At 44.0% G+C, this 144,179-nt stretch overlaps 2 protein-coding genes and 1 pseudogene across 4 annotated transcripts; 2 read left to right on the top strand and 1 right to left on the bottom strand.

The window, feature by feature from the left end:
* Nucleotides 1–27,550: 27,550 nt before the first annotated feature.
* Alpk1 (alpha kinase 1) lies at nt 27,551–117,165 on the bottom strand. 2 transcript variants are annotated; one of them, XM_041646839.1, is made up of 15 exons: nt 117,055–117,165; nt 90,084–90,127; nt 80,010–80,240; nt 75,993–76,147; nt 48,018–48,216; nt 42,148–42,207; nt 40,210–40,296; nt 38,504–38,580; nt 37,637–37,732; nt 36,333–36,437; nt 32,390–34,514; nt 31,987–32,140; nt 30,358–30,520; nt 28,814–29,000; nt 27,551–28,377 (listed from the first exon to the last, which is right to left on the bottom strand). In XM_041646839.1, exons 3-15 carry the CDS (start codon nt 80,128–80,130, stop codon nt 28,178–28,180), a joined length of 3,729 nt encoding a protein of 1,242 aa, XP_041502773.1. In that variant the 5' UTR covers nt 80,131–80,240; nt 90,084–90,127; nt 117,055–117,165; the 3' UTR covers nt 27,551–28,177. The 2 variants fall into 2 exon arrangements, with proteins under 2 accessions (XP_041502773.1, XP_041503479.1); XM_041647545.1 differs by lacking the exon at nt 90,084–90,127 and having other exon boundaries at nt 117,055–117,122.
* Nucleotides 117,166–125,096: 7,931 nt separating this feature from the next.
* Tifa (TRAF interacting protein with forkhead associated domain) lies at nt 125,097–134,267 on the top strand. 2 transcript variants are annotated; one of them, XM_041653658.1, is made up of 3 exons: nt 125,097–125,211; nt 126,652–126,712; nt 132,818–134,267. In XM_041653658.1, the coding sequence occupies exon 3, from the start codon at nt 132,831–132,833 to the stop codon at nt 133,386–133,388; it is 558 nt and encodes a 185-aa protein (XP_041509592.1). In that variant the 5' UTR covers nt 125,097–125,211; nt 126,652–126,712; nt 132,818–132,830; the 3' UTR covers nt 133,389–134,267. The 2 variants fall into 2 exon arrangements, with proteins under 2 accessions (XP_041509592.1, XP_041509600.1); XM_041653666.1 differs by lacking the exon at nt 125,097–125,211 and adding an exon at nt 125,911–126,021.
* LOC121432317 lies at nt 133,410–134,438 on the top strand (annotated as a pseudogene).
* Nucleotides 134,439–144,179: the final 9,741 nt, after the last annotated feature.

Raw genomic sequence — 144,179 nt, 5'->3', positions numbered from 1 at the left:
ACCGGTAATAATATTATCCACACATTTGCAATGGCTGGCATCTGCTCTATTCCCATTGCTGTCTGCAGGCTGTGGGAATTTCACCTGTCAAACCAAACTTTCTCTCTCTGATGTGCACTTTGTTCTTTTTCCCAGATTCGTCACAATGCCTATTGTCCCGCCCTTCTCTTTCCTTTTTTTCTCCATTTTGCCATCTGTCTCTTATGATTTATAAGGGGAAAAACTTGTTTTGTTAGAGGGCCAGGTTAGAAGTCATTGTATAATTTGTAGGCCTTTGTAAGGACTGAATGCGAGCGTGGAAATTTAGGCTGAACTCTCTATCAAAAGAAAAAAAAAGTGGAGGAAAAGGGAAAAATCAGGAGGGAGGATTGCTTCATGTATTATTTATCTCGACCTTTTAGGGGAGAAGGAACTCCCCCATCCTTTCAAGAGATTAAAAATAAATCAACAGTCTGACAACCTAAGCAGACACGGGGCATTCCAGGATCAGCCACACACGTGTTCCCTTCTATTTATTTTGAAGAAAAATTTCATGGGAAAAGTATGTATTTTTTTGTATATCCTACAGAGTTTATTCTAGTATGTATTTACATCTTGAAGAACAAGAAAATTGTTTTGTGATTAAGCTATAAATAAAGTATCTAATTTTCATAAGTTTGTATTGAATTCTTTTTTCCTCCCTGATGCGGCCTTTAATGCAGAATGAATTGTATTTTACTAAAGTTCTTGACAGGTTGAATTGAGTATATTTGTATTTCCTGGATAATGTTTGATGGGGAATTTCACTAAGAAATTACAAACTATCGAATCATATTTGAAACACCTATACTGAGATAAGAGTGGAATTCATCACAAAGCCAAATTTGCCTTTAAGAAGTCACTTCTTAGAGACAGGCAGAGCTCCATGAGTTCAGAGCCAGCCCGGTTTACATAGTGGGTTCCAAAACAGCCAGGGCTACACAGTAAGACCCTGTCTCTAAATAAATGAAGATTTCACTTCCTAAGCTGGTAGTGTGTACAAATTTCCAGTTAAACTTCTTTTGGATTCATTCTCCATCTGTAGGAATTGTATATTAGCCCCCAAACTCCCCCTTCCAGCTCTAACTTGTATAATATAACAATATTTCTTTCGTTTGTTATGGAAGGCTATTTTTGTACTAGCCACTTCAACAAGCTAGTTAGCTTCAAAAGGCGAAGTTCCAGAGAAAAGGAGACATTCAGAGATGGTTCAAATACAAAGAATCAAAGAACATGCTGAAAGAAACAGCTCTGCTTTCTAATCTTTGTTAGTCATTTGAAGAGGAGGCCAAAGTAACGTGACTTACAACTCACCCTCCGAACACTCCCATGGCTGAAAAACGACCAAGTAAAAGTTGACCACATTCATCAAGAATTAAGCCCCAGGTGAACAAATGGACACAGCAAAAATAAAATCATGTAATTAAAACAGTTTTTCACTGTACTTTCTTCCTATAAATGTCATATCCGGTTTTGCCATGGCTAAATCCTCAGTACCTTTGCATAGAGAAATAACTGCTTCTTCTGAGGTTTCTGTCTGAAATTCTTCACTAACGGAATTTATGGCGTTTAATACCTTTGAAATTATTTATTTTATACATAAATATTTTTTTTTGCCTGGGTATATTTGGGCACCACGTGTGTGCAGTGCAGAAGAGGCCAGAAAAGAGTCCTACACCGCCATTGCTGGAAAGTGAATCCAGGTCACCTGGAAGAGCAGACAGTGCTTTCAGAAGCCACCTTTCCAACTCCAGGGTTTAAGATCTTAATGGCTACATTTTTTTTTTTTCAATTAAAGGAAGAATTGGTCCAAAGATTTCGTTCGCTTTTATACTGGACAAAAGAGGGTCTGTTGGGCCCGCCCCCTTCCTGTGATAGGCTAGGAACTGAACCCAGTGTGTCCTGGAAGCTAAGGAAAGCACTCTCTCTCAATGAGCCATTCTTCTGCCTCAAAAACAGTTCCTTGTGGTTTAGACCTTGTGGTGTGATGGTACGTTATGGGGACCAAGTGATACTTTTCTTCTTCCTGCTTGTTCTTTTAGTACTGGAAAAGCCAACCAGCAGCAGAGGAAGATCAGTGTGAAAGGCTGAAAATACCAGTGTTTTGATGTCAAACATGTTGATGATGATAGTAGTCCTACATCACATCTCCTCCCTTCAAGAGCATCCCATAGCCAGGTGTTCTAAGGTCTTAAGCAGTAGACGGCAGAGCCACCAAAGCTTTGGGTAACTCACCAACAGGTAGTCTAGTCTCCACAGAGTCTCCAGGCCCAGAAGTTTGTGGACTTCCTGAAGGTGGGGGCGCTTGCAGGGAGTCCACAGGTAAGCATCATGTGCTACCTGCCAGGGGTTCTTGCTTAGCACCCCCAGAGGCCTACTGTAGCTCTTCCTTCCCCATTTAATCACAGGCTATGACACACCAAATTTGGTGCTGCTGTTTTTATGAATTTAGGAATATATATTACTTATACATATATGCATGCACTAACAACATTGTTTTTTTAAGCATGTTTTTACTCATATTCAATAGCTAAGAACGCAGGTCCCAGGGCAGTGAGGACAGCTCAGCACAGAACATGCTTGCTGTATAGTAAGGCCTGCATTTGGTCCCTAGCACCCAAGTGAAAAGAAAACCAGGCATGGCAGTTCTGCGGCAATCCCAACATGGAGAGGCAGAGATAAGCAGACTTCTGGGTGTTACTGCCAGTCAGCTAAGTCCCAATCTGTGAGGCTCAGGTTCAATGACAGATCCATTTTTTCCTTTCGAGGTTATAATGCAATTGCAGTATTTCTCCTTTTTCTTTTCTCCCTCCACGCCCTCCTGCATACCCCTCCGTGTTCTCCTCCAAATCCATACTTAAAAAAAAAAACCAATGTTGTTAGTGCATGCATATATGTATAAGTAATATATATTCCTAAATATAACCTGTTCCTTCCGTATAATGCTAGCTGTGTATATGTTTTCAGCGCTGACAACTGGGCACTAAACAGCCAGTTAGTGTGTACTCTCCTCACCCCTAAAGTCTCACCAATCTGACAGCCCAAATGAGGGCCTCCACCCTACACACAGACTCGGTTTGACTCAACACACACACACACACACACACACACACACACACACACACACTACTGTTCTTACTGGCTCACTTAGCCCTGGGGGTTCTCCATGTCTCACTGTCACTCCCAAAGCGAGTGGCCTGAGGCCCAGTCGGTCCTCTCTTTTCCTTGTAAGGATGAACACCCGCACAGGCTAGAAGCCCCAGCTGCATCTGCAGTTGGCACCAAAGAGCTTTCCCATTCTCCCTGCTCCGTGCCCTGAGATCTTGGTGAGCTGTGTCTGTCTGCACTACAGGTCTCGCCGATCTAGGACTACGTCATCCCATCACAGCAGGCTCTAATGAAGACAGATTTCAAACAGCGCTGTAACTAGATCTTTCTTGCAAAGAGGCTTAGTTTCGGTTGGTCCAGTCCTCGAGGGACAGACACTAGGAGGTTCGACATTGGACCCATTATTTGTTGTGAAGTATAAATCTGAGGCTAAGAAGGGGGAGAAAGATCAGGAACTGGACCAGAGAAATACCCTGGTTCAGAGGTGCAGCTGGGGGCTTATGGGCAGTGGTTCCAGGCTTTGTAGGAGGAGAGGGTCGTCGGTGGCCTTGGCCTCTAGGGCTGGGTGGTCATAATAGCTCGAGAGGCCTTCACGCCCACGCCGGTCACCGCAGCGCCACCGGGCGGTCGCGGTCGCAGGTGCTGAGGCTGCGGAAGGGCCTTGCCCGCAGCCCCGAGCATCTCCTGCATCCCACAGCCGTGGGCTGGTGGTGACTTCTGGGCACCGACACCTGGAACCCGTTAAAAGCTACTTCTCACGCGGGTCCAGGACCTCCCCCCACTCGCCTAGGGCTCCCAGGCAAGCTTTGAATGTATTAATTAAATAAAGCAGGCTGCCCTTGAATCGGCCAGTGGTGGGAGCTCCCATGAGCGTGGAAGTCCTGGCCTGCGAATCAGCAAAAGAAATGTGTGAAAAGAGAATTAGTGAAATTAGGTTAGGCCAATAAAACGTGAGGGCTGCAGCACCCCTCCCTTCCTGCTCCCCAAGCCTGGGGCTAGAGGGGCTATCTGGTCTGATCTATTGTTTCCCCGCCCTGGCAGGGGGTTCATTGTGTGATAAATAATTCCCCCTCCGTTTCTTTTATTCTTACTAAAAATGGGTATTTGCATAATCAGTGCTTTGATGTGGCCAGAAATCAGAGGTTTGGTGTCCCCCAAGTCTGCTATTGGGAATGAAGCAACAAAGCTGGGTCCAGATCTCTCTTTCATTCCGCGGTGAGCGTGTGGGGCAGACTGTCACTAACAGCAACGTTAAGCCTCTGCCTCCCCTTTAAAAGGATCTACTTTAATGATTAAACTTAAGGAATGTCCAAAGTGTGTGCGTGTGTGAGAGATGAACGTTCTCACCCCTCTCCGGCGCTTTGGAGTTCATTGTCCTCCGGAGTTTGTTTTCCAAGGCTCTTGAGGTGGGGGCGGGGTGCGCCTGGATTCAGGCCGTCCCACGTGGCTTGGCGAGGGTCCCCACAGGGGTCCCCAGGGACCAGAAGAGGCAAGGTCTGCTGTAGTGTGTCTTTCTGCAATCCCCACCCCACCCCAGTGTTTGATTTTCCCAGTTTGATTTATCCAGCCAAGATGGATCAGGTTCATCTAAATGGGAGATTCAAATCAGAGTAGAGATCCAGTCCCGGGGTGCAATCTGAAGGTGGGGGGGTGGGGCGCAGTTTTGGGGCAATTTTAGCGGGTGCCTTTCCCGGGATAAGAGAGAACCCGTCATCTGGAAAGCAGAACGCCAAGGCTTCTGTTGTGTGTGTGGAGTTATTATTATTCCTACTGCAAGGTGGCCGGGTGGGAAAGTTTCCTGATGGTGCTTGCTCTGTAATCAAATGACTTTTCCTCCTCCCGGTACCAAGGTCCGGGGCGGAGGAGGGGGTGGCGAGGAGGGAGGGTGGGTTGTGCTTGCGATCTCTTCCTTTTTAGGCTTGGATTATTCATGCGGAGCTCCTAGGCCCGGGTTCAGGCTCAGTCTACGCACAACAAGGATCTCTCAGCAAGCGCAAACGGATGTCAGAAAGCAGCCGGACCCTGGGAATACCCTCACCGCCAGGGTCGGCTTCTTTTCCCAGCCTTTCACCGGGTCATTCTTTAGGTGGTCCACCCGCTTTGGATCTCAAAGCCTCAGGTGTGGTCCGCTCACCTGCGCGCTACTTACCCTCCGATTTTTTTCTTTTTCCCTTTCAAGGCTGTAACTGTGTAAGCGTTTGGCTTTCTTTGTATGTACTTTTAAAAGAAAAGAACAAAGTCAAAGAAGAAAGAAAGGCAGGGTTTCTCGATTAATTCTTCCAGATGGAAGCTTGTCCTCGGGATCCGGCTTGGGGACTGCTGTCGGACATAGTGTACACCGAACTGCAGAAAAGAAGACCAAAGAGTTAATGCCATTTCTAGACACACACCAGGAAAGGAAGCTGTTCCCATTGTAGGTGGTCTTTGAAAAAGGACCAGAGATCTCTTGTGGATTCCATCACCCAGTTGTCCACAAGCCCCCCTCCCTTTCTAACCCACCTCCCTTTCTAAGCCACCGTGTCCCATTTGTCCCTCCCTCTTCACCTTGCCCGCTTATCCTCATACCTCATTTCCATTTTCAGTTCCCTTTGCTCTCTACCTGGAAGCATGCCTGGAGACGTTAAACAGCGGAGCAAAGAACCCAGACCTCTCGATTGTATTTGATGTAGAAACAAACGAAAAACGTGAAACTCCGTAGAAAAGGGGAACAGGAATCTTGAAAGTGAGAACGGAGAGCTGGTTTCCATGGCAGCAGCTTGCAGTAAAGCTTAATTCTATGTGACAAAGAGGTCATCTTCCTTTTCAAACGTGTTTATGATCCTTTTGTGTATTGTATTTTGGCATAAAAGCTTGTGTGCCCTGACAGGGCACTGCAGGCGTCTCTGTGACTCCCAAGGGGGTTTATTGCCTCCTTGGCATAAGAATAGCAGAAAGAAGCCAAACCAGTGCCATTGGGACAAAGGAGGGACCCTATAGCTTGCCGTTATTTTTCCCTGTGATCCATAAATCTCACTGTGCATTGAAGCAATGAAAGATGAAGAATTATTTTTGTTTGTGTTTTTGCATTACCGAAACACCCATTCAAGCTAATACAAGGAGACCGAAGCAAGGTCAGGACACAAAGCAATTATTTCTTGCTTTATTTTACCAATCATTTTGGGAAATAAGTCAGATGTAGAAAAGCCTTAAACACGTCTAGGAAGCTTTGGAGCAGGATGGCTAGGCACCAACTTGAGAGGAATGTGGTATTGGTACATCTGTGCTTCTCCTACCACCAAAGTACCTAGAACATGGCCCGCACCTGCGGTTTTAGATGAAATGTATCTAAATTAGCCACATTTCTTTTTCTCTACTTTCAAAATTTCCATGCCTCTAGCTTGAAGGCAGATAAGGAAGAAACATTGTACAGGTGAAACAGTAATGCTCCTCCTCAGGCCTCTGTTCAAGACCAGTGTTCCTTTTGATTTAGGAGGGGGGTGACTTTAGATGATGTCTGTTAACAACAGACACGTGCGCAACACAGATTTCCAGTGGAGCCCTTGACAGCATTTGCAACAGAGCCCCATCCCTTCCATTAGATACAGAAGGCTTCACCAGACTTCTTCGGCTATCAAGAAACTCACTCTTATCATTCTGTATGAAAATAATTTGAAAAGGATTTCCAGGCTCCTGGCTGTATGTTCAGATACTTTAGACGATTGTGCTCTCCAGCACCGGGAAGGGGGGATTTCTTTTCTAGATGCCCAAGCGTTTCTTTTTCAGGACACAGTTGTTATGTGCTCCAGCAGGTGCAGCTGGGCGGCACAGGGCAGTGGTGCCTCCCTGACCTACACAGAGCTCAGTGGCTCAGTGCTCTGTGGATATTGCCTAACTCCCGAGCATTAAGTTAGCACTGCCTACAAGCCCTGGAAAAGCAGACTGCTGCAGAACAGCTACTGAGAGTTTGCTAGGTAGACGGCATTTCTTTATTTTACCAAATAATAGACATCATAAATGCATTTCTGTTTTTCAATAGTGTCCTCTTCTTATCTCAGCAATGAGGTATGTGAACGAGTGGAAAATGAGTGAAACCCTGCCCAGGGTCATTCTGACCTTGATGTTACCACTTTTCAGAGAGCATTAGGTTTGTGTGGCAAGCACCCTTTACCCACTGAGTCATCTTGATGGCTCATCATTCCAAACATCTTGGGCTGAAGATTTGGGTCAATGATTAGGAGTACGTGCTGCTCTTACAGAGAACCAAGGTTCGGTTCCCAGCAGTTCACAATAGTCTAGAACTCCAGCCCTGGGAGATCCAATTCCCTCTTCTGGCTTCTGTGAGGGATGGGGGATTCCCCTTTGTATGCTATGAATACCATTGGTTAATTAAGAAACTGTCTTGGGTCTTCACAGGGAATAGAAGTAGGCAGGGAAAACTAAACAGAATGCTGGGAGAAGAAAGGTGGAGAGAGAGAAGCCGTGTAGCCCTTGCTGGAGACAGATGCAAGGATGGAACTTTATCTGGTAAGCCACAGCCTTGTGGCGATGCACAGATTAATGGAGATGGGTTAAATTAAGATGTAAGAGTTGGCCAATAAGAAGCTAGAGCTAATGGGCCAAGCAGTGGTTTAATTAATACAGTTTCTGTGTGATTATTTTGCAGCTGAGCAGCTGGGAACCAACATGTGGCCTCCTTGCAACATGTGAGTACCAGGCACAAAAGTAGAACACATACGTATATGCAGACAAACATCTATATACACATAAATACAAATAAATTAATCAGTTTTTGAGTGTGCAGTATAATTCACTAGTGCTATGTGTATCACATTATTATACAAATGGCACAACATTTTACAGATTTCTAGAATAACTTTTTATATCTGGAAAACCTGAACTTTATACCTACTGAACTGTAGCTCTCCATGACATGTCTCTTTCCCCCAAGCTCCTGGAAACCGTTATTCTACTTTATGCTCCTGTGAATTTGATAGCAGTAATATATTTCATATAACAGAAATGATCTGACTTTGGAAGCATGAAAGGTACTGTTTTTTTTCTCCCAGTTTACTAAGCTTCACATTTTCACATCCCTGGTGTGGAAGTGTGTGTAAAATCACACCCCTCACCACAACCAGTCCTGACGGACTACATGGGGCCAATCTCACCTTTGCGTAGTAGCTCATCAAAGGCTCCCATTGTTGTTGGCCCTCCTTAAGGATTGCATCTGCCCCTGAAAGAGTCCTGTCGGTTGTGTCTTAGTTAGGGTGTCTATTGCTGTGAAGAGACACCTGGAGCATGGCACTTATTATGAAGGAAACTATTTAATTGAAGTGACTTGTTTACAGTTTCAGAGGTTCAGTTCCTTATCATCATGGTGGGGAGCATGGTGGCATGCAGGCAGACATGGTGCTGGAGGAGTAGCTGAGAGTCCTGAATCTTTCAGGCAACAGGTAGTCAAATGAGACAGTGGGCAGTATCCTGAGCACAGGAAACCTCAAAGACTGCCTCCAAAGTGGCACACTTCTTCCAAGAAGGTTACACACACTCCCAAAAAGCCAGACCTTCTAAGAGTGCTACTCCCTATGAGATTATGAGGGCCAATTATATTCAAACTACCACAGGTAACTACGGTTTGTCTCATCGGTTCTAGGGAGGACCCAAGACAGTTTTACAGGGCTGGAGGGCAGTTTGAAGAGTAGATTGATCTTGGGACACATGGATAAAATTCACTGAGATAATGAAGCCTAAAAGGGGATAGTATGGTTAACTGCCACTAAACCACATACTAAACTGAAGGGCTGTAATGATTTCACTAACTTAGCATATGTGGTGAAACTTCTTTGTTTGGTTTTGCTGTTATTTGTTTTGTTTTCCATTTGGGGGAATCCAAAGTTCGTGAACTCAAGAGGCCTAGCTCACAGTCTTTCCAGTTATTGAGAGACTCTGTGTCTGGTAGGCCTAAAATTAACCAAATATAACTGGCAGTGGTGGCACATGCCTTTACTCCTAGTATTGACAGAGGTTTCTGCCCTGCCGGGTCCTGCAGTCATTCAGTCCCAAAGAAACACATAGATGCCTACATTAATTATAAACTGGTTGGCTTAGTAGCTCAGGCTTCTTATTAGCTAACTCTTATATCTTAACCCATATTTCTTATCTGTGTTAACCACATGGCTTCGTACCTTTTATCAGCGAGGCATTCTCATTTTGCTTCCTCTACATCTAGGTGAGGACTTCAGACTGGGCCTTTCCTCTTCCCAGAATTCTCCCTGCCTGGCTACTGGCTGATGGAGGAAGGTCATTGGTTAAGTAAAAAGAAACTGCTTGGTCCTCATTGGTTAGAAGATAGGTGGGAGGAGTGAACAGAACAGAATGCTGGGAAGAAGAGGAAGTGAGCTCAGACTCCACAGCTCTCCTCTCGGGGAGCAGACGCCTCAGAGAGACGCCATGCTCCCCGCTCCCGGGAAGATGCATGCGATGAAGCTCTGACTCAGGATGGACATAGGCTAGAATCTTCCTAGTAAGTGCACCTAGGGGCGCTACACAGATGATTAGAAATGGACTAAATTAATATGTAAGAATTAGCCTAGAAGAGGCTAGATAGAAATGGGCCAAGCAGTGATTAAATGAATACAGTTTGTGTGTTATTATTTTGGGCATAAGCTAGCCAGGCAGCCGGGGTGCTGGGGACACAGCCCCGCCACCCTTATTACTACAAATGGTGCCCCACGTTGGGCGCCAACTGAAGGCGTAAGTCATAAACAATGCCACACCAGTTTGGAATTATGATTAATAGGGTGGTATTTATTTAAAGGGGAAAAAACTTACAGATCACTGTCCCAGGCAACAGCCCTCTACGCAACCAGGAAGGGAGTCTAGTCGTGGGCGGAGCAGGAAGTAAAGAGAGAGAGGAGAGGAAAGTGGCCGCTTTTTTAAAGAGAGAGAGACCACGCCCCAATGGGTTAGTATCTCAGCAGCTATAGGCTGGAGGAACAGGAGGGCCTCCCGCAACAACTGGCCAATCAGTATTTTATTAAACCAATACAAGTGATAAATCTTTACACGGTACAAGACCATTGTCCCACAGTATCCCAGCACTCGGGAGGCAGAGGCAGGCAGATCTCTGTGAGTTTGAGTTTGGTCTTCAAGAGTTAGTTCCAGGACAGGCTCCAAAAAGCTACAGAAAAAAACCCTGTCTTGAAAAAACAAAAGAAACAAAACAAACAAGCAAAAAAAAAAAAAAGATTTAGCCAAATATTTATGATCAGAAGTGGGTTTCCCAAAGATTCAAGTCAGAAGATTTCCAATATTTCCATGAAACAGAGAAATTTTACTAAACAAAACCTAACATTTAAATTTATCTTCAGAAAGGTTTGTGTGTGTGGGCGCACACACGCATGTGTGTGTGCATGTGCATGTATGTGTGTGCATGTTGCAGATTGAATTTAGACCCTTGCACATGCTAAGCATATGCTACAACACCAGCCTCTGTTTTCAGAAAGATTTCATTTTCCAAGGAGCCCACATTGATGACTGGACTAGCCTCAAGACCCAGCAGGCAAATGCCCTAGTTACATAAGCCTGGAGACCCCAGTTCAGTCCCTAGAATCCACAAAAAGCCAGAAGGGGAAAACAGAAGCTACAAAATGGCTATACACATATGCATCCCTGTGCTGATAGCAATGATAAATACAAATTTATTAAAATGAAAGATAAAAGCGTGAGGAGAGCCAACAGAATTATTTTTCAAGCTGTATTAAGGTGTGTCACTGACAGGTAAGTTGCCCTGCACCACTTACCCTCGAAGAGAAATCAGAGTATTTCAGGGCTGGGGGCTGGGATGGGGAGGTGTCTCTTTAAGCTGATTCCAGGTGGAGGGGGGAGGATTTTTTCTTTCATTTGGAGACTCACCTCCCTCATCCCGCCTCCTCTCTCTCTCTCTCTCTCTCTCTCTCTCTCTCTCTCTGGCTCCCTGATCCTCACAGGTGTTTCTAGATTGAAGCAGCATGGATCTGTAAGCCCATCACATAGTCATTGAAAATTGCTCTTCTTGGGGGGGAAACAGATTAAGTCTCGGCTCCTCATGAAAAGCTCTGCTCTTTTTTAATAAGGAAGAGCTAGACTGGACGAGTGCCGGCGGCATATTTACCTTCATGAGCTAAAAGGGGGGGAAAGAAAGTTAATTACTGCTCCGAGCAAGTTAGTCTGGCTGTCCTGAGCTGTCTTTTATTAGTTATCCCCTTCATTAATTTCCCGCACTGGATTTGCTGCTAATAGCTGCCTGGTCCCGTCATCTCAAAGCTGCATCTGTGCCATTGAGCCGAAAAGTAGGAGTCTGGCCAAAGGGGGGGGGGGGGGTGGAGACGGGGTGAGGGGACGGCTATTTACAGATCAGTTCTTATTAACATGACGGGCTGGTGTGTTGAAGAGGGAGAGGGTGGCCTTGGAGCCTAGGGGTGGAGAGCAGAGGGAAGGCCGTGAAATCTGAAAGACCCAGAGGAAAAGGCTTTGGGATTTTCCCTTCTCCTCTGCGCCAGTGTTCCTCGAGCGCCAGCTTAGAACTGTGAACTAACAAAGTGCGCTGCCTTTCCTTGAACTTCACCGTAAGTTGTAAAAGCATTAATCTTTTATTAAGCAAGCCCACTTTTCTCATGGTTCCCTTTCAGAGTTTACCAGCTTCTAAGAGACATTAATTCAGTCAGAGACAATGTATAGAATGATATTCAGTTTTCATTCTTTCCCCATATCAGAGGTATGTTATTGTTTGGGTTATACCCGACAATACTCATTTTTCTTTTTCTTCTTTGTTTTTGTTTTTTGTTTTCGAGACAGGGTTTGTCTGTGTAACTTTGGAGCCTGTCTTGGAACTTGCTCTGTAGACCAGACTGGCCTTGAACTCACAGAGATCTGCTTACCTCTGCCTCCGGAGTGCTGGATTAAAGGCGTGTGCCACCACCGCCCTGTGTCATTTTTCAGACATTATCATCGATAAGCATACTCTCTTACCTACTTAATTTGTATTGTCTCCTTTCATTAAAATATAAACTTCAGGAGGACAAGCTTGTGTTTACCCACGTGTGCGCTGTTTAATGCTGCTAGTTCCAGGATTAAGGTAAATGCTCCCACAGAGTAGAGGTTCAAAACACAGGTGTGTTAGAGCTGGATGAAGCCGAACTTGACTGAAGTAAGTCCCAGATAGGACTTACAGGAGGATGAAGTGTGAAGACTGAGGTCACAAATTGGAGACCAACTCAAAACAAATGAACACCTAAGATGTTTACAAACGAAAAGAGCTAGATGGTGGTGGCGCATGCCTTTAATCCCAGCACTTGAGAGGTAGAGGCAGGCGGATCTCTGTAAGTTCGAGGCTAGCCTGGTCTACAAGAGCTAGTTCCAGGACAGCTAGGACTGTTGTACAGAGAAACCCTGCTTCAACAAACAAACAAACATCACTGAGGGAAAATGGAAAAAGAATTGCAGGCAGGAACTAAAGCAGAAAAACAACACTCCTTCCTGGTTTGTTCCCCTGAGCTTGCTCAGTTAGCTTTCTTATATAACCCAGGAAGGCACCACCCACAGTGGGCCTCTCTCTCACATATCAGACACACATATCAATCATTAATCATGGAAATCTCCCCACACATTTGCCGACAGGCCAATCTGATGAAGGCAATTCCTCAACTGATGTTCCATCTTCCCAGATGACTCTAGCTTGGGTCAGGTTGACAGAGATAAAACAAACAGCACACATAGATTATTAAATAAAAATCACACTGATAGACATGGACTGTCTCCTTACGAGTCATACGTTGGTCAGGGAGGCCCTGGAGCTCTCCCAGACAGCACAGGCTAAATCATTGCTTTTGATTGCCCACCACAGCAGCATGGTAAGACTCTTATTGAAAACACCCATACTTTAACTACAGAACGTCAAGAGTCAGTCTCAAATCATCAAGAAACACCTTCCCTGATGGCTAGCTTCTGTGGTTCCTGGAGGCGGGTAGGCTGATGGAGGGGAAAAGACATCAGTGATCTATCTCACCAAGGACTGAAGCCTGCATGCTGCAATATTAACCTGTCAGGAAAGGCGGGCCCACCGGTTCAGTAGTGGCATGACCCTTATAGGACAAAAATCACTTTCTAGTTGTATCTGAGGCCTATTCCTTAGGATAAAACTCCTCCCTAGAGTCCTAGGGATGCAGAAGCAAACCTGGTCCAAAGCCCATGGCAAGAAAGGTCATAGGCCCTAGGGTAGAATATACTGTTGTTTTCTTGCCTTCTAAATACCGATATGCATAGGGCCTGGGCTGCTGTTAACCTCTGCTTGAGGAGCTTTCTTTTGCAGTGGAGCCTAGTCAACACAGGAGCTCATAAGTGGTCCCAGTGCTGAGAGCAAGTAGCTGAATATTCAGTTTTAAGTGGAACATCTTTAACACACACACACACACACACACACACACCCCACATACATACACACACTGCTGAGGCTCAGGGAACATCAGGGAAGAAGAGGTGGAGAAGAGGTAGGGACTCTACTTCTGGGCTTGCTCACACAAGGTCTACACATGATCAGGACAGCCAAATTTCCCGCGTCCATGGGGGAGGAGGAGCTCATGAGGCCTCACCGTAATGGAGGAGCTACTGGCAATTGATAGCCGCGAGGCGAGAGGATCATTCTTCTTTTAAAATCGGTAGCTATCACTTGTTTGATACTATTCAACCCTAAGCACGTATTACTCTCGTGTTGTGATGAAATAATCCTAACACGAACTTTATCTTAGTGTTTTTAAGAGCAACTAAGAGAATCAGCTGCGCTCCTGATGCTATGCAATCTGCACTGCCGTCCACTTCCAGAGCTTGCTTGGCATCTCAGAGATTTTGTGCCCACCAAGCAACAGTCCCATGCCACTCCTGCCTCCTGGAAACATGTGTTTTCTTCACAAAACTGCCTTCCTTGGGGAGCTCATAGGAGTAGAATCATATCCTGCTTTCTCTATTGGGTCCTGCTTCTTCCAGCTAATATTTTCAAGATTATTCACATTGGGTGAGATGGCTCTGTTGATAAAGGTGTCTTCCTCCAGACCTGACTACCTGAGGTGGACCCAAGGAACCTCTGCCCTCCACCTTTGTGCCATGACTCTGGTGCTGCATGCATGTGCACACATACATACACACACATTTTATTCTTTTTATTTTGGCTTGCTGTAGGTTTAACAAGCTCAGTCACTCAGAATAGAAGTCATTCTTATTGCAAGTCATTCTCCAAACCACATGGAACAAGTTTCAGTTAAATATAGTGTGGACCACTGTGGTTCTGCTGGTTGAGGGGATGAAAATATGATGGAGAAACAGTAACAACACTGACAAAACTACCACTACGTCTGGAGCATCCACTCTGGGCTAGGTGGTATTCTAGCAACTTCTATGTGCTCTTTCTGATTCTTATAGTTGATTTCTCCTTTCCACTGGGCAAGGATCATAAAGAATAATCCTGAGTTAATCAGGGAAGAGAGAGGAAATAAGTATACCATCTTGGCATAGGAAAATTAAGCACCTCTTTTAACTTTGTCATGGACTCTCAGTCTTTAGATGCCTTGCATATTAAGTAGAAGACACATTTTTAAACTCATAAAATGTGAAGAAAGCTATGCTTGATGGTTACTAAATATTTAAAAAATAACCTATGCTTCAACACTTGCTTTGCAAATGTGTTGACCCGAGTTTGATCCACAACACCCACCTGAACCTCTCTGTAGTCCTAACGCTTAAAGACAGAGACAAGGGATTTACAGGGCAAGTTGACTAGCTGAACTAGCTGACCTCCCGAAATCTGGGGCATCTAGTGTGGATACTGGCCCCCATATGTACTTGTATGCTCATGCACATGTACACACATGTGTGTGTACCAAATGCTAACCACAGGCACATATACAACACACATGTATGGTCATGTGCTGCATACACAAATGTACATGTTGAATACACACACATACATGCTTGGTTCAAGCCCATACACAGATAAAATTTAAAAAAAAAGCCACACTTGGGCATGATTTATCTCATCACTCAGGAGGCAGAGGCAGGTGGATCTCTGGGAGTTTGAGATCAGCCTTCAGTACACAGGAAGTTCCATCCAGCCAGGGCTACACAGTGAGACCCTGTCCTCCCACAGATATATGTCTGTGTTTCATTGAAGGCATGGCACATAATAAAGTTTAGCAGACTGTATTAATTGTCCTAGAAGACTGGGGTTCAGGCCATTTTGGCGACATAGCAGTAGAGTACTCCTAGAGATAATGACATCACATCTCCAGAGTGGAGAGCAGATGGCCCTCAAGGCTTCGGGTGTGTGGCTTGCAGATCTACAAGCAACAGCATAAACTCGCAGTGGCGTAACGCTAGTCTCATTACTTTGCCCAGTTTTGATCCGTGTGCCACAGATGACTTAATTTTAGTGAAATGTGCGCTAGAAACTCCTGCAGATCGGAAGAAGGACAGGTCTCTGTTAGGCGATGGGGCGTGGGTTCCAGCATTTTGGCTTTGTTAGAAGCCCAGACAAAACTCAACAAACAAATAAACAAAAAGAGCGCCCCTCCCCACCCGTCTACGCTGGAGCCAATCTCTTTTCCACAGTCATTATCATTCAGATGAGTCTTTTCTGAAACAAAGCTGTGGGCTTGGACACAGCTTTTCCAGGCTCTAGGAATGCCTTTCTTATTTGGATTTACAAATAGAGAGGGCCCTCTGGATCTAATTAAGAGATTTTTCACCTGCCATCATTTATTCATGCATCTCACAAACATTCGTTAAGCACGTGCGGCGTTTAAGGCCCAGTGCTAAACACTGGTTACACTGAGAGTTGGCCCACAATGGACCAATCATAAACTCATACTCTTAATTAATCTTGTGATTTTTAATGATTTAATTCTTTCATTCACCGAGGCGAGGCCTTTTTAACTAAGAAGTGCCAGGCTAGGCACAGGGGTTTCCAAAATGAACTCATGGCCTCTGGTTTTACGTGTTCATAATCTAATGGGGGGAGGGTGTGTGTGTGCAGAAACAACTAATTATTGCGCAATTTAAGTCCCAGCAGAAAAGTCTGCAGTAGCTTTAAAGGAGGGGGGAAAGGAGAGAGGAAAGATAGATAGATGATAGATAGATAGATAGATAGATAGATAGATAGATACAGAGAGAGAGAGAGAGAGAGAGACAGAGAGAGAGAGAGAGAGAGAGAGAGAGAGAGAGAGACAGAGAGAGAGAGAGAGAGAAGTTGCAGAAGGTCTCCTTGAAGACAGTTTTGCAGGCTGATGCAAGCACAGGGAGACAGTTGGGAGGGAGCTGCTCTGCTTCCCTGAGAGGGTGGGATTCGACCTGGAGATCAAGCTGGAAAGTTATGGAGGGAGAGAATCATGCTTGAGAACATATAGGGAGGTCCAGGTGCCCTTGCTATTGGGATCTCACCAAGGCCAGCTGGCCTAGGTCTGAAAAAACATGGGATAAATCCGGACTAGCTGAACATAGCGGACAATGAGGAATACTGAGAATTCAAGAACAATTGCAGTGGGTTTCTGATCCTACTGCACGTACTGGCTTTGTGGGAGCCTAGGCAGTTTGGATGCTCACCTTACGAGACCTGGATAGAGGTGGGCAGTCCTTGGGCTTCCCACAGGTCAGGGAACCCTGATTGCTCTTCGAGCAGATGAGGGAGGGGGAATTGATCGGGGGAGGGGGAGGGAAATGGGAAGCAGTTGTGGGGACGAGGCAGAAATCCTTAATAAATAAATAAATTAAAAAAAAAAAAGAATAGCTTTTAAAACAATACGCTTACTACTTCTGTGAGAATTCCATACAATATATTTTGACTGTATTAACATCCTTTTCCCAATTCTTCCCAGATCCTCCCCAGTCTCAGTACTCACCCAGCTTCATGTTCTATCCTCTTCTCTGTCACTTTAAGAGAAACAAAAACAACAAAACAAAAAACAGCAACAAACCCCATCCAGTCCAACTTGTATTGTCTGACTCCTCTGGGACCTGGGACTTGATCTGGAGTGTAAGAGTCTACTAGGTGTCGGATCATTAAAGAAAAATGACGTTTCTTCTCTAAGCAGCTAGAAAATGCCAACAGCTCTGCAGTTAGGGTTGGAACTTCCTCCCGACTTCTCCCTTCTGTGCTGGGATTCTGCCCGGTTTGAATTTGTGCAAGGCTTGTGCATGCTGTCACAACCACTGTGAGTTCATATTAGCATCTTCCCTGTTGTGTCTGGAAAATACCGCTACCTTGGAGCCATCTGCCACCTTATACCTAAGGTGACTCTTAAAATTCTTCTTCTCATAGACCCCTGAGCCATGAGGAGAGGGACGACGTGATGTCGACGCATCATTTAGAGCTGAGAATGTCTCTGACTCTTATTCTTTGCATGTTGTCTGGCTGGGGGCCTCTGTGTTAATCACCATCTACTGCAGGAAGAAGCTTCTCTGACGAGGGTTTGGAAATGCCCTGGTCTATGGGAATAGCAGTCAGTCACTAGGAATCATTCAGCAGAGTATTCTTAGTAGGCTTTCCCATAAAGCCCATGGCTTGTCTAGCCTCAGGTTCTTGCTCTAATTGACAGTGTCAAGTTCCATCTTGTGGATGAGCCTTAAATTCAATTTTAAAAAAGTGATTGGTTACGCCCATAACATTTGTGCCACTATTGCACAAGCGGGCATATTTTTGCCAGGGAGCTTGTTATTATAATTCTCAGGATTCATAACTGGGTAGGTATTATTAATGATTTTTCCTCTGGCAGTGTGCTTTGCACCTTCTAGAACTGTTAGTGGGATGAAGCTCCCAGGTAAGGTCCAGCTTGATTTCTCCACGTTCTATGACTCAAACATGTGATTTATTCAGCAGTAAGTTCCTACTGTCAGCTTCTGAAGGGTAATCAAGAGCACTGGTAATGGGCTGCAATGTTTGTGGGTCTACGGGACCCTACTCACAAACAACTCAAAAGGAAGTAACCCATTCCTGGTACTGGGATATTTATTTAGTAGTGAGTATGTGATGTCTAGTTGGGGTACTGTCCCCCATTAAAGGGTAACTCCACTTATATTTTCTACATATCTACAACAGTAGTAGATTTATATGTGTTTTTTCAAAGGTCTTTAGTATTTGTTAATTCCTCCCCATATTTTCTTCTCTACCCTTTCCTCCCACCCCCACACAATTTAATCCTTTCCCTCTATTTTTAATACTTCATTATATTTCTCCCTTCTTTGAAAGATTCCCCCATTCCTGATCCCTTACTAGCTACCTACTTTTGTGGACATTTCAAAAGAAACATTTATATCTAAAGTTAAAAGCTAGCATCCACATATGAGAGAAAACATGGTAATTTTTTTTTGAAATCTGAGGAAGGGTTACCTTACTCAGAATGATTGTTTCTGGTTCCATAAATTAACCTAGAAATTTCATATTTTCTTAACAGTTGGATAGTATCCCATTCTTCAAATGTGTCATTTTTTTCATCATCCATTCATTAGTTGATAGACTTCTAGGCTGTTTCCATTTTTTGGTTATTATGAATGGAACACCAATGAATATGAATGAGCGGGTATCCCTGTAATAAGATATAGAAGCCTTTGGGCATATGCCCCAGAGTGGGATAGCTGGATCTTGTAGGTCTATTTGTATCTTTTGGAGGAGCTTCCACATTGATTTCTACAGGGGCTGTACCAGTTTGCGCTCCCACCAGCAGTGAATGAGTGTCCCCCCACCCAATCGCTAACAGCCTTGGCTCTCTTTTTTGTTTGGTTTTATTTTGTTTTGATCTTGGCCCTTCTGACTGAGGTAAGAAACCTCAAAGTATGACCGGTGGCGTGGTGGAGCACACCTTTAATCCCAGCACGCAGGAGTCAGAGGCAGACGGATCTTGGTGAGTTTGAAGCCAGCCTGGTGTACAAACTGAGTTCCTGGACAGGCAAGGCTACTCAGAGAAACTCTGTCTTGAAAAACAAAAACAAAACAAACAAACAAACAAAAAAAAGAGACAAATCTCAAAGCAGTTTTAATTAGCATTTCTCTGATGAGCAAGGATGTTGAAAATTATGTTTACCTCCATGCCCTGTTTCTCAGTGGGTCATTTAGGCTTTATTATTGTTATTTTGATCTTTAGGGTTTTCAATTCTTTCCGGTAACGCTTTTTTCCCCATTCCATAGGCTGTTTCTACACTTGACTTATGGTGTTCTTTGTGGTAATAAAAATTTTTAGTTTCACTGTGGTCCCATCTGTCAATTGTTGGTCTTAATTTGTATGCTACCAGGGCCTTTTTCAGAAAGGCCTTTCTTGTGACAAAGAGCTCAAACTTATCACCTAATTTCTCTACTTTCAGATTTAGGGTATTAGGTGTTAGGCTGAGGTCCTTGATCCATTGTAGTTGAGTTTTGTGCACAACCAGAGATAAGGATCGATCTTGTTTTCTCCCTTTACATGAATCTCTTTATCAGTATTTTTATCAGCATCATTTTTTAAAGAGGCTGTCTTTTCTCTGGTGTGTGATTTGGTCTCTTGGTCAAACATGAGGTATCTGTAAGTACGTGGATTTATGACCTGGTCCTCAATTTTATTCCAATGATCACTATGTTTTATTTTTTTAAATGCCTCTACTAGAGTCTGTTTTATTATTATAGCTCTATGGTGTAACCCAGACTCTGGAGTTGTGATATGCCCACCAGTTCCTTCATTGCTCAGGGTTGTTTGAGCTATCTTGGGTATTTTGATCTTCTTGCCTCAGTACAGAGTATCTGGAACTCCAGCTGTGCAGTATTCTACCTGAAGAGTTAAGTACTCTTGGGAAAGTGAATTTAACAAAACTACATTGGAAAAAGAGGTAGGGTAATGCTGACATCAAAATGCCTTTCTTGGGGGTTAAAGTGTAGATCAGAGTGAGGTGTTTGCTTGGTATACACCAAGTTCTATGTTCATATCTGCAGTTGCATCCAAACAAAAGAAAAACAACACTTGGTCCTTTTTTGAAAACCAATCAAAATGTGACACCGTGCAAAGTCCTTCACAGACGTTATTTCTAACTGTTATAGCAGTGTCCCCAAGGTGGGTCTGAAAAACAACAACACAAAAACAAACCTCTTCTATGTGGGGACACCAAGGCTCCAAGTGACCAAGAGGACTTAACTGGGACCGATTTGCTTATGAGTGTCAAACTTAGATGCATTTCTATCTAATTTCCTCAACACTGCCCTCCACGGAGGCCCGAACGTTTCTGTAAGCGCTGAGAATGGACCTGATCGCCAACTGAAGTTTCCCTGCCACCCCGCAGAAGGGAAGGACTGGCGAGGATATGGAGCTCCAGGAATTATTTCAGAGGGCAAGTATTTGTTTGCTAATTTCTTTTTATTTTTTTTTTTTAGTCTCAGTGAAGGACAAAGGAGAAAAGTTATAGAACATGGGTGTGGGAAAGTGAAGGCAGAGCGCTTCCACAGTCCTGCCATCCCATGCCGGAAAGCAGATGGGTCGCTAATTGAACCCTTTGTTTATTGAGGCAAGAAAAAGACACTGTGCTTAGCGATGTCTGCATCAACTGGACTCACATCAAGAGGGAAAGTTATATCATCAGATCTTCACCAATTTATCCCCTTAGAAAACTTGCACAGCAAGGAAGATGCAGTCAAGAGGATGTTGCATGAAAATTCTAAACAAGTCAGTAACGGAGTGGTCCTAAGTGGTTGAAGTGAGTGCCATCATCACTTCGCAGCGGTGGTTTGTTTGAGAGCCTAGGATTTCCCATGGTTCCACCTCAAAGCCTCTAAAGCGTTCTAGCACCCAAGGAGACCAGTGCATCAGAAGCTCTGCCGTGAGCATAACATCTCATCTATTGTCCTGGAGGTCTGTTCTAGAAACCACCTTTTGGGCGTGTCTTTTCATGTCTTTCTGAAGTCCTGTCTGCTAGGAGTGATGACAAGGGTCACTCCTCAATACTGAGGACCACGCACTCGGAGAAACGGTGACAACTGAGAAACAGCCATCCACAGGCAATACTTTAAAACAGTTTGAAAACCAATCTTAGGCTCAGCAGTTGAAAATATTATACTCATATTTAAAAAATAAAACAATAAATATTCAAAAAAAATCTTACCAGTTTGAATCTAGACTTGGGTTCCTCTGGCATTTTTAGTCTTAGCACTTTTGATAAGATTTTGATTTACCTGTGACTAAGGAAATTACTCGAATTATTTTGCATGGTCAAAGGGAAATGGAAAAATCATCATTCCAATAGAAGATGCTGCGATAAATAAGCAACCCCTCATCCAGCTCTCCTTCAGCAATTGCGTGATGTTGGCACGACCCAGCTAGAATAATAATCACTAAAAGCATCATTTTCTTGATTACTGAAATGACTGTTAAGATGAGTGGCTATAAAGACATCACCTTTCCTTTGACATCTTTCAATTTTGCCTTCTAAGCATTTGAAGAGATGCATACTAGCTGGAAAATGTTTGTAATTGGACCCTTTTGGGCAAATCTTCAAACATGATTAAAGGGGTGAATGTCAATCCACACCAAAGGGCCGGTGTGCTCAGTTCCCACCAAAGGACCTCTCCGTCCTGAGCTATATTTTAATCAAACGTTTAAGAACATGAAGACAGTCTTTTGACATCTTGGACAATTTCAAACAGTCTGTCCTCTCGTCATTCACTGTGATTTAACCACTACACATAAAAAAGTTGTTGACCCACATCGGTTGGATCTTAACAGTTTTTTTTGATCACCTGCACTATCCCCTCTCCCAACTGGGGGCTGAGTGTAATTCCCCCTTGTACATAGTGACGTCTGAAGGTGCTTAGGAAAGCCTTTTTGGTGGTTGGCAGAATCCCAGCTTAACTCAGATAGGAAAGCAGAGCACTGTGGAGTAGAGAGAAGACAGAAAGCAGGGGACAGGCTCAGGTCTCTCAGGTCTCACTCACAGCTGATGTCGCCGGTCAGCAGAGCTGTGGAGCTCTGCTAGACAGCCCAACTTCAGACTCTTCTCACTAGTGCTTGTCTGTATGCCCTAAGCATTGGCAACCGCTTTTGTCAGGACAATTTGCAGTTTTGAGTCTTTGCATATGCTACATTTCCAAAGCTTCCAGGCTTTCGTGCTCTGAGCCTGTATGCCTCCCCATTGACAGATCTTGTTAACTTGTCTAGGATGAGACCGAGGCTGGCACATGGATGCTTGTGTGTGGGCCCAGCCAGGCTCTCTGCATGAACTCGCCCTGGAGGCTGGGGAAGGATACAGCTGGCCAGAGGCTCCTGGCTCCCATCTTCCATCCTCTCTGCTGCAGGTGGCTCCGTGATTGCTGCCCAGCCCAAGGGAACACAGCCCACGATCCAGGTGCTGAGTCCAGAGAGAATGTTCCCTATTGAAATCTTGTTGGGAACATGGCCCCTCAAAGCCAGTCGCTGTGTGTTCTTCTGTTTTGTGGAAAGACCATGGAAAATGTCTAACAAAAGTGTTTAAACAGCCCCTTTCATTTCTGGTGATTTGTGTAGGGAAAAGAGTTTAAATCTCATGACTGTCTGTAACAGAGAAAACACATGAAGTCCAAGGCTGACTCTTGATCACATGATATACTTACACATAGACACACTCATATAGAGTACGTTGTATGTGTGTATACACTGTATATATTTCACAGAATAGAGATGAAAACAGGGGAAAAATGACAAATTAGCATATTTTAAATCTCTATGAATAGAAAACTATTCTTTAAAAATATAATAATAGGGAAAAATTTTAAAATGGTGTTGCCTGAAATGATGAGACCCAGAAGAAAACCCAGAGTTCCTTTTAATCAGTGCTATTTATGGTAAGCTTTAAAGGTAGGATACAAGCTAAATTTGAGAAATCTTTTTAGTTAAACATATTTCATCGGAAAGAAATGGCCTTTTCTTGTGCTGTGCATTTTCACTGGTACCACTGTTTGTCGTGATGCGAAACACTTTGATAAGTAATTTGTCTTCTTGCTTTTGAAAATTTTTCCTGAGAGCAAGAATAACAGCTATATATTTGATTATGTAAAAGTAATACTTTGTGTACCACACTTACTTGCCTCTGCCTTGGGAGATTAAGGTTATAAGCCTCGCCTCTCACTATGAGCGTGTGGCTATAAGAGATTTATTGAAAATTTGATTAGTGTGTGGCTGGGACAATAGAACAGCAGCCTCGATAACTGGACACTGCAGATGACAGATCTGTAACTTCCTCTGATGAAGTCCACTGCCTGGGGGCCAACGGCTGCTCATTTATTTCGCCAAATTTAAATCAATCGTGGCGGCAATCAGACAATAAATTGTGTGTCCATCTCCGGTAATCAAGTTGGCATCTTCAGCAGCGAAGACTTGTACAAAGATTTCACAGCTCCCCTTTCAAACTGGATTTCTCTTTGTGCTAGCACACGCAAGGAACAGAGACAGCGCTTAGCCATAGAATAACATTCTTTTTCTCTTCTCTTCACACATTCGCTGCCTTACCACCTAGTAGTCCGGGCGAGGGTTTTCAGCTCCTGTGAAACTGCCACTTAACTGCTGGAGGGGGATTCTTTTGTCTGGGCTTTGGAACAAGATAACCGACTTAATCTTCCTAGGAACACGTGAGTCGCCATGTATCATTTTAATCTGTGAAACACTCGGGCTGAGTACTGTCACATGCCGATTTTGCTTTTCTATGAGAAAGTGACTCCCTGGCTCAGTGATGGATGGCTTGTTCCCTTTATACAACAGTCAAGATGGTGAATGCCCTGGGGTGACAGACAAGAGTGTGCAGTGGGAACCGGGGCAAAGCTGATGGCCCAGTTCAAGTTCACCTGACAAAGCCGGTGCAGTTTGCAAGCAGCATTCGAGAGAGGATTATTCACACTTGCATTATATTTCTGAATGCATTTTCTCTCCCGTGCAGCTGCAGAGCTCCGGCGCACTGGAGGCTTATGCACCATAATAAAGAGATTTCTTTTCTCTTTCATTCTCTCGGTTTTTTTTTTTTTTTTAACATGTTACACCTAGTTTCTACAGAACTGTTCAGGCTGAGGACGTCGTCTGTATATCCAAATAATACAGAGCAAACACTTTCTTCAGAACAATGGCCCCATTAAAGTCAGGAACGCTAAAGTCAGTACTGCCAGCCTGGTAGTTCTCATCTCTGAAGGGGTAAAGACTAAATATTCTTAAGTTGAACTTAACTCCTGAAACTCAAGTTTTAAGACAAAATTCTGCATACTCAATAAGTGAGAGAATAAAATCAAAGTTCGTTCAATTTAGAAAAATGATAATGGAGCTTTCCAAAGACTTCCTTGAATTCTTACTGTTCATCTGACGAATAGTGGGATACGTTAAAAGATGGAGAAGGAAACTGGACAGTTTTAAAGACTAGCAAACTAGGTTTCTGTATAAAATAAGGGTCAGATTGAGAAAATTCTGAATTTTAATTTTGTTCTAGCTGCAGAGTCATTTTTTTTAAGTCCAGTGGCCCAGATACTGCCTATTGCTTCTTATCTTTTTTTAAAAATATTTATTTATTTATTATGTATACAATATTCTGTCTGTGTGTATGTCTGCAGGCCAGAAGAGGGCACCAGACCTCATTCCAGATGGTTGTGAGCCACCATGTGGTTGCTGGGAATTGAACTCAGGACCTTTGGAAGAGCAGGCAATGCCCTCAACCCCTGAGCCATCTCTCCAGCCCCCTTGCTTCTTATCTTTGCGGCAAGAAGAAGGGAGCCATTGCCATCACTGAGCAAGACACACACACACACACACACACACACACACATACACACACACACACACACGTGTCTCTGGCAGCTCCTTCCTTTCCTTAGTCTCCATCCCTTTGGTTGAGCAAAAGTGAGCCAAACATTGGTTGTTTAAGAAGACGCTCTAATAAAAATGCAATAAAAACGTGCTAGGCAATGAAGACGCTGCAGGCCCAGTGTACCCTGGCGAGGCATTTAGCCACTAAGGCTCCCGGTGATTCCCAACCTGCCCTTTGGCACTCCCGACACTGTCCCAGGACAGAACACTGTTACAGGCTGTTACAGGCACTGTGGTTACTGCCTGGCTGGCTGCTGGATTTCTCTCCCAGCCAGAAGAAAACTGTCAGGTCCTCTGGAAGAGAAGGAGGAACCAAGGCCACTGACCCTCTGCCCAGAAGGGAGAAGCCTCTAGTAATGACTGCGTGAGAGACAGTGGATGCAGATTCCAGGTCCTGCTGACTACAGCCCCCACTGACTCCCCATTGCCACCTAACAGACTCCTAGCTAAACCAACCCTGATTTACGACCTACAGAAACTGCAAGGTAGTTAAGGAATGCAGTTTTTAAGCCCTTATGATTAGGAAATACTTGTGCTAGTGACAGTATTAGGTAAATAATAGAAAGACATTTAGCATTCAGCTCCAGTGTGGATAATATGGTTCAATCTTAGATTAGCATTGGTGCAGGCTGAACAACAGCTATCCAGTTATCTGGGGAGCTTAAATAGGCTGCCATGGGTTGCAATGGGGCCTGGGAGAATAACGGCTCTTGGGTAAGATGTTTTTCACAAGAAAGTTGGAGAGTTAATTTCCAGCTAGCATACAAAACAACGAACTTCAGTATGACATTTTCTTTAACATTTTAAAATTATTTTTATGACTGGTGTGTGTGTGTGTGTGTGTGTGTGTGTGTGTGTGTGTGTGAGGGACGGAGGGAGGGAGGGAGGGAGGGAGGGAGGGAGGGAGGGAGGGAGGGAGGAAGCGGGCATGGGAATGCTGCAGCGTGTGTGGAGGCCAGTGGACATCTTTCAGGAGCTGGCTCTTCCTTTCCACCCTTTTGTACACTCCAGAGTTTGAACTCAGGCCATAGGCTTGCACAGCGTTTTTATCTGCGGAGCCATATCGCTGACCCTATTATGACATCTTCATACGCTCATATCCCCTCCCCCCACACTGTCCTTTCCGATCACTTCTCTCCCCAAGTATCTCTTCGGCCTTGACGTCACACATGTGCTTAAATTTAGATTGCACATATGACCAAATATGCAGGGTTTTGTCCTTTCACCCTCCATGATTCTCGTGTGGTCAGAATCCACATGAGAAAGACACAGGCAACCATGCTAATTAAGCCAATTAAAAGCATGTGCGTCCTTTTATTAGCTGGCGACCAAGAATGGGCCCATGAATGAAAGTATTTTGGGGTTGAAGCTCAGGGCAAACGTCACAAGAGCATTAACTTACAACAGAGTTAGAGGAGGGCCAGAGCAGCCTTGGTTTCTCGCAGGACATAGTAATTATGTCAGACATACCATGACACTTATTCTGGACTTGTACTTTCTTCAGTTATTTTAGTAAGGTCAATACATCAGGACCATGGTCAAGGTCATGGGGATGTCAAAAGTGTTGCCAAGTCAGCTGTAACTGTTGGTGGGTGGAGGGCTGAGCAGTGTTTATGCAGACTTGAAACGGAGTCAGGACAAGATGGTATTTCCTTAGCCACTTCCCTGTGCCTTTCCTGGGGAGATGCAAACAAATGTCATCCCAAACCAACCAATGACAAATGAAAGTAATTATCCCACTCAAATCTAGGGTGGGTGCCGCCCACCACGCCCCCGTGTCTGCACTCTGTGCGCTGGTACCCAGTTCGCAAGCTTCAGGCAAGGGGCTGGAGGTTAAAATACACAAACACACACAGACAGAGAGACAGCGACAGGGGTCATCCTTGAATTCCCCAAGAATGCCCCCTTTATTGTGATCAGGGGCAGATTATATAGAGATAGCCACGCCCCAGCCAAGCCCACCAGAAACCACTCTCCTGCCATCAGGAACTCCTGAAGGTCTCGTGCTCAGAGCAGCTGTAGGCACTCAGATCAGGTGATTATAAGAAATTCAGGATCTGGGGTCTCACTGCTCCCAACAGGTGAGTCAGTTTGACACGATGCAGGTTCATCTAGGAGACAAACCTCTGAGCATATCCAGGAGGGAGTTTTTAGATTATGATAACCCAAGTAGGAAGACACACCCCAAATGTGGGTGGTAGCCCTGAGGCATTTTCAGCCCTCCCTTTGTACAGGTCTTCCAGCAGGAACTAAAACTATTGATCTCCTGTGCAGAAAAGCTATGGGGAAAGAATGGCCTGTGGTGACCATGGGGTACGTGATCATTCTTCCGTCATCTCTCATCGACTGAAATGCAGAAGATAGAAACATGGAAGAATTGGAAAGGAAGCCAGAACACAACGCTATCTGGTATCACACACAAACATGAAATAAACATTGGTGAATTCATCTCAATTAAAAAATATTCTTTGTGGAACACAGTTTTATAAAAAGTAAAATGTCAAAAGAAAAACAAAAATTGGTTATCAGAAGAGTCTGAGCTTTTTATTTTATTTGTTTTTAGAGACAAAGTTTCTCTGTGTAACATTCCTGGCTGTCTTGGAACTTGATTTTTTAGACCAGGCTGGTCTCCAACTCACTGAGATCTGCCTGACTCTGCCTCCAGAGTGCTGCAATTAAAGGCGTGCACCACCACTGTCCAGCTGAGTCTGAGCTTTTTAAATGTACACAGAACTCTCAGGTTAGTAGGAAAACAGCAATACTGTCAAGCATAACAGATAATAACCAAAATCCTCCAAATAGACAAAAAAATAAACACACACACACATGCAAAACAACCCCCTCCAAACCCAAATCACAATGACTTAAACGACAGAAGTTTATTTTCAGCCGAGTTTTCTATCCTATATGTTGTCTTCACCATACAACTCAGGACCTCCAACATCATATACAACTATACATCATATACAATCCAGTACAGCCCCTGACATGTTCCCGTGTCACAGGGAGCAAGGTCTGCAGACTCTTGTCCTGGCAAGTAAGTGTGGGTCTGGAACTGACGTTTTCTAATTCCTCTTGTAAGTCAATGGCTGGAATCATACATTTCCAAATTCTCTTATAAGTCAACGTCTGAACGGATCAATCACGCCCTGCTGTGCATCCTGGGAGAGGCAGATTGGATGCTTGGCTCCTGAAGGGCTGTCAAGCTGCCAACCTACAGCCTACAGGTTACTTGGTTTCTCTAGGGAAGGTCTAGTCAGAGAAAGATGGTGACATATTTCATTACATCTTGTGTGCTGGTTATTAAAGAAGTAAAATATCCCCCGCTTTCCAAAATTTGTAGTGACATCTTTCTGATCGACAGAGTGAATCTGAGGGTCGGTAAGATAGATGAGGCCTTTTCCATTGCCAGTCACCCAACCTAAAAGAGAACGGATACGTCTGAACACCACATGCACCAGAAATGTCAGCACATAAACACACGCACACCCGTGCAAGCTTACACGCAGGTGCACACACACATGCATGCTTAAAGAGATACATGGAAAACTTGATCATCCTGGGGTTTATATTTAGTAAGTTTCTGCCAAGGAAGTGAAATGTGGTAACAAAAAAACTGATTTTATTTGTATCCACTCAAGTGAGTAGAAGTTTCTAGGGACCACTCTGCAACTGAGCCCAAGAGACCATAGCATGGATAACAAGATGCTCAAGTCACTCAGGAATCATTTGCAACATGCAGTAAAATCCATGAACTTAACTCCAAATAGACTCAGAATGGTCTATGAAATATGATTAATGATTAGTGAAATCAGTTGCAATATTCAAAATAAAAAGTAACCCCCTGCTTTACATACCTTGCAAATCCACCACAACATCTCTGTGCTTAGAAAACTCATAAGAAAAATGGCCATAAGCCAAGCCATATTCTGTAGCTTTGTACTCAGTTTTGACCACTTTTGTGTTATTTGACAACTTGACGAATTCTCCCAGTATGTAAGGTTCCACACTGATGCATCCCTTGATAGTCTTGTCTTCCAAAATCTGAAACATAAAGATGGGAGGCAGTACGCACAGTGGTGAAGGCAACAGTCTCTGCAGTGGGCTGGATCTCAATTTGGGCTGAGGTTCTGCCTTGGAGATTTATTACTCTACACTTCACTTTCCTCAGAGGTGGGTCTAGGAGTCATAATAATAACTCTTTAGTTTTCTCAAAAACATTAAATGATGAAACAAATACAAAGTACCTAGCATTACCTGTAGCGTAAAAATAAATATAAAGTGATTATTGTTCATAGATTAAATTTCTCACTTAAGAAATTTGGTCAGGTTGGAAGCGCTGGCTACTCTTCCAGAGGACCTGAGCTCAGTTTCCAGCATCCATACGTTGGTTCACGTCTATAAACCCAGTCCTGGAGATCCAATGCCCTCTACTGGCCTCCAGAGGCACAAAGCACACAGTGATACACAAACAATGTAGACAAAATATTCATACCCATGAAACAAATTAGGGCACAGAGACCTTGCTTCAGGCTGGCTTTCCAGAGCACGTGAGTGGAGCATGCCTTGGGACTAGAGGCTAATAGCTCATGCATTTCCATATGATGAGCTTGACTTACAGGTTAGGGTCAATGCCTGTAAGACTCTTGAATATTTTCTGATGTGAAGGTACAGATCAGATGATAGCTATATTATAAACCCTATAAAACGAGTTGAAGTGTTTCTGGGCAATGAAAAAAAATCATTACAAATATGAATACAGGAAGGAGCCAGTCCATATTGGAGGAACAGGGTATTCTTGATCCAAAAAGGAGAAAATGGGAGATTTGCCTTCATTTCTTTCAAGTGGTGTTTAGTGGAGACAGAATGGTTTCAATGTCCCTGGATCCAGGAGAGAAGAAGACAGATTGGGTCAAATTTAAGAATTTCCTGAATTTGAAATTTGAAAGGAAAGTACTTATGTTTTTTTTTTCTTGCTAAGTGTGTTTAAGATACAGCTTAGTATCACGTGGTTGCAAGGACTTGGAGAAAGACACAAGGGGTTTATGTATCTTGCTGAAGGACTAATTTGTACAAAACACAACCTAGAGAGACCTTTGCAGAGACAACACAAAAGGGCAAGTCTAGTGAGAGTGCTAACTTAACCAGATCTTAGGGTCGGCTGTCACTCTAGTGTCACCCCTTGGACTGCCTAGTTCAAGTGAGTGTGTTGGAGGAGGGCAGAGGTCACTTTCCTCGTGGATCTTTTTAACAGGAAGAACTTGATGAAGAAGTCTATTAACTGAATGTGTTAAGATCTTGCCAGGACCATGTTAGAAGCCTGACTTGGAATAGAAATAAAACCTAATATCTATTTGTAGGTTTGTTTAATGAACCAAACTCATGCTTTCAAAGTCCTCACCAGCAATACTGTGGATGGGATATAGAATATCTGCGTTGGAATCTTTTGTTCGTAGAGTCTTTTGTTAAATTCCGTCACATAGTGCTGCGCCGTCATCTGCCGCTCCACATCTGCGAAGTGATGCCGCAGCCCCTTCCACTCCTTGTATTCCTTCCCAACGTATCTGAGGACAGAACACAGAGGGCGACGTGTGAAATGATCATTACTCCAGAGCAAGTGAGAGGGGATAAGAGACACGTGGTTTAAAAGGTATTTTCTGTTCCTCATCAAATCACTATCATCGTCTTAACTTCAGATTTAAATAATTTTGTAAGAGCCACTTCTGTAAGAGAGCAGAGGTCGTGCTAGCTGGCCTGAAATGGTATGGAATATGAAGGGACTCAGTCTACTCAAGGGAGCAGAGCCGTTCTTCACACCTCTGTGGAAACCAGGGGTCAACATGGTGAGGTCTGGAGCCCGAGACTCTATCGTCTGCAGTGTGTTCTTAAAGAGGTCAATTAGTTGGCATGAAGCCCTCCTCTATCCCTTCCTTGAGTGATTTCATTCTTGTGGGCACTAACTTTATCAACACCTATTATGGACACACCAATGTGTTAGTTCTGAGAGTACTGAGAAATGTATGAGATTGAAGACATAAAACTTTCAAGGGCTCAGAGTATAATCAGACAGAGACTATACACGGTAATAAGGAATTAAATAAGGCAATAATGACAGTACTATACGTCACTGTAGTGATTATATTGCTGTAAGTTAGTATAAATTTATTAGTAATGTCCCATGTGCTTGGAGGGACCTATAAAAACCAGAGGAAGTTGTCAGCACTGTAGACCATAATGAGAGCAACACCCCCCCCCCTTTAGAAATCTCTGGTTCTATAGTTCTGAATATGTAGACTCCTGAGTATGAGAAGAGATCTGACAGCGAAAAGTGCACACACAGGTGGAGCCTCCGCAGCATCAGAGAGCATCCCAATGATGCTCTGTTGGGATGTTCTGAGAGGGACAACCCAGTGCTGAATGCAGGTCTGCAGAGGCTTTGAACCAATCCAGAGTGTTTCCTTTATTGACAGAGGCCAGAAGTATGTACAAAAGGGCTACCCCCTGTGGGGTACCAGTACTGAAGCATTTCTGGAACATTCTTCCGGAAGTGTGGCTCATCACTCTGTGACAAGAGAGACACTTTTCTTCTCATTGCACACTAGTTTTCCTTAGCATCGATTTGTTAGCATCAAAACTGGCCGCTTTGAAAATGTCTTCATAGTTCTCTGAATTAGATATTTTCAAGTATGTGACTTCCATTGTTTGGGGGTCCTACTGTTGCTACTGGGAAGTCAGCAGACTATCTAACTGATGTTTCTTTGTATGTAAATAGCCTTGCTTTGCTTTTTGGATTGACTGTAAGAGTTACGATTGGTTTCTTTGTTTTGAGAACTCTGAAGCATCCAGCCACTCACATGGCACAGCTCTGTGATATATGGAAACTGTTATCAATTGACTAATGATGAAGAAGGAAGTCACTATCTGAAAGCTTACATTTTGGCCATATCTCAACCCTTTCAAAATCTCATGAATCTCAAGCAAAAGGAAATTAGCCCAATTATGCTGACGACACACGTTTTCCAGTAAATACCTCCCCAGAGGTTCCTCTTGGTGAAGATAGTGGACCCAAAATGCATTTCTCTGCTTGCCTTTCTTCTTCACTTTCAGGTAGTCCCCTAAATACACCACAGTTTCCTGGGCTGTCCACAATTCAGACTTTTTGGAATATTTTAGCAGAAGGGCATCTGGAAAAAAAAATAAGGTTAGACTTCTTTAAGTCGTTTTGAACAGGTCTTGGCACCCAGTGAGTACACTTTGCATGTTCACTGTAGGTTCCTGGCAGGAAATTCCATCGCTAGAGAAGCAATTTTCCTGATGAGTCACATTATGCGTCTTTCATGATAAGTGAGTGGTACACACAGCAAACTCTTCCAAGGGCTCCCAACAGAAACCTTCTGAAGCCCGAAGTTATAGACAAAAACTGTTGTACTTACTGTGTGCACGTTGGAGTTGATTGGGCTTTAAAACTCCTGTATTCTCCAGTCTCTGAAGCAGCCAGTCGTTTTTGACACCCGCCAGGAGTTTTTCAAGGTCATCAGGCTGCAGGGTGCGAGCTTCAAGGATCTCTTGCCTGGTCTGTCCTGGCAATGAGGCGAATGAACTTCTGCTGGAGTTGAGAAGAGACCATGAACTTTCCCCCTCCAAAGAACTGCTGGAAAAGGCAGGTGATTTCTGCCACCACTGTAAGGATGAGCTGGAGTTCTGGCTGCTCTTCAGCAGGCTCCCAAGGTCCTTTTCCTCCTCTGTGGTGCTGAAGTCCTCGCTGAGGACAGGGAAGGGACTGTAGCCACTGACAGAGGAATTGGGCCTCTCGTCTCTCTGACCTGGCCTCAAAGCACTAGGTCTGTGAGCGCCATCTTGGCCAGTGGGGTAGACCTCTGTGCTGTCAAGTAGTTGGCCTTCCTCATTCTCTGTGGGGGCATCAGGGTCCAGGCCCTGGTCTTTAATTGAGCTGCCTGTCTTTGCTGAGCCATCACTCTGAACAGAGAGACGAGGAGAGAAAGTGCTACTCGTCAACCTTGAATGGCTGCCTTCTAAACATTCCAGAACTACCTGAGAGGGTGGCGGCTCATTCTCTTTGCTTTCTTCTGTTTCCCCTTCCGGGTCAACTGAGGAGGTGCCACCTGTAAATGCAGGCCCTGTGAATCTTTCAGTGATCTTTCCCCCATTTTTTCCTCCACACCCATCTTTGGTGTCAAACTTGATTTCTGGAAAGGGACCAACTATTTCACAGGTTTCTTCTTCTTGAACTGAAGGATATGTGGCCATGTCTGTGAACTTGTCAGAACTAGACAAGGACCAGGAAACAGAGCCACATGAAGGGCTGGACTGAAGAGAAGTATTCCTAGGTCCTCCATTTCTGGCATCCTGATTTCTTTCAGGGCCTTCTAAGAACCCCGTACCCGAGGCCAAGCAAGCGTCTGCTGTGTTGAGAGGAACGATGGGTGTTAAGGACGTGTGTTTGTGCAACTGGCTTTGTGTAGACTGCAGACCGTGGTCTTTAGTTTCCTGATGAGAGACGCCATACAGCTTTGAAAACAAGTCTGTAACTCTGCCCCTTCTGTCGGTCTTGGGCTCCTCCGACAGGGCCGTGGAGAACTGAGTGTCCGCAAGATGTTCTGCTTTGCTGGAGTCTCTTCCTGCCATATCCTCAACACCACAGTTCACCTCCTCCCAGCTTGCAGAAGAGCTGAGGCCTGACAGTTTGCTCCAAGAACTGGAGCTACGGCTGTCACTCAGAGACGTGTGGGGAACATTTGCCCTGCCATTGCTCTGGCTTGGTAGCTCAGTCTCAGTCCCCATATCTTGATCTAGGGAGACTCGAAATGCCTCAGAATGGGTCCAACTTTTTCTCCTTACCCTTCTGAGCTTCTCCTGGTCTTTCTCAGCCATCTGGGAGGAAGCTATACTCCTGCTCCCCTGAGAACACAGTTTCTCTAGAGTAGCACCCATAGTATCCATGGTGTTTGTTTCTGTTTTCAGAGCAGTGATACAGACGTCTGGTTTTGTGTCTCTCTGGTTGCCTTTTCTGTTCCCACAGGTGCTTTTAAATACCTCACACACGGAAGTATGGTGTTGGGAATAGGTTTCAAGAATTCGTTGGAAATCCATGTGCCCGTGCAAGATAGGCTTACCCAAGCCACATTTGAAACTCTCTGGGACGTAAGATCTCTCATCTAAATTTGGGAAGCTTTGAACTTGTAGATGTCTCTTCACCTGGCTGACAAGAGACATGATTTCCCGAGACAGGGCTTCTCGGTCCTGGCTGGTGGAGGAAGTGCTATAGGTATACAGCTTCTCCACAGCTTCACTGCACAGCTGCCTTGCAGCATGGACCACATCTGTCTCCCCATGCAGCCGGCCATGCACTGTGGCGAGGCCGAAAGCTGCTTTGATGAAGCTGTGCAGCTCCTGCTTCCCACTAACCAGCTCTCCATCTTTCTTGGTCAGGAGGCCAATCTCAAAAGCCTCTTTGGCATCACATAGATACCCACTTTTCAATCCTGGGGGACAGTCAGTAGAGCTACTATATGACAATAAGCACGTGCCACGGATATTCTGTGGAAAAGAGCATGCAGGTCAGATAGTGCACCGAGTACTAGATACATTTCTTCTTTTCTTTTTTCTTTTTCTTCACTTTTGTTTTTGAGACAGGGTCTCTCTTTGTAGCTCTGGCTCTTCTGGGGCTCACTATGTAGACCAGGCTTGTCGCAAACTCACACTAGCCTCTACCTTCCAAGTGCTGGGATTAAAGGTGTGCACCACCACCAACCCAGCAACCCTTTTAATTCCTGGAGGATAACCACTTAAAATATTACAGAAAGAGAGATACACACCACAGACATTCTAAAGAAGCTTCCAATGTTTAATGGGGGGTGTGAATTTTGTTTTGGTAAGTAAGAAAGGATGGCAACAAGAGCCATTGACTGGTATGGAGGATAAGACATTATCTTTACCTTCCATCCTGCCTCAGCCCTGATGCTTGTACACTGAACATGGCAGACTTGTGACCTTTGCTGCTATTCATTTTAGCAAATGGTACATGACAGTTGGGTTGTTTGTCTCATTGGCTGGATAAGTCTGTGAAGACTTACCAAAGACAACATAAGGGATGCAAGACCCACCTTGAGGGTGGGTTGTACCATCCAATAAGCAGGAGTGAGTTTGGAATAAGAGGGGAAGAAGGAGGATGGATGCCTGCTAGCACTAGTAGCCATGAGGCTGAACCTTTTGTTCTTGATAGCTCCTGTAACTAAGGCATTTTATCTTATCTCTGGACCAAAGTGATAGAGCAAGCAAGCCACAGATGGAAGCCTCTGAAACTGTAAAAGCAAAAGGCAAACAACACCAAATTTAAAGCAGAACAAAAATCAAAGAAGAGCCCTTTCCTTCCCTTAGATTACTTCTTACAGGATTTGTATTTGTCCCACTGACGAAAGTCTCACTGACACAGTCCACACCCAGGATATAAGCATAACTCATTTTTTTTTATGCAGAAAGGGTATTGATTTAATTACAACCCAAACAACAGAACAGTGGGCTTTACATCTATCTGTGTATTGAATCCGTGTATTGGTTTCCCATGCAGATACCAAAATCTGTGGATGCTGGTGTCCCTTGCACAAAATGGTATACATATAAAACGTGCACATACATCCCCTCGAGATCATTTCTAATGTGTAATACAGTGTCAATACTGCATTGTCTGGGAAAAACAAAAACAAAAGGCCTGTCTGTACGTGCTTTCTACAGATGCAAAAATTTTGATCCAAAGTTGTTGAAATAAATGTAAGGGTGCGGAACTTACGGATATGGAGTTGAATATATATGTACATATATATATATATATGTATGTATATATATATATATATATATATATATATATATATATATAGTCATTGTTAAAAGTTATGTGTATGTGTGTGTGTGCTTACGTGTTCATGCACATGCCCTTGGAGTCCAGAGAGGGTGCTGGATGGCTTGGAGCTGGAGTTACAAGGCTGCTGCAAGCCACCAGATGTGAGTGGTAGGAACCTGGCTCACATTCTTTGCAGGAGCAGTACTTGCTCTTAACCGCTGATGAAAGGTTTGGGAATGTTAGTCCAAGAGGTTTTGTCATTTAACAGGCATAGAGCAGACCCCGGGAAACACATGTTTTGAAAAGGCTCCTGGGGTGGTAGCCCTAGGAACCCTTGCTTTGGAACAAACAGCCTTATATGCTTGGACTGAAGTAACCCGGCTGCCATCAGAATCTGGTCCTTCTGACCAACAGCACTTTCCTCTTGTGGAGTCTTAGCATAATTGCCAGTGAGGAGCCATCATCTACTTCAAGGTTAGACTTTCCCCTCCCTGCTGCATTGGAAACCCCGTAATTACCACAGCTGTGAGCACAAACAGGGGCGTGTAGGCACTGAAGGCAGCTGCCAGTTTGCAGGCTTCGGCCGCTGACAGCAAATGGTGGTCAAACTCCTTGAGCAAGGCCTGTGGGGAAAGGGGATGGACAGTGAAGCAGTAGGTGCTATTTCTGAATCGGGAAGACAAAGTCCTTGACATTGCAATGCATTTCTTTCAAGATGCCCAGGGATCCCTTCTTTTCACCATGAGTCTGTCAGAACAGCGCTAAGAAACTCTAAGTGGGTCCAGAGCACCAGGTGTCCTTTCCTCTAGCTGCCTCCATCCCTATCCTGTGTTTAGAATGCACAAGCTCTACCATGTACAACATTAGACAAAGTAAATCAGACGAGCCTCTCTGGGAACTGGGGCGCAGTTCCCTGTTCATGGAAACCGCACATTTTGTATCCAGACTGATGGGTGATCTCTGTGCTGTTCTTGGCAAAGGTTTTTTTTTTTTTTATGGCTTCACACCAACAAGTATTCATCTATTCATTCTGGAAATGCATACTTGGCCCCTCCATGGGGCCAGAGACCGTTCTAGACTTGAGGAGACAGTGGCCTGTAGGAGCTCATTTTGTATTGAAGAAGTGACCAGCACACAGTTATGAAAAAGAATGGTAATTTTAGACTAAGAATACGGAGCAAATCCTCAATGCTCTGCTTTGAATAACAGAAATAACGGCTTGTGGATGTGGTTCTCAGGGTCTGTCCACCCTTTATTGTTTTGTTTTGAGACAGGTCTCTCATCAGGAGCTCACAGATTCAGCTACAATGGCTGACTAGCAAGCACCAAGGTTCTTCCTGTGTCTCCAGCATTGGGATTATAAGCACGTGTTACCATGCCTGGCTTTTATATGGGTGTTGGGGACCAAACCAACTCAGGTCCTCATCCTTATATGGAAAACGCTCTGCCAACTGAATTCTCTCCCTCTGTCGCCCCCACTGTGGTTTGGTTTTGTTTTAAAATTATTATCCTTTTATCGCCAAGTTTGCATAGTACATTTTGTAAAACACGGAAAGGAAATGTATAGTAACTGAAAGCCGCTCTCAGGCTAATCTCATTCATTCACTTGAACATTTCCACGCCCTTTGTATATTTGATTCAGTGCTAGAGGCTGGGAAGACCAAGACAAATAGGACCCATCAGAGCTGTTCCCATTAACACAGGAGGGACTGTGCACCCAGCCCCTACTCTACTGGGAAAGAAGTGGGGTTAACTAGAAGCAGCATTGACAGGCGTCCAGGGCATGCCACTCTGAACCATGCTTTTGACCAGTGACAATTACCAAGTTAACCTGTGGGTTGTTCTTAAACTTTTCATAGTCTGCTTTGCTCATGGAAACGAAGATGTCCGCCAGGATACCCAGTGATGTGGAAATGCCCTGTAAGGAAAACAAACAAATCAGACGGGCAATCTCTCATCTTGTGGCCTGCGGTCCAGGGCTCCATCCTAGGTGAACCATCTGCCTGTTATTATTCTATGACTATGACGTTGGAGATACTTTTGAATTAAACATCTCTGGGCTTGAGAGACCATCACATCCCAAGGCATAATGGTGAAATGTGGTTACTTGGAAGTTGGGCTTTACTGGGTTATCACCATTAATTTACCTAATTAATAGGCCTCAATAATTGGTATGGGAAGAGATCTTATACTACTCTCAGTCTGTGTTGCAGAAGCGGATAGGCCTCACTCACTGACACAGCTCAGGTAACGAGAGGACAGTGCCACAGAGAGAATGAGAAGACTAACAGCAAGGCAAGGGTTGGCTCGGTTTCTTAACAATGTTATCACATGCACAACTAAAAGGAGCTTTGCTCACTGGACTTGGAAAATGACTTCATACATAAGTATCATGGCCATCTCGGTTTTGCCACAGAACCAAGTGAAGCCTAATATGTGATAGGATGGACCCAGAGGAGCAGAGAGCTCAATTTAGAGTTGGATGGCTGGGAATTATTATAGAAACTTGCCATAGGCCAAGACTAACTATGACACACAAGGAAGTTCCCTAATGTTCCTGGTCCTGTGCTTGTGTAGGTAAAGAAGATGGTGCTGATAGACTTGATATGTCATGAGATTAATTGTGTTGCAAAGAGACAACTATCTGAAGACGAGCATGGAGAGGAGGCGCTGCATGTAGGCACACAACCTTTTTGTCTGGCTGAGGGAGCGTCAGATAGCCTACGACCGAGGCCCATATTAACTCTGCTGCTTCGTACCACATGCCTGAAAAACAGGGGAAGAATAGGGTTAGACCGTCAGCATCTGTGTCTTAGCGAACAGATAAATAATGAACAAGTAATCATTTATAGCTATAAATAATAAATAAATGAAGTAAACAATTAGGAAGAAGTTAGAAAGCAAGGGCATTAGGAACAGTCATTGACTTCTGTTAGGAGAACTTGGCGTAGAGAGGACTGGCACGGCAATTTGTTTCTTCCCTTTGGCTGTACATTGATAACTTTCCCACATTGCCATGGAACTGTGAGAGTCATCAAGCATTTGGTATCTATCTTCATCAGGGCTACCACTGCTGTGATGAAACGCCATGAACAAAGCAACTTAGGAGGAAAGGGTTTCTTTCGCTCACACTTCCCACAGTGCTGTTCCTATTGAAGGGAGTCAGGACAGGAGCTCAAACTGGGCAGGCACGAGGAGGCAGGAGCTGACACAGAGGCCATGGAGGGCTGCTGCTTTCTGGCTTGTTCCTCATGGCTTGCTCAGCCTGCTTTCTTACGGCACCACTGGTTCAGTGATGGCATCGTTCACAACGGGCTGGGCCTTCTTACAAAAATCACTAATTCAGAAAAGGCTTGCCTACAGCGTGATCTCATGGGGGCATTTTCTTAATGGAGGCTCCCTCCTCTCTGATGACTCTAGCTTGTATCAAGTTGATGCAAAACTAGCCAGCACAGTCTGTAACGCACACATACATAAACATATAATCTACGGTCATTTCCATTATCTGTAAGAACGATAGTTATCATCTTTTATTATAATGTCAAAGCCTTCAGTTTGCCTTTTAGTCTAATTAGGGTTTGAAAACTTTACTCAAAAAATCTGTGAGCGCTCCAAGGATTGTGTGAGTAACCACAGTTAGTGAGTAGCCACAAATCACAGCTGCAAACAAGGAATGTGTGAGAAACACAGTCAGTGAGTAGCCACAAATCATAACTGAAAATTTGGCTAACAATACAGAAAAAATGACTTTCTTTTATTAATATTCATTTTTGGTTTGCTTGCTTTTGGTTTTTGGTTTTTTGAGACAAGGTTTCTTTGGGTAGCCCCATCTGTCCCGGAACTTGCTCTGTAGACCAGGCTGACCTCAAATTCAGAGATCTGCCCGACTCTGCCTTTCAAGTGCTGGGATTAAAGGCATGTGTTTATTACTGCCTGGCTCTTATTAATATTCTTAAGCTATGGGCCTTTTTGAGACAGGGTTTCTCCGTGTAATAGTCCTGGTTGTCCTGGGACTCACTTTTGTAGACCAGGCTGGCCTCGCAGAGATTCATCTGCCTACTTCTGACTCCTGAGAGCTGGGATTAAAGGTGTGCACCACCACCACCTGGCCATTTTAAAACATGGAGTCTCACTATGTTGCCCAGGCAGGCCTCAGTCTCCTGGCTCAAGCTATCCTCCTGCCTTAGTCTACAGAGTTGACTACACAGGTGTATACAACCATGCTCAACTCAGCTCTTAATATCTTAAACGTTATTTTCTTCTCAACAGGACAACCAAGGGAAGCAGGTTGTGACAATCTTGAGCAGATATAATAAGGAAATGCCACAGTAAATTCTTTTAGCCAGCTTCTGTACATGAGCCCTGAGAGGAATGATGATTGACATCAGACAGTACCTAGCTTCTGCAGAATTTGTCCTCTGATCTGTATGCAGACCGACTGCACCAGAATTTGGTCACTTTCGTTTCTATACAGCCAGGTACCTGAAATAAAAACAAAGACATTGCCTGGAGTCGATAAGGAAAGGGCAGGGTAAAATAAACCTATTTTCAGAGATGTCTTTCTTCATGTGCATACATGATTTAGATCTGAGAGACAGCTCCAATCCCTGAACCTCTACAGGGGCCAGCTTCTATACAGTCTGCGGCTGTTTGATCAACGGGTCCTGCTCCCTAGGGCCTTCATCTGGTCTCTTGTTTCACGCACCTACCTGTACTCACGTCATCCCAACCTGGGATGCTCTTCTCTGGCCTCTTAACAGTTCATCTTCTTTTTCAGACCCCAGATTCAGTGCTATTGTCTTGAATGTTCCACAGGTTCCTGACCCCAGGTTATCTTACCCACGGTGAGACCCCACTGTCTATGGCTGCATCTTAGACTGCACGGTCAGTTCCAACCACCCAAGATTTGTTTAGATGCCGAAAGTGATGACTCCACACAGACCAAGAGAGAATTCATTGCCCATGTAATGATGCTTGCTGGGGAGATCTGGGCTGGAACTCAGGCTGGCCATTGGACTGAATGAAGGGAGTGGAGAGTGACTTTGGTTTTTTTATGTGGGCATTTGTGTGAGGCAGGTAAAATTCTAAGAAGTTGGGCTGGAGTTTGTGGATAAGTAGGCTGGGTTTTCAGTTTTGTATTAGCATATATTAATACTTCAGTGTAGGGAGTTTGTTATGACATTTCCCCACACGTATATATTGTACTGTGTACTCTGTTATTCTTTTTGTTCTGTTTTGTCAACTGGGCCAGTGGGTGGCAAAAGGAAAAGGGAGAATGGTAAATGTCAGTGGGGAAAAAAATGGACTTGAGCTCTTCAAGAAACTACACTGTTTTCTTCATAGTTCCTGTGCATGCACATATAGGTTGTGTGTGTGTGTGTTTATTGGTTTTTCTGGCGGGCATCTATAGTGTAGAAGACAGAAAATATGAGCACTGTGGTTTTGTGCTGGCGGCCACAAAGGAAAGGCATGCAGTGAACGTTTGCACCCCAACATGTCTTCCACACACATGTACACCCCACAAGCTTCAAGAACCAAGAACCAATGGATCTCAGCCCATTGAACTCCAAAGTTGACTAAAAAAACTGTGCTCAACTTTTTGGGAAACTTGCTGACTGATCTGCTCAGGACTCCCAACAACACCTCCGAAGGATTAAATGATCTGCTAGACAGCTCTTTTTTTTTTTTTTTTTTTTTTGGTTTTTCGAGACAGGATTTCTCTGTAGCTTTGGTGCCTGTCCCGGAACTAGCTCTTGTAGACCAGGCTGGCCTCCAACTCCTAGAGATCCACCTGCCTTTGCCTCCCGAGTGCTGGGATTAAAGGCGTGCGCCACCACCGCCCGGCTGCTAGACAGCTCTTAAAGCTTCATTTTATATGTTACTGAATATCAAAAAGAAAGTAACTTCAAAAATAACTTTTTATGGAAGTTGTTATACAGCAAAATGAATTTCCAAAACATTGAAAAGCATGAGGCCATAGGAACATTCCTCTGAACCAGAACCCTTATCCCCAACCCCACCCCATGATTCTGGCCCGGGCTACCACTGAGCCCTTGTTGGGGCTCACAAACTGTCCACACTAGCAGTCATTGTGAGCTAGCTGAGGTGCTCTATAATAAAGCAATGAGGCACCAAGAATCTTTTGCTTTGCGTTTGAATTTAGAGAAAACAGAAACAGAGAGCAGTAAGAAGCTCGATAGAAGCCTCTTCATTCTTCACTATAGATCCAGTCCCAGGTAGTCTCCTATAGCCAACACAGACTAAGCAGCTATAGATGAGGACCATGGCACAGGGCCTGAGAGACGCACTGCTCTAAACATGTGAGACACTTACCAGTTGCTCCGTTGTTGCTTATCAGGCTGCTCAGGATGTACTCTGCCTTCAGCAGTTTCCCTGAGAAGAAGCAAGCAGACACCAATGAGTGGGTTCCAGACATCCACATATTTAATGATGGTTTCTGCTCTAGGATTGATGTGTTGTAACAGGGACCATGTCCCCTCTGGAAATACTCAGATCTAACATTTAAATCAACAACTACATCAAATATAAAACTGAAAAAAAATTATATATTTCCATAATTGGTAAACCTGGAAGTTATATAGTATCTGAAGGGGCAATTAGATTTACACACACACACACACACACACACACACACACACACACACAGTTTATGGATACAGAAAAAGCAGGATAGCAGAGGCAAACACCAGCAAAACGTGCTTGTCTTCTCTCTGAGAAAGCTGTACCACAACAGATTACAGATGCCCAAGAACAGGGACAATTTACACAACAGTTCCTCATCTATGCCTAGGGATTTGTGGTTATCTTTTTTTTTTTCAAATATTTTGTTTATTTTGTTTGCTAATACATGGAAGGGACATTATGCTGTGGGATAATATTCTTGTACACTGTAAAGATTTGTCACTCATATTGGTTTAATAAAACACTGATTGGTCAATAGCCAGGCAGGAAGTATAGGTGGGGCAACCAGATTCGGAGAATTCTGGGAAGAGGAAAGGCAGACAGTGAGTCACAAGCCAGATGCAGAGGAAGCAAGATGAGAATGCCTCACTGAGAAAGGGTACCAAGCCACGTGGCTAACCGTAGACAAGAATTATGGGTTAATTTAAGTTGTAAGAGCTAGTTAATAACAAACCTGAGCTAATAGGCCAAACAGTTTATAAGTAATAGAAGCTTCTCTGTGTTTTTCTGAGACTGGCTGAGAAACTTAAGTCTACAACCTTATCTATGGGTTGTTGTTTTTCATAAACAGGAAACTCAACCACTTGCCTTTTAATTGCCTCCTCTTCCAATTGACTCGAAACCCTGCATAATCAGGACTTTTCTACCTCTTTGTGCCCATGTTTGAGTTCTCTCTTCTCCCTCTCATCCTACTCTGTCACAGTTGCTTCCTGTTTTCCTGTGATTTCTTGGCCTAGCTTTCACATCACCATTATCACATGTCATAATTATTTTGGCCTGGAATGCCATTATTCCAAACGTTTCCAAGACTTGCTCCCCCTCCTTCTCCTTCTTTCACTCTTCACTAAATTGTTATTGTCATGGGGTTGGGGATGACTTAGTGGCTGAAAACAGTTGCTGCTCTTGTAGATTTCAGGTCCCAGCACCCATGCTGAGTAGCTCACAGTCTCTTGTAATTCCAGCTTCAGGGAGTTCTGATATCCAATGCTGGGCCCATGGGCATCTGTATTCATACGCATACACATAAGTTTAGGAAATAAAACAAAAACCTCTAAAAATGTCATTGTCTCCTAGGGCTTTCCCTAATGACACAGATCGGTTGTGTCAGATTTCCTTTCCAAATGACCTGTTTCGGCAATGACACACGTTCTAATAGACACTGCACACCTTGTCTAGTTTGTGCACCAAGAGGCTCATCTATGTTTAATTTTGCTTTAGAGAAATAATCTTCCAAAATGTCTGTTTTGCCTACACTTTTAAATGATAGTTTTGCTGGTTATAAAATTCTAGGTAGGTTCAAATTATTTTGTCTCAGATTTGTTTTTATTCCACTGCTTTCTGGGATATTTCTTCTTTTTATCTAGACTGGTTTTTTTAATATTTTTATTTCTTTGTTTGTTTTGATATTTTTTTTGAGACCAGATTTCACTATGTAGCCCTGGATGGCCTGGATCTCTGCATATACCTCAGGCTGGCTTCAAACTCAGAGATTTGTTCATTTCTGCCTCCTGAGAGTTGGGATTAAAGGTGTATGTCACCATGCTTGCCAAAGATTTATTTTATTTCTCATTATGTTGAATGTGTGTTTAGGGGTCTGGGATAGGGATGGACAGGGTATATACAGGTAAGTGCAAGTGCCCACAAAGGCCAAAGGAGGGCATCAGATCCCCTGAAGCTGGAATTATAGGCAGTTGTGAGCCACCTAACATGGGTGTGGGAACGGAACCCAGGTCCTCTGCAAGAGCACTATGTAGTTTTAACAAATGAATCATCCCTCCTTATCTAACGATTTTAGTCAGGTCTAATTATATTTTCTATGTTAATGATTTGTCTTTTCTTCTTCTTTCCTTTAATATTTATTTTTAGTAGTTTTGCCACACTGGGTCCAGGAAGGGCGTAGGATTGCTTTACTCTTTCACTATAAAGATGTGTTTCGTCTCACTTCTGGATCTCCTCAGTTCTGGAACTCCTGCTATGCTTGTGTGTGTATGTGTGTGTGTATGTGTGTGTGTGTGTGTGTATGTGTGTGTGTGTGTACATGCACATTTTTTTCTCTTTTAGCTTTCAGAGTTCTTCACATTTCCATCCCTCTTGTTTATTCTCAGTATGCTCTTTAAATTCAATGGTCAGTTCTTTGTCTTTCCCTCCTGCCTTTAGCGCTGTGCAGGAATATAGGTCAAGAGGTCAGGGCTGGAACACCTGGGGAGCCTGCCCTAGGAAATGCACCTTGGTTTCCAGGCTGTTACCAGTTACATAGTGAGGGGCACAGGGGGCACATGGTGTTAGCTGGTTCCTGGCTCCCCCAGTAAGCAGCATTGGCCCCAGATCTTCAGTAGCAGAACTCATGCTTCTTCACATTCCCAGGATGCCGCGGACTCGTGGGAGGCAGGCAGCACTGCCCAGGGGACACCATTCACTCTGTCTTTTTTATTACATGCTTGGGTCTTTTTATGAATGGATTGAAGGGTGACTAAATGAAAAACAGAGTGAGCACTTAGAAACCACTGCTATTGCTTGTCCAATAATTTCATAAAATTTGAAACTTGTTTATTTTTCTTAAATATTTTCCCCTTTCCTTCATTTTCCTAGCCAGTTACTTTCTTGCCATGTCCTCAATGACAGTTTTTAGCAGTTGGGCATCCTTCTCAGCTATGACATGCCAGAAGCTCAGTGCACCCATGGGAAGAGCTCTGGGTATACCCCGTCTCTACATTAGTGGTTCTCAATTTTCCCAGTGCTGTGAGCCTTTGATACAGTTCCTCATGTCATGGTGACCCCAAGCACTAAATTATTTTCATTGCTACTTCATAGCTGTAATTTTGCCACTGTTATGAATCGTAATGTACATATCTGATATGTAGGATATCTGATATGCGACCCCCGTGGTTGAATAAGCTTCCTTGAAACTTCTTCACTGTGGCTGGGGGGAGCCACGGTGTCTCCTTTCACAGCCTGTGCAAAGCCTTAAGAATTCTGTCTTCTAATCTACATGGGGAGTTGAAAAAGACAAGATCTCCTGAGTAAATTGGGAGCATGGGGACCTTGGGAGAGCGTTGAAGGGGAGGGGAGCAGATAAAAATGTAGAGCTCAATAAAATAAATAAAAAAATAATTAAATATTAAAAATAGAATTCTATCTTTCTGCATTCATTTTTAATCATGTGACTCAGTGTAGAGAGCCACACCTGATGGCAATGTAGAGAGCTGCGTGGAGCCGCACCTGATGGTACTGGCTCCTGCCCTCCGTGATCCCGAAAGTGAGTGCTTTCTATGATAATCAGCTCTGATTATGGCTAAGACCTGACTTATGCTATCATCACGCAATGATTGTCAGCTACTTGCATATGCGTGGACCTATGGGCAGTGCCCACTTGGCAATCTGGGGTTGGTAGCCCATGCCTACTTAAGGGCTGGGAGAGGTTTGCCCAGAGAGAGAGAGAGAGAAGGAGAAGGAGAAAGATTGCTGTGAATAAAGTCCTGAATAAAACTGCTGCAAGAAGAGCTCCGGGTGTTGCGGCTTCCTTGCTGGTTGAGGTGGGCGTGACAACCCAGGGTCCTGTGTTTGGTGTCTGCACAGAGATTCAAACCCCTGTCCCTTCCCTTAGGACTATATCCAATATGAACACCCCGGGATATGTGTTGTGAGCAGGAGTTCCATGCTCTGGCTCTGAGCAGCCACTGTGTCAGTCACAGGCTCTTGCAAGCCTTCACTTCACCGTATCCACATGTTCCTAATGAGTGAAGGTTCTGTATCGGCTCAGTCCTCCATCTGTACGGAACAGGAAGTCTATGCCTTTCTCTGCCACTGTGGCTTGGAATGCTTGCCTCTGGATTCAGAGTGAGCTGATCAGCAGGTTCATGGGGTCTTCTCTTGTCTCCCTGACACCTGCTATTTTGATATCTGCGACACATTTTGGGTGGAAACCAGCAAGGACTTGATTGAGGGGGATTTCAGTTACACTACTGTCTTCTCGCCTTTTCATTGTCTTCCCTTGCCCTGTTTGATGAGTACAGTCCCCCATTCTCTACCCAGGGCTTCCTTCACATGGTCAACTCTAAATGCTCCGCACCCACATATATACCCATTGTATTTGAATGCTAGGTAGGTGTACAGATGTTTTAGTGTAGTGTACAAGAGCCAATCCTGAGGCTGTGTGTATTAGCAGCACTCGTAGCAACGCCTTTGAGCAAAAGACGAGCTCACAGTTGAGAAATAAGAGCCAGGTCTTTTATTTTAGATTCAGGTGAGTCAAGGAATAGACTTCCCATGATGACATTAAGGCTTCGGAAGGAGAAAAACTCTCTACCACCTATGTTATAGGTACAAGGGCAACAATGAAAAAGCAAGGCAAAGGAATGTAGCTCAGTGGTAGAGCACTTAACTAGCAAACATGAGGCCATGGGTTCTATCCCCCCACGAGGCAAAATGTTCAGCTTTCTCTAGAGTTATTCAGGAAAAGTCAAGAGTAAGTCACAGGCACCATTTACAGTTAGAAGAGTTTGCCAGAGTGGACTTGGGCTTTTGTGGTGCTTGGGCTGGATCTAGGCCTTCCCATATGCCCAGCAAGTCACTCTACTTGCAGTGGTATTTCAGCCCTGACTGGGTTTTTGAAAAGGCAATCTCTACAAGCCCTTTCTCTCTCATGCTATTTTATCTGTCCCTTCTGCGTTAAACAATCGTTCCATTTAGTATAGTTTCTGCAGTTCCCTTTCAAAAGAAATGAAGTAAAGAGACGTCCACCTCGTACAGACCAGAGTTACCAAAATAACAGAAATAGTTGAAATCAAGCAAAAAAAAAAGGGGGGGGGGTTGGGCTGGTTGTCTAGAGAGGGGAGATTTGATTTCTGTTCCCATACTTTCGCTCCACGTTTCTAAATTTACAGATTATGAGTAATTAAGATAACTCTAGACCTGTGTGGGAGCGGGCTGTGGTGTCCCCCACTCACCCAGCCCCCACCTCAGCCCCGCTCCCCTGCTCCGTAAGTTGGCCTGTCAGCCTCAGTTTTCATTTCATTCAAAGTGACAGGGAGAAAAAAAGATACTTTCAGCCCTAATCAGGTACTGTACCGGTGTTCTCAATGATGAAAACCCTCAAATTGCTTCAGTGGGCTGTCAGCTCCATTGTCGGCTTAGTCAAGTGGCCCTACAGAAAGGAGACAGGAGAGCTAGGAGAAAAGAGTCGATTTCTAATCAGCTTTTTAAAGGCCCTTGGTCAGAAGTACAGCAATTCAGATGCCCCTGTTTGAAAGCAGCGGGACAGATTTGTTAGCAGACAAAGGCTCCAATTAGTATTTTCCACACCCTTTCACAATTTTCTCTCCTGCTTTTGGCTCTGAAACCCTTTACGCCAGGCCTTTGTGCCTGCCGAGAGGCGGGTGCAGGGGCAGCGCGGGCTGGGGCAGCCGAGGTGGCACCCGCCGGTGCCCGCCAGCGCCCGTAGAGGTCAAGTAGCTGGGAGCAAGCGGGCTGGGGACCAGCCGGCGCCAAGGGATGGAGCCCACCTGAGTTGACGGAGACCCGGGCTTGGCGGATGACCACCTGCGGGGCGATGGGCGTCGCGGGCTGCAACTTATGCAGGCCTTTGGCGACCTGCAGGAGTTTTCCTGAGACGTCGAGTCCATACAGGAACCGGTCCATCAAAAAGACAATAGCGGCGGCAGCATCGCAGTCCCGGACAAGGATGGAGGCTCGCAAGGCCGCCTGCAGAAGCAGCCACAGGACACAATGAACCACACAACACCGCAGCCCCCCAAAGAAAGCCGCCCTGAACCGAGCCTAGTCATCTAGGTACTTTTAATTAAAACAACAGCCAAGCTTGTAGCTAGTGGGAGAAGTATACTTTAGTAAGCGATAAAATCATAAGAAGGAAAAAGTAATTAAGGAAAAGTTCACTTCTGTTGATAAAATAGTATTGTCTTCATTGCATTTCCCCTCCAAAGTCTAAAACCATGCCGGTGGAAAGTACACATTTCTTATCAAATTAAAACACCACAAACGTGGACACAGACTAGTGTGCCGTTTCCCCACTCCGTTCTTGTTTTCTTTCCACTTTTCCCTCCCTCTGTCTCCTCTGGTGCCTGTCCTCTCTGAAAATGATTTAGGTAAACTCCGTCTGAACAGGTGCATCCCCTTCTATGTGTACATAGACATTGGTTCTTGGTCTTGCGTGGCATCTTTCCTTCTCTTTCTGTCTGTCATTAATGAGATCACACTAGGCACACTGCTCTTGGCCTTCTTCGTTTAGGCATCATCCTATCAGGGAGAATTTCTCTCTCCTCTCTCTCTCTCTCTCTCTCTCTCTCTCTCTCTCTCTCCCTCCCTCTCTCTCACACACACACACACAGAAAATTGAGAATTTCATATAGGCATACGATGTGGCTTCATCAAATCCACTCCCCTTTGCCTCCTCAGTTTCTCCTGTTCCCCACTCTTCATTCATGTGTTCTTCCTTTTAAGCCACTGAGTCCACTTAATGCGTATGGGTGCAGGACAATTCAATTAGGGACTGCATCCCTAAAGAAAACGTAATCTCAAACTGGGCAGTGGTGGCGCACGCCTATAATCCCAGCACTTGGGAGGCAGAGGCAGGCGGATCTCAGTGAGTTCAAGGCCAGCCTGGTCTACAGAGCGAGTTCTAGGACAGCCAAGACTGTTACAGAGAGAAACCTTGTCTCAGGGGGAAAAGAAAAGTAAAAAGCAAGCTCAATCTCTCCACCCCACTGCCATCCATCATCAATAAAGAGCTCCTCAGCTAGGGCCGTAACTTCATGATTCACTTCCTCAGCCATGCTGGGGTTATGACAAGCCTGACCACGAGCAGGTCTTATATATGTAGCTAGAGCTGCTGGGAGCTCATATATGCAGCAACATTGCCATGGCCAGCAAATACTGTATCACTGCAGATGTCCCCTGGCTCTGGCTCTTAACAACCTTTCTTCCTCCTCCTGAAATGATCCCTGAGCCTTAGTGGCAGCTGTCCCATTTTGGGCTGAGCACATTGGCCTGGCATTCATTTCAACTGCCCTTCACGGCAGAAAAAAGCCCTCCTAATGGAGACAGAATGATCTAACACTGGCTGGTCTGTGGCAGGAGCTGGTTCAACAGGAACAGTGTCAGGGCAGACTATGCACGTATGTTTAACATCAGCTGGCTTCAATTCCTGATCTTCCCTCCTGCTTCAGCTTCTAAGTGTTTTGATTACTGACACGTACCACCACATCCACCCCTATTACATATATTTAATTAGAAAACAGTATATTAGATTAAAATTTAAATTTGATTTTATTATCCTGTTAATATAATCATATATATATATATATATATATTTACAAACAAAGGGGGAAAAAGTAACGTGAGTGAGAAGTGAAAACAGGATCTAGGGCTCAGTTGGGAGAATGGTTGCTTCGCATAGCTTGAAGCCCTGGATTTGATCCCCAGCAATGAGTAAACCAGATGTGGTAGCCAGTGTTCAATGTCATCCTGGCCTATGTGGTGAACTAGAGGCCAACCTGGGCTAGAGACTCTTTCTTAAACAAAAGAAACAAGGAAGGAAAGAGAAGTAAAAATAAACAGGGTAAATTTCTATGGAAAACACAGTCATCTTTGTTGTTAGGGAGTTGATTATAGGGAAGCCAGTGATCTCATGGCCGCACGACTCTGTAAGTGAACATAGCACTTAATACTTGTTCATATTCTGAACTGAACCCACCTGAGTCTTTTCTAGGTCCCTTTGCTCCCAGATGAAGATGGGGAGGCACTGTAAGGGATCTCTACTCTCAGTGGGCTTCACACTCAGCACTTAGCCCTGCTTTCTTCACAACACCATCCTAAGTCTTAACCCTTGACATACCAAGCTAGACTTCAGCCACAGCAGCACTCCCAGCATTCTGTGACTGATTCTCCCAGTGGCCACAGCCAAGCACCCCCCACCCTGCCTCCCAAGGCCGATTCTGTTATTAATCCCACTTACAGGAGGGAAACCTGGAGGCTCAAAGAGGTTAAGTTGACATCACCTGGGCCTAGGAGCTGAGTAGGCGTGAGTGCGGGAGAGCCAGGTGCAGATGGACCAAGCTCCCGCCTCTTAGGCTCACTCTACCTTAAGAAAGCCAGAGGAGTCTGGCGTGTCAATTGTAGCGATGCTTCATTTGTATTTTAATCAATAAAACTTGCCTGAAGATCAGAGAGTAAAACAGCTGCGCTGGTCAGTCTTACAGAACAGGCAGTAGTGACGCATACCTTTAATCCCAGTAAACCACATTAGTTTGTCCTAGAAACCAGGTGGTAGTGGTGTACACCTTTAATCCCAGCCCTAGAGAGGAATGTAATTCGGGATGAGACAGCTCTCAAAGATGGTCTCATTCTGAGGATTCCTGGAGGCAGGATCGCCATTTCAGACATTTCAGGCAGCTGTTTTGCTTTTCTGACCTTCAGGTTGAACCCCAATATCTGTCTCTGAGTTTTTATTAATTGTGCTTCAGCCAATTACTTGATAACTATGCTCACCAGCACCAGAGATGGAGCCAGTATTGCTGTAGTTGCTGATCTAAGTAGGGTGTAGGGTGTAACATCACACTGAAAGAGTTCAATCAGAATTTAAAGAGTGGCGCATCCCTGAAAAATCTTGGTAGCTGTTACAGATGTTAGCAAGAAAAAGAACCAGCTCTGGCTGGGCGGTGGTGCTGCACGCCTTTAATCCCAGCATTCGGAGGCAGAGGCAAGTGGGTCTCTGTTACTTTGAGGCCCGCCTGGTCTACAGAGTGGATTCTAGGACAGCCAGAACTGTTTCATAAAACAGAAACAAACAGATAAACAATAAGGACCAGCTCTTTTGGTCAAGGAAGTCTAAAACATGTAGTCAGTGGACATGAGCTAAGGACAGTTTTCTGTAATGAAAACTCGGGGAGCAAGGCACGTGGAGCCTGCGCACTAGCTGTAAGGAGCAAGGGCGTAAAAGCACAAGCTGGGGGAGCACGCCATAGCTGGGAACAGGACCCCGTGTTTCTGGATTAGTTGGGCGATGAGTAAGGTATAGTGTCACCTAGCAGTGGTGACGTGATTTGAATTAGGTTTTAAAGAACATTAAAAAAAATACAGAATGGCTTTTTGTTCCTTCCTCCTCTGCTCTTCTTTCTGTCTATCCTCCTCCAATCCTTTATTTCTTAATATTTATTTATTTATTTATTTATTTATTGCATCCTCCAGTCCTTTTCTTTAGATTTAGGGCATACCAGGGATGCAGAGATGGTACAGCAGTTAAGAGCATGTATTGCTCATGCAGAGGACTCAGGTTGGGTTCCCAGGACCCATGTTAGGCAGTTCACAATTGCCCTTAGCTCCAGTTCCAGGAGAGATCCAGTTCCTTCCCAGCCCCCGATACACACACACACACACACACACACACACACACACACACACTGTAACAAATAATAAAAATAAATCTTTACATTTAGGACTTCTCAGAATTTCTCTCTTGTCAAAACTAAGAGGCAGTCTTGGTGAGAGAAAATGCTCTCTGCTTTGGACCCCTTCACAGAGAAGGCTCTGCAGGGTTTCAGCACTGCTGTGGTCCACACCCTGGACCCCCGACCCCCATCCCTACCCAAAGCTTACATGGCAAAGGTTTGGTTTTTAGGTGAGATGCTGGAAAGTGCTAAAACAATTTTTGGTGGTAGGGCTCAGCGGGAGGTCCTCAAGACAGTGACATCGGAGGTGTGCCCTGACTATGGGACCCATTCTAGTCTTCTTTTCTCTTCTGGCCATGGTGGAGCAATTGTCCGTAGCCATTGCTACTGAGTATGCCCACCAGAAAGACTCCTAAGCAACAGATCTGATGGACTGTGGAACAGAACTTTCAAAACCGAGAAGCAAAACAACTCTCCTATTTGTGAGATAGTTTTCTGCTACTTCCTTAGCGTGATGGAAAGCTGACTAAACAATCTGCATATTTCTAAGTAAACTAGGCTAAACGTTTACTTCTCATCCACGCTGAGCATCAGCTATGGTATTTATTTACATGGCTTCATTTCTGGTTTATATTTTGCTTTCCGTCTAAAGATCTATACAGCACTGCACAGAAAATAACATTTATCCATAGAACATGTCATTCATATATGTACATATATGTAATATATATATATATTTATGTACATAGGCATTCATGGATCAGGCAGTGCCTTCCAACGGCAGCACGACTACTCTACTCTTTCAAAGTGATGGCTTCTTGTCTCATTAACCATCAGATCATTTATTCATATGGAGATGATAATCCCTAGTTATATTATCTTGCTATCTTGAGTCTTCGTTGTTCTTACTGTGATGGAAATGTCAGTCCTTAGTAGAGAAAATCGCTACCTTTATCTCTCCTCCTCTTCCTTTTTATCAGCTAACAGACACCTCGCCTTGTCTTACTGTTTCCTTCCCTATTACAGGAGGCCAACAATTGCAGCATTTTTGGCTTCTATCTCTTTATTTTGCTGCATGGGAGACAGAATGACTCTGGCTGGATTATGTAGTAAGAGTAACTCGGGTTCAATCATTTTCCTTTTCTCTCTGGAACAAGCTGTCTAAAGGAAACATTCTTTTCTGCACTTCTTTTTTTTTTTTTTTTTTTTTTTTTAGTTTTTCCGAGACAGGGTTTCTCTGTAGCTTTGGAGCCTGTCCTGGCACTAGCTCTTGTAGACCAGGCTGGCCTTGAACTCACAGAGATCCACCTGCCTCTGCCTCCCGAGTGCTGGGATTAAAGGCGTGCGCCACCACCGCCCGGCCTCTTTTCTGCACTTCTATACCCCAAGTGTCACCTAGCAATCGTATATAGGGGATGTTCTGTACCCCAAGTCTTACCTAGCAAGTTTATATAGGGGATGTTCTATACCCCAAGTCTCACCTAGCAAGCCTATAGAGCAAGCCCCTAAAGGAGATGTTCTGCTTGGTCAGGTAATTTCTGTGACTATGGAAGTCTGTGTAATTGTGCAGGTTATATGGCAGATCTCCTGTGCTCTAATATGAAGTTTTATCATCCAATCTGGTCTTTGTCAGGGTTAAAGATAATATTTCATCTCTTGACAGGGAGAGATGGCTCAGCTACTAAGAGCATTTGCTGTGCAAGCTTGAGGATCTGAGTTCGGATCCACAGTGCCCCCGCCCACTCCATAAAAGCCAGATGTGGCTTTGTTCACTTGCAACCCCAGCACAGAGGGTGACAAGGGTAGGGGGGCTCAGAGAGAGACAGGTAGATTCTGGGAGCTGATTGGTTAACCAGTCTGACTCAATGGCTAGTTCTAGGCTTAATAAAGAGATGCTTTCTCAACAGAGTAAGGTGGAGAGAACACACAAGCCACACACACATAAATGACAAACATGTGCATACACTATTTAATATCTAATATCTTATTCACCAAACATTTGCATTATTTCCTAATTTTCTCAGAATCCAAGAAAGGAAGAGAGATTATTTACTGGATATTCTTAAGGACCATGAGATTTATACTACCTTTCTTTTAAAAGTCACCAGAGTCCATTTGTCTTTGAAGTGACCATGTATTTTGCTCGTTGACATCCGTCTCCAGTCCCAGCCCCCACCGCCCTGGGACAAACCCAAGAGGAGCCATGTGACACCCAGCCTTTAACCACCAGAAAATGAACCTCTCCATCTGAACTGAGACATGAAGAGAGAAGCTGCCTGTTGCGGCAGATGGAAAGAAGTATCTATTTTATCATTTATATGTACATGTGTGCGTCAGCATGCATGTGAGTGTGTGCACCACATGCATGCAGGTGCACACAGAATCTAGAGGTCACCAAATCCCTTGGGGCTGGAGCTACAGACACCAATTGTGAACCACCTGATGTGGGTGCTGGGAACCAAACCCAGGTCTCTGCAGGAGCAATATTCTGTTGTTGTTTGTTTGTTTGTTTTCACAGAGTTTCTCTGTGTTGTAGCTCTGGCTATCCTAGAATTCACTTGGTAGACCAGGCTGGCCTCGAACTCACAGAGATCTGCCTACCTCTGCTTCCTGAGTGCTGGGATTTAAAGGCATGTGCCACCGCCACACCACCCGGCAATGCTCATTCTTAATGGATGACCCATCTCTCCAGCTCCTCACCTCCCTGCGTGCTGTCTTGAAGCTGCATTTTTTCTTTATTATCCCACCGTCATCTTCAGGATTATGTAAACTTTTTTTGTGAGCTTACTTGATTGAACCTCTCTTGCTTCCCACCCAAAATGGCAAGCTACAACCGAAACACCAATAAGCTTTTCTTTTCCGAGTAAACAATCATTCTCTCAAATTTCACAATGAGTGCAGTCATCTCGACGTCTTAAAGCACAGATCCAAAGATAGAAAAGCAAGTTGACTGTTTCATGTATGCCCGGGTCTGTCTGGGAAGAATAGGGTCTGAGTGAGAGGCTTTCCTGTGGGCATGGGGTAAGCACTGCTCCCTAGCTGGCAACTTCAGCTGCTACCTACATGTCATCGAATTTGAAGATTGTCTTTCTGCCGGCCCCTCATATCTTACTCAGAACCATTCTCCTTCAGCTTGCTCGTTTCCCTGAGCCTTGGAGAGTGCTTGGTGATGTACTTTGATGTAGCATTTGAGTGCACGCCTCACCGCTACACCTGTAACTCTGCCCCCTTCTCCTCAGGTCCATGTCTGCTTCAGGTAGTCGCAGTAGTCCCTGGGACAGGTTCAGGGGCAAAGTCGCTTTCCAGATATGGTCCTCACATATCTTCCTCATCAATAATAGTGAGTTTCATCTTTGCGGCAACATCTGCATCACTGAAAAAATCCTCGTGTACTATCTCATTAGAATTCTGTAGGAGCCTTAAGATTTAAATTAAGAAAGGAGATGAGAGGCTAAGTGGGTTTTCAGGTTACAAATCAAATGCACCAGCGGCGAATAGGAATTGGTTTCCATTTCGATCTCTCTTGACATTTACGATCAAAATTTTAAAGTGTAAAATTCAGTTATGCTAAAGACACTCTTTTTTTTTTAATCTTGAGAATTTGAAAGAACAAATTTATCAACTCTCCCATTTATGTAAAGCACCATCCTCTTTTCTGTTTCTAAGAACTGGATTGGTTTAGATATCTAGTGGAATCATACAGCATTGATCTATTTATGACATTATAGTTAGTGTTTCCTTTAAATTTCATCTTTGCAGGATATGACAGAATTCCCTCTCTTGTCCAGGTGAGTAATATGCCACTCTACGCACACACCACTTATTGCTGATTATCAGTCTGTGCATCAACACATATCTAGGGCAATTCCTTCTCTGCTCTTGGGAGTGATGCTGCCATCAACACAGACGGGCAGTATCTCCTTGTGTGCACATGCATGTGTCTGCTCACATTTGCACGTGTGTTTTAGCAGGTGTATGTGCACGTGTGTATAGGTGTGCATGCATTCGTGTGCCTGTGTGTGGAGACCAGAGGTCTACATTTCTAGACCAGTTATCTTCCTCCTTCTTCACAACCTTATTTTTCGAGGCAGGATCTCTCCCTGAATCTGGAGCTCAGAGACTTAGATGCATTGGCCAGCAAATCCCAGGGATCCTGCACCTTCCTCCTCCTTCCCTCCTTCTGCTGAGATTATAGGCACTTCCATACCTGGCTTTTTTATATGGGTGCTGGGAATCCAAACTCAAGTCCTCTTGAGTCTTTTTGTAAGTCTTGTCCTTCTCAGAGCACAGGACAGCATGTTCCAGAAAATCTGGCTTTAAAAATGAAACAAAGTTCGCCTCAGAAGAAGGGATCTTTCTTCAGAGTCTGGAATTTTATTAGCTAGCTTCAAGAAAGTTGAACTGCTTCACAGACCAAAGCTTAAGAAATCCACAAAACATCTCCCATCCAATAAGGTAAAGTCTGCATGGGCTGGAGAGATGACTCCGTGGTTAAGAGCAATTGCTGCTCTCTCAGAGAACCTGGGTTCAATTCCCAGCATCCACACGACAGCTCATAACTGTCTGTAACTCCAGTTCCAGGGTATCAGACAACTTCACATGGCAATATATATATATATATATATGCAAAACACTAATGCACGAAAAACAAAATTTTTAAAAATATTTACAATACTAACAGGAAGTGACGTTACTAGTTGCAAAAGAAACCCTTTTCTTTCCCTTTCTTTCTTTCTTTTTTTGTTTGTTTTTTGAGACAGCATTTCTCTGTAGTTTTGGAGCCTGTCCTGGAACTAGCTCTTGTAGACCAGGCGCCGGGCCAGAAAAGAAACCCTTTCTACACTGGCAATCTACTGTCCCAAAGGACAGACGCCTACCACAACTTTATTAGATAATGTTCCAGGAAGTGGAGTAAAAATTAAATACGCAAATGCATGATACAAAAATCATTTAAGTCAACTTTTAAGAAATATAATTTCTGAGATGAAGCCACAACTATCTGGGCCTCTTTCATTTGCTGTGGTGTTGGGGATGGACACTAGGGCCTCAGGCATGCAAGGTGAGTCCTGCACCTTCTGAGATGGATCTCTGCTCGCGTTCGTTTCCAAACTCCCGAGGTTGCCCTGGCAAATGATTATCCGTTCCAATCTGATGTCTTGGCAATAAGGATAGTCGCTCTTTGCAGTGTTGTTTCAGAACCAGCGGAAATTCTTCAAGTTGTTCAGCAGAGTGTGGCTGCTTAATAAAATGATGGGGAAGGCCATGAAGAGAAACAAAACAACAGTCTGTCACTCAGTCTCACTTCCTTGAGTGACGAAATATTTCCCCCCTGGAGTAAACTGCAGTGGAATTTCCAATACTCAAAAGAAACGAAGGTCGAATTTGTATGTTTTCTCTAAGAAAATGAAAAAAAAAAAAAACAACTCATGTCTTTTCACCTTTTTCGTCCCTTCACCAGCCATGAGGCCTGATTCCCCCGCCTCCCCCAGAGAAAAAGAAGCCTCACGGTCTCGGTGTTCATGGAGAAAGTGGGAAGCTAGTTCTTCAAAGGGAATACTCCCAGCATCCGCGTGCGCATGCGCGTTGCTTTTGCTTGTGGCGGACGGGGGGGGGGGGGGGGGGGGACCCCTCTCCCCCAGCACCTGTAGGGCGCATTCTGCATCCCGCACGAACATGCCATATATTTGAGCAGGGAACATTGCCTCATCTATTTTTCTCCCCTTATACTCTTAATAGATTGGAGCACAAAAGCCCGGGAGAGGGTGACCTGCCAGACAAAAGGGCCTTTGAGCTCCTTAGAGAAGGAGACTTGGAGGAGGATGGAAGGAATCCAAGTGGCCCTATTCTTTCCACTTGCACTAATTAGACATTTTTCTGTCAGCCATTGAGCACTGCTGAGAGGCCAAACTCACTGAATTCATTTCTAAAGTGTTTACAGAAGTTTGCATCTGTTTGTGTCTCTTCAGGAGGAAACTAAGCACTTCAATAGCATTGTGCAAAATCCAAACGAAGCATCCTATTCTGGAGGCCCTGGCGGCCCCGCAGCTGCATAATTTAGCTCCATTCGGAGCCCCGAACCTCTCGCATCTCCATCCAAAGCCTATGATGCAAAGAACAGGGAAGTCAAGTCAGGGGACTCCTCTCCGCTTTCATTTTCTCTGCCTCCTTTGAAGCGGCAGCGTGCTGCGTCCTACATGCAGATTTGGGTGGTGTGGTTCTCGCAGCCCCGCTTTCTGTTTCTACCCGCTCTTGGAGAAATTAATACCCACTTTCATTTGCTGCCAAGTGAGGGGACAGGGCATTCCTCAGCAGCGAGGCGGAATACATCACCCTTCTGGGAATCTCCCCATCGCAGCGCAGGGCGCGGGGAGGGGGAGGGGGCGCTCTGACATGAGAAGGGGAGAATGAAAGAGGACGGGGTGTGTGGTAGGGAAGGGACACTAAGGAATCTCCCTGCGTGGCAAAAATGTGCCTGGGCTGTGCACAATTAGATTAACATGAAAGGGAGCCCCTTGCCCTCCCCACCCCCCAAAAAGGAAAGAAAACGAGAACAACACACTCACACACACAAACTCCAACCCACAGCCTACAATAGGAGAGTGCTTTTGAAACGCATATGGCTTCACAAAAATATGGAATTTTGTTGTTGTTGCTGTGGTTTGGATTTTTAGACCCATGACTGACCTGCCATCTCGGGGGACTCGACAATATGATCATATGCCACAGCAACAAAATTTCCGGGTTGTTGAGAACCCAGCAATGTTACGCTCAGAAACGAATGAGGATTCCACTCACAGGCTGAGACAGAACAGACAGCAACCGTATTCTTCTTGCTGAGTGACCATGTTTAAATAAAGTACTTGGAGACCACAAAGAGAATTTACTAGATTCCTAAGGGGACAGGCTCATACTTGCGCACACTAAGATACACGTGGCGACAGCCCACAGACATAGAGTTGTGTGGGCTGTTGACGGGATGGGGAATACGGGGTGGGAAATACGGGATTCTAATTGAGTTTAAGACACAAAGGGAACTTCGTGGCTAGGAAGTCGAGTCAGGTGGAGAAGAAATTAAACTCCCGGATGAGATTTCGATAGATAGAAGATTAAAAAAAAAATGCTAACAAGCCCTGTCTTTTTAAGGTCTGAGGCTGCATGGCCGCAAGCCCCTCCCAGTGCTGAGCCTCAAGTTTGGGTCCCAGCTAGGAGTTCAAAGCCAGGATGTATGCACAGCAATGACAATGGCAGCTGTTGTCAAGGGGGCTGGGCGAGGAGCCTCCCTGCCATCTGGTACCACAATTGGGAAATTATTGTGGAAGAAGGAGAAAAGGAGAGGGAAGATGTAAGAGGGGGAGGGGCATGTTCTGAGGTGAGAAATTAGCAAAACAAACACGCGAGGAGCGATGGATGCAGGCACGGTTGTGTATCAATAAAGGCAGCAGTAGGAGTAGAGCCCACCAAAATGGACTACCTTAGGCCAAGTGAAGACCAAGCATGGCGTGCCCTTCATTGGTCCACCTACTACACTGGGGAGCAAAGAAAAACAGACACGTATCTTAAGTTTTATGCCCAGGGTCTGTCAACATTCACAGATTGTCAGTTTTACCAATGGAAGATACAGATTGACATGAAAAACGGTTATGAGGTTGGCTGCATGTGAGAGAGAATACGTTGGTTTGCTCCCCTCCCCTGCTCAGATCTATAGTAGATGGAGATGGTTTGTCATGACAGGGAAAGACAAAATGTTTAAAACAGGGAGCCCCAGCGCCACCTGTGGCTTCTGGCAACTGTAGAGTGCCCTGTTTGTCTCTGGACTCTAGGCATCTTGATTCCAGGTACAAATCTTGGTCATTTCAATAACCATAAGGAGAATTCATCTGGCAGGCTAGTCCCACTGGCCCAAAACCTCTTTGCCTTTGATGATCTTGTTGTATGTCAACTGTACACCAAGTCTCCACTATCAAAAAGACTCTTGCCATGCAATGCCTTGATTTTGGATCTCTAAACCTTTATTCTAAATATATTACCTAGACTGTAGTTTTTAGTTATAGTAACAGGACATGGACTGAAACAAGCTTGCCTTTTGGCAGGATGGTGCTTTATGTCTATGGAGAGGGTGCCTTCTGGCCTGTTTTTCATGTTCTTTCCATGGTGCCTAATTCAGGAGTCACTTAATCTTCTCTTTGTGTCCTTACTCCTAAATTTCCTTAATTCCATAACTCTCATCTTCAACACTACTGAACTCAGCCTCTTAAGGTTGTCAATAAATGCCAAGTCCAATGGGCGTCTACTAATCTTCATCTTCTCCATGCTCTCAGAGGCGCTTAGTTGAGCCAGCCCTTTCCCCCCTCTATTTTCATGCCACCTCTGACAGGGTCATTTCCCTGGCTTTCCTTCTGCTTCATCTGGGACTCTTCCTGGCCCTACCTACTCTTTCCTCAACTTCAGGGTCTTGCATGCTTGTCCTCCTCGATACCTTCACTTGGATCGCCATGACCTCACATACATACAGTTGGCGACATACACATTTAAACCTGCCCCAAGTCTCTTCTCTGAAATCCGGGTTGTATAGGAAGTTGCCAGGAAGAGCCTGGCTCAGGTGCAGAGTTCATGCTGAAAGTTCATGTGCTTGAAATCGAGTTTTTGTTTTCTCCTCTGTCCGTGCTTCACCGGCTCAAAGATAACACTTCATTCACTCGTTTGTGAAGGATCAAACCTCACAGTCTTTTCTAATTTTTTCTTTCCTTTTCTTTCCAAACATATTTTATAGATTGTGGTTTGCATCTACTCACACCTGCTACTACCCTCTCCCACCCCACTCTCTGACCTCATATTACACACACCCAAAATCATTATCATATTAATTGGAATAAGATTCATCAGAAAGAATCAGAAATACAAGAGGAAACTTCCTAATGAAGACAGTGTCTTTCTCTCCCGGAGCCCAACCTCCTCGCCCAGCTCCAGGAAGATGCTATTCTTCCTGAAGGGTGCTGAGACAGCTCCAAAGGAAAGAAGCCTCCCACATAATATGGGATCCAATGTGACTGATGAAGGGATGGTGGCTTTTTTTGTCTCCTGGGAATTAAGTCCAACCCACACGAATAGTAAGTATCTCTACCAGGGTCAAGACAAGGAAATGTCAGTCTTCCCCACAGACAGTCCAGCAGACAACCCAGGGCACTGGATCAAACAGACTCAGCTATTGGCTGTCAGTGCACTGTTGCTGGAGGGGCTCTCTGTCAAGGAGAATCTTGCCACCTGAGGTTCTCTCACAGATAGATTAGTGCATTAGTGATAAGCGCCCCCCCCCAATGGTATTGTAAGGACCATGACCTCACACCACTGGGTTCCCAGATACCATCCTGATGTTCAGCTGCTGGCAGTCTTTAGAAGGCAGCTTACTCGTGCTAACCTGTAATTTTGAGAATACACCACCGTCACATTTTCAGTCCTTACAACATGATTCCATTAGAAGACTGATTACTCTGGTCTTAGTTTCTGTATGTCTTGCCTCTTGACTATAAAAAGCCTATGTAGGGGGCTGGAGAGATGACTCAGCAGTTTGGAGCACTGGCTGCTCTTCTAGAGGACCCTGATTTGATTCTCAGCTCCTACATTGTGGCTAAAAACCGCATGTAACTCTAGTTCCGGGGAATCTGACACCACCTTCTGTCCTCTGCAGGCATTGCATGCATGTGGTAGGCACTCATGCATGCAGGCAAAACACCCATACTCTGAAAAATGAAAAAAACTTCTATTTGACTCCGAGCCATGTCCTCTTGTCAATCAACTAGTGCTGATTCCATCCCTTGAGTATGGGCTGTGGGTCTAAGCATTCCTTGTTATCCGCTCCTTTAATCTTTTAAGCAATCTGCAGAGTGATTCTGTTGCTGCTGCTCTTACAGATGTAGGGACATGGAAGCCACAGTGTCCTCCATGCTAACAACAGGCAGCACTGGACTCAAGCTTCAGTAGTCAAGGTCTCAAGTCAACTCTGCTGTCATAAATTATCCAGACTGGCTTAGCCATTGTTGCCCCAAACATGTACAAACACAGTCACTGATACGTAGCACAACAGAATTGCTTGAGCCTTGAGCCTTCCGCTTAGAACTCTTCATTGTAATAGTTCTTCCAATTTCTATGGTGCTGGAGATTGGTTTCTCATAGATATGGCATGGGTTAGGCTGACCATTCCTAACTGGCCCTACCTGTCTTTGAATATAATTTTTATAATGACAGCAATTAAAATCAGGTACACACACACAAAAAAAACAAATTATATTAGCTACTTTTTTCCAAGCAGAATACTAATCAAGATTTTTGTAACTAAACATATCCAATGACAGTGTTGACAGTTCCTCATGCCAGTAATGCAACCATAAAAATTGTCTTAAATCAGATTAATTCTTGTCTTAGCTTTATCTTTCTAGCTTGCTGAAATGTGTATGACAAAATGAACAAGGCACGCATGCAATTAAACAAGTAAACCAATCACTCAGTTTAAGGCCACTGTATGTGACATAAGGCAATTTTCTCTCAAAATGTGTACATTATAAATATATATTTGTCCTAGTGAGTGTTCAAAATTTTTACCGATGGAAGCCAGACACAGCAGTGTAATCCTAGAATTTCATTGTTTGTAGGCAATAAAGTGAGATTTCAGTTTAAAAAGACCAAACCTAAACACACACACACACACACACACACACACACACACACACACACACACACACGGGGTAGGGGATGGTAGGGAGAGAGAAATAAAATTTTACTGCTAGGATGAGAAATAAATAAGAACAGATTCTTATAAGAATTGATTCATCATGAACCCTCCAATGAGAAAATAAAAATCTCTGTTGTGCTGTATAAACTTCCTAAAAAAACCAAACAAACACACAGTTATGCAAGTTTTCATGGACTCATTGACCTAAAGAGCACTTGCTATTCTCTCTGAGTGTGAGGCAAACTTGCTTTGTGAGTAGGCAGGTAAGAGGACATGATGAGTGGGGATACTGGACAGGGCACTAGGGGAGAGACAGGATGGGCTTCCATCTTAATTGCACTCCACATTTTGCTTGGCGCATCTCTAACTTGTGAAGTCAATTGCCTCACCTCATCTGCAAAATGGGCCTAAAGTTCCACTCTGCAGGGCTGCCAGCAGAAAGATAAGTTGTAAAGAATCTATCAGCTTGAGCATATGAAATCTAGTGTTTGATATCTGTTGATAAGCAAGAGTGGTATTTTCATTTGCTGCGACCTAACGTAAATCTGCTAGATAAATGGAGACGATATTATTGCTTAAGTTCCCCATTTAGTCACCATATTAACTTTGAGAGGTGACGTCGCTTGGCTTGTATACAAGGGCGGGCGAATGCACCCCTAGGATGATGTATTTGCTGAAGGTCGCCTCTTTGTCAGACATTGGACCTTGCTCATTTTCTGCTAACACTTTAGCTGTGTTGTTCTGCCCACATGTCTGAGCTGCCTCAGTCCTTCCAGGACTTGGCTCAGTTTCTGCCCTCATTATGAGGACATGAAATTCACACTGTAGGGTTAGCCCTCATCAAAGGGATAACTTGCATGCCTGATTCTGTGGCAACAGGAGTTTCGCTGGTAGAATACTAAGGACAAGCCACACCGTTTTAATTTACCTTCCATTGAAACTTAAGAGTACTTTATGAAAAGCCCCCTGCTTTTGGCAGAGTTTTCGAGCAGGGTTTAAATCCTTAGTGGATTTCATCATACTCTTTCCCTAAGTTCTGAAAATGCACAGGTCTTCAGTCAGTACTTCTCTTTCTCAGCCCCATTCCCTTGGTAGCTAATTTTCACTTATTAAATAACATTTGGTTCTTCTCTGACTTTTTTTCAAAGTAAGAACAGGAATATTTAGCAGATGAAATTAAAGCTTAAAAAAAATTAAGTTTAATTTGTTCTTCTCAGTGTGTATGTGTGTGTATGTAGGGTCTTGGTAAGCACATGCCCCTGGCATATGTGTAGAAAAAGAACACTTTGGCAAGCACATACTACTGTGCATATGTGGAGGCCAGGGGGTAACTTCTGGGAGCATGGGACAGAAAACTCAAGTCATCAGGCTTGGGTGCAAGAGTCTTTTTTTATAGGCTGAACAACCTCACTGGCCCAGAATTATTCAAAAATTATAGTTTGAGATGCTGGTGGTTAACTTTTCCTCATTTCCTTTAAAATGAAGTCTGTTTGAATAACAAAAGGACAGAAGACTCTGTTACTGGCAGTAGAGAGAGCTAGAGTACATTTAAAAAACAAAACAGTGGTGGTAGCGCATGCCTTTAGTTCCATCACTCAGGAGGCAGAGGCAGGCAGATCTCTGTGAGTTCAAGGCCAGCCTGGTCTACAAGAGCTAGTTCCAGGACAGGCTCCAAAGCTACAGGGAAACCATGTCTCGAAAAACCAATGAAAAAAAGATAGAGGAGGAGAGAGAGACAGAGACAGAAAGACAGAGACTCAGGTAGGAAACCTGATGCGGCTGCTGCCCCGTCTTTTTAGCAGTTGCCTTTGTGACAATGACCACTTATCTTCCCAGGTTTCACTTTCCTCAGCTATCCAACAACGGACATGAAATAGAGAGCTGCCAGCTCCCTTCCTGAAGGAAATGATGGCTAAAGCCTTCACCTCCTATGGAAGATTTACTCCTATCACACACACAAGAGTACCTGTGAGTACGTGTGGACGTGCAAATAATCTCTGGAGGTACACATGCAAAGAATGATACTTAACCTGTAGCAAGCCACCTACTATGAAGAGAAAAGAAAATGCAGGCATTAAAATGCTGTACTAGGAATTCTCAGATTTTTTGGTGAAAGATGAATTGCCTGAGTCATTTAGGACCTTGGTGTGTTCATTGCTAGGACAATTCCCAGCTCAGTGTTTCATTTAACTGGTAAGTTAGTGGGGAGTGTGTGTTTGTGTACATTTGAGTCTATCCAGCTTTAAAGACACCTGGTTAAAGGGAACACTCCTCCATTGTTGCTGGTGGGAGTGCAAACCTGTACAGTCAAACTTGGAAATCACTACGGCGGTTTCTCAGGAAATTGGGAATCAATCTACCTCAAGAACCAGCAATACCATTCTTGGGCATATACCCAAAGGATGCACAATCATACCACAAGGACATTTGCTCAGTTATGTTCATAGCAGCATTATTCATAATAGCCAGAACCTGGAAAAAATCTAGATGCCCCTCAATCGAAGAATGGGTAAAGAAAATGTGGTACATTTACACAATGGAGTACTACTCAGTGGTTAAAAAAAAATGGCATCTTGAAATTTGCAGGTAAATGGATGAAGCTAGAAAAAAATTCCTGAGTGAGGTAACCCAGACCCAGAAAGAAAAACACAGTGTGTACTACTAAGTGGATATTAGACATAAAATGAAGGATAACCAGCCTATAGTTCATGACCCCAGAGAAGAAGGGGTAACAAGGAGAATCCTAAGAGAGACATGTATAGATCCCCCTGGGAAGAGGAAGTAGACAAGATCTCCTGGGAAAATTGGGAGTGTAGGGGGAGGGGAGGAGAAGGGGAGAGGAGAAGGGGAGTGGGAGGAGAACATGAGGGAACAGGATGGTTGCGATGGGGGAAGGACAGAGAGGGAGAGCAAGGAAAGAGATATCTTGATTGAGGGGGCAATTATGGGGCTAGTGAGAAACATGGCACTAGGGAAATTCCCAGGAATCCACAAGGATGACCCCAGCTAAGACCCTAAGCAATAGTGGAGAGGGTGCCTGAACTGGCCCTTCCCCTGTAATCAGATTGATGACTACCTAGTTATCTTCATACAGCCTTCATCCAGCAACTGATGGAAGCAGATGCAGAGATCCACAGGTAAGCATTGGGCCAAGCAACCAGAGTCCAGTCCAAGAAAGGGAGGAGCGATAATATGAGCAAAGGAGTCAAGACCATGATGGGGAAACCCATATGAACAGCTGACCTGAGCTAGTGGAAGCTCCCTGACTCCAGCCTGACAGTGTGGGAACCTGCATAGGAGCAAACTAGGTTCCCTGAATGTGGGTGACAGTTGTATGGCTTGGGCAGTCTATGGGGCCACTGACAGTGAGACCAGGATTTACCCCTAGTGCGTGTTTAGATCCCATTCTCTATGGAGAGATACCTTGCTCAGCCTAGATATAGGGGGGAGGACTTTGGTTCTGCCTCAGAGTGATGTGCCAGCCTTGTTGACTCCCCCACAGGAAGCCTTACCCTCTCTGAGGAGCGGGTGGAGGGGGTAGGGGGAAGGTGGGGGGAGCAGGAGGAGGGGAGGGAGTGGGAACTGCGATTGACACATAAAATGAGAAAAGATTGTTTTAAAAAGTAAATAAATAATTTAAAAAAAAGACACCTAATTAATAAGTCCCATCCCCTTTCTTCTCTCTTCTCTTTCCATGAAATATAAGTAACCAGTAACTCCACCATGTAAATGAAATGTCCGTTCACATGTCTTTAGAAGATCGTTCTCATTCAGGATTAGTATTAGATACTGTTGTGAGCTCTGCATAGTGGGGAGGGGGATGCCTTAAAGAGATTAGCAAGATTTCTGCTCACTTTCCAGGTTCATGTTGAAAAATATGAGCAAGATGCTGCGGCTGTGAGGAAAGCTGGCAGACCCGGATGTTCTGTCTGCCATCCCATCTTCAGATCTGGCTTTCTTTTTTTTTTTAATTCCTATTCTTTGTTGCATGTTATGAGTATGTGCACACACACATGTACACACATGCATGCGTGTACACACAATGTATGTGTAGAAGTCAGAGGACAACTTTTGGGAATATGTTCTCCACCCTCCCCTCCCTGTACCATGTCTGTCCCAGAAACAGAACGCAGATCCTTGAACTTAGCAGAAATTGGCTTTACTCTCTAGGCCAGCTGGCCAGTCCTACAAGAGTTTCTTCTACACACATAGTAGGATTATGCTTCTTTCGAAGAAATATATATTCATGCCCTACCTCTTGGCCAATGATCAGATCAGTATAGACATATATAAGATGCAGCGTGGGATCCCTCATTTCTACCTCCCTTTCAGCGGCAGCCAGTGATGTTTTAGGATGATGAAGATATGGGTACAGATCCCTAGGGAGAGAAACATGAGGCACGGCCTCCTACTGATCCCGGATAGGCATGGAGTAAGAAGAAGGGGCAGGTTTTTTAACGTAGTGAGCCCTAAGCTTTGGAAGTTTTTGTTTCTTCTCTGGCATAACCTTTCTGATCCAGGAAATATGGGTGGAAGTCGTAAGAAAAGCTGAATGTAACCTAAGAAAGAAATGATGTAGCCTAGGCCATTGTAGTTTCGGTGGGACTGGAGGAGAGAAAACCCAAACAAGAGACAGTGTGGGGAAACTTAGCAGGGTATGGTAGCTGAGGAGATGGAAGGGGGTGAAGGTCCTCAAAGCAGACCTCTTCATTTGACTTGTGATCATTCACACAGCCCACCGCGTTTCAGTAACCCACAACTGTATGTTTTATTGCCTTTATCAAGTCCATGGTTGTACATATTTCATATTGTCTACAGCCTGGGTTACACACCTAGATCCTGGGCTTTCCCCTATGTGTCCGGGATGCAGGCAGAAGAAGTGGTCCTATGTTCTTCATTAAAGGAAAGAAAATTTCTATTTATGGGTTCAAGACCAGCTAAGGTTACACAGAAAGATCCTATTTCAGGAACAACAAAAAAGCAAAAACCTAAGACTCCTAATTGCTGAACCAGCACAACGGTTCACTAACCTGCTTTGTATGGTACGCTGTGCCTCTCCACCCGCTTCTCCCCCCTCCCCCCCTTATTAGTTTTGGAATTGAACCCACTGTCTTGCACATACTAGGCAAATGCTACACCACTAAGTTGCATTCCTAGTTCTTAGGGGTTTGTTGCGACAGGGTTTAGCTATAAGCCCTTAGTCTAGCATTGAAAAACCTAGTAGTCCAGCCTGGCCTCAAACCCTCAGGCCTCCTAATTCCCATATGATTCACGTGTGCCCCACCTTGCCCAACTCCTAAGCACAAACACAAACTCCACACTTCAATTTATAATCCACACAGTAAGACTGCCTTCTTTAGTTATGTAATTCTTATCATGAAGTCTGTAAAGCATTGACCCAAACTCCTTCCATTTCTGGAGAGATGTGACCAGCATGCTCGTGACCACCTCTTAGCCAATTGCGTGGGGGCTACACATAGGATAGCCTCATTTGTATGCCACCATGCACACATCTCAAATGCCATGTTTTATGAGCAACATACATTTCATTCATGCATGCATGCATTCATTCAGGCGTTTATATTTCAAGGGCTAGGGAGATGGCTCAGTGGTTAAAGGTACCTGCTACCAAGCCTGAGGACTTCAGTTTGACCCACAGTCTCCACAGGACGGGAGGAGAGAATCAAGGGTGTTTATTGTGAAAATGTAAGAGATATAAATGTCAGGAAAAGAAAGGCATGGCAGGCAGGGCCCCTGTTGTCATGGAGCTGATTGTCAGCAGGAGAGAGGGATAACAATAAGAGAGGTTCCTCCAACCCGTGTAAACACATAGCGGCACATTAGGAGAGCATGTGACGGGGGTTGGGGGAGAGCTGTTAATCCAGTCATGCAAGTGAGAGACAGCTTCCCCGAAGAATAGAAACGCTAGCTGACACACAAGGCAAGCACAGAAACTTATCTAAAGGAGAGAGAGTTGCAGGACGGAGAGCAGGAGCAGCCGTGTGCTTGGAATAAGTGCTAGGCGTGAGGACTGAAAGACCATCTGCAGGCAGCTGCAGCGGAGGCAAGGCCTGCATGTAGTGGGGCCTCAGGCCTCTCTCTGCAGCTGAGGATTCCCTTATTATACCAGGATTGTAGCCTGCATACTGCTCCCTTCCTAAGAAAAGACGTGGAGCCGTGAGACACGAGAGAGAACTCGAGAAGCAGTGGCGGGGGCCCCGTGAAGATGCCACTACAGCTCCGTCAGGGTGGTGTTAGAGTTTGAATCTTTCCCTTTCATTTTGTTGTGGAGGGGGCAACCTTAGTGTGACAGTGTTGGGATGCGGGGCCCGATGGGAAGTGATTATTAGATCATGAGGACTTGGGCATCACTGAGGGAATGAGTTAGCTATGAAAGCAGATTTATCAGGAAAGCCAGTGTGGCCCTTTCTCACCCTCAGCCTCTCTTCCCATTTCATTTCTGCCAAGGGGTGAACAGCATGAAGGCCCACTCTAAGGTCTATGCTCTTGGATGTCTCAGTCTCCGGAACTGTGAGCCAAACATTCTCTGTTCCTTATGAATTATCTAGCCCCAGGGATTCCATTGTATTACAACCACAGAAAGCAGATTAGACAGATGAAGGAGCCGTGGAAGTGAACTAAAGAGATATTCATAAGCAAAAGCTGTTGGCAAGCAAGATAGAGGACAATGACAGGAACGATGGACGCTTCCAGTGTGTTGGTGAATGGCTGGAGGTGCCATCCATGGAGTCTAGAAAAGGACTGTGTGTGGGGGTGAGCAGAGGAGGCCTGAGTTGCCTGTAAGATGGCGACGAGAAGAAGCTGAGGAAGAGCACAGAGCTCCGTCTCTGTGTCCTTCGCTCAGGAAACCCTGCCAAGCCCCTCATGTCTGAGGCTGGAAACCTATCCGCAGTGCTCACCACCCCATGTAACTGGCTCGCACACGCTATTGGGATAGCTATGCTTGGCTGTCAACTTGACTGCATCTGGAACTAAACTAAAGCCCCCCAAATAGAGGCACATGCTTGTGAGAGACTTTTGCTTAATCTGAAGTGGGAAGATCTGCTTCAAGGGGAGAAGACACAGCTTTAATCTGAATCTTTGATACAGAAAGACATACCTTTAATCTAGATCTTCTGAGGTGGGGGAAACCTACCTCTAATCTGGGCCGTGCTTCCTGCTGGAAGCCTATATAAGGACAAGGGAGAAGGGCGCTCTTACGCTTTGCCGGCTTGCTCTTGCCTCACTAGCAAGTCCATTCCTTTAATGGCATTAGAGCCTAGCTCCTCCAGATTCCAGGATATGCTGAAGACCGGCTGAGACATCCAGTCTCATGGACTGAATATGATTCTTGGACCTTCACTTCATAGGCAATCTCTGTCATATAAGCTGGACCACAACCTGTAACTCATTCTAATAATAAATGAAATATATATAGGAATATATATATACATATATACATATATATATATATATATATATATAGAGAGAGAGAGAGAGAGAGAGGGAGAGAGAGAGAGACATATCTGTTATCCGTTACATAAGTTCTGTTACTCTAGAGAACCCAGATAACAGGTCTTGTCTATACTTCAGTACATTTTGCAGTATATTTTTGAGGTTTTGAGGATTAGACCCAGCATCTTCTGCATTCTAGGCAAGTATTCTACTACTGAGCTATAGTGTCCAGCCTGTATAAACCCCACATCTAGTTTTCCACTTTTGAGATGTAACCCCCACCTGTTGGACCTAACCAAAATATTTAACAATTGTTGAAATCTTGGATGCATTTTTTTTTTTAAGACAGGGTTTCTTTGTGTAACCATCTTGGCTGTCCTGGATCTCACTTTGCAGACCAGGCTGGCACTGAACTCATCAAGATCCGTCTGCCTCTGCCTCCCAAGTGTTGGGATTAAAGGTGTGTGCCACCACTGCCCACCACCTTTCTTTCTTTAAATAAATAACATTAGGAAACATTGAGACTTTTGTGGTGGGGAGGAGTCTTTTCAAATCACTCCTGGAGCATAAATCTTTCAAATATTTTTTCTGTGGCATAATAGCTGCAGACTACCTATATGGGAGTCAAAACCAAACCAAAACAAACAAAACAAAACCGGGGAAATAAAGAATCCACCCTGACCCGACTTTATCTTTTCAGACTGTGGTTTTGTGTCAAGGTACAACACATTGCCTATTTCTCCTCATGGGGAGCCACACTAAAGGCAGGGGTGACTAAGGGCAGGATCTCCCCTCTCTGAGACAAGTGTGGATTACCAAGTCCGATACCACCAACTGGACCCCACCTCAAATTCAGGGTCTAAGGACCAATTCTGCTCCCAACTGCCGTAGATATGCAAAATCCAGCCCTGTCCTTTTCTCCTTTTACAGAAGCTTGATTCCCAGGTTTCTCTTTGACGAAACAGTGGCAGTCACTTTCAGAAAAACGAAATGTGCTGGAAACAGTCCTCCAAGAGGCATCCACCTAGCAACTTGGACCCATCTTCCTCCCACGCTTCCAGGAGCAAGGGCCGGCTCTCCTAGTCAGTGCCAGCGGCTGCAACCCAGAGCGGGACTCCACAGAAGCCAGTGCCGAATGCCTTCACTGCGTTTTGAAAAACCCCATCAAAGGTCTCACTGAATGATATCTGTAAGGGCTGTACTGTTCCCTTTCAAAAACTGCAGCGCCCTTCTCCGGCACTTGAAAAAGCGTTGCTCTTGCTTTTCATCTTCCCCCTCTTGGAGTGTAAACATTGTTTGGAGTGAAAGGAGCTGAAGGAGCGCTTGCTTTCGCCTTGAAATTTCATTTTTAAATAAGAGGGGGAGAAAATCCTTTTTCTGACTGATACTAATAATACAGGTCAAAGTGTCAGGCGATCTACAATTAAATGGAAAACAAAAAAAGGTTTCCCCTCTCTTTTCCCACAGCACAATGGCGCTGGAATATAAATTACCGATGAAGATGAAATAATGCTTCAAAGCCTCCAGGGCAGGGCGGTGCGGTGTTTACAAAGTGTTTTCCGTGGCAGGATGAGACATTAAAGATGACGGTAACCCATGGACTTGGGGTGACGGTGAATAGGCCAAAGCTAGCATGAGGTAGGGTTTTAGGTCCCCGTGGCCTGTGACCCCGTGATATGCTTTGTTTTGCAAGGGCAGCTGCAGTTATCAACAGATGTTTCAGCTATAAATAATTGGTATCATCTCAGAAAAGACCCACCTACCTGGGGAGAGGCATAATACCCAAACCCCTGCCCGGGCTATTACAGCCACATTAATCTCCCATCTCTCCAGGTTCCTCAGAGAGCGGCCTGCAGGTGTTTTTTCTGGGAGAGCGCTGACAAAGTCTCTCGAGCCAGCAAGCTTTGTGTGGACTGTAAAGGAGGCTGGCCCCTGTTAATAAATTTCTGTCGGTGGCCACACACCAAAGGGGAGAGGATTGGAGAGTTGGGGAAGATTTTTTATAAGAAGAATTCATGTTAAGACTGCATAGGAAATGTAAGAAGAATTAATGACTGAAAAAAAAGACAGATTTAGGTGTTTAACTACTTTTCCTGTCAGTGGGAATCTGACAGTTCATCGGTTTTGAAACTATGAGCATTCGGCTCCTCGGACTGTGACATTGAAACAGACAGCATACTTGACCGAGTAAGTTACAGGATTTACTGGGTCCACTCTCAACAAGCTGCATCTCAAAAGCGAGCAGTAAGTGTCCTAGAGAGCCTGGCCCATGGAGAGCTATAGTTCTCTCTATGCGTACGTAGAGAGCTTTAGCGATTGTGCGCTTGGGGTCTGGCACAATGGAAAAGCATCCTAAAAGTCTAAGGAGGTGTGGCCGCTTAATTTATAGCTTGCTGGGTAAGTGAAAGAAAAACGGTGCTCAAGAGAAACTGATTAAATACTCAAGGACTCAAGAAAGACTAGTGGGTGGGTTCTTAGGGCTGCCACTGGGTGACCTTGTGAGGGGAACAAAGTCCTTCTATTCTCTCTGCTTCGGTTTCCACAGTTGGGAATCCATATAATTTATAGAGTTACATGAACTATAGAGGACGGTAGGAGGAAAGGTGCGTGCTCTTGAAATGGATTAGACAACCCCAAACAGCTTCCCCTCCTAATTCACGTTGCAGATCCAAACCCAGAGACTACAACTTGAACTCTAGCTGCTTCCGTTTTCACCACTATGAAGGGGATGCCGCTACCAGCTTTGGATGTAGGGAAAGAACTGCATCCAGCCCCTGACCCAGTAAAGATTATTGATTGGGGGTGAAGAGTTGGAATCCCCAAGTTCCTACATGATACATGCTACTAACACCGTCACATGGTGTGTGTGTGTGTGTGTGTGTGTGTGTGTGTGTGTGTGTAGGGTCTCAGTGTAAGAACTACGCCTGTAGGAATTAGCAGCATGGTTGCAATACTGTCATATGCCTTGTAGGGTTGTATTAGCCTTTGCTATTTCTGGTACTTCCCTGAGATGCTCTTGGATGTTCGTGTAATAGGGACACATCAACTCAACAGGCAAAGATAATGTCTGTTGACATCCTATCCATAGAGAAAGATACAAAAAGTCAACAAAACTACAAATAGAGTTCTTCAGCCACACCGGCCATTTCGGGTGTCAGAAGCCTCATGTGGCTAGTGGCTGCCATACTACAGAGCACAAACACCGAGTGCTTCCACGGCTACCAAGAGTTCTGTGGACAGCTCATGGTCACTGGCATCTCCGCTAGCAATCTGAGCATCTGCTTTGTCTTTCGTGTTCTTCCCTTAGACTGGCTGGAAAACGGAAGAGGAAAACAGAGGAAGAGGCTGCTCTCTGGTCCCCTGTGTAAGAGGATGGGAATGGCAATAATCACTATAGGGCTATTTTGATAAGAAAGATTTGATGCGTATGTAAATTCCACAATACGCAAATTATAGTTACAATCATTCTACTTTTACACAGGTACCAACCATAGGTATTAGAAATTTCCACTTAAGATAGGTTTGCTAGCACACACTGAAAATATGGAGGGAGGATCTAGTGTTCAAGGCCAACCTGGGCTACATACTGAGACTTTGTCTCAAAGATAAAACCCAAATAAAACCAACAAACTAAAATCTCACTCTTTACAGGATTTACTTTCCTCTGCCAAGAATCTCCATTCTGCTTAACCTATTTTGCCCTGTCTGGGAATTCCTGAAGATGCTCTTGTGTGTTCATAGATCTCCTGAGAAATTAAAAGTAAAAAACAATGTTACTATGAGGCTGGAGAGAACGACTCAGTGGTGAAGAGCATATACTGCCCTTACTTAGGACCTAGGTGTTGTTTTCAACCCTCCTGTGGTATCTCATGATGATATTTAACTCCAGTTCCAGCGGATCTGATACCCTCTTCTAGCCTTCTGGGCAACAGGAATGCAGTGGTACACATACGTGTGTACACATTTAAGCAAACATGCATGCACACAAAATAAAAATAAATAATTTTTTTTTAAAAAAAGATAATGCTACCACAAAGGAAAATGGTACTCCTCTTAACTCCCCTAGAACTCAAGCCTGGGTCTTGAGCCTTCCCTGGCTTCTTATGCTGTTATTATAAAATATAATGGTTTTAATAGTTCTTTGGAAACAAATGCACTTATTACATTTTGATCATGTTCATCTCCCCATTCCTCTCCATCGCTCCTCCTAGATTCCCCCAACTCATGCCCTCTTTCTTTTTAATAACCCCTCCACTGTTCTTGATGTTCTTTCTTATGGGGGATGGTGCTATCAGTTTAGTTCTGTGGTTCCTAACCTTCTTAATGCTGTGGCTCTTTAATACAGTTCCTCGTGTTGTAATGATCCCAACTATAGAATTATTTCATTGCTACTTCATGACTGTGATTTTGCTACTGTTATGTATATTAATGCAAATATCTAATATGCAACCCCCAAAGAGTTGAGACCCATAAGCTGATTCCTTTTTGTGTGTGTGTTGGGGGGGGGTGTGCTAGTATAACTTTAATTTGTAAATAAAAGCACTGATATTCCTATCCAAAGTATACAAAGAAGTCTTAACAGACAAAAATCATTCATTGGGTCTTATTAGATCATAACCAACTAAAACTTGACATAGATATCAAGAACAACTACAGAATCTATAAAACCCTGAAGATTCACATATATACTTCTGAATGATCAGTGAGTAATTGAGTCAATCAAAGAGTAAACTTAAAAAGTTATACAAACCAATGTAAACAAGCAAAACTACAGATTACCAGAATTCTTTGGGCACAGCAAAAAACAGTTTGAAGAGATAAGTTTAGAGATAGAGGCACCCAGGCTAAAAACAATCAAAGAGATCTCAAATCATCCAGTGATGTATTCAAATTGTTTGAAAGCAAGTTAAACTTCAAACAAATAGGAAGAAATAATAACAATCAGGGTATAAGTCAATGAAATGGAAATTAAAAGAGTAATACAAAAATTAATGAAAGAAAGAGTTCTTTGAAAAGGCAATAAGGTAGACAAATGCTTAGCCACATTAAGAAAATAACCAAGCTTAATGAAGTTAAAGATTATAGAGCTATTAGAACAGATACTAGTGAAACCTAGAGGATCATTAAGGAACAGTTTCAAACCTTACATTACAATGCATTGAAAAATGTGTTTTGAAAACCAAGTGCATTCATGACCCGGTCTTAATGCTTCCAGCATGGCGTTAGTCATGAGGAGCCCAGAGAGTGAACAGGATTTCCAGGGTGTGTAGAAATGACCTGACATGGATCAATAGTGGATCAAGAGCTTAGTCATCAACATGAGATGGCGGGGAGGTTTATTGTTGTTGTTGTTTTGTTTTGCTTTTCTTTTAGGGGGTGGATTTCGAGACAAGGGTTTCTCTGTAGCTTTGGAGCCTGTCCTGGAACTCACTCTGTAGACCAGGCTCAAACTCACAGAGCTCTGCCTGCCTCTGTCTCCCAAGTGCTGGGAATAAAAGCAGGTGCCATGAGTGCCCTGCTGAGATTTTTTTTTTTTAATAATCCAATTTCTAGAAAGTGTCATTTCAAAATAAAAAAAATATTTTAAAGCACAGTAGAACCAAAACAACTGAAGTCCACCAAGAAGATGGGACTATTCCAAGACAACAGGTCTCAGACTGTGCCCTTCAACTGCCCTTCTTCATTCATAATAGGTTTGTCCTTCTACCACAGGAGGTTACAGGGAAATGACGCCTTTCAAATGGCCATTTCCCTCCCATTAGTCAGTCTGGCAGAGCTGACTGTAAGAGTCAGGCCTGTCTTGTACTTCAGAGAAATTTAATCCGTTAGATCACTTAGAGTCTAACTGACTCCCTTGGGGATGTCGGAGGGACAGGTGGTGTGACTTTTCCTACCAGTAGCTGCTGCAGCTTGGCGCCAATCACATCTTGCAGGTTTGTTTTGTCCTCTGGGCTCATGGCTTGTTTGTACTGCCACTTTTCAGGCACGAAGGGCCACTTCATTTCCTTTGCCTCCTGGATCAGGGTCCTTAACTCGCCGGGGAGTGATGCTGAAAAGGTCAGAGGTCAGTTAAGGAAATTGCCGTCAAAGAAAGGGCCGTGGAGCCCCCCGTGTTATGATGAAGCACCTCGGCGACTAAAACACTTTTCCTATCTGTCGCTGGCTGATCCAAGCTGTTGGGGCTGCCTCGAAGAATAATAGCAAGGAGCTATCTGTCATGGGTGGCCTGAGTCTACTGTGCCCTACAGGTAAATTGGGGTAGTCAGGCATTGAGAAAGGTTTTTAACAGGAAGTCAAGCCCTTGAGTGACTGTCTCTGCATGAAGAATCAGAGAAAGGCACGAAGGAACGATGCTTTTCCCTGTAAAGTGAGAAAGGGGCTGGAGGGAAATGGTATTTTGAGCTTGTGGCACCTGAGAAGGGAATCAATTTGCTCAGCCTCTTTCTGCTTCTCTAAGACCTTGGCCCATCTTCCCCTTTAACCATCGACTATGCCTAAATACAGACAGAAAGCACAAACCCACAAGCAGGATGTTTGAGGATACCAGTTAACTGTGAAGTGACCCCGTTTCCCATTAGTAACTGTGTTAAGTCTCTCAGTGGGTACCAATCCTAACTATTCTGGTTGACAGTCTCTGGTCAAAACTTCAGGAACATAAAAAAGCTCTGAAGACTGCCAGCATTTCCCCTAGACTTTATATTTAAACCACACCAAAGTTGAGTAGGGTTGATTGTCCAACTTGACACGCAAAATTCCACAGCAAAAAGTTCTGCACTGATGAGGCCCCTCGTTCATGTCACTCCAGGTATAATAGATAGTACACACTCCACAGGACCTTCCTCATAATGGGGACAGTCTGTTCTGAAGTAGGTGCGATGCCAGTGTTCTGAACAAGGTCATCTAGAGATTGGTCTTGTGTCTCATATTGAACCCATCCCAAACTTACTTCATCAGTGGTTTTCTAATTCCATTTCCCTCTATATTTTCTCTTAATGAACGGACCACCAAATCTGAAGCCCAGTCATTCTAGACATTTGCCTTCTTTCTCTCCACAAATCGAGCTAACTATCAAATCCCGTAGATATTACAGCCTATCTCTCTTTATTTCTTTTTGGTATTTTCAGCCCATCCTCACAAGCCTTTGCAAAGTTGAGTCTCTCCCCAGCTAGATTAGGACAACACCTTTCACGACATTTTTTAGTTCTTTAGTTTGTAGTTTTCCTACTCCCAAAACCTATGACCAAACTCAGACCCGCTGCATTTGGTATTTAAAACAAAGATGGTCATTTCCTGTTAGTTTGTCATGGCCTCTCAGTGGAATTGAAATGCCTCTTCCATGTGCTTCCAAACCCACAGATGCACACTTCCTTCAGCCTACATTCCACTACTCTCTGAACACATCTCCCTGACCTCCTGGGCTGAAAGCATCCTCAACACAGCTGTTGTGTATCCTATCCCATTCCTTTTGTAAATCCCATCATTATGGCAGCATACTGTCCTGGTTAAAACACCAAGGTAGCAATATATCAACCTGATCCATACTAAAGAGAGAAAATAGAACGTGACAGATGAGCAGAATAAGAAGAAAGAAAACCTGTCTTAGTCCTGGATATCTTCATGTGAACTTGCCACCAGCTGAGCAAAGGTAAGTGACTTTCTAGGTGGGGAAAGACTGCTTGGCATTGATGGGACCACACCAATGAGTGACTAGTGTCAATGACCAGAGATGACTCTATCGTATCCCATTGAAAGTGTGACTCCAAGTTCAGCAACCCCTGGGCAGTTACTCTGCAGCAGCATCCCCTAGCAGAGCCCTAGAACTATGTGCTCACATTGGGTTGCAAAATATGTCTGTTTAACTGCTCGTGAAAGAATTTCAGTTTCTAAAAATGTAACATTTGTGCAGAGCAAATTTCTTCTAAATGGCAATGAGTAAGGTGACTGCTGGAGAGGATGGTCCCGTGTGGTCCAGGGGACTCACAGATAATGTCCCTTTCCATTCACAGTGTCTCAATTGGACTGTAGATAACCTAGACTCAAAGAGTGAAGAGTAGTCACATGACAGTTCTTCAACTGACGATCGTTTTTGTCCCCTCCATAACCCTTCTCCAAGCCAACCCGTAAATAAGCCAGTGGAGCACACTGGAATGTAAGACACCCCTAAAAGACAGGCGTTAAACCTGACTGCATTTCCTGTACTGCATTGGCGTTGCATATCTTACTCCACCTCCCAGGCTGGCGGGAACAAGGACGAGAGAGATGGAGCTGAAGGTAAAGGCAAGAGAAAACGCTGAATCAATGTTCCCAAGTTCACCAGCTGCCATGCCCGTAAGTATTTGCCCTGTATGAACGTCTTTCTCTGTGATTCCAGACAGTAACAACGTCCATAGGGCCACAACCAGTGGACCAAAGAAAGCTGTTTACAGCCACCTGCCTGCCTGAGCAGGAGGGGTTCTGCACAGACGTAGGCCACAGGAAGTGAGGCTCGTGCCAGTGCGCCACTCAGCATGTGAGAATTCCTTCCTCACTGGTTATCTGGATGTAGTTCTAGAAGCTTACTTGAAAGACCACATCTTACTGAATGACTTTACAGCCTTGATTTGCCCTTATATGACATTAAATCCATTGTTTCTCCTAATCCCTGAAGAAAATGGCATCTGACTGGGGCCTCAGACTTCAGCAGGGAGAATGTGAAGCCTAGGTGAGGACACGCACTAAATACAGAAAGAGGACACTAGGAAAGCTGTAGGAAAAACAAGAGCAACAACCCAACCCACGCACAGCCCCAGGGAGACAGAGAGCCAGCTATCCCTTATTGGCTGGGTGCCTAGAACCTGTGGTTGAGGACCAGGCACAGACACGCGGAGCCTATGATCCCATGTTGACAAGTACATGCAGCTAGCTGTCAGTCACACGCTTGTCGGTCTATCTGGTAAAGAATGCAATTACATGCTGAGGTTTGTTTTGGGAACTGACTGTATGTACAGGACTTCATCCAGAAGGAAGTAGAAAGACAGGTTACATAGTGGAGGCTGCCGTAGGTACCTGAAATGCCCCATTTTAGACATGTATGTACCTGTAAACCATAACTGGGGGAAAACCCATCCCAGGACCTACCCATTACAGGGTGTATTTTATTCAGGTATCTTATATTTAAATGAAACATCCAAACACTGAAAGCAAACAGGACAAAGTTAAAAGCACATACAAAGAACATACTTAAACAAGTGGAAGGAAAATTATTTGAAAAATGAAAAAGAACTGAAATAAAGAGGTTGCCTCTCCAAAGCCGGTGAAAGAAGAAATGAATCTTTTGTAGCTTTCGAGATTTTGTGATTGAATTTCTTAAACAATATCTGTAACCTTAAATAGCACAAACCAGGAAGCAAGAAAAAATACAGACCATGATTACACTGTAAACAGTCTTTTGTGAGATCATTGAATATATTTTAAAAATGGCATGAGGAGCTTGTTGGTGACAAAGAAAATAGAGATGACCTATTTATGGACGCCATGGAAGTCTATGGAAGTTGATGAAGCACAAAACCCTTGTTTGAGAAAAAGTATGTGCTACCATTCAGAAGTTGCTTCAATTTTTTTAATAATTGAAATTTGCGTGCACCAGCCAACTTGGACCCTTTGTTCCTCCTGAACTAAACTGTTTCTGGTAGCCTCATGTTTACTGAAGCCTAAAATTAGAACTGACAGCAATTCTCTGCAACAAAGTGGGCTTCTTCCCTGCCCGTGAGCCTGCAGCCCGTCCCATTCACATCCTGGAAATCCACTCATCCCTCAGCGGTCATCTGCCAGGAGCAGAAAAATAGGGCAGAGAGGCTAATGTGTCATGCAGGCGAGGGTGAAGGTACTGAACCTGCTGGCCCAACCCCTGGTGTCTCCCATCAGAACCTCACCTCTGCACCGCTGGTCCTCAGTCTTGTCTTCGGTAGACACATCTGGCGTTTCCAACAAGAGATGATCCAGCGCTTGCTTGCATTCATGCAATATCGAAGTCACAGTGTCTTGATTATTCATGATGATTACCCACCCTCCAGGATGAATTGAGTGTCCCTGGGTCTACGGTGATCAATTACCTAGGAGAGGCATTGATTCTCAATAAAGAAGTCCCTTGAAGGCCGAGGTACCTGGTGAACAAAAGAGCGAGAAGGATGATTAACTAAAGCGCCATCCATTATCTGTGAGACTCAAGCAGGGAGGGATAATAGAGCAAACACATGAAAATCCATGACAGGCCCCGAGGACGCTGTTAGGGGAGCATGTGAAATGATTGCTGGGTCTGGTCTAGATGGGCGGTACCTTGAAGGCATAGAGCGCAGAAGGGAGAGAGTCTGGGGATAGAGCTGGGTCACCCACGGTGAGGTTGGTGAACTCACACGGGCCAAATAAAATGAATGTGCCCGTGATTTATGTACTTTCTGCGTACTTCACTCAGTGCCCCTGGGTCGCAGTAGCTCAGAGCCTTTCCCCTTTCTGGAAGTCCACAGGAAGCATCTGGGTGACAGTTCTAATAGCCACACTCAAGCACGCCGTAATATGAAGGTCCCTGCTTTCACAGCCCACGACTGATTTCCCCTGTGCGGCATTCTTCATGGTATTTAGCGCTATGTGATTTGGATCAAGATAGGCAATGACAGATGCCAAATTTAAAGCTCTTCACTGCCAGGCATATTGCCAAGTAAAATAGAGAAAACGGTATCCCAGAAAACCCAATTTCCCCGAGCTCTGACGCGGATGGAGCCGTCCCAGAGATGGATGGATGGACTGGCATGGGCAGATAAAATGCAAGTAGATTCCTTATGCAAATGTGAGCTAGACAGAAGGAGCAACTGCAGTCAGGCTAAGTTTGAGAATAACATAATTCACTAACAGTGAAAATGCCTAACCAATAAACAAAAAGCAACTCCTGGTTAGCAAATATTTTGGTCTGTCTTCCTTTTGTTGAAGGAGTACCCTGTAAACAAAAGACATTATCCTCTTTGCCCTTGAAGGAGTAAGGAGTGGCATTTCTCTGACACTTGGCGGGGCTGTTGAAGTGCATTACCAGAGCGACAATCTCACAGGGAAGATGGTAACAGTTATAAGGATGGCGCTAGCGTCTCTGCTTCAGAGCTCATCCGCACAACGACGACATCACTGAGAACGTTAAAGCAGAGAGTTGCTGTGTTGATATTAAATGCGCCCTTCTATCCCGTGGTCTGGATTTTAAAGCATGCCAAACTAAGCCTTCAGGCTATCATAAGCTTATTTGACTCAGAATAATAATGTATTTATCGGTGAACACAAGCAGAGCTCTCAAGTTGATGTTTTATCACACTCAAAGAGCACTGGCATAAATGAGGATAGCGAGAAACTGGCCACGAAATCAGCTTAAGGCTGAGTATAAATTTACCCTCTCTCTTTCAACTAGAGCGTTTCAGAAAGGATTCCTGTACAGACTGGGTGGTTGCACTAAACTGTGTCCAAAGCCCTCTTTAACTGAAGTGTCTACAAGCCACTGTGTTTTGTGTAATAAGCACCTCACTAGTGTGTCCAGCTATGAAGAGACAGGCCTCTAGGGCTAGTCAGAATTTTATCCCCAGACTTCTGCTACAAATAAACGAGGACTTGCTCATCCCTCTGCGTACTGCAGCGAGCAAGCAAGACACAATTAGCGCACTAGAGTGGCCATGAGGCCTGTGACAGTAGCATCCCGTTCTCACCACGCCACTGACAAGGAAGGGATTGGCTACAGTGTGAGCTTAGTTCAGAGATGGAGGTAGGCGCTGGCAGTCCAGCAAGGGAAGAACAAACTGCTGCTCATGACCTGCAGGTAAGTCAGGTGATCACCTTTGTTTAAATCCCAAATTAAAGCAGGAAGCAGACTATCTTTCCCAGAATCTTTTTTTTGGGGGGTGGCGGGGGAAGGGCAACACAACAACAGAGTGGGAAGAACTGGTCGGTGCACATAGGAAGAAGAAAAGTATGTTACAATATGATCCTAGTAACTTAGCATCCTTTCTTATAAAGGGAAAGCCATCGTCTTCTAGAGTTCAAAGAAAAGAGAGTAGAAAGGAGACTCCCAGGGGCCTAAAGGGCAGAGATACTGGGAGACGTTATTACTATGAGCAAATGTGTTTTGGACTTTAACATAAAACATCAAGAACAAAATTGCCATCTGTAGCCACACTGCCCCAAGAGTAGAAGATAAACAGGATCGGGCCTTGTTAGAAGTTGGATGAAAGAGTGCTGGGAATATTGGGTCTTATAGCCACCGACAGTGACAATCTAGCCTCCAACCATCTCCCCTTCTCCGAGCCACTAATGGACACACTCACGTCAGCACGTAGCTTCTTGGACTGCTCGCGGCAGAGTGGAGCGGGGCAGGAAGAAGATTAAATCTAACTGGAGAGTAAGCATGTGTAGCTCGGATGTTCTTGACTTGCAGGCATTTGTTAGCGTGTGCGAGCTACATAAAAAGAGGGAAAGGAAGGGCAAAGTTGGAGAGGAAAGTCTCAAAGACTCAGAGTACTTTTCTATTTAGAGCAACTCGGAAGGATGCTCAGCCAACATCTCCGCTGAAATGCTGGAAGAACAGTTTAAAATCTCTAAGAAGAAATGCATCAATGAAGTGGGAAAGGAAGAGTTACTTAAAGGACCAAAAATAAACAAACAACAAACAAACAAAACCAACGAAACAAAGACCCCCCCCCCCAAAAGCTGAAATGGAAAACTTGAACTGCAGCACAGAGGGCTGCCTTTAAAGCGGGTGGGCACAAGAAGTGGGCATTTACCAAGCCTTGTGAGTTTATACTTTGGCTTTCCTGATCTTGGAGAGACGATGACACCCAAAGGCTGGAGAAGGTAAGGACGTAAAAGGACACTGCCACCCATGTCCCAGGTTCCAATAATTTATACCCGTAGTGCAAGGAGAATAACAGCAAACCTTCGCTCCCCCTCCCATCTTCCAGGGGAACTGCCTTTGCCAAAACACTCCTCTGGGAAGGGGATCAAAAATCTTCTCTTTGGAGGTTGGGACTGCAAAGTCTATAAAACCTCTTCACAACCATATAAAATAAAATGTAAAAATAACATTAGGTTAATTCTTAGGCAGCTCTCTAAAGGGATTGGACTTCAGCCTAAGCTTCAAGAGATTCCAGTCAGTGCTAAGAAATGTGAGCTTGTGGACAAATCACACAAAAAGTAAAGGACAGAAGCACAGAAAACACTTAGTAAATCAAACCTCCTGACCTTAGGTAGTAGACTCAGCAGGTATAGGCTGCAAAAGTGTCTTTGGAGCCTGTCCTGGAACTCGCTCTGTAGACCAGGCTGGTCTCGAACTCACAGAGATCCGCCTGCCTCTGCCTCCCGAGTGCTGGGATTAAAGGCGTGCGCCACCATCGCCCGGCGTGCAAAAGTGTCTTTATCAGACTATATAACCAGACTGAAAATATGAGTAAAGGCACTGGCTACCTCCATGTGACCACATGAAGAAGAATCAGAATAAGGGGAAAATAGGCTCTGTTTCAGTGGGAGAAATGAGAGGAAATTCAGAAATCCTCACAACAGTGATAGTGTACGAAAGTGTGGAGAAAAAGATGGGCAGCAAAGAAAACAAGGCAAACTTGCTCCAGCCACGAGATGCCGTGGTAGGAAGCAAGCAAACAAAAAACACCTCCAGAAAAGTAAGCCACAGCTGGCCCTAATGGGTGGAGATGGGCCGGCAGTTGAGAGCACTGGCTGCTGCTGTAGAAGACGGGGGTTTAGTTCCTAGCAGCCACAGGGCAGCGCACAACCATCTGTAAATTCAGTTCCAGGGGTATTCGGATACCTTCTTCTGGACTCCATGGGTACTTACATATGTGGTGCACATGCATACATGTAGCCGAACACTCATAAAATAAAAATAAAAGACTCTAGGGGCGGGTGGGTTGTACACAGTCTTACATTTAGGACTTAAAAATACTCCCAAGCTTCCAGTTGTGGGTTTTAGATAGTGATTTCTCCAGTGGGTGGCCAGCAGTGTGCAGGAATCCCTGACATTGCGTGTGACTCAGGGCTGGGTCACTGGAATCCCTGTCTCTGTGAAAAACCCAGGACTGGGTCACTGGAATCTCTGTCACTGGAATCCCTGTCACTGCGGATGTCCCAGGGCTGGGTCACAGGAATTCCTTGTCTCTGTGTGTGACCCAGGGACTGGAATCCCTGTCTCTGTGTGTGACCCAGGGCTGGGTCACTGGAATCCCTGTCTCTGTGTGTGACCGAGGGCTGGGTCACAGGAATCCCTGTCACTGTGAAAAACCCAGGACTGGGTCACAGGAATTCCTTGTCACTGTGTATGACCCAGGTGGGGTGCTACCTTGAGTGAGAACCAATTCCTTGAAACTGTGCTCTCCTAGAAGCCTGAGAACAGTAAACGAGCACCAGCTAGGAAGTCTGAACTCACATCTCCTCTAGGGAGAAAGACAGCTCTGGGAGGCAGCTGTGGAGAGTGACGGGGACAGATGCTGAGGAGCTGACAACCGTGGGTAGGAAAATTGGTATTGAAAGTGTATAGGGAACAGTAACACACTTATATGTACTATGCATGTACGTACATACACACACACACACACACACACACACACACACACACACACACATGCTCAGTGGCCTGGAGCAGACCTCTACAAATGACAACCTGGGAGTCGGACAGCCTGATGTCAGTGAGTAGCTGAAACTCTGGAGTCAGCCACCTGCTCTTCACTACAGCCCATGAGCCGTGCAGCTCCAGGGGACGGCCTGACACACGTAGATGCATCCCTCCAGCAGTGTGAGGTCTTATAAATACAAAGATCCTGAGATTGATCCTCTCCCTGTACAGATCTCAACTGTTCTTGCTGCTTTCCATACTCCCAACACACTTGGAAGGCAACTCCTAGTGAGAATATTAGCCATCCTAGGAAGAAGGATTGGAGAGTCCCAGGAGGGTGAGAGAAAGCCTGTCCAAATCACAGACTGCAAGGCAAGAATGGTCTTTAGAGGCTCCTGGGTTGAAAAAGAGAAAGTCTACTAAAGGAAATGAAGCTCCAGGAGACATCTGCAGTCCAACCCATGATATAACTACAGTTGCTCACCCTCGTTTTTGTCCTTCGTTCCTTTTTCTTCCTTTCTTCCTTTCTTTTCTCCTTCCCTCTTTATCCAGTACTAGCAATTGAACCATGGACTTCACCCATCTTAGGCAAGCACTCTACAACTGATCTGTGTACTTGGCTATTTGATTTTTTTAATTGATTTTTATTGAGCTCTACATTTTTCTCTGCTCCCCTCCCTGCCTCTCTCCTCCCCGCTTCAACCCTCCCCAAGGCTATTTGATTTTTAAGGACCCAGAAAGAAGTTGTTTCAATACTTGATTTTTTTAAAAAAAATCCCTTGTTCTGTATGTGTGTGTATATTCAGGTGCATGCATGTGTGTGTGTGTCTGCTTACACATGTGTATTTGTGTGTATATGAATGGAATCAAGAGGACCCAGGTTAGATTCCCAGGTCCCACATGGCATCTCCAGTCTCAGGAGATCTGACACTTTCTTCTAGTCTCTGAGGGCACCAGCCACACATGTGTAACATAGACAAACATGCAGGCAAAACACCCATATGCATAAAATAGATAAACAAAACTTCAAGCTGTTTTTTTTTTAAAAAAAATGACCAATAATCTCAAAAGGAATATGTACAAGAAGACAAACTCAATCCAGGGCTTGGAAATGAATGTGAACAATATAAAATCAAATGTCAGCAAGATGGATGAGAAAGTTACCAACATGGAAGAAAATTCATCAAGGAAATTGGGGTTTTGAAACAAATAGAATAAAAGTGTTGGAAATAAAAAAAAAAAAAGTCAACGAACCAAAGCATGACTCCAGGCAGAAATAGTTGGAGTCAACCTTTCAGAACAGAAAAAGCTCTTGGGTAGGGGACTGTGGTAGAGGTGGATCTGGACAATGACACGGGCAGAGAATGTGAGGAGGAGACTCGTGTGACAGATGAGTAAGTTCCAGAAGCCTTGCGGGGCAGCTTGAATCCCTAGGTAAACAAACTCTAGACCGAAAGGACCTTTCATTCATCCTGGTGATCTGTTTGGGTAGAAAACAAAACAAAAATATGCTTTGATTTTTTTTTTAAGGATGAATAAATTTTATGAAAAATTTTAAGCTAAAATAGTTTTTTCCAACCCCTTCTTACCCAATTTTCAGCCTGTGGGCCATACCTTACTGAAACAGGAGACTGGATGGTGAAGCTGCCTCCCACCTTTGCCTCTCTTGTCCTGGGTCCGCCCTCTCCAGTTCCCTGCCTCTGAGTGTGTTTACCAAACTTGCTGTGCAAGAAGGTGCAATAAGAGTGTTCTGGGTCACAAACAGGTTAGGCAGTGGCCCCAGGAAGGAAGAAGAGGAGAAAGGAAAAGGCCACACTGCAGGAGCTGTTGTGGCTTCTCCCAGCTACAGTTACCTGCTCCATCAGCCACAGTGACATCTGAAGAATTATTAGCCTGGCCCCGTGGCTGAAGAGTTGCGTCTCAGGTCAAGGTGAGTCAAGCCTGCCATCTGGTCCTGGCTCCAGGCTCCTAAGCTGATGGCTTTGAAATGGTCCTTCCAGGAGCATCTTTGCACCCTAAGTGACAGGAGGGCACTCACAGAAATGTGCTCCATATGTCTCCTGATCCAGAGACACCAAGTGGTGAGGGGCATTCATGAAGCAGGAAGATATTTTTTAAAAAGCTTTGAAGGGCTTTCATTTGAGGTGTGCTCCTGAGAGGCAGACACTGACTACCCAAACTCTAGGGTAATAAACTTGAAGAGGAGAGGAAGCTGAGAAGATCAAGATTTTTAAAATGTTCGGGACTCTGGACTTCAAAACATGTGGCTACTTCATTTCCCATTAAATAGTACCAGAGATGAGAGGAAAGCCCAGCAAGGATAACTTCATGGAAGAGAGTTAATTGTCAGGAGAAGAAATGAGGTAGCCTGAGTATATACTGTACTGCAGTGGGTGGAAATGTCTGACTTATATTAACAGTCAGATGGCAAAAAAAAAAAAATGCAAAAATGCTGCATATCTCTGGGGACTGGAAGAGGAAAGCCAGGTGAGAGTGTCATACATGAAAATGCCACACAGGGAACTCTGGTATAAACTTGCCAGGGATGTGTAGGAATGCACACTTTTAAGTGAATTACTTTTATTCTCTGTGTATGTAGGTGCGGCTGATGACTGTATGTGCACCATGTGCATGCAGTACCTGCAGAGGCCAGAAGAGGGCACTGGGTCTCCTGAAACTTGAGTTTTAGGTGGTTGTCAGTGACCCAATACCAGGTGTTGGATCCTCTGGAAGAGCAGCAAGTGATCTTCCTTGTTGGGCCATCTCTTTAGCCCAGCAATGCACACTTTTGATGAGAGCAATAAATGTGGAAATAAAGGCTCAGCATGCAACAAAATACTTCTGAATCTGTAATTATAATTCTGACGGTCAGAGTCAGAACTGTTCATTAATTTCTCACAGAACGCATAGATTTTGATGTAAGCAGCAGTGCACAACAGAAAAGTTTAAGGAGAGAAGGGATGAGTGGGCTTTGAAATTATAGCGGGGAGGAGGGGGAGAAGAACGCTGTGGAAACAAAGAATTATGATCACACTTTTACTCATTAACCAACAGCCAAGACAGGCACCTGCAGGGTACAGCCAGGATTCCAGGGTTTAAATTATGCTAGACAAATCATGACTTGACTTCTTTGTCTGCAAGAGGCATGATAGGATAAATCTCACAGTTTTAAGGGATCAGTTGAATTACAGACGTAAATAGACATAAAACATAAATCTTTGCTCAATAAGTAATAAATGCTTCATAGACTTCCATGGTAGCGTTCAATACAATTTCATAAAATGAAGTTTAAAATTTTTAAAAAATTACCCACTTTTCTACATTTCTGCCATCAAGATATTGCTGTGCTACCATCTACCCACCCAAACCCTTCGATCCCACACTACTTCTCCAAAGGGTCCTTTGGTTCCTCTACACTGACCCAGGCAGGCCATTGTATCCTGCTTGACTTCATTAGCATTTACGGTTTTGAGAAAGAAAATTGCTCAGCCACTCAAATTTTAAAGTTCTGGATATTTTAAAACCAATACTGGCTACGTGATAATGAAACTATTCTTTAAATAATTCCTCAGGACCACCTTTAGTTAACAAACAGAAATTCAGTTAGCAAACTCGAGAAGTATGGGGAGTTAGACATTTTTGAAGAGAAAGATGTGTTTTATTTGTTTAAAAAAGAAAGAAAAAAACATCCAAGCCCAACCAACTTGGTGTAATCGGCTGTTTGCCTTTAGGCTCTCAGCCCCCTCTGTCGGGGTGTTGGAAAGGGGGCGGGGCTAAATGACTGACAGTGTCCAAGAAGAGTGTCCAAGGATTGCAGCTCAGGCAGCAGCAACCAGCCCCTCACCTTCTTCTTATCTCTAACACAAACACACAAGCACATGCCAATTCTATTTATTTTATACTTAAAAATCTCAAAGGCACCAGGCCTGGGCCCCTGGACTGGCAATGCACTGGACCATCGCCCTGAGCTGACATAAAATCTACCATGAGGCTGCGTCATTCACAGGGTGTGTCTGTCACCAGCGAACGATGGCTCTTGGCAGGCAGCCCTCTGCTGGCTTGGAAACAAGAGTGGACTTGTATGTCCAGACTAGAGGCAGAACCATGCCACCATGGAGAGCTACTTGTGTCACTGAGCTCACAGGTAGAGGTACGGTCTGAGGAGGTCGTCCACCCACCATACCCCTTCCGTCCTGTGGCAGCTCGGTAGGCTTAGCACTTAGGGCTTCTTCAGGACAAGGAACAAATAGGATTTTATAGCTCTTGAGTGACCTGAAGGAAGAACCTCTAAAAAGGTCTACAGAGAGGTGACAGCTCATCTAATTGTTATTGTTCCTTAAGCATCCTATAGTACAGACAAAGGCAGAGTCTTTAATGTGGGACTTTGTTAAGCCACAGCTTTTCTTAGAAACCATAGCTCATCCTGTTGCCTGTAGCTCTGGGCCCTCAAGTCATCAGGTTCATTTGAAAAAATGAGTTGAGTTTCAGAGCGACAGAATTCTGCTGGTGTGTGTGTGTGTGTGTGTGTGTGTGTGTGTGTGTGTGTTCATACACACGTTAGCATCAGAGGCGCACACTGAGTGTCTTCCTCAGTTGTTGGCTTCCCTGTTAGTTTTGAAGCAGCTTCTCACTGAACCTGGAGCTCACCAGTGGAGCTAGACTAGCTGACCAGTGAGCACCAGGGAGCCTCCTGTCCTTATATTCCCGGAAATGGGTCACAGCCACGGTCATGGCTGATGTGGGCCATGGAGATCAAAAGTCCACTCCTCAGGCTTGTAGTGAGCACTGTTCCCCTGAGCCGGCTCCCCAGCTGTTGGCTCTGATTTCTGTGAGATTTCAAATGGCTCTAAGTTTCTTTTCTTGGTAGCTCTGCAGGAGGAACTCATTTCCTCCTTTCTCTAATAAAGTGGTTGCTGATCTCAGGCTTCATATTAATTCAACCATTTGTTTTCAGTTAATGAAGAAATATCTGCCAGAGTTATAGTAACAGGGACACAGAAGAAATGCTAAAATGGATAAATAAAAGTAAAAAAAAATGAAATACATCAACTTTTACACAATTTTTACACTTTCTAGACTTCTCTCTTCTTGTTCTGTTCTGTTTTGTTTTTGTTTTTTTGTGGGGTTTTTTTCCCCCTATATTTTCTCTGTGTAGCCCCAACTATCCTGGAACTCACTCTATAGACCAGGCTGGCCTTGAACTCAGAGATCCATCTGCCTCTGCCTCCCAAATGCTGGGATTAAAAATGTGCGCCACCACAGGCTTCTAGACTTTTCTTATTGCTTGACTTTGAAGCTAATTTACAAGTTTCAGACAGACTATTTGTAAACTCCGCAATGACATTTAGCATTTACTTACCAGTACACAGTATCATGCATACAGCAATGTGGTGATTTTGAAGCCTGCCAAGAGAATCAAAATAAACCTTTTCAACATCAATGACAAATATATGGAAGTGGGCACATACGCGATTCAGTTTCTGAATACGTTTCCCTAGAGCACAGGTCTGGCTCACAGGACCAGGTGGTGCAAACTGAGACAAACTTTACAGCTTATACCGTCCTTCTTACCATTGCCTGACTTGGGAGGGAGGCACAGACATCTAGAACCTTCAGAAAATAGAAGGATTGGGTTTGTAATCCTAATGTTACAAAATTCTGATGACAACATTAATTAGAGTTCATTATACCGTTGGCAGCAAGAAATGTAGTCTTTCGGCGAAAATGGAGAAGTCAAAGTCTGGGGACCGGAGAGACAGTCCAGTAGTCAAGAACACCGGGTGCTCAGTCTTGAGGACTGGGGCTCAGATCCCAGCGCCAAGAACTGCCCATTCCTCTGGCTCCAGTGGACCTGGTGCCCTCTTCTGACATCCTAGGGCACCTGCACACATGTGTGTATCTACTCACATAGGCACACGCAAAATGCACATAGGCACACATATAACTAAAAAAACTTTCAATTTCTTTTTTGACGTTTCAGTGATGGTCTAAATTGACACAGCTCCTCAGAGTTACGTGGCAGGAGCTAGACATGTGCTTTTAAACATCCAGTCCACCACAGCCTAACATGAAATCGCTCTGCATCTATTTTTATTTCTGGGGAAGAAAGTAACCATCCCACCCCAAAATAGAAAAATTGACTAGTGTTTCTATCATATACGCTCATATTCCAGTCTACTTCAGGCAGAAGGGCTTGTACTCGGACCTCAAATTGGAAGGCACCAAAACGCTAACTGATGCCTATTTCCTGGGGAAAGAGGATCCTAATTTTCACCTGATGCAAGTGACAAGATGACTCCAGAGGGACCAAAAAAGACCGTGAGCAAAGACTAATGGGGTCTAAGTACTGAAGGTGTTTATAGATTAACCCTGACAGGAGGCAATATATCTCCTCCCAGGAGACCTCAATACAGTCAGCCGGGAGCGGGGTCTTTATTTATGAGCACAGTAGACCCCCCCCCCCTTGAAATAAATCCAGTAATAACTTTAAGTGAAGCACTTGACTTAGCAGGAAGCGGAACATGCCCTGCAGACCATCTCATCCACACCGCTATGTGCACAGCCCGCATGGCTTCCCCCGCAGCTGATCTTGTGGAATCACAATGGGCAAACAGTGCACATCTATACAAAGCATTTTGTACTCTAAAACCTGCACGTTCCAAGAGAGAGAAGATGGACGGGATGAGTGGTTGGCAGAAAGGCCTCAGAGCTGGCTCATTTCCGGCTGCTTTATAGTGTGGCTTCTCACATCAAATTTCATTTGAAGCCAATAGGTTAGAAAAGAACTTATATTATATACTGTGTATAATATATTTATAATAGCTTTTAGTGCAACATGACTTTTTTTATGTGGGTGCTACAGATTCAAACTCGGACCCTCCTACGTGTACAATGAACATTCTTACTCACTGAGCCATCCTCCCAGCCTCCATTCTGAAGCTATATTGGTTTTGTTCTGGCCCCCGGTTTTGCTAGTAAACAACCCTGGACATCAGCCCCTATAGTGTGACTATTAGCCCGCAAAATGCAATGCCTGTCCCATCCAGTTCTGCAATTAAGCCCACACAGTGCACGCTTGGAGTATCTACTCCATGTGTGATGAACAACACACTGTGTTTTCAATCAGGGCCCAACTGCCTCCAGCCCCTGCCAACAGAACATTCTTAGGTTCCTCCGGTGCAAGATCCTGTTAGGGTGTGCTTGGAAAACACAACCGAGATTTAATCCTACCGAAAGCGAAATACAAACAAAAGGTTAAATGTCCAAAATAATCACCCCACGTACTTCAAAGCTATTGGCAGAAGCAAATGGGCATGATTTACAGCACCCCAGAAGCACATTGCCTAGTAATGCTGTCCTGGGAAATCAGAGGCTCTGACTCAATGGGGAAAACGGCCAGGCTTTCTCTGACCCAAAGGCAAGCATTTCTCTAGGACAAAATAAACTAAACAGCTGAAAAAACAAAAACAAACAAACGAAAAAGATGAGTTGTGGAAAAGAAAATCTCTCATTCTATCCTCCCTTTAACATGTTGCTTTTGCAAATGTGGAAAAGCATTGTAGCGATCGAAACGATGAGAGATTTTGTACCATTGTAACACTTGCCACCCTGGACAAAGGTGAGAAGGGAGAGCTGCCAGCAGCTAAGTCCTTTCTGTGCCTGAGATACTGTGCTGTCCACCCAGACAGGAAACTGTGGGCTGTTGGCTTTATCCCCACTCTAGAGATGAGAAGGTTGAGGGTCCTGCCAAGGTCATACACCCTGAAAGGGGTGTATTCAGAATTTCAAGAACACTTTGACCCCGAGGGTATTTTTCAAAGCCCTTTGCCCGACAACCTATGGCCACAAACCCGAATATTTCCAAATGTATCAATACACAGAACGACATGATCCGTGGACGTTCGCTGAACCATTCTCAGGCGTCCCTTAAAATCGCTCTCTCGGCACCGACTCTTCCACTTTACCTGTGAACTTCTGCCTATCTTGGTCTGAAGAAAATTCATCAAATCCCACCGTCCCCTCCGTCCATACTAAATAGAGACAACTGAGAAGTCAGCAGAACTAATTCAACGGGGCAGTTCTACCGTTTTCACACTGAATGATAATTGCTCACAACTGAATTCTCTCTAGCCCTCAAACTCCAATAATTCAAGCCAGAACAGCTCTCCTGCCAGCCTCTATCAAAGGGCGGGGGCTTCCCGTCCCTTGCCAGATAATTACAGATTAGATACTGCCTCTTGCTAAGATTTCTCTCTTTCGCCTTCACCTCTTATAAAAGAAGAAACTTTAAAGATTAGGGTTTTTTTTCCCCCTTCTTTTTTTCCCCTCTAAAGCTGGGTACACCAACTGGCATGGGCTGTATTAAAATCAGGAGAAAGCTCAGTCAAAAAGCCTCTCGGAAGGCAGGCGTTCTGGTTAGTATGCACCGACATGAAAGGGTTTCTTTTCATCCTATACAACTACAGTGTGTGTAAATTGCAGGGGGCTCATTGGCATAAATCTCGGCTGCGACCTCTGAGGTAAACTGGATTTACATTACTTTCTGACAAGAATTAAATGAAGGCCTTGTGGATATATGAACAGCCTTCTAGGCTGCAACAGATGGGCATGAATGTGTTCCCTAGGAAAACTATCAGTGACATCTGTGTCCTCCAAATTCTGGTGGTCTCAGCCAATTAACGGGGGGGGGGGGAGACTGCGGGGAGGTGGGGGGTTGGGAGGCCAGTGCACTGCCCCCAGCCAAAACCGAGGCAGAAGTGTTTGTGTTTGGAGATGGGATCAGGCTGGCCTGCAGCCGCGAGGTTAGCACTTCATAGTCGCCATCCGAGATGGGCAATGCGGCTTACAAGCTATTTGTATACTGCAGTGAGGATAATATGATTTTTTTCTCATTTGACCGGAGGAGATGGTCCTCCCTTGCAGCTGATATCATATTTCAGTTCAATCTCTTTGAGGACGTGTTTACTTTTGTCTCCTCTGAGGCAGGTTGATGGGGCTGCTGGCTGCCAGCTTTGGTCGTTCATTTGCATGTCACAGAGCAGGTGAACTCTAAGGCAACACAGAGGTCCTCCCCCTCCCCCCTCACACACAAAAAAGGGCCTTCTTAAACCCCACCACATCCCTCCTCCCTTGACCGATTTCACAAGGAGAGCCAAATCAAGGTTTCCAGGTTTAAATGACCGTCAAGAGAAATTACATCAGAGTTCTGTAACGAAGGGGCTGTTTATGAGACAGAGCTGTGGATGCTGAATCCTGCTGTCCCCACCGAGCAGACTTCAGAGGTCGATCTCTGTCGGTGAGAGGGAGAAAGGACACGAGATAAACTCAAGAGAAGCGATGGTTCCTCTTCAGCCCTTCTTTCTCTTTCTCTTCGCATCGTTCGGAGCACACAGGGAGGGACACTGAGCCTGGGGAGCTCAAGGAACTGGGGCTGTACATAGGACACACTTTCCCTTGCCTGGTGTAAGCAGCAAACCGGCCCATTCATGTATTGTGAGCCCTGTGCCTTCTGACCCTGTGGTAACAACACGGCTTGAGATCCCAAGTTTTTGAGTCTGAATTCCGGTTGTACCGTTGACCAGATGTGAGAAAGGGCCACATCACTTGGGTTCTATGGACCTCAATTTCCTCATGCATAAATCTGAGCTAACCATACTATCTCCCTCTCAATCAGGATGAATTGACATAACACGGATTGCCTGGCATTGCTGAGAAAGCCATGGGCATCCTGATGCCTAGGAAGCACGCGTTCCCTGGTGCCAAACCAGCTTTTCAAAGCAATGGTAGTCTTATACTACAAGCATTTGGGGAAATTCAAAGACCTGATTTTTTTAAAAGAAGCACTTTCCATTCTTTCCGGAGCCTAAAAGCATGATTTGACAGCATGTGTTAAACATGTTTCAACATGCTTACAAATCAGGGGTGTAACTTGGTAGCAGACAAGAGCCCCTAGGTTTGGATTCCCAACACTGGGAGAAGAAATTACATATTTTCCTGAACGACTAAGACTTTGAAATTATGGCGTGCTGAAATGAATTTACTAACCACCAAAACTACCTAGGTATTCTGAAATGGTGAGAAATAAGAGCACTAGGGACAAGAAAACTTGGATTAAGCTGTTTAAACTTTTCTCAATTGCGGGAATGAACACCAGCCATTTGCTCAGTCCAAAATTGACCATTATATGTGATATTCAAGAAGCGAATGGTTGATCGTGATACTTCTCATGGAAACTATTCCACCCTGCATTTCAGGTGTTGTTGAAACCACAGCGATTTCACATATCCGCATCTTGAAACAGCAAGAGCAGAAGGAATTGAGAGCAGCAAAGTCTCCAGAAAGAGGGCCTGCTCCCCAGGTCATAAGTGTTCCTACGCTGAAGCTTTTGTCCCTCCCCCCACCCCCCGACATTTTATTTTGAAGATGGTTTTTGTATGATGAAAAATTTAAATACACAGCCAAGTTCAAAGGATAATGAAATCTAATTACCCTGTGCAGAACACTTGCCGAACATGCTTATTTACATGCGCATTCCATGCGTGTGTATGGATTAGAACTATTTGAAAGCAAATTAAAGATGCCACAAAAAAACATTCTTCTTAAATCACCCAGACTTTTTCTCCTACGAGCAGTGACATTTTTGTGCATTAAAATATTTTGTACTGATTCCTTGAGAACTTCACACAGTGTATTTCGACCGCATCACCTCCTTGCTCCTCCCTCTGTCATCTCCCAGATTAGTCCTGGGCTCTTATTACTTTAAAGGAAATTTTCACATAGAGATTTTTATCCTCTTGTTTTTCTGCTTTGTATAATCTTCCATCAATCCAATTATATGAACTTAATCAAGCTAACCCTCAGCCCAGGGGAAGACTGTTCCCGGTGGTAGCCAAATTATTCATCAACAAAGAGGCCGTGCTATCCCTGCACAGTCCCTGTGAGCTGGCCTTCAAAATCGTGGGCACAATGGGGGCGGGGAGGGGGGTGCCAGACAACTGTTGGCACCATTTTTGTATAGAATTTTTTTTCCTATATTGAGCTGCAATATCAAACGTCGTTTTGTCTTATTCTGTTGGTACCGATATCAGTGTGCGTCCGCAAGCTGCAGAGGGGCTCTGTTGCTCAGGGATTCAGCAGAGGCTCAAGGGGGGAACAAAAGCACCTGTTGTTCGGTTCTTAGAAGCGGCCAGTTGGCTGCAGCCCCCAACTTCTCCTTAGGCTCTTCCAACACTGCATCTCATACATCCTTACTGGATGTAAAAGGAGAATAATTGCGGAGAAGATCAATAAATTTAAAAGCTCTTTAAGGAAAGACATAATGAATTTGGTACAGCACATATTTTTAGATCAAAGTTGCCTTTGAAGTGACAGTGCCCTGATCCCTAAACTGCGGAAGGACTTCCTCTCTCAACCACAGTGCTTGTGGTCAAATAAAATGGAAGTTAAGGAAATTATCTTTATCTCAAAATGGCCAAAAGAAGCCATCACCTAGTGACAGCCTTGTCACAAGCGACAATTGGGGAAATTGTCAGGAAAAGGCCTAACAAGCAGAGGAGTGGGCTCACTGTTTGCACTAATCTGGCCATGCAGCCCCCCACACACAACCCCAGTCAGCTTGCTGTGTGAAACAGCTCAGGCTTTGTCAGAGCTAACATGGAGTGGAGAGCGCAGCCTTTCATGAATATGTATCACCGTCCCTCTGTGTCCACAGACAAACCCTTCAAAACTTCGATAAACACACACACACACACACACACACACACACACACACGCACACACGCACACACGGACACCATTTCTAACCAACAAAAACTAAGGAAGCCTAAGCTCCTCAGTCAAGTGCAGTGAGATGATGATAACTAACAAAAGCTCACGCATCAGACTTCGAGCCACAGGCACTGGGTTCCATGTGTTTGCTGGTTCTCTCTTTCCCAGCCATTGAGATGAAGTCTTCAGGGGGTTTTCAGTCATCCATGTGCATGGATGCAAGGATGCTGGATGCAGCTACATGGATTGTAATTGCAGCCTTGCAAAGAATTCACCTTGGCCATGCCAAAGAGGCTCTGAAACGGAAATACTAAGTTGGAACCAACTTATGTATCATCCCCCAAGCACACAGCAAGCTTAAAAACAAAAGCAGCAAATCTCAAATCTGGATGAGTGGAGACAAGACCTGGGAAGTCATGAGGCAGTGTTTTTCAACAGAGAGAGAGAGAGAGAGAGAGAGAGAGAGAGAGAGAGAGAGAGAGAGAGAGAGAATCACAAAAAGAAATTCTAAAGCGAAGTTACAGCAATGTATTTATTGCTTTCTACAAGGATGGAGTATTTTACACTCACCCCTGGGGGCAGAGGGACCTAGTAAAATTCTTTTTAAATGACTGTCTATAAACAGCCTTTGATTTTCTGCTTACATTGGAGTTGAATTTAGCTTAAATATGAATGCACATATATTGAACTTCATCTTTTATCCAGGCAGATACACGAGGCAGAAAGAACTAGCCCTTCTGATAAGATGAAGTTTGGTTTCCCACTGTGGGAGGGACAAAGCTGATTTGGAAGGGATTTGATATTACGAAATGTTTGCCGTACACATTACCATCTCATTAGCATATTCAGCCCGACATGAAATCCAGCTTTGAATGCTCTCAGCACGCTGGGCTAATCCTCTTTAAAGAGCTACAGGCGATATTACATGTGGCCACAGCAGCAACCATGCCATCGCTGCCTCACTTTGAAGACCATGAACAGAGTCCTCTTGTGCGGCTGTCTGTACTGGCCTCATAAACCGCTGCTTTCTGTGCTGTGAGACCCTTCTGTTTGCTTCAAGGAGAATTACGAGGCCGAAATCCAGGTCGCATTCTGAAGGCTGTGCAGCACTTGAAGGGGAGATATTATGCTGCCTTCACTCTGCCCTAAGTGTCCATCTACACTCTTTTCAGCTAAGATTAAAATGAACTAGATCCAAGCATTTGGGGTCCTTTGATTAGGATCAAGTGCTAACCACATGCTCTGAGTAGGGACTCTGTTCCCAAATAAGCAGGGGAGCCAGGCCTGGTGATGTCACCAGCCTTGCCCCTGGACTCTCACATGGGATAGCACTAAACTTGCTTGCAGTTTGTAGGTAGCTCGCTTTCCCACAAAGACAGGTGAACTGACCACATCCAGCGAAGCAGTGGTTAAATAATGCAGGGATTGAAAATCAACACATGGGACACACTAGAAACTGTATAACATTGCAGAAAAAGCATGCGCGGGTGTGTGTGTGTGTGTGTGTGTGTGTGTGTGTGTGTGTGTGCATTTGAGCTAAAGGTAAAGAAAGAAGGCTGGTGAGGTGGATAAGCAAAAGGTATTGGCTGCCAAGTCCAAGGACCAGAGAGGAAGGAGAGAACTGACTCTCACAAAATGTCCTCTGACCTCCACATGGGCATGGGCACACACACACACCACATACGCACTACACATACACACCACATACACACCACACACTCACTCCACATACACACACAGACACACACTCCATATACATACTACACACACATACACAGACAGAACACTTACAAACTTCACATACATATACATTCTCACACACATACACGCACACTCACACACCACACATATACATACACACCACACACACATTGCATACGCAGACACACTTACATACTTCACATACACATACATTCACACACACACCCTATATAGACATACACACTACACACACACATACACACACAGACACACTTACATACCCCACATACACATACATTCTCTCTCTCTCTCTCTCTCTCTCACACACACACACACACACACACACACACATATACACACACAAATACACTAAAGATGCTCTCTTAATCATTAGGCTCTATAAAAACAAGACATTCTATATACAAACAAGGTGGACTCTGCTTTCCTTACTTTCTGATAACTAACTTACAAATATATAATTGGTTATAAAGTTATTAGTTTGCAAATTTGAAAATTACTGTGTAAAAACTGATATGATGGTCTGTTATAATGATCAATGATTTTTCTTGAGGCCCACCCAGTAAGTTCTATGACTGCAAAGCAGGTGGCAGTTCTATTTCCATGCCAAATGATGAGTTTTTTTCCGTTTGATTACAAACCCTAACCCGCATCATCGCTTTTGAGCAGGAAACTCGGAACTATATTTTGTGCTCGATTCCAAGCTTCTCTGACTTGGACGGTCCTCTACAAAACATCTTACCCTGACTGTTCATTCTTCCCCTTGGTTCTGTCCATCTGTGTCTTCCAGTGAGGGGAATTTGAAATGTTCTTCAAAGTCAGTTGGAAATTTCGGTAGCCTCTAGACATAATTCTATCATTTTTCAACACATTTCTGAACTAAACAATGTGACCAAACTAGACCCAGAAGAAAACTCATAGTTGCATAGTCTCTAATGGGGAAAAAGCAGAGAAGTTAAAAATCAGCCTTTGCTGAAAAGCAGTGGGAGGAGAGCCACAAGCTCGAACAGCCAGGCACATGAATGAACATGACCACAAAATAGTGGCATAAAACAACAGAGAAATAAAATTACCACGGGCTGGAATGTAGCTCAGCTCGTGGAGTGCGAGCTAGCATAGCATGCCGGAAGCACAGGAATGGTCCTGAATAAACGGGGTGAGGCGGCGCACAGCTGAAGTCCCTGTACTCAGATTTAATGGCAGGAGAACCAAAGGCCCACAGTCATCCTTGTCTACACGGCATGGAAGGAAGGGCAGCCTAAGGTACACGAGAGTGTGTTAGGCTAAAAAAAAAAAAAAAAAAAAAAAAAAAAAAAAAAAAAAAAAAAAAAAAAATACTATAAAAAAGTCTAATCTAAAAAAAATCTATTAAAATCTCATGAAGTTTATGTATGTTTTCTAGGATAATTTTGATAGACTATGAAAACTGGTTGAAGGGAAATCCTGAGATCTAACGAAGAATTAGTTTGTCATTTGGTTTTTTGTACACAATTTATTTTTATTTTATGTGCCTTGATGTTTTGCCTGTATATACATCTGTTTGAGACTGTCATGTTCCCTGGAACTGGAGTTACAGACAGGTGTGAGCTGCCATGTGGGCAACCAGGAATTCAACCTGGGTCCTCTGGAAGAGAAGCCAGTGCTCTTAACCTCTGAGCCATCTCTCCAGCCCTTAGTTTGTCATTTGTTGAGATGCTGCCATGTTTTAAAAATGTGTTATTTTCAAAATATTTAGACCACACAAAGCTACAGAGAAACCCTGCCTCAGGAAAAAAAAATAAAAATCAGTTTGTCGTAAACGATCTTTCCAGATCGTTCCAGAAGATGAACCCAATAGAAATGAAAACATGTGAATCCCAACAGTCACCCACAACTGCTCCCAGAGGCATCAATCACGTTGACAAAGCAGCAGAACCCGAAGGTCTACTCACCAGTGACAGCTAAACAAAATGTGGACTATCCACTGCATGGAATACTACTCAGGAATGAAGAGAATCTTCCCGCAAAGTAGCAGATCTACTGGCAAACATGCTCAATAAACACCAGAGGCTTCCTGAACTACCTTTCTTATACCTCCTAGGACCACCCAACCTGGCGTGGCACCACCCACGGTGGCTGGGTCCTTCCACATCAATCATCCTTCAAGAAAATGCCCTGCAGACTTGTCCACAGGCCAAAAGGAGGAAGGCATTTCTCACTTGAGGTTCCTTCTTCCCAGATGACTCTAGTTCATGTCAAGTTCATGGAAAACTAAGCAAAATAGTTTACATCAGTAGAAACTGTGGAGTAAATGTGGAAAGGGGTACTGAAGAACCACAGCAAAGAGGAACACTGGACCACTGTTGCTCTTGTTCGAACTTGCTAACTCCAAGTCGTCCACCTGAGGTTCTGTACTAATGTGTGTGTGTTTGCGTGCGTGAGTGCACGCATGCGCATGGGTGTGTCCTGTTTCTGTGATAAAATAACTCAACAAATGCCAAGTTGAGGCACAAAGAGTTGTTTGACTTACAGTTCAAGGTATAACCCATCGTGTTGCGGAAGTCAAGGCATCAGGAGTTGGTTACATTACATGCACAGCCAAGACCCAGGAAGCAATGAATGCTTGCTGGAGCTCAGTTTGCCTTCTCCATTGATATATATATAGTCCTGGGTCCTCTGCCCAGGGAATGGTCTTGCCTACAATTAAGATGGACTTTCCCACATCAATTAGTGTGATTGGGATAATCCTTGCCAAGTATGTCCATAGGTCCTTAGGAGTCTGTCAAATTGACAGTGAACGCTAAGCGTCACAGGTGTCGGTGGTAGGTCATGCTGGACTCAGCAGTGACCCACACTTAATAAAGCCAAGATGCTAGAAAGTTAACAGAATGTAAATTTAACAGAATTTTACACACATAGGCTGGAGGATGCGGGAATGGACACTTTTCAGAATGGGCTGCTTGCTTGGTCTGTTACTTATCCACTACAGAATCATTCCTTATAGCCCCACCACCATCATAAAGCAAGATGGCGGCTGGGCTTTTAAATCTGTGGATGAAAATGAACGACGCTGCTATTGTGATACTCTGCAGCAGAGGCTCTCTTTGGGATAAAGAGACTATCAAAGACTATTTAACTAGTCTTCACTGAGTGTTTGCCACGGACAGACACGGCAGTCCTGTACTCCATCAGTGTGTGTGTCCTTGTGTTCTTGAACGTTGCTGTTGTTTCATGCCAGATGTCCCACTGTCTACTCGGGGCACTTCGTGGGAGTGGCATGGAAAGACACTGTTTCTATTTGTCAATCAATGTGTGTTTCTTATCATTCTTCTTGACCAACCCCTCTCTGGTTTGTCTTTCACTGATGGTATTTTCAAATCCAAGCCCAATCTTTTAAAAATAACTTTAAAAATACCTATTTTATTTTAATTGGGGTATCTATGCGTGCGTCGGGGTGTATTTACAGGGTGAAGGTGGTTGTGGAAGCCACAGACATCAGATCTCCTGGAGCTGCCTAAAGTGGGGGCTGAGAATGGATGCTGGGTCATCTGTACGGTCAGTGAGTACATCTCTCACCTGCTGAGTCATCTCTCCTGAACCCCAAATCCATCCTGACGTAACATCATTTCCAAGCTTTCTGGAAGGTTCTAATTTACCACATTATAGATGAGCTGCGTCTTCACGATTGAAAAGCAATCTTCAAACCAAATCTGCCTCATCCTGAGAGCTAAGGATTCTGCTTTGAAGACATGACACTGGGGTATTTAGGAAAGGGCAGAAGCAAGCAACCCTGAGGTCTCTGGAGACACAAGCTTTTCCCGGGAAACGGCCACCAAAATTCAATTGTACCTTAGCTTCTTAAGCGCATAAAAATGAATGGATTAGATTAAACATGCCCTATTTATTGTTGTTGTTGGTTATTTATTTATTTAGAAACAAGGTTTCTCTGTGTAGCTCTGACTGCCCTGGAACTCGCTCTACTAGGCTAGGCTGGCCTTGAACTCAGAGATTCCGCTTCTGCCACCCAAGTGCTGGGATTGAAGACATGGGCCACCATAAACCGCTCTCTTTTTCTTTTTCTATTCCTTAGGAAAAAAATATTGTCTCATATGGGGTACAATGCTCCATAAGCAGTTGGCTCTTATTTCCTCTTCTAATCTGGTCTTCACCTCCTTCACTGTCTTAGCATCATCTCCAAGCACAAGGATTTCATCGTCCACAGAGCGTACACGCCAGACTTAGGCAAAGAGCGAACGGATGATTAAGACACTGATATGCAGACTCCAAACGCTCGCATTCATGGGGAGCCCAGGGTGTGGAGGTGATCATTACAGCCCTGTGATAAATGGCAGGGCAGAGAACCATGGAAGCTCAGAGATGTCCCTCCACCTGACCCACAAGCCAAGAGGCTCTTTGGAAACGGTGACCCTGATTCGTAATGCAGTAAAAGGTCACCCATCTATCATGTCGGGGGAGTTGCTGGCCTTTCACAGCTAAAAAGACCAACAAAACCTCTCGGGCCACTCCATGAACAGGCAAAGTTTGGGAAGCCACACCGATCTCCGCCCCCCATCCCCAACCCCACAAATAATGGCTTTGCAGCATGGGATGGTAAAAAAATTCCATCTTACTCTGTGGTAGAATTTTTAGAAAAACGTTTCTCAAGTAGAACAAATAGATTACGTGAGAGTGTTAAAGAGGTCTCTTTGGAGCCCTGAATGCCCGATGTGCCGCTCGGGAAATCTCTGTCAGGCAGCAAAACGATGTCAATAAAGGACGGTAATTGGTCTCTAAAGGGTTACCGTGGGGAGAAAGAAGAACAAACACTCAACTGTGGCCACAAGCAAGCAGCGGAGTGCATAATTATTTATCTAGACAGAAAGGTATAGGCACTGTGGGCACAGCCTGGATTTGGGTTATCGAGTACCGGTGTGTCCACATATTGGAGAGGCAGCGCTTCTGCAACCACGCAGGGGCTGCTGGGAAAGGAGCCTACAGTCTCCGCATGGCGCACCTTTCTGTAGCATCAGACACTATAGCCAGTGTGGACTCTCAGCCAGAACCAAAACTTCTAGCAGCCCCTCAACCGTGTGGCAGAGTCAAACCACTTCCCCAGATAAACAGTCTCTTCAGAGGTTTTTCTCTCATCCTAAGGAATCCTTTTGTCGTAAAACCACAATCAACCTTTATGAGAGCACCAGAGTTTCTGTTTGTTTGTTTGTTTGTTTGTTTGGTTGGTTGTTTGGTTTTAAACTCAAACCCCAGCTTTCTTTGGCCAGGCAGTCGCTGTTTAGGGTTTCTATTGTCCAAGTTCGCCACCTGCAGGTCACACAGTTAACAAATCGCTCTTAAGGTCTCCAGAAGATGGAACCTCATAGTTTACACAGGGCTTCTTTAGCTGGAAAGTTTTTATTGATTGGTTGGTTGGTTGACTGATTTGTTGACAGCCATGACTGATGAGCGTTTGTCTTGTAGTCAGACATTTATTGTGCCCCCTTTCATTCCCTACTATTTAGGGAGCCGTGTTAGGACGGCAATAGCGAGGAAGCATTCAACTTAAGCAGCAGCGCTATATTTCCACACTGAAGGCAATATATTTACCTTTTCTTCTGACGAACAAATCATCTTTGCATTAATGTCGGCATTACAAAAACACTGGCAACTTACATAACACTCCCCCACCCCCAGGAGTGACCTTTCAGCATTTAGCACTGGGTTAAGAAATTACAGGCACTTAAGGTGAAGTATTGTAACTCTCAGTTACTAGAGGTTTGGTGGCTTGACCAAGGCCATAGACCTAGTTCAAGGGTGTGCAACCTCCTAGTTGCCTTCAAGCATTTTGTTTATCTATTATTCAACCTGTGATGATTGCTTATGGTCCTTTAAACTACAAAGTCCCCCTCTTTATAAGTTTACCTATGTCCTCCAGGGCAGGGGTGCTGGTCTATTGCTTGGTGGGAAGGGAAAAAAAAGACTCTTCTCTTCCATCTCCTGCACAGAATGGAGTCAAGAGGCTGAACCTGCACAGGAGTCCCCTGCACTAGCACAAACACAGCCCGTTGATATTCTAGAAGCCTAATGTAGGCCTGCCCTGCTCTCCTCTCCAGAGCTCAGGTGGGCAAATCCCTCCCGACTGGGCCTGATCCTTCCTGTAGGCACTATCTGATGCTGTGTGCCACCACACAGCATCAGATAGTGCCTGGATCGTTGTGGATAGAGGCTCTTTCTGCAATGTACCCTCACATTAGGATCGGGTTTACATTTTCTTCAGAGGTTGCCTTTAAAGGCAGCCGCTGGGTTTTCCTTTTTGAATATAATCCCTTTATTTCAGTTGTATTTTAATTTATGCACTTTTCTCTATCTCAAAAATCGAAGATTCCCAATGGTAAAAGAGAGGCATGCCCACTTCTGTAACTCAGTGATTTCTGGACAGCTCACTAAGATTTCCGGTTTCCAAGAGGGTACGTACCTGTGTCCCTGGAAACAAGGAGATTTGTGGGACCATGTTTCACAGGGTTCCCAAGTTAGGACATTCTTAGGTTTAATTTGATTGTGGGAACTAGATGCACCCGACTAGCTTTGGTCTAGGTGGGGTTTGCTGGAGAGACAAAAGCATGTCTCTTAGAAAGAAGGACAGGAAGTCATCTTACAGGGAGTGAAGAGTAAAACCAGGAAAAGGAAGTTGTTAGAGCAGCTGTCTGTGTCAGTCTTTCCCTGGGCCTCACAGGGCCTACTAAGTGCCAGGCACCATGTTAGTTGGTAAGGGAACAGAGGTGAAGCCAGCAGGCATTTCTGGGTATCCCTTTCCAACCAGGCTTCTGATCAGGTCTGCTGATATGACCCCTCCCTGAATCATGCCCTCAACAGTGACTCAGCCACGGCATCCTTAACTCAGACATAAAATCATAGAAAGGCATGGTTTCAACAACTCCTAGAGTTAGCTGTCCATCCCTGTTCAATCAAAAATGGTAACCAAAGGGTTGCTATTGCAGGTGGGCAGCATGGAGCAATCCATGTAGCAGGAAAGAGCACAGCAAGCGCTTGAAAATGGGATGTGGGGAGGAATGGGAGGAATGGCTTGATTATTGACTGGTGTGGGAGGGTCCAGCTCGCAGGGAGTAGAGTCACCTCTGGGCAGGTGGTCCTTGGTACTATAAAAAGATAGACTGAGCAAGCGACAGGGAGCAAGCCAGAAGTCAATGTTCCTCCATGGTCTCTACCTCTTCAGTTCCTGCCTCCAGGTTCTACCTTGAGTTCCTGCCCTGACGTCCCTTTATGATGGACTGATATGTAAGCTCAATAAACCCTTTTCTCCCCAAGTTGCTTCTGATCCTTGTGTTTGTCACAACAACAGAAACCGAACTAGGACAGAAATAAAAACAAGTGTCAACTTTATTGGCATAAGGGACTTTTAAAAACGTGTCTATATCTTCCACTTTATAGTCTACCTACTATAAATTCTGCGCTCTTAGAGAACACCAATTCTTTTCTGCTCTATTTTGTTTCAAGAACACCAATTCTTTTCTTTTCTATTTTGGTTTTCCAGACAGGGTTTCTCTGTGTAACCTTGGCTGTTCCAGAACTCGATCCACAGACCAGATTGACCTCAAACTCACAGAGATCCGTCTGCCTCTGCCTCCTGAGTGCTGGTATTAAAGGTGTGTGCCCGGTCAAGACAAAACGACAGCCTACACAATGGGAAAAGATCTTCATCAGCCCCACATCAGACAGAGGTCTGATCTCCAAAATATACAAAGAACTCAAGAAATTGGTCATCAAAAGAAAATATAATCCAATAAATAATGGAGTACATACCTAAACAGAGAACTTTCAACAAAGGAATCTAAAATGGCTGAAAGATGCTTAAAGAAATGCTCAATATCCTTAGTCATCAGAGAAATGCAAATCAAAACAACTCTGAGGGTCCATCTTACAACTGTAAGAATGGCCAAGATCAAAAACACTGATGACAATTTATGCTGGAGAGGTTGTGGGGTAAAGGGAACACTCCTGCCTTGCTGGTGGAAGTGCAACCTGGTACAGACCCTTTGGATGTCAAGGTGGTGATTTCTCAGAAAATTAGGAAACAACCTTCCTCGAGACCCAGCAATACCACTTTTGGGTATATATCCAAAGGATGCCCAATTGTGCCACAGGACATGTCCTCAACTATGCTCATAGCAGATTTGTTTGTCATAGCCAGAACCTGGTAGTGGTGCAAGCCTTTAATCCCAGCACTTGGGAGGCAGAGGCAGGCAGATCTTTGTGAGTTTGAGGCTAGGCTGGTCTATAAGAGCGAGTTCCAGGATAGGCTCCAAAGCTACAGAGAAACCCTGTCTCAAAAAACCAAAAGAAGAAGAAGGAGGAGGGGGGGGGAAGGGGAGGAGGAGGAGATGAAGAAGAAGAAGAAGAAGAAGAAGAAGAAGAAGAAGAAGAAGAAGAAGAAATTAAAAATACTAGAATCCTCAAAGTGCAGGAGACAGGACTCCATGCACAGTAGAAGTGCTATAGAAGTCCAGGGAGAGGTAAGAAGCTCTTGTTAATCTAATGAGTAGCTATTTCCCTGAAAGGCAGACAGGAAGAGGCTGATGGGTGAATGTTAGAGAGATAAAAGAGGGAAGTATATGCACATGCAATATTTTTAGAAGCACTTCTGTTAAGAGGAGAAGGAGGAGGGAGCAGTTAACAGTCTCAAGAGAAATGAATTTTTCATAAGAATTATCCTGTGGGCCAATATCTGGCCAACAGCTAAGGAAAAGATGTCAGAAGCAAAAATAAAGTCAAAACAGAAGAGGGAATTTGAACAAGGAGAAGACTCACAAAAGGGGTAGAAGAAAAGTTTGAGAAAAGTAGAGTAGGCTTGGGCCCAAAGCAGACTGTGTTTCCCCAAGGCACAGTGCTAGATACATAAAGACTGATGATTTCCAGGCAAGCCAAAGTTCTTCCTGGAAAACCAGGTCCCCTAAACTGTGGAGAGGGAAATCTGGGTTTCAGGAAGCAGGAGTAAGAAGCTAGATTTGGAGTTGAAAAGGGTCCTTGGAGACAGAGCAGGGGGTAATAAAAGAACCAAGGTGTGTGATGAAGCTAACTGAAGCTCATCCAGAACCAGTCTGAGCCAGCTGGGGACTGTCTCGGATTTAACCCCAAGTGCTCTGTCAATCCCTGCCCAGGAAACCATGCAATAGAAAACAAAGGAACAGAACAGACTAAGGAGCGTGTAAAAACACAAGTAGCCTAGGAGGCTAACAAAATGTAGCCAGACCCAGCAGACGGGGAATTGGGAAGGGCGGAGATGCCTGTAAAGACGAGGGACGGGAGAACTTAGGGGGGCTTGGGATCAGAGACCGTTGACATGAGAGGTCCGAGGAAAGGTTTTCCAGCTTCTGTTATGTTAGCTGATGGCAGACTCGTAGTTGAACCATACAGACGTTCAGGGAGGTTTGGGATATCCCATGGCTCTGTAAATTGGCAAAGTTGCTACAATTATTACTCAATACCTACTGATTTTCAGGAAGCTGTAAAGTTGGCCTTCTCCATTTTCTTTACAGTTAACAGATGAAAATAAAACACAACATATTGTTGTTAATGGGCCTTAAAATCAACAGCTGGGAATTGCACTACCCTGACTGTAATCTTAGCAGTCAGGAGTTGGAAGCAGGGGTCAGGAGTCCAGTCCTTCCACCCAGCCCTTCCTTCCAAAATTAATTTAAAACAAGTTCTCCTTTCCATTTCAGTTCCCTTTTCATGTCAACTCTGGTTTGGAGGTGTTATGTAGACCAATTTCCTTTTTTTCTCTCTCTCTTAAAGAAAAAATTCTCTCAATTGTTAACTAGCAAATTATTCAGTTTTATGAAGTATCTTTCTTCCCCGCAATAACATAATACTCGAAGCCAGCTAAGAATAATCTGTTTTGTTTCCTTCTGTGGACCTAATGCTAGTATTTCTTAAGATTAGTATCAATCTCTAGATCTCCTGAGAAAAGCCCTCCATTGCTGTTCAGTGTTTATGGAAGTTGTGTGAGCTCCATCTGGGAAGCCACCGCTGGTTGCCTACTCTGCATTTTTTTTCTGTTGATACGATGAGAAAATTTTCCTTTTAGTTCAAGGACACTGGTAATGTTCCAAGAAAATAAGCTGCTTTTTTTTGTTAATTTTCAACTATTATAGCTTTTCTATATAGCCCAGCACGAAACAAAAGGCTTAATTTTAAGTCATTCTCTAACATCTCTACAAAGAAGAGCAAGTTTTTCAGAATACCTCTTAGTATCAACCCTCATCAGTATTAACAGAAATCTGTCACCTTGTCACACTATGGTATTTCATAAGATTTTCTGAAATTTTAGCGAACGTGTTTCTGGAATTGAAGATGAGCTAGTTTAGAATGCTAACCAGGATGTTGGCACCAGCTCTTTATGCCTCCCCACTACCCCTGGTCCACCTGTTTTAAAGTCATCTTCAGAGCTGCCTAAATCCGTTCTTCTTGGAGTATCACTGCTGCCCTCTTCTGGTGGACTACACCAGCATTGATACACTTGAACTTCCTGTTTATTTTACTTATTAATGAAGGCAAATGGAGCACTCTGAAGAGCAAAAAGCCTCATGTGTTACAAGGCAGGTGATGACCCAGAGGAAAACTTCTAGGGCATTAAAATAGCCGTGTGTATTGTTAACCCGATCGATAATCTTTTTGAGCTTCAACAATGCATTCATCTGTCCAAATTTCATCTCGGAAAACAGCTTACTGATCAGTTGTCTCACAAATTCATAGAACTTCAGTGTGGGGGTGACAAAGGCTACATCTATGCTATCTATGGAGAGAGAATTTGCTACCAGATCTGTGGATAGACTCTCAAGGCATGCTTAAACGTCTTGGGTGTGTGTGAGAGGGGGTGTAAGTGAGGGGGTCTATTACGTGGATATTTCAGGATGGCTGAATATGTAAAGTGAACACCAACAAGGCAAAGAGCCTTCCAGGGGTCTTCCACGTGATGAAACTCAAGGATGCTGCTGACCATGCACCTGCTCCAAGGTCCTTGTTTCTGCTCTTTCCCTCTCCTTGTCCTTAGCACATCTGGAAGCTGATGAAGGGTGGCCAGCTGTGCCTTAAAAACATGTTTTTGTTTTCCTGCCCTCTCCAAGTCTCCCATGCTGGGCTCAGGCTATCTCCAGTCTGAACTTGTCTTTGGCGTTGCTACTAATCACTGAGTCACTTTCAATGAGATATTCAGGCTTTTGGAAATGACCTTTAGTTTCATCAATCTCTGCAATTTTTTAAAATTTAGCCATTTATTTGGTGGCACTGAGGACTAAATCTTAGCAGCATGCTTGCTAGGCAAGCCCTCTGGTCCCGAACCTAGTTTCGTCAGTGTCTAAATGAGGCTCACAGCACTGTTATAAGTAAATAAATCCCAGAATTGTAGTTATTGAAACTTAACATAGGTAGGTCTATACTTCAATCTTTCATTTTCCCTACTTACTGGAAATGTTGTATTCTAAAACTGATATTTTCAGTCAGGTTTTCGTCATAAAGTATCTAAGGTATACAAAACGTGATTTGAGAAAAAATATTTACAAGGTTTTGTTGTACTTCTAATTTGTACACTGCCCTGTACTTAACCACTGAAATAATGCTTCTGTATTATTCCTTTAATGACATAAACATGTAGTAAGTAACAAAATTAAATATAAATTTATTCATAGAGGGTGGCAGCAACTATTTCTGTTTAAATAGAATGGAAGGGGAGAAGGGATGAACTAGAACAAATTATAATGATACACGTGTGTAAAAACCCATTGCTTTGTATGTTAAATTAAAAACATTAAAAAGATATTAAAGACCACCAGCAATTTTTTGAAATTAAAAAATCCAACAAAACACTCAGATAGAAAGTGAAGTATCCTTGACTGAACAGCTTAAACAATATTTTGAAAGAAGAATAAAGGTAGAAGACTCATTTTAAAACTCGCTACAGAGGCTGGGAAGATTGCTGAGGGGTCAAGGGTACTGTCTGTTCTTCCAGATGTCCTGGTCCAATCCCTGCCACCAACATGGCTGCTCACAAGAGTCTGGAACTCTAGTTCCAGAGTTTTTTTTTTTTCTCCTGGCTTCCTGGGGCATCTTCATGCACTTGGTACATAGTCATACATGTGAGCAAAACATTTGTACACATTAAATAAGAAACTAAATAAGCAAAACTTACCACAAAGCTATAGCAATCAAAAGCCACACCATACACCTATTGAGACCAATGAGAGACGGCAGCACGCACTATCTTATTTGTGGTCAAATGATTTCAGCAACAATGATGCAAGCATTCCATGGGGAAAAGTACAATTCTTTTTCCATAAATGATACTGGGAAAACTGGATGTTTACAAAGCAAAAGAATGAAGTTTGAACTTTGTCTGATGCAAAGATGACCTCAAAATGACTCAGAGGTTCAAATGTAAGAGCTAAAATTGTAAAACTCTTAGAAGAAAGCATAGACATCGAGCTTCATGACCTTGGACTTGGAAATAATTGCATGGATATGACATCAAAAGCACAAGCAATAGACTAAGAAGATGAATTCAAGATTAGAATCATCTGTGTACCAAAAGATACTATCAACAAAATGCAGAGTTGCAAAATGGGAAAGATGTTTATAAATCATATCCATGCTGAGGAGTAAATATCCATAATATATGAAGAACACTTATTATCCAATAACATTTGAAAAACTACCTGATTTTAAAATACTGGGTAAGCCTTTAAATAGACGTGGAAGCTACACAAAAGACCAGCAAGAACACAAAAAGATCCTCATTGCCATTAACTATCACAGGAATCCAAACCCAAACAATGAGATGCCATCTCCCATCCATTGAAATAGCCACTATTAGGAGAAAATCACAAGTGTTGGGGAGGATGCAGAGAAGCTGGAACCCTTGTATTCTTTAAGAAAAATAGAATTCCCATCTGTTCTAACCATCCTGTTTCTGTACATGCGCCCCAGAGAATTGAAAACGGTGTCTCAAAGACATACAATCATGCTCATAATAGTATTTGCAATGGCCAAAAGGTGAAAGCAACTTGTGCATCTGCTGATCAACAGACAGGCGAACTTTGCATATGCATACATACATGAGCATGAAAAGGAAGGACACACGCCACAGCATGGATGGGCTGAGATGGCTCATAGGGAGTGAAAGACACAAACCATAAAAGGACCAAAGCTGTTCAAGTCTACTTCTCTGAGGTACTTTGAACCATCAGATTCATTGAGAAGTAGGACGGTGATGGCCAGGGGCTCAGAGGAGGGAAAGAAAGATTAGCATAAGTGGAAATAGGGCTGCAGCTATAAGGGGTTCTGTGGGATGGTGTATTGTTTAATGACATCAAACTGTGTACTTAAAGTGGTTATGATGGCACATTGTATGCTATGTGGATCTCATGCAGGTTTCTCTGTCTAGCTCTGGCTATCCTGGAACTCACTATGTAGATCAGGCTGGCCTCAAACTCACAGAGATCCTTCTGCCTATGCCTCTTGAGTGTTGGAATTAAAGACATACGCCACCACACCTACCCAATAACTACACATGTAAACACTGTGAGTTTGCTGAAAACTTCTGATTTCCATCTCCAGTCCAAGCCTTCAGAGGTATATTTTCTTTCGTATTCATTTTATTTTATTTGCATCTGAGTATTTTGCCTGCATGCCTGTATGTGCATCTGAAGGCTTAAGATCCCCTGGAAAGGATGGTTGTGAGCCACTACGAGGGTACTGGAAACAGAACTTGGGTCCTCCAGAAGAGCAGCAGGTGCTTTTAACCCCTTGCTATCTCTCCAGCCCCAAGCATGACATTCTGAACACATTCACTCATGGAGGCATCAGTCAATGACCCCAAGCATTTTGCTCTTGGCAGGGACCGTTCCTTCTCTAAGGCGTAAATGCAAGCACCTGAAGAGGCACGCCCTGTGGCGAGAACTCAGAGCATCCTCTTAGATGCTCTGCAGCTCACTCGCGCCACTTCCACTTCAGGAATGTGCAGTTCCCATCCAGAAAGGCTATTTCTTATCTACCGTTATTGGGGGAATAACTGTGTTGAGAAACCATGGAACTTCTGCAGTGTGTTGCATAAGAGTTAACCTTTTCCCCCCTCTCGTCTTTACAGCTCTGACTTCTGTTTTCATATACTGTAGCTGCCTGGCAAAGAACACACTGAATGCTCCCAGATTTCTGAGAGGGGCTAAGTCATAACAATCTTGAAGAGTTGTAATTATCTTTGTTTTTTTAAGGCTATAGTTTTTCAAAACATTGTGTTCTTGGGCCGGAGAGATGACTCAGTGTGGTTAGGAGCACTTGCTGCTCTTGGAGAGGACTCATGTTCAGCTCCCAACACCCACATGATAGCTTAAAACCGTCCATACCGGCAGCTTCGGGGGATCCAATGTCCTCTTCTGATGTCCTCCAGTACCAGGCACACATGTGGAGCACATCCATATGTGTAGGCAAATATTCCCACAAATCACAATAAAATGAATCAAAAAAATTTTAAAAACAATATATTCTTATAAGTGCAAAAAGTGTTATCACAGAAAGTTTGGCATAAAAAATAAAATAACAATTACGGTTCCATCAAGAAATAAAAATCAGAAATATTTTATATCCTCATTTATCTGTATATCTATAATAATCATAACGTGGTTTTATACGGTATAAGCTTTTAAAGTTTGATGTGATACTCCCTGATTGAGGGTAACCAGGCAGCCTGACTTTTGTCTCTCAGTTAAAATGCATAAGTGTATTTGGAAATGATGCTTGGCATTTGGTTGTTGCTTCTTCTCATTTGTATCCTAACTAAATCATGGATGAATCTGGCATGTACCAGCTTCTGTTTTCTTTAGATTTTCTTTCAAACTTGTCATCACCCCCCCCCACACTCTGCTTGGCCATCATTTCTAAAGACACACAAGTAACTGAACAGCCAACCATCGTTGGTACTAGTCAACCTTTATCAAAACCTTTCCCCAGGAACCGACCCTTTGCATCCTAACACAGTCTGACCCATAGGACCCAAGCAACAAGTATGTCTCAATGAATGATGCCTTCTGCTTGCAATGATCACAACAGCCTTCCCATCCATAGTTTGAACTGAACGGGTAACAGTGGCTCAAAAATATTAAATGGAAAGTTCAAGTGGCACATAGTTTTAAGAATGACACGTCATTATGAGCAACGCAATGGAATTTGTGCTACTTTGTTCTGCTTGGGGACATTGAACGAATCGTTCCATTGGTCAGTGGAGAGAGACGACTAAGAAATACAAATTCTACCTCTGTCCTGCACGGGTGCATATATGGTGTGTCCACATGCACACACACCACACACACACACGCCTGCACACACACACACACACACACACACACACAGCATTAGTTGAACAATTGTAGCAGGGTGACAGTACTGGCTGTGATTGTTGCAATGTTAACATATTTATTTCATTAAGCTGGGCAGTAGTCGCATACGCCTTTAATCCCAGCACTCAGGAAGTAGAGTCAGGAGGATCTCTGTGAGTTCAAGGCCAGCCTGGTCTACAGAGGGAGTTCCAAGACAGCCAGGGCTGTTACACAGAGAAACCCTGTCTCAATAAATAAATAAATAAATAATTTTATTAAACCCTTCTGTCAGTTGGCGAGAACCTAGAGGTCTTATCAGATACAGGAACAAATAACAAAGAACAAGAGGAATTTTGTATTTAGAGAATGGGCATGAAGGAATGAAATTGATAGCTACAGTGTACCTTAGTGATTGCCAACTCCAGAGTCTGAATCTGGGAGCAAGGGGAGATGGGGTGAAAAAATACAGTGAAGTAGAAAAGCCAAACACATGAAGGAAATATTGCCTACAAAGGAAAAGAACATCACTTGGGGAAGTGATGTTCACAGCACGTCCTTCATGACGTTTCTAATGGAAACATTTGCTTGGGCATAGCATGATGAGAGTTCGCTTTATGGAGTGGAAACATTGGGAGAAGTGCTCTCAGCAGGCTAGAAGTATGAGGTGCCCGGTCTCATCTGCAGACAGAGGCCGTCACCCACATAGCACAGAGTGAGCATGCCAACGGTTTTTCTGGTTGCTGCTGAGAGCCCCTGGCAAGCTGTGCTCCTAGCCTCATAGCCCTACATTCTCAGGCTTGTCTCTCTTGCCCACCATGGAGGGACAGAGGAGAGAAAATCCCCTCTGCACAAAGGAATTATTAAAGCCACCCGCGACTCATAGGAATAACCATCAAAGCTGGTTCATCGGTATTCACCCACAGGGTTTCATCTCTTGATAATTGTTGGAGGTCATGAGTCACGGGAGGAAACTTCAGGACAGGGACATGGTTATCTCGGAAAATGACAACCTGCACTGCTGGAACTTTAAATACAGGCCATGTTAACAAAACAAGAGGAAGAAAGGAGAACTGCGCTAAAGCTCTAAAATGCACTTATATCAAAGAAAGACAGTGATGAACGGACGGGATTTTCTTGCAATTTGACAGACGTTGCATGCTTAGGTACCAGTGGGATGCACCACAGCCAACAGACGAACTGGGGTTAGCGAAGATCCTAGGCAGGGCTTCCTGGGGGAGCCAAAGGCACATTCTGGGTACGAGATATGGTGGTTAAACACAGGCGCATTTTAGCAGTCACAGGTGAAAGCATCCAGGTAATGGCAGCCTATACGGACAAAGCATCTGGCTAGGATGCTATGGGCACACATAGCAGGTAGGGTTTCTATTTCTCCCTTTTCTCCTTGTTTACAAACTAGGGCTAAGTCGACCTCAGTGACAACTGTGAAGGGCAGCCATGGAAACAACCAGCCACAAGAAAAGCCAACTGCAAGCCATAGGTTTCTAGCTTGAGAATCCGAAAACCAAAAAGATCCAGCACTCCAAAATTTTTTGAGCTCTGATGTAATGTCACAAGTGCACAACTCCACGCCTGACCTCATGTGGTAGGTCATAGCCAAAATGCATGTGCAGTAAATATATAAATAAAAAATATAAAATTACCTTCACGCTATGAGTTTATATAGAAGAAATATAAGTGGATTTTGTTACTTGGCCATCTTTGCCAAATATCTTATTCTGTATATACAATTTTTTTTTCAATCCAAACTTCAGCTAGGTGGTGGTAATGTACACTTTAATCCCAGCACTAGGGAGGCAGAGGCAGGGGGAATCTCTGTGAGTTCAAGGCCAGCCTGGTCTACACAGTGAGTTCCAGGACAGCCAGAACTATATAGTGAGACCCTGTTACTTTGCATTGAGTGCTGGGATTAAAAAGGGCTACTAGGAAAAATCCTATCTTAAAAAACCAAAACCAACCAACCAAGAAACAAACCCAAACTCAAAAATACATCAAGTCCAAGTTTTTTGTTTTGTTTTTCTTTGTTTTGTTTTATTTTGTTTGTTTTTTTCGAAACAAGGTTTCTCTGCAGCTTTTGGAGCCTGTCCTGGAACTCACTTGGTAGATCAGGCTGGCCTCGAACTCACAGAGATCCCCCTGTCTCTGCCTCTCTATTGCTGGGATTAAAGGTGTGCGCCACCACCGCCAGGATCAAGTTCAAGTATTTCAAGTCGGGAACACTCACTGTGTGTGCTTTCCACAGTCCACACAGATGTCAGAGGACAGCATGTGAGAATCTTATCTGTCTGTGCACCATGATCTCAGGGACTGAAGCCAGGTTAGGCTTGACAACAAGCCCCCTTTCCCGCAGAGCCACATCTCTGGAACCGATAGTTACCCTTCCGATGCATGCTAAACTGAGAATGTCACCAAACGCTTTAATGGTGAGGGGCTTGACAGGTGTCATCTAAAATCAGTAGTGTGTGGACTACACCTCAGGGAAAAGTGTGACCCGGGCGAGCAGGTTCTATGGTACAGTCATCAGTGTTCTCAGCGTAGCATCGAGGAGAAAGAAAGACGCATGAAGACATGTGCAGACTTGGGCAGAAGCAACACTTACACATTGGAAATCTTAAAATACCTTTAGCAATGAAGTCTCAGCAGGGCAAAATTCAATATTGTCTTTTTAAGGAGTATTAGAAGCACAACGCTTTTATAAATGCCAAGAAGCGAGTGTTAGAAAGGAGACTCCATTACATTGTGACATAAAATTCTCTCCCTTGTTCCTGCCTTGGTGCTAGCACGCAAGCCATAAATCCCCAAAACTTCTAAGGTTTTCATTTGTGACTTTTCAGGGCTACTTTCCAATGTTAAAAACTCTTAGTGAAAGGACTGTTTTACCCAGACACACAAAGGAGTTTAATTTTTAATTCGTGCTTTCCTTTTAACAAAAGTCTTGCCCATACCCAGAATTTCTGTCACTTTTATCCAAGTGTGCAGAGAGACTTCTATCTAGCCCTGTCCTGGCAAAATTATTGATTCCATCATACAAGTGGCAGTTTCTAGAATGGCTTCCTTAGGGTTTCAAACCCCGTTTCAAATACGCAATCCCAACAATCCTCTAATGCCTTCATCAAACATTGGTCTACTGAGAAATAAGGTTAGCTGTTCACTAGCAGGTCTGGCGAGTTCTGTGACAGTCCATCGCTATTAATCCTTTTATTTTAAAACGGGTTCATTGTCCCCCCCCCCCCGCCCCCTTCACAACAACTGAAGCTTACCACGGCAGGTAGCCCTCTCTCCCCCTTCCCTACTAAGGTACTTATAGAAGTACAAATGTTTCTTAGAGCTCCAGAGTTACTAAGCGTGGTGGAGACTAGGAGGAGGAGCCGGCTGGGTCTCCCGCGGTTACCTCAGAGGAAAAACTGCCGCCTCCACCCTGCATCTGCACCCGCATCTCCTGCAAGTTCTCATTAGAAGGCTGGTACTCACTTTTATCCCAGGAGAAGTTAAGAAACACTTAAGACCCGCAGTGTGACTCTGGCAATCGTTAATTCCGGCACAGCCTTCCTGGAAGCACAGAGTTTCTCCTCAACAGCTTTGGTTTCCGGAAGTGGAAGTGTGAAAGGAAAAGCCCTAGCCGGCTCTGAACCTGCTTGTGTAACTTTATCACTGGACACGCCCCTTTGGCGGCTGCGGCCAACCGGGAAAGCTATGCTGGGAACTGTGGTACTCAGGCTGGCACCTTCTGCCAGAAAAAACCCAACTTCTTTCTCCGGTGCAAATAAACATACTAACACACGTGCCTCTGGGACACCTAGTTCTCTGCGCTCTAACTCTGAGACCGGTCACAGAAATGAGACTATGAGGGCTTGCCTTTTGATGATGTCAACACAGTATTCATGATATTTTATTGGCCGTCTCTTCTTTCATTCTATTCTGCCCTCGTCCAAATAAGGAGTTTTCCTGCAGTTTCACCAGAGAGGGAACTTGTCTACCGACTGGTTTGTCCTTCATTGAAGCCAATGAGTCACGAAATTGTAACTCAGGTTTTGACAAAAGCATATCAAAAATGCACGAGAAGATGATAAAAAGTTTATCAAAAATATATTTTATTGAAAAAGATTAAAAGGTCAGCAATATTTTAACTTTCCCAAGCCTTTCTGGGCCTGCTTTGGTGAAAGGGTTTAGCGTGAATAAAGAATGGATTCTATTAATAGCAACATGCTGTGATTAGGTAAAACGTTTGACACACAACCCCCAAAATGAGAATGTGAATGGATCCATACCTGGGCAACAAACGCTTTGGCCAGTTGGATAGATTCCAACTCTTCCACCCAAAAGTAGAAGGAAAGTACAATCAAACAGCCAAAAGTTAGGTTGCCTAAAAACTATCTTATGATAGACAATAATTCTTCACATATGACTTCAGAAGCTGTTTAAGCAGCCAGGCAATGGTGATGCACACTTTTAACCCCAATACTCCTGAGGCAGAGTTCAGGGGATTTCCATGAGTTCATGGCCAGCCTGGTCTATATGATGAGTTCCAGGAGAGCCACGGCTGTGTAACGAGACACTGTCTTGAAAAAGAAAAAGCAGACAAACAGAAAAAGAAGTTGCTCAAGCCAAGTACATAGGATTGCTATAACAAAACTTTCTATCTATTTATTTAAACTGAGTTTCCTATTTTATGTATTCACTTTCATGAAATGTTGCCTTATTATAACCATATGTAATGTGTTTCTGTTAACTAATTTTTAAATGCCATAAATCTCATTGAGAAATGCACTCTTAAATAGTACTCTATTATTTAATATTCATCAAATATGTAACTTTGTATTTGTCTTTTAAATCATCTACAAACCAAAAATACAGTTATTGTAAGTATTGCAAATATATGTCTTAAAATGTTTATTCCATAGTGTTTGTAGCAAAGAAGAGAAATAATTTTAATATAGATATTGCCATTGTATATGAATGACGAAAACTTAAAGGTATATAGTTTTCTATTACAAGAAAAATCTATAAAGGAAATGAAATGGAAATAGAACCTTAGAGAGATAAAAGAATAAAAAATTTTCCAATCATTGCTTTTCCAATGACTTCATGTCTTTGTAGAGAGATGTTAGGGGGATCCAAATCATTTGCTATATAATTTTGTTTGGTCTTTAAAAGAATCTGCATGGGCCTGGTAGCTCGCACCTTTAATTTCAGGACTGACTGGAGAGTATCTGTGAGTTCAAGGCCAGCCTGATGGCCTGATACAGAGGGATTCCCAGGCCAATGAGGGCTGCACAAGGAGACTTTGTCTCAAGAAGAGGGGGAGAAATGGAAGAAGAATATGTAGAGCTTGGTTTAGGAAAACTACACAGAAATCTTTTGCAGTTATTTAAAGTTATAATAAAAGATGATCATCAACTTCATTATTTGTTACTTTTTCATAGACCCCTGTTTGGAGACAGGTGAGTTTTTTAAAAATGTCAGGAATTATTTGAGCAGGAGTGAAATTTTAGTGCCTAAAAGAAGGCAATGAACACATGGAACTATGAGAAGATGCTGACAGGGAGAAGAAGCCAGTGATTGAGTCGTTTGTCTTTATAGAGTTTGGACAAAGGCCGCATCTATCTCTGATAAGGATTCCTGGCAAAATTCTCAGAACCATAGAAAGATGAGATGTGATATCCTATTTTTAATCACAGTGTGGGTTCCAGAAAGCTTTTCAAGATAACAGTTTCATGTAGAAATTTAAAAGCAAAAGCCTCATTTTCTGTAAATATCTGAGGTGGGCACTATAAAGCAAGTACATTATAATATATTTAGAAAAACTGGCTACCCCACCATGCTCATCTAGGTTTTATAATTTTGAATACAAAATGCTGAAACAAGCTGATGTCACTCGTTCATTTGTATAGCATGATAAAAGTGTCAGGTTTGTGCCAAGTGCTGCCTTGGAGCTGGGGTGCTGACAGGGCACACAAGCAATTGCCCTCAAGGACCCACGGTGACAGGTGAGTAGAGGATAGGCCTGAGAATTGGCTGGGTATGTGGGCAGGAGTAGGCATACACAATTAGTGCTTTGTGCTTCGTCATAATTAGTGTGCACTTTTGTCTCAAAAACACTGGCAAATCTTGGAAAACCTTCAGGTTTATTATCATAAACAAATAAATTTTAGAAATAAAACTTTGAGTAGGAAGGCTAGATTGTGGGATATGATAGGAATCAAGAAACAAGAATTCTAAAGCTATTGTGATATTCTAGACATAACTGAGGGCTGGGCTCAATTTAACCTTGATAATGGAGGGAACAAACAGGCTTGAGACAATAAGCAAATAGAAGTAGATAACTTAGTGGTGATAAAAAAAGAACCAGCATTATAAATGAGCAAGGAGATGGACAGGAGAGGTAGACACACGGTAATATAGAGATGATAGTAGGAAGTAGATGACTCTTCTTTCTCCTCCTCCAACTCTTTGTTCTGAAAATTAAATTCAGTGCTTGACACAATCACTAGACTATAAACCAGGATTTATGGAGAAAATCTTGATCTACAAAGAATTTGGGAAGAAAATGTCCAAAATGGGGGGGGGGCTGGAGAGATGGCTCAGAGGTTAAGAGCATTGCCTGCTTTTCCAAAGGTCCTGAGTTCAATTCCCAGCAACCACATGGTGGCTCACAACCATCTGCAATGAGGTCTGGTGCCCTCTTCTGGCCTGTAGGCATACACACAGACAGAATATTATGTATATAATAAATAAATAAATATTTTTTTTTAAAAAAGAAAATGTCCAAAATGGCAGTAAAGAAAAAACAAATTATGTACCGCTGGTACATTCTATGTAGCTCCTCTTCAAAAGTGATTTGGTTGAGGATTTCAACAAGGTCACATCAGACTCAATCGGGGTCATGCACTTGATACCAGCCCTGCCTGAAGGCTGGGTAGCCAGGAAAGGTGATGGCAGACATATTCCTGGAAAAGTAGTTGAGAGTTCTTACCTGGATCAGCAGGCAGGAGAAAGAGACATTGGGACTGACTTGGGCTTCTAAAGCCCCAAAGCCCACCCCTAGTGATACACTTCTTCCATCAAGGTCACACCTATCCAACAAGGCCACCCTCCCTGTCCTTCTGAAATAGTGCCACTCCCCGATGACCAAGCATTCAAACATAAGAGCCCACGTAGATCGTTCTTATTCACACCACCACATTCCACTCCCTTGAGGCCTGTAGCCACTTCATAATGCAAAAATGCATCCAGTCCAACTTTAAAAAAGTCCCTGTAGTCTATAATGGTCTCAACACTGTTTAAAAGCACTAACCCGTTGTATAATCAAAATAAAAAAGCAGACCACATACTTCTAACATGCAATGGCATGGGACACACATTACCATTCCAGAAGCGGGACAAAGGAGCATAGTGAGGAAACACTGGACTAAAGCAAGACCAAAACCAGCAGGACAAACCCCGAACTCTGCATTGCTGTGCCTAATGCTAAAGCTTTTCAACTTTGTTGACTGCTGCGTACTTCTCGCTCTCTCTTGGACTGGTTCCACACTGGGTCTGCAGCTCTCTTTGGCAGATATCTCATAACTGTGGCGTCCCCAACATCTTGGGGTCTCCAGCACAATCCAGGCTTCATTTTCACAGCTTCACACAATGGCCTCTCTGGGCTTCCACTCAGGGACACCCCAACACACATCTAGCCTCAGCGGTTTTCCTTAGCCACAGAGGGAGATTCCACAACCCCTTTCTCATATTCTCGACTCTAAGAACAGAACCACCTGGCTAATGCTGCCAAGAAGCTAAGGATAATTAGAAATTATATGGAACCTATATCATGGGGGTTGGCAGCGATGATGGGCAGACTGTTACAATGAGACATTAACTGACTAGCCTTGACAAAACTTTATTTAATTTTAAACAGGAATAGAAATTGTGTATTTCAAATTGTTGAAGGATTGATAGACATTTGCTGGTTTGTGGGCATTTGATGTTATTTTCAAACTAAATACTAAGTCACATTACGACGGGACACCCCTTCCTTTTGTATTAAGAACACACAGGATACTGCTTGCTTTGGTTTTGGCTTAGTAAATGATTCTGGCCTGGCTCTTGGAGTAGCCACTTCCCTAAAGAGCTCAGCTCAGTTTCAGTGAACTTCCTATGAACCCCACATCACTCAATGCCTTTGGCTCAGTCAAGGGAGGCTAACTAAGTGTGCAAGTCGGCTGAGGCCTTCAGTAAGGTCTCAAGAAAGGAGTTTGGTCTCTGATGTCGAAGACGCTGGCAGCCACGAACATCTCTGAATATCAGAAGTCTCACTCCTTGAGGTGAGTTTGTGGGATGAAGATAGGGCTCAGCCGTTAAAAGCTAGGCTCACAAGGGCCCCAAAGAAGGGTTGGCTCACGTGACAACCACAGTAAAGCAAAGGGAAAATTTTGCTTCCTTTTCAAAAAGGAAACCACAGAACTGGCCATGGTGGTTGTAATCCTAGCACTGAGGAGAGACAATGGCAGGAAAAGCATGAATCTGGGGCCAAGCTGGGCTGTACAGGGAGACCTTTCATTCCCTTTAAAGGTGCAGCAGAAGAAGAAAAAGTGAGGGGAGGAGAAGGAGGTGGAGGAGGAAGGAGGAGGAAGAAGAAATAAAACATGAGTTCCAGCAGTCATGTTCTTAGCAGATTATAAAATATATATTTTTGAGAATTTCATGCAATATGCTTGCTTTGGTTTTGGCTTAGTAAATGATTCTGGCCTGGCTCCTGGAGTAGCCACTTCCCTAAAGAGCTCAGCTCAGTTTCAGTGAACTTCCTATGAACCCCACATCACTCAATGCCTTTGGCTCAGTCAAGGGAGGCTAACTAAGTGTGCAAGTCAGCTGAGGCCTTCAGTAAGGTCTCAAGAAAGGAGTTTGGTCTCTGATGTCGAAGACGCTGGCAGCCACGAACAGCTCTTTCTGCTCTTCCTTCTCGGTAGATGTGTAGGGGCAACACAGTGGGCTATGCATGTCTCCAAGCTGACTAACACGACTCTGCTTAAGATTTAACTTTGCACCAGGCACTTAGGGTGCAGAGGCAGACAGACGTCCTTGAGTTTGAGGCCAGCCTGGTCTACAGAGCAAATTTCAGGACAGGCCCCAAAGCTACAAAGAAATCCTGTCTCAAAACAAAACAAAACAAAAGAACAGAAAAAAAAACTGAATAAAGATGAAGCAAAATCTGAAGCAACTTTCTGAAATAATCTCATTAAAAACTGCTTTTAATGGTCTTATATGAAGGAACAGCAATAAGGCACAGTTAGAAGAGACTGACTAATTCAGGGGATGAGTGATTTGAGGTCACTTATTTCGTGTGTGTCCTCTGGGGATCTTCAGGAGACTCAACAAACTGAAATCACAGACACAAGTGAGCACGTTCCTTTTGGGCCCTTGTCCGAGTCAAGGTTATAGACTCCTGGGCCTTCTGTCACTTGTCAAGAAGCCTGGGAGAGCCAAGATTACTGCAATGACCGCGTTGTAACTGTCTGGAAGGTGATAAGCCCAGGTCAGTAACTGCAGCCAACTACCTATCCCTCAGGCCCCGAGGCAACAGGAGCTCCCAGGTGCACACACTTAGCTGATTCTTGTTGCTCACAAGTTCATTTCCAGTTCTGGGAGCCATTATTTTTGACCAGTTGTCAAGGGAAGCAACTGTGACAGAGCTTAAATTCTTTTTTCTTTTTCTTTCTTTTTTTTTTTTTTTTTTTTTTTTGGTTTTTCAAGACAGGGTTTCTCTGTGGCTTTGGAGCCTGTCCTGGAACTAGCTCTGTAGAAGACCAGGCTGGTCTTGAACTCACAGAGATCTGCCTGCCTCTGCCCCCTGAGTGCTGGGATTAAAGGTGTGCACGCACCACCATCGCCCGGCCCCAGAGCTTAAATTCTCATTTCAAACTACTTGCTTATTTAAAGTCCTGTTCTGGATCAACCAATTCAGTCAATGCAGGGAAACTAAAAGAACATTCGCTCTCTAGTATCCTGATTTTTGCCTGCATTTTCCTTATTAGTGTTAATAGCCCCTATTCCTATATTAATGGAATTAAGCAAAGGTTTCCATACTTGTGTACAATGCACTTTGACCAAATTCACTGATTTACTACTCTTCCTTACTCTACCTATTTTTTTTCCTACATTTTCTTTGACTTAACCTTAAAGATTAAGGAGTTTGGTGTAATGAGTAGGTCCATAATGCCAGCTCTCAGGAAAGCTGGGGCAGGAGGATCATGAGATGGAAGCTAGCCTGAGCTACATGACAAAGCCTTGTCTAAAAAATAAAACCAGTATCAACAAAAAGATTAGAGAGCAGAAACCCCAATTTTTGCATTATTTTATGCATGAGTTTATTAGGCACAATCAAATTGGCAATGTCTTATCTTCCACCTGCTTTGATGCTGCCCAACTGAAAGAAGATACTATGGTTGTCTCTAGAAATAATAAATGTTGATCATTAACAAACGAAATCACAGCCTTTACTGGAATATGCTTTCCTTAAAAGCAGACTTCCTAGTCCACCCTTGGGTTCCCAACTGAAATTGGAAAAAAAAAAAAAAGCCCTCCAGGTAAACTGCCAACAAAGCAGAAACCACAAAGTCCTCATCATTTTAATTGCCAAAGAAAAAGACCGACAAATAGATAGCTCCGCTGAAATTAAGGACAGAGTCCAGACAAATAATAGCTTCAGAAAAATAAATGACGACAAGAATTGGTACGTGGGTTCCCAAGCCCGGAGGATGGTTGTACATCCTCTGCTACAGCTCCAGTCGCTCTGGTTTGTTCTCCTGCTCTTCATCTCCTTTCTCCCTATACAGAATCCCACTCCCATCCATCTCCGGACTCTCACCTTCTGTTTTCCCAATCCAGGCTCCTTGAACTTCGGAAATCAGTGTTCGAGTATTCACTGTGCTCTGAAGGACCCCCCCCCCCCCCCACACACACACAAGGTTGCTCCCCACCCCACCATCCAGGACTGTGTTGGGCGAAGAAGGGAGGGTCGGTTGGAAGTAACAGGTGAGGAAGTTTCTGGACTGCTGTGTGTACAGGGTGGCAACATCCGGAGGCAGGTTCCAATCCTGTCTTTGCTGTGGCTGGACTCTTATCTACTCCCCCCCCCCCCCCGCCCCGATTCAGCATCTGCCGAGAGTAGTCACGGTCCCCATCCCGGAGAGCGGGCACACATCCTCAACTATTCCTCCACCACCCCACGACCGCCCTTCACCTGGACGGGCTCCAGTTCCCTTCTTGTCAAAGCCTAGCTCCCGGGTCACATCTAGTCTAGAGCAGCCTCTCGTTAGAGAAGGCGCGGTCAACCCGGGTGCCCGGCTCCCAAAACCCGGTCAGGAGACCTCGGAGGGCAGGGCTTCCTGTGAGAAAGGGCCGGGAGGACGGTGGTGACCTCCTGGCTGCCTCTGCGGGCTTCCTGCCCGGTGAGGACTTTGCGAAGTCACCCGCAGGAGGCCGCTCTTGGCGCGCGCGTGGGAGGTTCCGTGGCGCCGGAGGATCGGCGACTGGCGGGTTCGGCGAGCTCCCACTGCCGTGGCAGGGACGGTCCCCCCCCACGAGGCCACGTCCTGCCATTTTCATCAAAGGCTCAGCAAGGCTCACGAACCCTCAAGTCCCCAGGTACCTGTAGGTCAAAAGTCTGGGGTGAGGGTGAGGATTGTCACTTTCTTTTTCTTTTTTTTTTCTTCTTTTCCCCTCCAAGAGGGCAGTTTTGTCAAAAAGTTTTCAGGGGGTCATCATCTGTCGCCCCTCCATGGCTTGATTTACAGGCAGATGTGCGCTACACAACAAGGAAAAGTTTAAAAATATTATAGACAGCTCGATCCCAGGTGTATAAATTTAGTATGTGATCTTTACAAAATAAGGGAGGAATGAACAATACTGGGAAGGCGGGTGTGTGTGTCTTTGTTCTCTCCCGTTCTTTGTAAACTTTTCACCTAATCGGAAACCAGAAAAAGAATGCCATTTGTGCATTCTGGCTCACGGGAACCAACGTCCTTGTTCCCCGCCGCCTAGCGCTGTCATTGAACTAGGGAAACTTTCTCACCTGCCCAAGGCTCCCCGGAGAGCCGGTCCGGGGTGCACAGGGTTGGTCCAGATCCACCTCCCAGCTGCAACCAGATTTACAGAAAAGTCCGCTGTCGTCCTGGTCCGGGATTTTCCCGGGCTTTCGGCTCAGAAAGAACTTCCGGGTGCTGGGGGGGGGGGGGGGGGAGAAGGGGTGATCCGCAGGGGGTCCGCAGCCAGGGAAGGAGGGTGAAGGGGAGTCGGAAGAGGGTAGAAGCTGGCGGGTGGGCAGAGCCGGACAGAGACTCGCGGTCACTGGGAAGCGCTGTGCTCGCCTCCCGCTCTCCACTCTTGGTGCTTGCTTTTGCTTTTCCTCACTCCCCCTACAAGATTGGGAACAAAAAAGGCTGCTGACTCTGCAGAGTAGGTCTTCTTTGGCATAAAATTAGAGGACAGTCTTCTAAACCACCCCGCAGGGCCATGGCAACTGAGGGAGTTGGGCAAGAGGATCGTTTTTTGCCTTTTGTTTCTTCTAAGTTTCTCTTCCCTTTCTACCATCTCAGCTTTGGGTGTTTGTCAGGGAGAACAGCTTTTGCTAAAAATTGAAATGTCCATCTTGAAATCATACTCTGTATTAGAGGCTAAGAACTGGAGCAGGGGAGGTGAAGGTGAACGTTCTAGAGGGGTAGTTTTCCTAGCTCACCATTCAGAGGAGAAACTTCTCTTTACAGCCAGCACTATTTTAAACAAAACAAAACAAATTCTCAAAATGTGAGAAACCTTAATCGCACGTGACCTCCCAGGGGAGCCGAGCAAACTTTCTGTTAAACTGTTTGTCCTCCTGGCTCATTTTAGAAAAACATCGCTCTCCATCTTCCTATTTGTGGCATTTGAAACAAATATCAGCCTCCAGCCAAAGCAGAGCCGGGTAGCTCTTCACCGGTTTCTCGGGACACAGGGGTCAGAGAGGAGGTGCCGTGTGTTTAGTTGGGGTGTCAATGCTATTTTGCACCTAACACACCTACACGTATCATTCTTCTTTCCTCCCCTCAGGAGAAGAGTCAAGGCTCTGGAGTCCTGATCTAGCTAACTGCCCTCACTGGAAGGCTCTCAGGTGAGTGTGCCTCTTGGGATCCAGCATGCAAAAGGTTGGCTCTGAGACTGGAGCGCAGGGCCGTTGGCTCATGCCTGTTGGCAGAACTTGCTTTTTATTTCATGTATCTCTTTGTTGTAGAATAGTTTCTTTGTTAACAGAATTTGCTGTCGGCCAGACGTTAGTGTTTTACAAGTTAGTGATGTCAGACAGCAGTAACAGACAGGGTAATGCAGGCACTGCTGGTGAGACTTTACTCTCTCTAATTCTACTTTATTTCAAAAAGAGATGACTTGTGGTTTTGGTAAAGAAAAATATTGTTAACTATTTGAATAGGTCTGAGTGTACATGGTAATCAGATTCTAAAGATGTAGAGTGTGAGGTGAGAAGGGTCTCTCTTATTGGTGCTTGGTTTGCCTTTCCAGAGACAACACAGTTACCCTGTATAGCCTGATGGCCTTCTGTGTATTTGGTAATTGAAAACTAGCATAGTTCAAAACTTTTTTTGAACCTACTGCTACGCCTTTTAAATTTATTATTCTAGTTACTCATTTCTGTCTTCCTACTGAATACTGAAGTACTAGAGACTGGAGAGATCAAACTGCTTTGGAGAGGGACTTTCTGCCTCTGGAAATTAGCCGATTAGTTTGCTGAGCCTTTGTGACTCCCCAAACATCCTGCTCAGCTGCCAGGGAATGGTAGGCCTGTGCTCATGGTCTCACATGCAGGAGTCAGGATGATTGGCATTTGTGGGAAGTTAATGCTTTGGACTGTGTCGTCTATGAGGCAGCACCAGCAGCTATTCCCCCCTTCACAGTGGCGTCTAAGTTGGTACCTTGCTGGCAACAGCATACATGCTTCTGAGCCCCCCTTCTCTTAGCTTCCTTAGTTTCCAAAGTATAACTCTTAGCCCCAGAAGGGAGGCAGTCTGTGAAGGGCTAAGAGACAGTGCATTAGAGTTTGCATCCGAGCTTTGACTCCTTGTTTTAGACTAGAACCCATTCTTTAAATTCTCGGTAACTCCATCTCCCTCACCTGTAAAAGGGCAATCCACAGGATTCTTTTGAAGATAAGCTAAGATGGTACAGTCCAGGACTCAGCACCCCGCCTAGCATGTGAGAGGCACATCGTAAGTAAACGTCTTCTGTCAGTTTGTCATCATTTCAGCGCCCCGAGACAGGTGACTGCATTTGTCATCTTAGGCGACCCTAGGAGGCAGCAGCAAATGCCTAGAGAATCCCAGGAAATGGATCTCTTGCCCATATGATAGTTATATGCCTTATGTGTCCATCTTTGGCCCTTCTCTCTGGCACTCAGCCTAAGCCACTTCTTTAGGGGGCTGCTGATGTTGTGGCGAGGCATGAAGGAAGGCGAAACTACACAGTGATGGCTTTTAAAGCATCTTGGCGATGGCGCACACCTTTCATCCCAGTACTCTGAAGGCAGAGGCTGGGGGAACCGCCAGCCTGGTCTACAGAGTGAGTTCCAGTACAGCCAGGGCTACACAAAGAAACCCTGTCTTGAGAAAAAAAAAAAAAACTGCCAGGAAGTAAGCTTCTACACAGCTTCCACAAGTGTTTCTATTTGTGTTGGTCATTGTTAATGGGCCAGCCGTCTCAAGTAGGGGAGCCTTCTCTAAAGGACCAACTGGGAACAATAGAGAACAAGGAACAGTAAGCATTCTACCTTGGTATTGGCTGGAAGGAATCACAGTTGTGGACTCAGAGGTCCATCCTAAGAATGCATTCACACCAAGACTCCTGTGGGCCCCTGACTTAAAGAGTATGCCTCCCCTTACAGTATGCTTTCCCCTTACGGTGAGGGCTATGTCTGTCTGCCCTGGGTCCCGGGGCTGAGAGCCTATTTGCAGCAGACGCTTTTGGCAAATGGATCCATTCAAAAGACAGGCATGTTTTTTAAAGCATACAAAACAATATTTAGCTGTCACTAAACACACTGTATTTGGGAAGCTACTGTTTTTTAATATAGTTCTTTTATAACCATCAAAGCTCACAGATGAGCTAGAGCTGAAGCATTCCCTGGACAAAAATGAAGATAGTTTCTGCTCTTCTCTCTCTCTCTCTCTTTTTTTTTTTTAAAACTCTTTGCTCCTTATCAGAAAACCCTGTGTGTGTGTGTGTGTGTGTGTGTGGTGTGTGCATGTGTGTGTGTGGTGTGTGCATGTGTGTGTGGTGTGTGCATGTGTGTGTGTGTGTGTGTGGTGTGTGCATGTGTGTGTGTGTGGTGTGTGCGTGTGTGTGGTGTGTGCATGTGTGTGTGGTGTGTGCATGTGTGTGTGTGGTGTGTGCGTGTGTGTGGTGTGTGCATGTGTGTGTGGTGTGTGCATGTGTGTGTGTGTGTGTGTGTGTGGTGTGCATGTGTGAGTGTCTGTGAAATGTGTTGTACGCACAGGTACCTGCATGCATGTGGAGACCAGAAACTAAGGTCAGGTGTTACTCCTCAGGCATCTCCTGCCTACTCTGAGACAAGGCCTCTCATTGGTCTACACTTTTTGCAAAGTAGGCTAGGCTTAGCTGGCCAGTGAGCTCCAGGGGCCTGCATGCTGCTGCCCCCTCTCTTACCAGCACTGGGATGACATGTATGTGGGATACGCTCCGGGTTTTATGAGTCCTGGAGACTTAGGCGCACTCCTCACGTCGGCAAGGCAAGTGCTTCACCAGCCGAGCTGTCTTCCAAGTCCTTCATTTTAGTTTGATGTTTTAACTTGCAAGTGCAATGCAGTTTTATTGCAGAAAAATTTTAAGTAAACAGGGAATATAGGTGGAAATTCGATATCACACAAGATTCACAACAATGAATTTTTAATCAATTGCTAATTACATCATTGAATAACTTAGTGTCATTATTCTCATGCATGTTGTCTACTTCCTGAATAATGAGACTTTTATTATCATAATGGAGAATATTTAAAAGATATCATGAAGCGGTTTAATCAGTTCTTCCCATTGCATGCTAGCTAATTCTTGCCTGCTTTAGTTTTAATTATTTTTATATCCTTGGCCCAAGATTTTGAGGATTCCTCTCACTGCTTTTGTTTTTTTTTTGTTTGTTTGTTTTTTGTTTTAAATATTTATTTATTTATTTATACAATGTTTTGTCTGTATGCCTGCAGGCCAGAAGAGGGCGCCAGACCTCATTACAGATGGTTGTGAGCCACCATGTGGTTGCTGGGAATTGAACTCAGGACCTTTGGAAGAGCAGGCAATGCTCTTAACCACTGAGCCATCTCTCCAGCCTGCTTTTGTTTTTTAATTTACACAAGGATCTCTTTCTTTGTTACAAAGTTCTGTATCCTGCAACAATGTCTAAGAGAGATGAATATAAGATGAAAGATTAATTTATAAGTTTACCAAAGACATTTTGCTTGGCTGTCATTTATGGAATAAATGAACGAAGCTTGATTTTAGCAGCCTGACTTAGTAAAACAGAGAAGAATGATGTCTTCCAAGCAGACAGCACTGGGTATGATGGGAATGTAGGGAGGGGCTACGTACTGAGACCCGGACTTAGGTGTGTTCTCTTGTTGTGATGCCCACCATGACCAAGGCTTTCTGTTAGAAGAGTTTATTTGGGGATTACAGTTTCAGAGGGTTAGAGTCCGTGACCTTCATCGTGAGGACGATGGCAGCCGTCAGGCAGGCTTGCCACTACAACAGTAGGCTGAGAACTCACATTGAAACACAAACACCAGGCAGAGAGAATAAACTCGGAATGGTGTGAACCTTTGAAACCCCAAAGGCCACCATCTATGCTGCCTCTAACAAGGCCACACCTCCTAATCAGTCTTAAACAATTCCACCTACTGGGGACCAAATACTGTCATATATGAGTCTATGGGTCTATGGGGCTATTCTCATTCAAACCACCACAGACCCTCTCAAGAAAAGCAACACAGCAAAAGGCAAAGATCAAAGGGTAGTGGAAGTAGTTTTCAAAATATCATTGTTTTGAGACCAAGATAGTAGTATAATACTAACTGATTAGCTGGGCGGTGGTGGCACATGCCTTTAATCCCAGCACTCCGAAGGCAGAAGCAGGCAGATCTCTGTGTGTTCAAGACCTGCCTTGTCTACAGAGTGAGTTCCAGGACATCTTCCAAAGCTACAGAGAAACCCTGTTTCAAAAAACCAGCAACAACAAAGCAAAGCAAAAAAAAAAAAAAAAAAAAAAAAAACAAAACAAGAATACTGATTTTTGCTTTGTTATAAACAAGACCAGAACAACTATAAATTTCACTTAATTATAAAGTCTCATTGATGGAGACTGGAGAGATGGCTCAGAGGTTAAGAACACTGGTTGGTCTTCCAGAGGACCCCAGTTTAATTCCCAGCATCCTCATGGCAGCTTACAACTGTCTGTAACTCCAGTTCCAGGGAATCTGACACCCTCACACAAACATATGCAGGCAAAACACCAACCAATGCACATAAAATAAAAATAGATAAAATGTAAAAACATCATTGAAGACTATTGCTTCCTAGGCAATAAAAACCAACCACATGGACAAGTAAGAGTCATTAAGAGGCCACAGTGAACACTTAGCAACTATTGACAATTGTGGCGTCAACACACTTGGTGGAAGTTGTGTGGCTATGGCAAAATGTCACCCATAGGCATGGAGCGATCAAATACTAAATATAATGTATTTCTATTGTTAAGAGAGAAATTATTCTCTGTGGAGAAACATGTGCTTGCATGCATTTATGTGTGTGTATGTGCACATGGGTATGTGCACACGTGTGTGCATGCTCACATAATTATGCTTATGTTATAGAGGATATTATGCAGAGTTAAAGGCCGCTTTGTAGTGGCTTTCTCTAGGACAAAAAAAATTAAAAGATTAGGATTGAATGAGAGCCTTGTTTCTAAGTGCTTTTTATTTCTTGAACTTTTAAGTCATATGTGCATATAGTTTTAAAGCGTTATTTTTTTTTAATGATAGTTCTGTATTAAAAAAAAAAAGCTTTAGGAAATTTTAAGAAATGAATGTTCCTATCCTGTTGTAATCCTGTAAACAACACCCCATCCCACTAGCACTGTAGTAAATCTGCGCAGTGTGAGGTCTAGTTGGGGCGCCTCAGGCCTTGGGCTCCAAGGATGCCAACAGGAGCTAGGTGGAATTGCCATGATTAATGAAGGCTTTTCAAGATGTTTACAAAACACTGTGGACACAAATTACCCCAGTAGCAGTGAAGGCCATGGTACTGAGCTGGCCTCATGTGAGTTGCTAAATATGTGACATCTAAATTATAGAATACAGCAATCATTCAAAGTGTTTACTTTTTAATCATTAATCTACTAGAAATTCAACATTTCATTATTTAAGGTGGTAATGTTGCAAGATTTATTTATATAATTCTAATTTAAATGTTTATTTTTTGTGTATGTGGGTGTTTTTGCTTATATGTGTATATGTGCACCATGTGCATGCAGTGCCCAAGGAGGCCAGAAGAGGGCGTTGTATTCCCTAGAACTGAAGTAACAGAAAGTTATGAGCCACATATAGATGCTGGGCATCTAACCAGGCTCATCTGGAAAAACAACCAGTGCCCTTAGCAGCTACCCTATCTGTACAGCTCCCTGTTTATAGCCTTTAAGTTTTTTTTATTTAAAACAGGTTTCACAATTTATATTAATCATGTTATACTAGAATTAATAGAGTGTAGGTTTTCACTGTGTATCGATCCTCAGAGGATATTAAAACTCAAACCAAATGTTTTTGGTTCAGTGTCACTAGGTAGCCCACACTGAGCTTGAACTCATGATCCTTCTGCCTCCACTTCTCAAGAATTAAAAGGGTGTGCCACCAGGACACACCTGATTTTATTTTTAAACTACATCCGTCACGTTTCTAGGCGTGTGTCACTACATAAATGAGAAAAGAATTGAGACTTCCCTCGGCTTCCCCTGAATCACTGCGCTGTTAATAATCATCACCTGCATGATGAAAATGGTCAGAGGAGAAATGAAACAAAGAGAGAAAAGAGGGATTAGTCTAGTATTCTGTACCTCGTTTTCTTAGCTTAGAATCCCCGGCCACATTTTGAGCATCCTCTTAGAGAGGGCAGTCTGGGCTGAACTAACCTGGTGTTTCGACTGTTGCAGGCCAGAGAGCGTCATGTTGTCCTTTGAAGATGCTGACACAGAAGAGACCATAACTTGTCTCCAGATGACTGTTTATCATCCCAGCCAGCAGCAAAGTGGAATATTTAAATCAATCAGGTTTTGCAACAAAGAGAAATTTCCTTCTATTGAAGTGGTGAGATTTGGAAGGAATTCCAATGTCTGTCGCTACACTTTTCAGGACAAACAGGTTTCCCGAGTGCAGTTTGCTTTACAGCCGTTTAAACAGTTCAACAGCTCTGTTCTCTCATTTGAAATCAAAAACATGAGTAAGAAGACCAGTTTGATGGTGGACAACCAGGAGCTTGGCTACCTCAATAAAATGGACTTGCCCTACAAGTGCATGCTCAGGTTTGGAGAGTATCAGCTCCTGTTGGAGAAGGAAGACGGGGAGTCAGTGGAATCTTTTGAGACACAGTTTATCTTGTCTCCGAGACCACTCTTACAAGAGAACAACTGTCCAACGCAGAGCCCTATACCCGAGGATGGGGGCTATTCATCCTATTTCACCCATAGGACCTCTCCAACAGAGATGGATGAGAATGAAGTGTGAACAGAGTCCAAGCGGAGACTCATGAAGGATGAGAACCCATGGGTAGACCCTTGAAAGACACTCTACCTCTTAAGAGTTTAGAGCCTAGTGTTGCACAGATATCTGCATGCTGACTTTGGGTTTAGTAATAGCATTTGGAAGTCTGTGGACTGTGTTTGTCATCAACTTCGTCAGCTCTTTGCATTTTGGACCTAGGGAGAATTAAGTATACACCTGTAAGGGTTAGTGTATAAAACGTATCTTCTGTGTAATGTTATTCTTGCTCCTTTTCCTGCTTGATGGCTCGCCCATGCTTTGTTTTGGTAGGAGCCATCTCTTGGCTTGGTCACATCATTTCATAGCAGCCTTTGGCTTCCAGGTTCAGAGCGCAGGCGGATTGTTTGCTGGTGCCTGTGACATGTTTCTACTTGCAGAGTCGGAAATCTGGAATGAGTTCTCGAGTCCCTTCTGAGTCACTGTGGGTTCATTATGGAAAGTTTTGAGAAAAACACCTTGACTTTCTTTCTGTGGAATTATAATGCCTACTCCTAAGATGTCAGTGTTGCTTTTCTGTATGGAGGACCTACAATTAACATTTAAAGAACATTGAGATTAAAATTATTTGCCACACAAGGTGGCAGCCAACACAGTCTTGGGAGTAAAAGTCCCTCAGAATTTATAACTGTTGGAAGAGCTGAAAGAAGGCCAGGAGGGAGTAGGCACAGCACAGTTAGCTGAGGTCTAGAGGACGATGAAGACCTGACACAAGATGGACAGGGATAATACCTGGGCCTTCAAGAACAATTTATGAAAACTGAATATACAGCTTTAAAATAGGACGTGGGCCTAAATACCCAGAAGCACTTCCATCTGTATGATTTGTAACGAAAGTTATTGAGTGCTGTGAGTAGTTCAAATGGCATGGTGGATACATGGGTCACATCGGTGCTGGCAAAGTGGCAGGATTCCCACAGCCTCAAAGTCACCCTACAGGAGCTTTGGCGCTTGTTGGTGTCAAAAGAGAACATGAAGTTGACACAGCCACCAGAAGGACAGTGTTACAGCAATTAGCCACTAAGGCCCCAGCCATCTCTTCCCAATCCAACCTAAGTCTTTATTTTCCACAGTGATGAATTTTCTAGGTTCATTCTGTAGCCCTCAAAGTCCTGGAGAGGAAATTCCACTGAGACTTCATCCATCCTTAGACACTGTTTTGATACTGATTTATTGTCTGTTTGAAATGCCTGAGTTGTGCTGTGTAATATCTTCTGTGGAGTGTAACCACTGGCTGCCTAGTTGAACTTCTGGGATCAAGAAGGTGTGTTGAAATCGGTTTCCTTTGGCAGCAGTGGGCACAGCTAACACAACTGTGAATAGACACATCATACAATCGCCTACTGCTGACATGTGACCTGGGTTTGACTTTGCCCACCCCACCCTCCTGCCACAGCTGTGTGTTGACTCTTAGAATAGATGGCAAGGCTTCAGGTAGCAGCCATGGGACTACTGCTGTGTTAAAGATAAAACCTTGATTTTTATTTAGACAGAAAAAGGGAGATGATGTGGGATTCTCCTCTGTATGTTATGAGTATGTTTTATTACCATTAGTTAATAAAGAAGCTACTTTTGGCCTATGGCAGGGTGGGAAAACTAAACTGAATGCAGCCAGAAAGAAGGCAGAGTCAGAGATGTCATGTAGCTGCTGAAGGAGAAAGATGCCAGAACCTTACCAGTAAACCACGAGCCTCATGGTAAAATATAGAATAATAGAAATAGATTAATTTAAGATGTAAGAGCTAGCTAGAAATATGCCTGAGCCATTGGCCAAACAGTGTTGAAATTAATATAATTTCTGTGTGATTATTCAGGTCTGGGTGGTGGGGAAATGAACGTGCAGTCTCCATTTACACTACGGGGCTTGGGGGCGCTTTGACTGCACCCCTGCTTTCTTAAGTTTTAAGTGATGCCACATCTTTTGTCTCCCCTATTTCTCCACTGCCATTCTTGGCCAAAGCTTAGATTGTAACCCTCCCCTCCCTCTGAAATTGGCCATGAGTGAGGAATTCAGGGCTTCCATCTCCCCACCTTTACCAAGGGATGCTACTTTCCCCCTCCTCCTCAACTTACTTGTTCCCCATCACCACCCAACACTTGCTGTGGCCAGATGCCATCAGATGAGGTTGGAAGAGCCTGGCCTCCCTCACATAGCTCTGGACCACATGTTCACTTGCCACCACCCTGGGAAGGGAGTGCTGGATTCTCAGTCCTGCTGCCACCAGCAGCCGATGAACTTTGAGCTCAGGGCTCAAGGTGAACAGAGCAGTCATGGGGCGACAAACCTGCCAGTACTGCTCAGGGTCCTTGGGGATTCCACCTAGAGAAAGGTCATTGCGGAGAGTCCTAAGCACATAGAGTTCTGAGTCGGTTCCTTTTCTCATAATCACTTTGCTTTTATACACTGAAGAGGTTTGGACAGGGCTCCCTGATCACCCATCAGGTCTGAGGTAGAGCTGAACAGCTGGAACACAGGCCTGGATCTTGTAGACTCAGATCCTCTGCAGGGACATGGAGGAACTCTCTGTCACGAGTTTTCAATGAGCCTGGCCTCCTAGCTCGTTGCCATGGTCCCCACTCTGTTCAGGACCACTAAATGTTGAAATGTGATGCATACCAAAAAAAAAAAGGCGATTTGTTGTGTTCCAAAAAAAAAAAATGTTTTCTGCTAAAATTGAAAATGGCAGGGTGGTGATGGTGCACGCCTTTGATTCTACTTGGGAGGCAGAGGAAGACAGAACCCCATGAGTTTGAGGCCAGCCTGGTCTACAAAATGAGTTCCAGGACAGTCAGGGACACACAGAGAAATACTGTCTCTAAAACAAAACAACAATAAAAACAACCCCCCCTAAAAAAACAAAATTGAAAATGAATTTTATGTATCTTATATATTTTTTCAATTGTACAGATCAAAACTTTTAACAGCCTTTTTGCATATAATAAAGTCAGAGTTCAGTCCCCTAGCTGCTTCTCTGAAACTTCCTAAAGGAAAACATTCATACTTAGACTGCTGTGTAGAAGTTAAGTATATGTGAATATTTACAATAAATGCTTACATATGTCTGAACTTTTACAATTTTTAGAAGTTGTGTTTCTTTAAGAGTTTCTCACTCAACTCATTTTGATCTGATTAAGATAAATGTTAGTGAATGTTATGTTAAAGAAAATGACAACCACCAAGTTAAGATAAATTCTAACGTTACCAGAAAGTAAGGTTCCCTGTGTAATTACTTTGGTATATGAAATTTTGTGCTATAACAGATGAGGTGGGGGAACTCATCATATACTTTTTGGTTGGGTATTTCAAGACAGGGTTTCTCTGTAGCTTTGGAACCTCTCCTGGAACTAGCTCTTGTAGACCAGGAAGGCCTTGAACACAGAGATCCGCCTGCCTCTGCCTCCCGAGTGCTGGGATTAAAGGCGTGCGCCACCACCACCAGGCCCATATACATATTTTTGTTTCTTTGTTTTTGAGACAATCTCCTGCTTTGAAGCTCAGACTGACCTTGAACTCATAATCCTCCTGCATCAGCCACTTGGATGTGATGCTTACAGGTGTGCAACCCTGTGCTTAGCTTAATGTAATTATATTTCTACAACCACCCTTCAAAACGATTTCTAATAAATTTTCCAGCCTGATGCCATGTGCGTGTCATGCATATTATGCCTCTTGATGTAGATTGCCAGCCACTCCTAGACTATGGAACAGGACCTCAGCTGCTATCCCAGTCCAGGGCCTGTTGCTATGGGCACTGCTTTCTGTCTCTGTGCTACATGCCAGGCTGACTATTTCATTTCTTGTCTAGCGTTGCTGCTGGCCACTGTGGTAAGCAAAGCATGGCAGACAGGTGACTGTGTGCTAACTGCCAGAACCTGTGAGTGTGTCATGACATAGCAAAGACGAATGAATGATGTGGGTAGAATTAAGGTTGCTCACTGGCTGACCTTGAATTACAAGAGATCATCCTGGATTATTCCAGATCCAGTTAATAACAGGGTCCTTCAAAGCAGGAGGGTAAGAAAAAAAGATATCAGAATGAGCAAGTGTGACAAGGACTTGACCTGCTGTGAAGGGTTTTGCACTTGGAGGAAGGAGGCCATGGACCAAGGAATGCAGTAACATCTTGAAGCAAGAGACTATGCATAGAGATCTACATGCTGGAAAGGGCAGAGAACCCTCAGCAAGATGTTGGCATACAAAAGAGTTCCACAATATCCCAGAATGGAGTATGACAAAGGTTTATTTATTTGTGGATAAACTCACAGAAATAGTAGTGATCCACAGTCCTCTGTGTGTGCTGGGAACTGGAACTGAACCAACAGATGGTGTCAATGTGGGAGGACTATGTCCACATAAAACCTGAGAGAACTTGGGAAGGAATTCTAGACCCAAAAGAACAGACTTAAGCACGGCTTCTTGGTAGCAGCATTTTCTCAGGTGGGCTCTGTTTGCTAGAGTCAGGCAGAGGTGTGATTCCTTAAAGAAAAGACTTCCTGACTCAGCATTAGTAGCAAAAATTGAGTGGTTTCTTGAAGAGCCGTCTTCCTGGTTCATGCTGGTAGCATGAGATTCTGGTTCTTTCTAGAGGTCCTGCACTTAAAAGGTGTCTGTGAGCAGTGTGTTACAAATTGCTTAATGGCGACATAGACCCACTGCATCCCTGGAGCTGAGGTGATGTGTATTGCTCATAGAGGTGGTGAACATGCCTCTGCCATGTTGGACTGCGTGGAACAAACAGGCAGGGTTGCAGAGTTGGTCCTAGTCATATCTGCTTAGCATTTTAAAAAAAGGTGCACCTGGTCAGAAAATGATTACAGATATGCAATAAAGGCATATCCAGATGGAAAAAGACCTCTAAATGTGTCATAGTGTACATGGGCATAGTACATGGGCTTATTGAGAGAGAAGAAAGAATACAGAAAGTCATACATTAAAGGAGTAAAGATAATTAAATATCAAAAAGTAATAGAGTAAAAAAAGCCATGTAAAGATGGAAAATATAGCGAGTCCGGATTATGTATACTATTGTGTTTTCTTTGAATTTTGTTTACTGTGAATGAGTAAATGCAGAGAGACATTTTGTTGTACAGGCTGCCGAACTAAACCAAAATATATTTTAAAGGTATATTGACTTCAAACTTTGAGTCTAAGGATATGTTACTTTGGAAAAGAGGTTCTGCTTTTGTTCCCACAGAGGACAAGAACCTGTAAATTTCTTCTAGGCTAAGGTGATTTGATGAAACAGAACTCTCAAAATTAAAATATTAAGGTTAAAACCCTCCTTTTTATTTAGAGAGAAAAGGGGAGATGATGTGGAATGTCTTTCTGTATAAGTGGTCTCTGTGAACTCTAAAAATACTTCACCCAATAAAGAGCAGAAATCAGTTTGGAGAAAACTACACCACAATTTCCAAAATGATTGTTTATAAATATTTGTTTTCATTGGGGGGGTTGATTGTAAGTGACTAGTGGTTACAGTCAATTTCTAAAATAAATAAATAAATAAATAAATAAATAAATAAATGGGATATGATTAGGAGATGAATACTTTGCATTGGTATGGATCTTGGTCTAGTGACATGATTTTTGGGTTTTTTGTTTTTGTTTTTGTATTTTATTGATACAAATTTAAGGTCAATTTTGTTATACTGTGTATATATATTTCTACTCTTATTTAAAGTATTAAATTTCACAACTCATTTTAAAAATGTAATATACACTTAAAAATTACAGATGAATAGTCACATAAATAAGTCAAACTTATAATCATGTTAGTTAGGTTTTCTAGATATACAGAGATATATTTCAGTTAGATAAATAATCTTCGAACCTTTTAAAGACCTACAGAGCATGGTATTTAAAATATTTTAAAAACTTAAACTTTTCTCAACAGTGAGATATGTCTGCTTCTGGCAGCACCAATTACTTCAGAGAGGTTGATGGGCATTAAATAAACTCATTATGAAACTTGCCTTCAATGTGACAAGGTTAGCCATTTGGGTAAGAAATTGTTCTTGATTGGACTGCTTGATGATATGCTGTATGAACTGGACATGCAGGACCCACATAAAAATGACTGCTGAACTTGCCTCAAGATGATAAGACAGTTCTTCAGGATTCCTGCTTCATGATATTTTGCAGGACACAGAAAAAAGTGACTGACAAACTGCCAACACAGGCAAAACAGTCTTTCAAATTTCTTGTTTCATGGAAAAGTCCGCCAGATACTATGGACCTGTAGGCTGAAGATGGATGCCCCAATGTTACAGAAGAACTTTGGATGACTGTCCAGGCAGCGAATTGTCTCTGTCAGTTCTAGAGTTTTGGAAGTTTCTTACAATTCACTTCCTGTTTACTTAGGTAATATTATATCCTTCTGGGGTCTTTGGTGGGGTTGAAGACAGTTATAGTTTTCCTTAGTTATGATAAAAGATAAATTAAATATAAAACTTTAGACTCACCAAGAAATACTATAACAGTAATTCTTGCTTGATACCTGTTTTGTTATATGCAATTTTATTATATTAAGGTTAAAACCCTCCTTTTTATTTAGAGAGAAAAGGAGAGATGATGTGGAATGTCTTTCTGTATAAGTGCTGCTTTTATTGGTTAATGAATAAAGCTGCTTTGGCCTATGGCAAAGCAGAAGATAGCCAGACTGGAAGAGATATAAAGAAATATAAAGGTGTAGTCAGGAAGACACCATGTAGCTGTGGAAGGAGAATAACACCAGAACATTACTGGTAGGCCACAGCCTCGTGATGATACATAGATTAATATATTGCAAATGACAGCAAATTGTTACAGCAGCAAAGAGCCAACAAACCTATGACTTCTGATGTAAGGTTATTGTCTTAGTTGCTGTTCTATTGCTGTGATGAGATACCACGACCAAGGCTACTTATAAAAGGAAGCATTTTATTAGGGGCTTGCTTACAGTTTCAGAGGGTAAGTTCATGACTATCACGATGGGGAGTGTGGCAGCAAACTGGCAGGCATGGCGCTGGAGCAGCAGCTGAGAATTTACATCCTGACCCAAAGGGGGGGAGGGGAAGACTGGGCTTGGCCGCAGCTTTTGAAACCTCAAACTCAGTGACACATTTCCTCCAGAAGGGCAGCACTTTCTGATCCTTCTGAAATAGTCCACTAAATAGGAACCAGACACTCCAATATAAGAATCTATGGAGGCCGTTCTCATTCAAACCACTCTAGCTATACACTGGCATTTCTTGCCACTGACAATCTATGGCCTTCATTATGCTACCTAGTTTTAGAATTATACCTTCTTGTCTGTTGCAATTGTGTGAACTAGACTACCTAGTTTGTTAGAAGTACTTACAGTAGAGGGGAGGTTACAAGGGCAGAGGGTGGAAGCCAGGGGACAGAGATCAGGGGGATCAGGATGCATGGTGTGAAATCCAGCAAGAATCAACAGTTAAAAAAAAAAGAAAAAGGAAGGAAGGAAGAAAGAAAAGAAAGAAAGAAAGAAAGAAAGAAAGAAAGAGGGCTGACAGCGTGAAGAGTCTCATGGCAAAGGTGGCCTGGAAATGCAATAAAAAAATATCTGATTACAAATAACGAAACCTCTTCTGAGTTATTCAAGCACAGAGGGGATTAGTAAAGGGAAACTGTAGTAGCTCACTTGGACGACAGGAAGGAATACTGCAGGCTTGTGCTGGGATTGTACTGCCCAGGCTCAGTCCTTGGGGGTTGGTGGCTCCACTCTGCACACTAACTCCCAAGGTTTGCATACATGAACCCCGCAGAGAACCTGACCTCCCTAGTTCAGTTCGTGGAAGGGGTTAGCTTGACTGAGAGGTCCAAGCCTCCACCGGTCAACTCTCAAAGGTGATACAATCACAGTCTAAAACAGCCACCCCAGCGGGTGACCATGTGGAAGGAAGAAGCATTTTCAAACAACAGCTACAACAAAAACACCACCGTGGATCGGAAATGAGGACAAAAGAAAAGCGGTGTTTGATGCAACAAACAGTGTAGCTAAGTAAAAATTTTCCACACAGGTCTTAAGGGCTCTGCCTCTGGGAGTTGGCATCCGGCTTGTAACAGGTCATGCCAATTGGTGGCAATGTCACAGCATTCTTTTCTAGGATCTGGAGCTTCAAGACAAGCCACACAATCCACCGGGGAAGCAAACTCACATGACATGGTTTTTAAAAATTATGTGTACAAGCTTGCCTGTGTGTGGATACGTGCTAGAGGTACAGACAGTTGTGAGCTGCTTGGAACCAAATTTGGCTCCTCTGCAAAAGCAGGCAGCAGTCAAACCCATCTAAACTGCTGAGTCATCTCTCCAGGCTCAAAAATCAGGCTACATTTTTTTTTTTAACTTGGATTTATTTATGTGAAGACTTACACACACGAATGGGTGGAGGTCAAAGGACAACTTCTGAGGGTCAGTTACGTCCTCCCGCATATGATTTTTACAACTACTTTCTTGAAAATTTTATTTCTGTATCCAGAACCTTTACTGACAGGCAGAAGCTGGAACATGAATGGAAGTAGTTGTTTCAGTGTAGGATGGGGGTGTATCCACTGGGGCTTTACCTTAAAAAATAACTCACAGATGTAGAAAGTATCTATGTGTTAAGACAACTGGCCAGAGCCTTTCTGTCAGGAGATACTGCTCATAGTTTGCGTAGCTGTTAGACCTGAGACTCTCGAAGAGAAAAGACCAAATCCAAGAATGCCCAATTAGAGCAAGCTGTATTTTGGGGGTGCACCCGGGACCGGTCAGCTGTCTCTCTGACCTGTAAGTCGGGATTTGAGAGAGCAGCCCTTTGAGATCTTTTTTATAGGAGAAATAAGGTATTCACAGGGGCAAGAGAGTCGGCTGCTATACATTGCCAGGAAAATACGATGAACGGGAAGGAACGAGGGTAAGGATATGCTCAAGTGAATGGGTCTGCAAATTTAGTGTTGGTTGAAAAACACGTTTTGCAGTTAACAAACAGGAACCTTCTTTCGTTTTTTGTTTTGTTTATAGCTTTTGGTTTTTGGAGACAGGGCCCCCATGTGTATCCCTGGCTGTCCTGGAACTCACTTTGTAAATCAGGCCAGGCTTGAATTCAGAAATATCCTCCTGCCCTTGTCTCCCAAGTGCTGGGATGAAAGGTGTGCACCATTGCTGACTAGCTGGAATTTATTCTTAATTACAAACAGAAACCTTAACTTGCAAGAACTTAACACAGGAAAACCAGAACTTATTCTTCAACTACAAACAGAAACCTTATCCAGCACAGGACAAATAGGAACTTACTCTTAGCTGTCTGACCGCAAAGGTTTATTTTTCCGGTTTTGGTCTCCGATTAACAGGCAAGGTCTAGTGTTCCTGTTTCGGTCTCAGGTACCAGCTGCTCCTTTCGATGTTACCTAATGGCGCCTTTGTTTTTGTTTTATTTTTCTTCACTTAGTAATCATTCGGTTCCTTGATGGTAACTTGTTAGTGTAGTAGGTGTGGTTACCACTTCACAGCCTGTGACTGAGATCATCACTCCGCATTGCAGACAGTGACTAAGGAGAGCGTGGAAATGCGTGGTTGGGATTCGCTGAGCTTCTCATTGGTCTGCATTGCTCCAGAATCCAGCTATTCATCATTCAGCTATTCTATGGGAGAAGAGTCTTTTGTCTGGAGCTCATTTGCTAAGCATCGCTAGGTTCAGGGTCACAAGCTCTGGGGAAGTGAATGGGGACAGTGGTTTCAGATCTGCTGCATGGTTCATTTTCTTCGTGATGGAAAGCCACCAAGGAACCAAGGATGAGTATTTAGCCTTGCCACCACTATCAATGAAGTCACTGCCCCAACGTCCAAATCATGGTAAAACAGAAAACTTTTAAGGTTAATTCCTTCCCCCCCAAAAAGACATAAATAACGTTCACCCCTCTTCCTGAAGTCCCAACCACAAAGCAAGGTGTGGTTCCAATGGAGTTCATTCTCACCAGCTGAGTAGGTTTACAGACAGGGCAGTGGGTGAGGGGCTACAGGCAGGAGCATGCCTGGCCTTAAAGGTGCCATACTAGAAGGAAGGGCTGTGGCACCCAGGGGGGATGGTGGCCTCTGGCCTCACAGATGGAGCCTCCTCCCCTAGACCTTCCCACTGTGTACTCTGACTCTCTCTGAAGTCACACACACTGAACCAAGCATGCAAGTGGTCCCGAGGAAGGGATGCATATTTGGGTGAGGATCCCAAGATCCTCTTCCCATGAAGGAAGTCAGGAGTCAGCAAGGCCAGCTGCGATGATCCTGTGTAGGTGGGCACAACGGTTTGACTCAGAGATATGGGCACAAAAAAAAATCTCAACTCAAAGGGGATAAAAAATAGTTTCATTCTGAAGCCAAATTATGAGTGACCGAGGCCTGGAAACATAGATTTAGGTTACCCCAAATTTCGCTTATCGACTTTGAAGCAGTCTCATGACACTTTTATAGTAACACAACAAGGGAAGTCGTAAATCAAGGTGCTTTTCAAAGGCAGTGGTGTGACAGGGTGGGTGGTTACAGCAGCGTGGAAAAATCTCTGCTAGAAGCCTCCTATGTGGTTTGATGACTCATACCCTTGGGGTGGTGGGAAATTCAGGTATAAGGTATTCTTAATAGACGCCAAAAGGTTTTCTCTGTAATTAGGAGGTTAGGTTTTTAACATAGATGGGAGCCAGGAGTGGCTGTGTGGTGGGCTAAAAATAGCTGGAGATAAACTGCGATTAGCCTCTGGACTGCACTATTCTGAACTCTACAGGAG

The sequence above is a fragment of the Microtus oregoni genome, unplaced genomic scaffold, assembly GCF_018167655.1.
Source record: "Microtus oregoni isolate MIOR12 unplaced genomic scaffold, Mior012 000000F_ref0000247, whole genome shotgun sequence".
Taxonomy (NCBI): domain Eukaryota; kingdom Metazoa; phylum Chordata; class Mammalia; order Rodentia; family Cricetidae; genus Microtus; species Microtus oregoni.
Note: the sequence above shows the minus strand (reverse complement) of the source record. Positions and strands in the feature narration are given on the sequence as shown.

Excerpts from the sequence above, each read along its gene's own strand:
- Tifa (XM_041653658.1), top strand. The coding sequence starts at position 132,831 with ATGTTGTCCTTTGAAGATGCTGACACAGAAGAGACCATAACTTGTCTC.
- Alpk1 (XM_041646839.1), bottom strand. The coding sequence starts at position 80,130 with ATGAATAATCAAGACACTGTGACTTCGATATTGCATGAATGCAAGCAA. Across the intron at positions 76,148-80,009 it reads TGAGGACCAGCGGTGCAGAG|CATCACTCCCCGGCGAGTTA; the intron begins GTGAGGTTCTGA and ends TGACCTTTTCAG. Across the intron at positions 37,733-38,503 it reads TCCCTCAGCCAGACAAAAAG|GGCATTTCCACATCACTGGG; the intron begins GTTGTGTGCCTA and ends TTTTCCTTACAG.